Raw genomic sequence first — 144179 nt, 5'->3', positions numbered from 1 at the left:
GTACAGTAGAGCTTCTCTCATCCTTTCAGTGTCTCAAGCTTAATACATTCATTCAACCAAGCACACTGTATTCATTCAAAGACACAAACGTTACACATTGATTCAATTAAGCAAACTGCACGTACAGTCGAGCTTCTGTCTATCATTTCATGTCGCAATCATAATACATTCAACCAAACAAACTGTTTTCATTCATTCAATGAACCAAATGTTATACATTGATTCAATTAAATAAACTGCACCAATTAATTCAATTAGAAGAGAGTTTCTCATTCATTAAAGATCTCAACCATTACTCATTCATTGAAAGAAATGAAATGTATTCATTCGTTAGTGTATTCTATATTCAAACGTTCATTCAATGAATCAAACGTTAGACATTGATCCAACGAAACAAGCTGCTTGTGTTCATTCAATGAGCAAAGCTTCACTCTTTCATTCCATGTCTCGAGCTTAATACAATCATTGAAAGAAGAAAACTGTATTAATTCATTCAATGAAACAAACGGTATTCGTTGATTCAATGAGTTGAGCTTCTCTCATTCATTCAATACCTCAAGCTTAATTCGTTCATTGAAAGAAACAAACTGTGTTCGTTCTGTCGTTGAAAACAACTTCAATCATTCATTCAAACGTTCTTCATTGATTCAATGAAACAAACTGCACGAGATGATTCCATGATTTGAACTTCTCTCATTCTTTCAATGTCTCAAGCTGATTACATTCATTCAACTAAACAAACTGTATTCATTCATTCAATGTAACAAACGTTACACATTGATTCAATTAAACAAACTGCGCGTACAGTAGAGCTTCTGTCTATCATTTCATGTCTCACGGTGAATACATTCATTCAACTTAAGGAAGAGTATTCATTCATTCAATGAAACAAACGGCACTTGCAGTGAAGCTTCTCTCATTCATTTCATGTCTCAAGTTTAGTACATACATACAAGCAAACAGACAGGACTGATTCGTTCAATGAAACAAACGTTACACATTGATACAATAAAACAAAATGCAAGTGCAGTAGAGCATCTATCATTCCTTTAATGTCTAAAGTTTAATACATTCATTCAACCAAACAAACTGTATTCATTCATTCAAAGAAACAAACGTTACACATTGATTCAATTTTAAAAAGTGCACGTGCAGTAGACCTCCTGTCATTCATTTCATGACTCAAACTTAATACATTCATTCAACCAAACAAACTGTGTTCATTCAATGAAACAAACGTTACACATTGATTCAATATAATAAACTGCACGTGCAGTGGAGCTTCTACCATTCATTTAATGTCTCAAGTTTAGTACATACATTCAAACAAACAAACTGTATTCTTTCATTCAAAGGAACAAACATTACACATTGATTCAATTAAACACACTGCACGTGCAGTCGAGCTTCTCTCCTTCATTTCATGTCTCAAGCATAATTCGTTCATTCAACCAAACAAACTGTATTCATTCATTCAATGAAACAATTAAACAAACCGGTAAGTACTTTTAAAACAAACAGTCTTACCTTAGCTGCTGCTCGCACTCAAAATGACCATTAGCGTCGAAAGGGTGAGTATTTATACTCACTGCTTTCCTTCCCGGCTGCCTCTCTGGTCGTCGTCACTTCCCCCTGCTGCTCCCGCTCTTTCTGTGACGAGAGAGTGAAAAAAAACACCGCTGCCCGCTAAAGGTGAGTCCTTTTAAAACAAACAGTCTCACCTTAGCTGCTGCTCGCACTCACAATGACCGTTGGCGTCGAAGGGTGAGCATTTATACTCACTGCTTTCCTTCCCGGCTACCTCTCTGGTCGTCGTCACTTCCCCCTGCTGCTCCCGCTCTTTCTGTGAAGAGAGAGTGAAAAAAAAACACCGCTGCCCGCTAAAGGTGAGTCCTTTTAAAACGAACAGTCTCACCTTAGCTGCTGCTCGCACTCACAATGACCGTTAGCGTCGAAGGGTGAGCATTTACACTCACTGCTTTCCTTCCCGGCTACCTCTCTGGTCGTCGTCACTTCCCCCTGCTGCTCCCGCTCTTTCTGTGAAGAGAGAGTGAAAAAAAACACCGCTGCCCGCTACCGGTAAGTACTTTTAAAACATACAGTCTTACCTTAGCTGCTGCTCGCACTCAAAAGCTCATTGAAAGAAATAAAATTCGTTCTTTTATTCTAAATTCAAACGTTAAGGTCTACTGCACGTGCAGTGTGTTGAATTGAATCAATGTGTAACGTTTGTTTCATTTAATGAAAGAATACTGTTTGCTTGCTTGAAAGTATGTTCTAAACTTGAGACATTAATTGAATGGTACAAGCTCCACTGCACGTTCAGGTTGTTTAATTGAATCAACGCGTAACGTTTGTTTCATTGAATGAATGAATACTGTTTGTTTGTTTGAATGAATGTGTTAAGCTTGAGACAAAGAATAAAAGAGTGAAGCTCTGCTCACTGTATTAACACAAGCAGCTTGTTTCATTGGATTAATGAATAACGTTTGGTTCATTGAGTGAACGTTTGAATCTAGAATAAACGAATGGAATGAAAGAGTGAAGCTTTGCTCATTGAATGAACGTTTGAATTTCGAATGAACGAACGAAATAAATACATTTCCTTTCTTTCAATGAATTAGTAAAGGTTGAGATATTGAATGAATGAGAAACTCCCTTCTAATTGAATTAATTCGTGCAGATTGTTTAATTGAATCAATGTCTAACATTTGTTTCATTGAATGAATGAATACAGTTTGTTTGCATGAATGTATGTATTAACCTTGAAACATTAACTAAATGAGAGAAGCTCCATTGCACGTGCAGTTTTTTTAGTTGAATCAATGAGTAACGTTTGTTCCATTGAATGAATGAATACTGTTTGTTTGGTTCAATAAAAGTCTTAAGCTTGAGACATGGAATGAATGACAGGAGGTCTACTGCACATGCAGTTTGTTTAATTGAATCAATGTGTAACGTTTATTTCTTTGAATGAATGAATGAATACAGTTTGTTTGGTTGAATGAATGTATTAAACTTGAGAAATGAAATGATAGAAAGAAGCTGTCCTGCACGTGCAGTTGTTTTTAATTGAATCAATGTGTAACGTTTGTTTCATTGATTGAATGATTACGGTTTGTTTGGTTGAATGAATGTATGAAGCTTGAGACATTGAAAGAATGAGAGAAGCTCTAATCATGGAATCATCTCGTGCAGATTGTTTCATTGAATCAAGGAAGAAGGTTTGGTTCATTGAGTGAACGTTTGAATTTGGAATAAAGGAACGGAATGAAAGAGTGAAGCTCTGCTCATTGAATTAACACAAGCAGCTTGAATACAGTTTGTTTGGTTGAATGAATGTACTAAGCTTGAGACATTAAATGAATGATAGAAGCTCTACTGTACGTGCAGTTTGTTTAATTGAATCAATGTGTAACGTTTGTTTCATTGAATGAATGAATACAGTTTTCTTTTTCAATGATTGTATTAAGCTCGAGAGATGGAATGAAAGAGTGAAGCTCTGCTCATTGAATTAACACAAGCAGTTTGTTTCATTGGATCAATGAATAACGTTTGGTTCATTGAATGAATGTTGGAATTTAAAATGAACGACCACACGAATACATTTCCTTTCCTTTTGAATGAATGAGAACCTCTCTTCTAATTGAATTAATTCGTGCAGTTTGTTTAATTGAATCAGTGTATAACATTTGTTTCTTTGAATGAATGAAGACAGTTTGTTTGGTTGAATGAATGTGTAAAACTTGAGACATGAAATGATTGAAAGAATCTCTACTCCACGTGCAGTTTGTTGAATTGAATCAATGTGTAACGTTTTTTCATTGAATGAATGAATGAAGACTGTTTGTTTGGTTGAATGAATGTATTAAGCTTGAGACATTGAAAGAATGAGAGAAGCTCTAATCATGGAATCATCTCTTGCAGATTGTTTCATTGAATCAAGGAAGAACGTTTGAATGAAGGATTGACGTTTCTTTCAACGACTGGAGGAACACAGTTTGTTTCTTTCAATTTACCAGTTAAGCTTGAGACATTGAATGAATGAGAGAAGCTCAACTCATTGAATCAAGGAATAACGTATGTTTCACTGAATGAAGGAATACTGTTTGTTTGGTTGAATGAGTGTATTAAGCTCGAGACATGGAATGAAAGAGTGAAGCTCTGCTCATTGAATTAACACTAGCAGCTTGTTTCATTGGATCAATGAATAACGTTTGGTTCATTGAACGAACGTTTGAATTTAGAAAAAATAAACGAAACGAATAGGTTTCCTTTCTTTCAATACATTAGTAAAGGTTGAGATATTGAATGAATGAGAAACTCTCTTCTAGTTGAATTAATTCGTTCAGTTTGTTTAATGAATGAATGAATGATAGATGCTCTACCGCACGTGCAGTTTGTTTAATTGAATCAATGTGTAACGTTTGTTTCATTGAATGAATGAATACAGATCGTTTGGTTGAATGTATGCATTAAACCTGAGACATTAAATGAATGACAGATGCTCTTGTGCACGTGCAGTTTGTTTAATTGAATCAATGTGTAACGTTTGTTTCATTGAATGAATGAATACCGTTTGTTTGGTTGAATGTATGTATTAAGCACGAGACATTAAATGAATTACAGGTGCTCTACTGCACGTGCAGTTTGTTTAATTGAATCAATGTGTAACGTTTGTTTCATTGAATCAATGAAGAACGTTTGGTTGATTGAGTGAACGTTTGAATTTGGAATAAACGAACGGAATGAAAGAGTGAAGCTCTGCTCATTGAATTAACACAAGCAGCTTGTTTCATTGGATGAACGTTTGAATTTAGAATAAACGAATGAATGAATACATTTCCTTTCTTTCAATGAATTAGTAAAGGTTGAGATATTGAATGAATGAGAAACTCTCTTCTAATTGAATTAATTCGTGCAGATTGTTTAATTGAATCAATGTATAACATTTGTTTCATTGAATGAATGAATACAGTTTGCTGGTTGAATGTATGTATTAAACTTGAGAAATTAACTGAATGAGAGAAGCTCCACTGCACGTGCAGTTTGTTTAATTGAATCAATGTGGAACGTTTGTTTCATTGAATGAATGAATACTGATTGTTTAGTTGAATAAATGGATTAAGCTTGAGACATGGAATGAAAGATTGAAGCTCTGCTCACTGAATTAACACAAGCAGCTTGTTTCATTTGATGAACGTTTGAATTTAGAATAAACGAACGCAGGAATACATTTCCTTTGTTTCAATGAATTAGTCAAGGTTGAGATATTGAATGAATGAGAAACTCTATCTAATTGAATTAATTTGTGCAGTTTGTTGAATTGAATCAATGTGTAACGTTTGTTTCTTTGAATGAATACAGTTTGTTTGGTTGAATGTATGTATTTAACCTGAGACATTGACTGAATGAGAGAAGCTCTACTGCGCGTGCGGTTTGTTGAATTGAATCAATGTATAACGTTTGTTTCTTTGAATGAATACTGTTTGTTTGGTTGAATGACTGTATGAAGCTTGGAACATTAAATGAATGACAGATGCTCTTCTGCACGTGCAGCTTGTTTATTTGAATCAATGTGTACCGTTTGGATCATTGAATGAATAAATGCAGTTTGTTTGGTGGAGTGAATGTATAAACTTTGAGACATCAAATGATAGACAGAAGTTCGACTGCACGTGCAGTTTGTTTAATTGAATCAATGTGTAACGTTTGTTTCATTTAATGAATGAATACAGTTTGTTTGGTTGAATGAATGTATTAAGTTTGAGACAAAGAATGAAAGAGTGAAGCTCTGCTCACTGAATTAACACAAGCAGCTTGTTTCATTGGATTAATGAATGACGTTTGGTTCATTGAGTGAACTTTTGAATCTAGAATAGACGAATGGAATGAAAGAGTGAAGCTTTACTCATTGAATTAACACGAGCAGATCGTTTCATTGGATGAACGTTTGAATTTAGAATAAACGAACGAATGAATACCTTTCCTTTCTTTAAATGAATTAGTAAAGTTTGATATATTGAATGAATGAGAAACTCTCTTCTAATTGAATTATTTCGTGCAGATTGTTTAATTGTTTCATTGAGTGAATGAATACAGTTTGTTTGTTTGAATGAATGAATTCAGCTTGAGACATGAAATGAATGAGAGAAGCTCTACTGCACGTGCCGTTTTTTTAAATTGAATCAATGTGTAACGTTTGTTTCATTGAATGAATGAATACAGTTTGTTTGTTTGAATGAATGAATTCAGCTTGAGACATGAAATGAATGAGAGAAGCTCTACTGCACGTGCCGTTTTTTTAAATTGAAACAATGTGTAACGTTTGTTTCATTGAATGAATGAATACAGTTTGTTTGGTTGAATTAATGTATTAAACATGCGACAATAAATGAATGACAGGAGGTCTACTGCACGTGCAGTTTGTTTCATTGATTCAATGTGTAACGTTTGTGTCTTTGAATGAATGAATACTATTTGCTTGGTTGAATGAATGTATTAAGCTTGAGACATGGAATGTAAGAGTGAAGCTCTTCTCACTGAATTAACACATGCAGCTTGTTTCATTGGATTAATGAATAACGTTTGGTTCATTGAGTGAACGTTTGAATTTAGAATAAACGAACGAAATAAAGACATTTCCTTTCTTTCAATGAATTAGTAAAGGTTGAGATATTGAATGAATGAGAAACTCTCTTCTAATTGAAATAATTCGTGCAGATTGTTTAATTGAATCAATGTATAACATTTGTTTCATTGAATGAATGAATACAGTTTGTTTGCATGAATCTATGTATTAAACTTGAGACATTAACTAAATGAGAGAAGCTCGACTTTACGTGCAGTTTTTTTAGTTCAATCAATGCGTAACGTTTGTTCCATTGAATGAATGAATACTGTTTGTTTGGTTCAATAAAAGTCTTAAGCTTGAGACATGGAATGAATGACAGGAGGTCTACTGCACATGCAGTTTGTTTAATTGAATCAATGTGTAACGTTTATTTCTTTGAATGAATGAATGAATACAGTTTGTTTGGTTGAATGAATGTATTAAACTTGAGAAATGAAATGATAGAAAGAAGCTGTCCTGCACGTGCAGTTGTTTTTAATTGAATCAATGTGTAACGTTTGTTTCATTGATTGAATGATTACGGTTTGTTTGGTTGAATGAATGTAGGAAGCTTGAGACATTGAAAGAATGAGAGAAGCTCTAATCATGGAATCATCTCGTGCAGATTGTTTCATTGAATCAAGGAAGAACGTTTGGTTCATTGAGTGAACGTTTGAATTTGGAATAAAGGAACGGAATGAAAGAGTGAAGCTCTGCTCATTGAATTAACACAAGCAGCTTGAATACAGTTTGTTTGGTTGAATGAATGTACTAAGCTTGAGACATTAAATGAATGATAGAAGCTCTACTGTACGTGCAGTTTGTTTAATTGAATCAATGTGTAACGTTTGTTTCATTGAATGAATGAATACAGTTTTCTTTTTCAATGATTGTATTAAGCTCGAGAGATGGAATGAAAGAGTGAAGCTCTGCTCATTGAATTAACACAAGCAGTTTGTTTCATTGGATCAATGAATAACGTTTGGTTCATTGAATGGATGTTGGAATTTAAAATGAACGACCACACGAATACATTTCCTTTCCTTTTGAATGAATGAGAACCTCTCTTCTAATTGAATTAATTCGTGCAGTTTGTTTAATTGAATCAGTGTATAACATTTGTTTCTTTGAATGAATGAAGACAGTTTGTTTGGTTCAATGAATGTGTAAAACTTGAGACATGAAATGATTGAAAGAATCTCTACTCCACGTGCAGTTTGTTGAATTGAATCAATGTGTAACGTTTTTTCATTGAATGAATGAATGAATACTGTTTGTTTGGTTGAATGAATGTATTAAGCTTGAGACATTGAAAGAATGAGAGAAGCTCTAATCATGGAATCATCTCTTGCAGATTGTTTCATTGAATCAAGGAAGAACGTTTGAATGAAGGATTGACGTTTCTTTCAACGACTGGAGGAACACAGTTTGTTTCTTTCAATTTACCAGTTAAGCTTGAGACATTGAATGAATGAGAGAAGCTCAACTCATTGAATCAAGGAATAACGTATGTTTCACTGAATGAAGGAATACTGTTTGTTTGGTTGAATGAGTGTATTAAGCTCGAGACATGGAATGAAAGAGTGAAGCTCTGCTCATTGAATTAACACTAGCAGCTTGTTTCATTGGATCAATGAATAACGTTTGGTTCATTGAACGAACGTTTGAATTTAGAAAAAATAAACGAAACGAATAGGTTTCCTTTCTTTCAATACATTAGTAAAGGTTGAGATATTGAATGAATGAGAAACTCTCTTCTAGTTGAATTAATTCGTTCAGTTTGTTTAATGAATGAATGAATGATAGATGCTCTACCGCACGTGCAGTTTGTTTAATTGAATCAATGTGTAACGTTTGTTTCATTGAATGAATGAATACAGATCGTTTGGTTGAATGTATGCATTAAACCTGAGACATTAAATGAATGACAGATGCTCTTGTGCACGTGCAGTTTGTTTAATTGAATCAATGTGTAACGTTTGTTTCATTGAATGAATGAATACCGTTTGTTTGGTTGAATGTATGTATTAAGCACGAGACATTAAATGAATTACAGGTGCTCTACTGCACGTGCAGTTTGTTTAATTGAATCAATGTGTAACGTTTGTTTCATTGAATCAATGAAGAACGTTTGGTTGATTGAGTGAACGTTTGAATTTGGAATAAACGAACGGAATGAAAGAGTGAAGCTCTGCTCATTGAATTAGCACAAGCAGCTTGTTTCATTGGATGAACGTTTGAATTTAGAATAAACGAATGAATGAATACATTTCCTTTCTTTCAATGAATTAGTAAAGGTTGAGATATTGAATGAATGAGAAACTCTCTTCTAATTGAATTAATTCGTGCAGATTGTTTAATTGAATCAATGTATAACATTTGTTTCATTGAATGAATGAATACAGTTTGCTGGTTGAATGTATGTATTAAACTTGAGAAATTAACTGAATGAGAGAAGCTCCACTGCACGTGCAGTTTGTTTAATTGAATCAATGTGGAACGTTTGTTTCATTGAATGAATGAATACTGATTGTTTGGTTGAATAAATGGATTAAGCTTGAGACATGGAATGAAAGATTGAAGCTCTGCTCACTGAATTAACACAAGCAGCTTGTTTCATTTGATGAACGTTTGAATTTAGAATAAACGAACGCAGGAATACATTTCCTTTGTTTCAATGAATTAGTCAAGGTTGAGATATTGAATGAATGAGAAACTCTATCTAATTGAATTAATTTGTGCAGTTTGTTGAATTGAATCAATGTGTAACGTTTGTTTCTTTGAATGAATACAGTTTGTTTGGTTGAATGTATGTATTTAACCTGAGACATTGACTGAATGAGAGAAGCTCTACTGCGCGTTTGCGGTTTGTTGAATTGAATCAATGTGGAACGTTTGTTTCTTTGAATGAATACTGTTTGTTTGGTTGAATGACTGTATGAAGCTTGGAACATTAAATGAATGACAGATGCTCTTCTGCACGTGCAGCTTGTTTATTTGAATCAATGTGTACCGTTTGGATCATTGAATGAATAAATGCAGTTTGTTTGGTGGAGTGAATGTATAAACTTTGAGACATCAAATGATAGACAGAAGTTCGACTGCACGTGCAGTTTGTTTAATTGAATCAATGTGTAACGTTTGTTTCATTTAATGAATGAATACAGTTTGTTTGGTTGAATGAATGTATTAAGTTTGAGACAAAGAATGAAAGAGTGAAGCTCTGCTCACTGAATTAACACAAGCAGCTTGTTTCATTGGATTAATGAATGACGTTTGGTTCATTGAGTGAACTTTTGAATCTAGAATAGACGAATGGAATGAAAGAGTGAAGCTTTACTCATTGAATTAACACGAGCAGATCGTTTCATTGGATGAACGTTTGAATTTAGAATAAACGAACGAATGAATACCTTTCCTTTCTTTAAATGAATTAGTAAAGTTTGAGATATTGAATGAATGAGAAACTCTCTTCTAATTGAATTATTTCGTGCAGGTTGTTTAATTGTTTCATTGAATGAATGAATACAGTTTGTTTGTTTGAATGAATGAATTCAGCTTGAGACATGAAATGAATGAGAGAAGCTCTACTGCACGTGCCGTTTTTTTAAATTGAAACAATGTGTAACGTTTGTTTCATTGAATGAATGAATACAGTTTGTTTGGTTGAATTAATGTATTAAACATGCGACAATAAATGAATGACAGGAGGTCTACTGCACGTGCAGTTTGTTTCATTGATTCAATGTGTAACGTTTGTGTCTTTGAATGAATGAATACTATTTGCTTGGTTGAATGAATGTATTAAGCTTGAGACATGGAATGTAAGAGTGAAGCTCTTCTCACTGAATTAACACATGCAGCTTGTTTCATTGGATTAATGAATAACGTTTGGTTCATTGAGTGAACGTTTGAATTTAGAATAAACGAACGCAGGAATACATTTCCTTTGTTTCAATGAATTAGTCAAGGTTGAGATATTGAATGAATGAGAAACTCTATCTAATTGAATTAATTTGTGCAGTTTGTTGAATTGAATCAATGTGTAACGTTTGTTTCTTTGAATGAATACAGTTTGTTTGGTTGAATGTATGTATTTAACCTGAGACATTGACTGAATGAGAGAAGCTCTACTGCGCGTGCGGTTTGTTGAATTGAATCAATGTATAACGTTTGTTTCTTTGAATGAATACTGTTTGTTTGGTTGAATGACTGTATGAAGCTTGGAACATTAAATGAATGACAGATGCTCTTCTGCACGTGCAGCTTGTTTATTTGAATCAATGTGTACCGTTTGGATCATTGAATGAATAAATGCAGTTTGTTTGGTGGAGTGAATGTATAAACTTTGAGACATCAAATGATAGACAGAAGTTCGACTGCACGTGCAGTTTGTTTAATTGAATCAATGTGTAACGTTTGTTTCATTTAATGAATGAATACAGTTTGTTTGGTTGAATGAATGTATTAAGTTTGAGACAAAGAATGAAAGAGTGAAGCTTTACTCATTGAATTAACACGAGCAGATCGTTTCATTGGATGAACGTTTGAATTTAGAATAAACGAACGAATGAATACCTTTCCTTTCTTTAAATGAATTAGTAAAGTTTGAGATATTGAATGAATGAGAAACTCTCTTCTAATTGAATTATTTCGTGCAGGTTGTTTAATTGTTTCATTGAATGAATGAATACAGTTTGTTTGTTTGAATGAATGAATTCAGCTTGAGACATGAAATGAATGAGAGAAGCTCTACTGCACGTGCCGTTTTTTTAAATTGAATCAATGTGTAACGTTTGTTTCATTGAATGAATGAATACAGTTTGTTTGGTTGAATTAATGTATTAAACATGCGACAATAAATGAATGACAGGAGGTCTACTGCACGTGCAGTTTGTTTCATTGATTCAATGTGTAACGTTTGTGTCTTTGAATGAATGAATACTATTTGCTTGGTTGAATGAATGTATTAAGCTTGAGACATGGAATGTAAGAGTGAAGCTCTTCTCACTGAATTAACACATGCAGCTTGTTTCATTGGATTAATGAATAACGTTTGGTTCATTGAATGAACGTTTGAATTTAGAATAAACGAACGAAATAAATACATTTCCTTTCTTTCAATGAATTAGTAAAGGTTGAGATATTGAATGAATGAGAAACTCTCTTCTAATTGAAATAATTCGTGCAGATTGTTTAATTGAATCAATGTATAACATTTGTTTCATTGAATGAATGAATACAGTTTGTTTGCATGAATCTATGTATTAAACTTGAGACATTAACTAAATGAGAGAAGCTCGACTTTACGTGCAGTTTTTTTAGTTCAATCAATGCGTAACGTTTGTTCCATTGAATGAATGAATACTGTTTGTTTGGTTCAATAAAAGTCTTAAGCTTGAGACATGGAATGAATGACAGGAGGTCTACTGCACATGCAGTTTGTTTAATTGAATCAATGTGTAACGTTTATTTCTTTGAATGAATGAATGAATACAGTTTGTTTGGTTGAATGAATGTATTAAACTTGAGAAATGAAATGATAGAAAGAAGCTGTCCTGCACGTGCAGTTGTTTTTAATTGAATCAATGTGTAACGTTTGTTTCATTGATTGAATGATTACGGTTTGTTTGGTTGAATGAATGTATTAAGCTTGAGACATGGAATGTAAGAGTGAGGCTCTTCTCACTGAATTAACACATGCAGCTTGTTTCATTGGATTAATGAATAACGTTTGGTTCATTGAATGAACGTTTGAATTTAGAATAAACGAACGAAATAAATACATTTCCTTTCTTTCAATGAATTAGTAAAGGTTGAGATATTGAATGAATGAGAAACTCCCTTCTAATTGAATTAATTCGTGCAGATTGTTTAATTGAATCAATGTCTAACATTTGTTTCATTGAATGAATGAATACAGTTTGTTTGCATGAATGTATGTATTAACCTTGAAACATTAACTAAATGAGAGAAGCTCGATTGCACGTGCAGTTTTTTTAGTTGAATCAATGAGTAACGTTTGTTCCATTGAATGAATGAATACTGTTTGTTTGGTTCAATAAAAGTCTTAAGCTTGAGACATGGAATGAATGACAGGAGGTCTACTGCACATGCAGTTTGTTTAATTGAATCAATGTGTAACGTTTATTTCTTTGAATGAATGAATGAATACAGTTTGTTTGGTTGAATGAATGTATTAAACTTGAGAAATGAAATGATAGAAAGAAGCTGTCCTGCACGTGCAGTTGTTTTTAATTGAATCAATGTGTAACGTTTGTTTCATTGATTGAATGATTACGGTTTGTTTGGTTGAATGAATGTATGAAGCTTGAGACATTGAAAGAATGAGAGAAGCTCTAATCATGGAATCATCTCGTGCAGATTGTTTCATTGAATCAAGGAAGAACGTTTGGTTCATTGAGTGAACGTTTGAATTTGGAATAAAGGAACGGAATGAAAGAGTGAAGCTCTGCTCATTGAATTAACACAAGCAGCTTGAATACAGTTTGTTTGGTTGAATGAATGTACTAAGCTTGAGACATTAAATGAATGATAGAAGCTCTACTGTACGTGCAGTTGGTTTAATTGAATCAATGTGTAACGTTTGTTTCATTGAATGAATGAATACAGTTTTCTTTTTCAATGATTGTATTAAGCTCGAGAGATGGAATGAAAGAGTGAAGCTCTGCTCATTGAATTAACACAAGCAGTTTGTTTCATTGGATCAATGAATAACGTTTGGTTCATTGAATGAATGTTGGAATTTAAAATGAACGACCACACGAATACATTTCCTTTCCTTTTGAATGAATGAGAACCTCTCTTCTAATTGAATTAATTCGTGCAGTTTGTTTAATTGAATCAGTGTATAACATTTGTTTCTTTGAATGAATGAAGACAGTTTGTTTGGTTGAATGAATGTGTAAAACTTGAGACATGAAATGATTGAAAGAATCTCTACTCCACGTGCAGTTTGTTGAATTGAATCAATGTGTAACGTTTTTTCATTGAATGAATGAATGAATACTGTTTGTTTGGTTGAATGAATGTATTAAGCTTGAGACATTGAAAGAATGAGAGAAGCTCTAATCATGGAATCATCTCTTGCAGATTGTTTCATTGAATCAAGGAAGAACGTTTGAATGAAGGATTGACGTTTCTTTCAACGACTGGAGGAACACAGTTTGTTTCTTTCAATTTACCAGTTAAGCTTGAGACATTGAATGAATGAGAGAAGCTCAACTCATTGAATCAAGGAATAACGTATGTTTCACTGAATGAAGGAATACTGTTTGTTTGGTTGAATGAGTGTATTAAGCTCGAGACATGGAATGAAAGAGTGAAGCTCTGCTCATTGAATTAACACTAGCAGCTTGTTTCATTGGATCAATGAATAACGTTTGGTTCATTGAACGAACGTTTGAATTTAGAAAAAATAAACGAAACGAATAGGTTTCCTTTCTTTCAATACATTAGTAAAGGTTGAGATATTGAATGAATGAGAAACTCTCTTCGAGTTGAATTAATTCGTTCAGTTTGTTTAATGAATGAATGAATGATAGATGTTCTACCGCACGTGCAGTTTGTTTAATTGAATCAATGTGTAACGTTTGTTTCATTGAATGAATGAATACAGATCGTTTGGTTGAATGTATGCATTAAACCTGAGACATTAAATGAATGACAGATGCTCTTGTGCACGTGCAGTTTGTTTAATTGAATCAATGTGTAACGTTTGTTTCATTGAATGAATGAATACCGTTTGTTTGGTTGAATGTATGTATTAAGCTCGAGACATTAAATGAATTACAGGTGCTCTACTGCACGTGCAGTTTGTTTAATTGAATCAATGTGTAACGTTTGTTTCATTGAATCAATGAAGAACGTTTGGTTGATTGAGTGAACGTTTGAATTCGGAATAAACGAACGGAATGAAAGAGTGAAGCTCTGCTCATTGAATTAACACAAGCAGCTTGTTTCATTGGATGAACGTTTGAATTTAGAATAAACGAATGAATGAATACATTTCCTTTCTTTCAATGAATTAGTAAAGGTTGAGATATTGAATGAATGAGAAACTCTCTTCTAATTGAATTAATTCGTGCAGATTGTTTAATTGAATCAATGTATAACATTTGTTTCATTGAATGAATGAATACAGTTTGCTGGTTGAATGTATGTATTAAACTTGAGAAATTAACTGAATGAGAGAAGCTCCACTGCACGTGCAGTTTGTTTAATTGAATCAATGTGTAACGTTTGTTTCATTGAATGAATGAATACTGATTGTTTGGTTGAATAAATGGATTAAGCTTGAGACATGGAATGAAAGATTGAAGCTCTGCTCACTGAATTAACACAAGCAGCTTGTTTCATTTGATGAACGTTTGAATTTAGAATAAACGAACGCAGGAATACATTTCCTTTGTTTCAATGAATTAGTCAAGGTTGAGATATTGAATGAATGAGAAACTCTATCTAATTGAATTAATTTGTGCAGTTTGTTGAATTGAATCAATGTGTAACGTTTGTTTCTTTGAATGAATACAGTTTGTTTGGTTGAATGTATGTATTTAACCTGAGACATTGACTGAATGAGAGAAGCTCTACTGCGCGCTTGCGGTTTGTTGAATTGAATCAATGTATAACGTTTGTTTCTTTGAATGAATACTGTTTGTTTGGTTGAATGACTGTATGAAGCTTGGAACATTAAATGAATGACAGATGCTCTTCTGCACGTGCAGCTTGTTTATTTGAATCAATGTGTACCGTTTGGATCATTGAATGAATAAATGCAGTTTGTTTGGTGGAGTGAATGTATAAACTTTGAGACATCAAGTGATAGACAGAAGTTCGACTGCACGTGCAGTTTGTTTAATTGAATCAATGTGTAACGTTTGTTTCATTTAATGAATGAATACAGTTTGTTTGGTTGAATGAATGTATTAAGTTTGAGACAAAGAATGAAAGAGTGAAGCTCTGCTCACTGAATTAACACAAGCAGCTTGTTTCATTGGATTAATGATTGACGTTTGGTTCATTGAGTGAACTTTTGAATCTAGAATAGACGAATGGAATGAAAGAGTGAAGCTTTACTCATTGAATTAACACGAGCAGATCGTTTCATTGGATGAACGTTTGAATTTAGAATAAACGAACGAATGAATACCTTTCCTTTCTTTAAATGAATTAGTAAAGTTTGAGATATTGAATGAATGAGAAACTCTCTTCTAATTGAATTATTTCGTGCAGGTTGTTTAATTGTTTCATTGAATGAATGAATACAGTTTGTTTGTTTGAATGAATGAATTCAGCTTGAGACATGAAATGAATGAGAGAAGCTCTACTGCACGTGCCGTTTTTTTAAATTGAATCAATGTGTAACGTTTGTTTCATTGAATGAATGAATACAGTTTGTTTGTTTGAATGAATGAATTCAGCTTGAGACATGAAATGAATGAGAGAAGCTCTACTGCACGTGCCGTTTTTTTAAATTGAATCAATGTGTAACGTTTGTTTCATTGAATGAATGAATACAGTTTGTTTGGTTGAATTAATGTATTAAACGTGCGACAATAAATGAATGACAGGAGATCTACTGCACGTGCAGTTTGTTTCATTGATTCAATGTGTAACGTTTGTGTCTTTGAACGAATGAATACTATTTGCTTGGTTGAATGAATGTATTAAGCTTGAGACATGGAATGTAAGAGTGAAGCTCTTCTCACTGAATTAACACATGCAGCTTGTTTCATTGGATTAATGAATAACGTTTGGTTCATTGAATGAACGTTTGAATTTAGAATAAACGAACGAAATAAATACATTTCCTTTCTTTCAATGAATTAGTAAAGGTTGAGATATTGAATGAATGAGAAACTCTCTTCTAATTGAAATAATTCGTGCAGATTGTTTAATTGAATCAATGTATAACATTTGTTTCATTGAATGAATGAATACAGTTTGTTTGCATGAATCTATGTATTAAACTTGAGACATTAACTAAATGAGAGAAGCTCGACTTCACGTGCAGTTTTTTTAGTTGAATCAATGCGTATCGTTTGTTCCATTGAATGAATGAATACTGTTTGTTTGGTTGAATGAATGTATTAAACTTGAGAAATGAAATGATAGAAAGAAGCTGTACTGCACGTGCAGTTTTTTTTAATTGAATAAATGTGTAACGTTTGTTTCATTGAATGAATGATTACGGTTTGTTTGGTTGAATGAATGTATTAAGCTTGAGACATTGAAAGAATGAGAGAAGCTCTAATCATGGAATCATCTCGTGCAGATTGTTTCATTGAATCAAGGAAGAACGTTTGAATGAAGGATTGACGTTTCTTTCAACGACTGGACGAACACAGTTTGTTTCTTTCAATGAACCAGTTAAGCTTGAGACATTGAATGAATGAGGGAAGCTCAACTCATTGAATCAAGGAATAACGTATGTTTCACTGAATGAAGGAATACTGTTTGTTTGGTTGAATGAATGTATTAAACTTGAGAAATGAAATGATAGAAAGAAGCTGTACTGCACGTGCAGTTTTTAAAAATAGAATCAATGTGTAACGTTTGTATGATTGAATGAAGGAATACTGTTTGTTTGGTTGAATGAGTGTATTAAGCTCGAGACATGGAATGAAAGAGTGAAGCTCTGCTCATTGAATTAACACTAGCAGCTTGTTTCATTGGATCAATGAATAACGTTTGGTTCATTGAACGAACGTTTAAATTTCGAAAAAATACACGAAACGAATAGGTTTCCTTTCTTTCAATACATTAGTAAAGGTTGAGATTTTGAATGAATGAGAAACTCTCTTCTAGTTGAATTAATTCGTTCAGTTTGTTTAATGAATGAATGAATGATAGATGCTCTACTGCACGTGCAGTTTGTTTAATTGAATCAATATGTAACGTTTGTTTCATTGAATGAATGAATACAGATCGTTTGGTTGAATGTATGCATTAAACCTGAGACATTAAATGAATGACAGATGCTCTTGTGCACGTGCAGTTTGTAATATTGAATCAATGTGTAACGTTTGTTTCATTGAATGAATGAATACTGTTTGTTTGGTTGAATGTATGTATTAAACTTGAGACATTAAATGAATGACAGATGCTCTTCTGAACGTGCAGTTTGTTTAATTGAATCAATGTGTAACGTTTGTTTCATTGAATGAATGAATACCGTTTGTTCGGTTGAATGTATGTATTAAGCTTGAGATATTAAATGAATTACAGGTGCTCTACTGCACGTGCAGTTTGTTTAATTGAATCAATGTGTAACGTTTGTTTCATTGAATGAATGAATACAGTTTGTTTGGTTGAATGAATGAATTAAGCTTGAGACATTGAAAGAATGAGAGACGCTCTAATCATGAAATCATCTCGTGCAGTTTGTTTCATTGAATCAATGAAGAACGTTTGGTTGATTGAGTGAACGTTTGAATTCGGAATAAACGAACGGAAGGAAAGAGTGAAGCTCTGCTCATTGAATTAACACAAGCAGCTTGTTTCATTGGATGAACGTTTGAATTTAGAATAAACGAATGAATGAATACATTTCCTTTCTTTCAATGAATTAGTAAAGGTTGAGATATTGAATGAATGAGAAACTCTCTTCTAATTGAATTAATTCGTGCAGATTGTTTAATTGAATCAATGTATAACATTTGTTTCATTGAATGAATGAATACAGTTTGCTGGTTGAATGTATGTATTAAACTTGAGAAATTAACTGAATGAGAGAAGCTCCACTGCACGTGCAGTTTGTTTAATTGAATCAATGTGTAACGTTTGTTTCATTGAATGAATGAATACTGATTGTTTGGTTGAATAAATGGATTAAGCTTGAGACATGGAATGAAAGATTGAAGCTCTGCTCACTGAATTAACACAAGCAGCTTGTTTCATTTGATGAACGTTTGAATTTAGAATAAACGAACGCAGGAATACATTTCCTTTGTTTCAATGAATTAGTCAAGGTTGAGATATTGAATGAATGAGAAACTCTATCTAATTGAATTAATTTGTGCAGTTTGTTGAATTGAATCAATGTGTAACGTTTGTTTCTTTGAATGAATACAGTTTGTTTGGTTGAATGTATGTATTTAACCTGAGACATTGACTGAATGAGAGAAGCTCTACTGCGCGTGCGGTTTGTTGAATTGAATCAATGTATAACGTTTGTTTCTTTGAATGAATACTGTTTGTTTGGTTGAATGACTGTATGAAGCTTGGAACATTAAATGAATGACAGATGCTCTTCTGCACGTGCAGCTTGTTTATTTGAATCAATGTGTACCGTTTGGATCATTGAATGAATAAATGCAGTTTGTTTGGTGGAGTGAATGTATAAACTTTGAGACATCAAATGATAGACAGAAGTTCGACTGCACGTGCAGTTTGTTTAATTGAATCAATGTGTAACGTTTGTTTCATTTAATGAATGAATACAGTTTGTTTGGTTGAATGAATGTATTAAGTTTGAGACAAAGAATAAAAGAGTGAAGCTCTGCTCACTGAATTAACACAAGCAGCTTGTTTCATTGGATTAATGAATGACGTTTGGTTCATTGAGTGAACTTTTGAATCTAGAATAGACGAATGGAATGAAAGAGTGAAGCTTTACTCATTGAATTAACACGAGCAGATCGTTTCATTGGATGAACGTTTGAATTTAGAATAAACGAACGAATGAATACCTTTCCTTTCTTGAAATGAATTAGTAAAGTTTGAGATATTGAATGAATGAGAAACTCTCTTCTAATTGAATTATTTCGTGCAGATTGTTTAATTGTTTCACTGAATGAATGTATACAGTTTGTTTGTTTGAATGAATGAATTCAGCTTGAGACATGAAATGAATGAGAGAAGCTCTACTGCACGTGCCGTTTTTTTAAATTGAATCAATGTGTAACGTTTGTTTCATTGAATGAATGAATACAGTTTGTTTGGTTGAATTAATGTATTAAACGTGCGACAATAAATGAATGACAGGAGATCTACTGCACGTGCAGTTTGTTTCATTGATTCAATGTGTAACGTTTGTGTCTTTGAACGAATGAATACTATTTGCTTGGTTGAATGAATGTATTAAGCTTGAGACATGGAATGTAAGAGTGAAGCTCTTCTCACTGAATTAACACATGCAGCTTGTTTCATTGGATTAATGAATAACGTTTGGTTCATTGAATGAACGTTTGAATTTAGAATAAACGAACGAAATAAATACATTTCCTTTCTTTCAATGAATTAGTAAAGGTTGAGATATTGAATGAATGAGAAACTCTCTTCTAATTGAAATAATTCGTGCAGATTGTTTAATTGAATCAATGTATAACATTTGTTTCATTGAATGAATGAATACAGTTTGTTTGCATGAATCTATGTATTAAACTTGAGACATTAACTAAATGAGAGAAGCTCGACTTCACGTGCAGTTTTTTTAGTTGAATCAATGCGTATCGTTTGTTCCATTGAATGAATGAATACTGTTTGTTTGGTTGAATGAATGTATTAAACTTGAGAAATGAAATGATAGAAAGAAGCTGTACTGCACGTGCAGTTTTTTTTAATTGAATAAATGTGTAACGTTTGTTTCATTGAATGAATGATTACGGTTTGTTTGGTTGAATGAATGTATTAAGCTTGAGACATTGAAAGAATGAGAGAAGCTCTAATCATGGAATCATCTCGTGCAGATTGTTTCATTGAATCAAGGAAGAACGTTTGAATGAAGGATTGACGTTTCTTTCAACGACTGGACGAACACAGTTTGTTTCTTTCAATGAACCAGTTAAGCTTGAGACATTGAATGAATGAGGGAAGCTCAACTCATTGAATCAAGGAATAACGTATGTTTCACTGAATGAAGGAATACTGTTTGTTTGGTTGAATGAATGTATTAAACTTGAGAAATGAAATGATAGAAAGAAGCTGTACTGCACGTGCAGTTTTTAAAAATAGAATCAATGTGTAACGTTTGTATGATTGAATGAAGGAATACTGTTTGTTTGGTTCAATGAGTGTATTAAGCTCGAGACATGGAATGAAAGAGTGAAGCTCTGCTCATTGAATTAACACTAGCAGCTTGTTTCATTGGATCAATGAATAACGTTTGGTTCATTGAACGAACGTTTAAATTTCGAAAAAATACACGAAACGAATAGGTTTCCTTTCTTTCAATACATTAGTAAAGGTTGAGATTTTGAATGAATGAGAAACTCTCTTCTAGTTGAATTAATTCGTTCAGTTTGTTTAATGAATGAATGAATGATAGATGCTCTACTGCACGTGCAGTTTGTTTAATTGAATCAATATGTAACGTTTGTTTCATTGAATGAATGAATACAGATCGTTTGGTTGAATGTATGCATTAAACCTGAGACATTAAATGAATGACAGATGCTCTTGTGCACGTGCAGTTTGTAATATTGAATCAATGTGTAACGTTTGTTTCATTGAATGAATGAATACTGTTTGTTTGGTTGAATGTATGTATTAAACTTGAGACATTAAATGAATGACAGATGCTCTTCTGAACGTGCAGTTTGTTTAATTGAATCAATGTGTAACGTTTGTTTCATTGAATGAATGAATACCGTTTGTTCGGTTGAATGTATGTATTAAGCTTGAGATATTAAATGAATTACAGGTGCTCTACTGCACGTGCAGTTTGTTTAATTGAATCAATGTGTAACGTTTGTTTCATTGAATGAATGAATACAGTTTGTTTGGTTGAATGAATGAATTAAGCTTGAGACATTGAAAGAATGAGAGACGCTCTAATCATGAAATCATCGCGTGCAGTTTGTTTCATTGAATCAATGAAGAACGTTTGGTTGATTGAGTAAACGTTTGAATTCGGAATAAACGAACGGAATGAAAGAGTGAAGCTCTGCTCATTGAATTAACACAAGCAGCTTGTTTCATTGGATGAACGTTTGAATTTAGAATAAACGAATGAATGAATACATTTCCTTTCTTTCAATGAATTAGTAAAGGTTGAGATATTGAATGAATGAGAAACTCTCTTCTAATTGAATTAATTCGTGCAGATTGTTTAATTGAATCAATGTATAACATTTGTTTCATTGAATGAATGAATACAGTTTGCTGGTTGAATGTATGTATTAAACTTGAGAAATTAACTGAATGAGAGAAGCTCCACTGCACGTGCAGTTTGTTAAATTGAATCAATGTGTAACGTTTGTTTCATTGAATGAATGAATACTGATTGTTTGGTTGAATAAATGGATTAAGCTTGAGACATGGAATGAAAGATTGAAGCTCTGCTCACTGAATTAACACAAGCAGCTTGTTTCATTTGATGAACGTTTGAATTTAGAATAAACGAACGCAGGAATACATTTCCTTTGTTTCAATGAATTAGTCAAGGTTGAGATATTGAATGAATGAGAAACTCTATCTAATTGAATTAATTTGTGCAGTTTGTTGAATTGAATCAATGTGTAACGTTTGTTTCTTTGAATGAATACAGTTTGTTTGGTTGAATGTATGTATTTAACCTGAGACATTGACTGAATGAGAGAAGCTCTACTGCGCGTGCGGTTTGTTGAATTGAATCAATGTATAACGTTTGTTTCTTTGAATGAATACTGTTTGTTTGGTTGAATGACTGTATGAAGCTTGGAACATTAAATGAATGACAGATGCTCTTCTGCACGTGCAGCTTGTTTATTTGAATCAATGTGTACCGTTTGGATCATTGAATGAATAAATGCAGTTTGTTTGGTGGAGTGAATGTATAAACTTTGAGACATCAAATGATAGACAGAAGTTCGACTGCACGTGCAGTTTGTTTAATTGAATCAATGTGTAACGTTTGTTTCATTTAATGAATGAATACAGTTTGTTTGGTTGAATGAATGTATTAAGTTTGAGACAAAGAATAAAAGAGTGAAGCTCTGCTCACTGAATTAACACAAGCAGCTTGTTTCATTGGATTAATGAATGACGTTTGGTTCATTGAGTGAACTTTTGAATCTAGAATAGACGAATGGAATGAAAGAGTGAAGCTTTACTCATTGAATTAACACGAGCAGATCGTTTCATTGGATGAACGTTTGAATTTAGAATAAACGAACGAATGAATACCTTTCCTTTCTTGAAATGAATTAGTAAAGTTTGAGATATTGAATGAATGAGAAACTCTCTTCTAATTGAATTATTTCGTGCAGATTGTTTAATTGTTTCACTGAATGAATGTATACAGTTTGTTTGTTTGAATGAATGAATTCAGCTTGAGACATGAAATGAATGAGAGAAGCTCTACTGCACTTGCCGTTTTTTAAAATTGAATCAATGTGTAACGTTTGTTTCATTGAATGAATGAATACAGTTTGTTTGGTTGAATTAATGTTTTAAACTTGCGACAATAAATGAATGACAGGAGGTCTACTGCACGTGCAGTTTGTTTCATTGATTCAATGTGTAACGTTTGTGTCTTTGAACGAATGAATACTATTTGCTAGGTTGAATGAATGTATTAAGCTTGAGACATGGAATGTAAGAGTGAAGCTCTTATCACTGAATTAACACATGCAGCTTGTTTCATTGGATTAATGAATAACGTTTGGTTCATTGAATGAACGTTTGAATTTAGAATAAACGAACGAAATAAATACATTTCCTTTCTTTCAATGAATTAGTAAAGGTTGAGATATTGAATGAATGAGAAACTCTCTTCTAATTGAAATAATTCGTGCAGATTGTTTAATTGAATCAATGTATAACATTTGTTTCATTGAATGAATGAATACAGTTTGTTTGCATGAATCTATGTATTAAACTTGAGACATTAACTAAATGAGAGAAGCTCGACTTCACGTGCAGTTTTTGTAGTTGAATCAATGCGTAGCGTTTGTTCCATTGAATGAATGAATACTGTTTGTTTGGTTGAATGAATGTATTAAACTTGAGAAATGAAATGATAGAAAGAAGCTGTACTGCACGTGCAGTTTTTATTAATTGAATAAATGTGTAACGTTTGTTTCATTGAATGAATGATTACGGTTTGTTTGGTTGAATGAATGTATTAAGCTTGAGACATTGAAAGAATGAGAGAAGCTCTAATCATGGAATCATCTCGTGCAGATTGTTTCATTGAATCAAGGAAGAACGTTTGAATGAAGGATTGACGTTTCTTTCAACGACTGGACGAACACAGTTTGTTTCTTACAATGAACCAGTTAAGCTTGAGACATTGAATGAATGAGGGAAGCTCAACTCATTGAATCAAGGAATAACGTATGTTTCACTGAATGAAGGAATACTGTTTGTTTGGTTGAATGTATGTATTAAACTTGAGAAATGAAATGATAGAAAGAAGCTGTACTGCACGTGCAGTTTTTAAAAATCGAATCAATATGTAACGTTTGTTTGACTGAATGAAGGAATACTGTTTGTTTGGTTGAATGAGTGTATTAAGCTCGAGACATGGAATGAAAGATTGAAGCTCTGCTCATTGAATTAACACTAGCAGCTTGTTTCACTGGATCAATGAATAACGTTTGGTTCATTGAACGAACGTTTAAATTTAGAAAAAATAAACGAAACGAATACGTTTCCTTTCTTTCAATACATTAGTAAAGGTTGAGATATTGAATGAATGAGAAACTCTCTTCTAGTTGAATTAATTCGTTCAGTTTGTTTAATGAATGAATGAATGATAGATGCTCTACTGCTTCCTTTCTTTCAATACATTAGTAAAGGTTGAGATATTGAATGAATGAGAAACTCTCTTCTAATTGAATTAATTCGTGCAGATTGTTTAATTGAATCAATGTGTAACGTTTGTTTCATTGAATGAATGAATACAGATCGTTTGGTTGAATGTATGCATTAAACCTGAGACATTAAATGAATGACAGATGCTCTTGTGCACGTGCAGTTTGTAATATTGAATCAATGTGTAACGTTTGTTTCATTGAATGAATGAATACTGTTTGTTTGGTTGAATGTATGTATTAACCTTGAGATATTAAATGAATTACAGGTGCTCTACTGCACGTGCCGTTTGTTCAATTGAATCAATGTGTAACGTTTGGTTCATTGAATGAATGTTAGAATTTAGAAGAAACGAACACATGAATACATTTCCTTTCCTTCAATGAATTAGTAAAGGTGGAGATATTGAATCAATGAGAAACTCTCTTCCCATTGAAATAATTCGTGCAGTTTGTTTAATTGAATCAATGTATAACATTTGTTTCATTGAATGAATGAATACAGTTTGTTTGGTTGAATGAATGAATTAAGCTTGAGACATTGAAAGAATGAGAGACGCTCTAATCATGAAATCATCGCGTGCAGTTTGTTTCATTGAATCAATGAAGAACGTTTGGTTGATTGAGTAAACGTTTGAATTCGGAATAAACGAACGGAATGAAAGAGTGAAGCTCTGCTCATTGAATTAACACAAGCAGCTTGTTTCATTGGATGAACGTTTGAATTTAGAATAAACGAATGAATGAATACATTTCCTTTCTTTCAATGAATTAGTAAAGGTTGAGATATTGAATGAATGAGAAACTCTCTTCTAATTGAATTAATTCGTGCAGATTGTTTAATTGAATCAATGTATAACATTTGTTTCATTGAATGAATGAATACAGTTTGCTGGTTGAATGTATGTATTAAACTTGAGAAATTAACTGAATGAGAGAAGCTCCACTGCACGTGCAGTTTGTTTAATTGAATCAATGTGTAACGTTTGTTTCATTGAATGAATGAATACTGATTGTTTGGTTGAATAAATGGATTAAGCTTGAGACATGGAATGAAAGATTGAAGCTCTGCTCACTGAATTAACACAAGCAGCTTGTTTCATTTGATGAACGTTTGAATTTAGAATAAACGAACGCAGGAATACATTTCCTTTGTTTCAATGAATTAGTCAAGGTTGAGATATTGAATGAATGAGAAACTCTATCTAATTGAATTAATTTGTGCAGTTTGTTGAATTGAATCAATGTGTAACGTTTGTTTCTTTGAATGAATACAGTTTGTTTGGTTGAATGTATGTATTTAACCTGAGACATTGACTGAATGAGAGAAGCTCTACTGCGCGTGCGGTTTGTTGAATTGAATCAATGTATAACGTTTGTTTCTTTGAATGAATACTGTTTGTTTGGTTGAATGACTGTATGAAGCTTGGAACATTAAATGAATGACAGATGCTCTTCTGCACGTGCAGCTTGTTTATTTGAATCAATGTGTACCGTTTGGATCATTGAATGAATAAATGCAGTTTGTTTGGTGGAGTGAATGTATAAACTTTGAGACATCAAATGATAGACAGAAGTTCGACTGCACGTGCAGTTTGTTTAATTGAATCAATGTGTAACGTTTGTTTCATTTAATGAATGAATACAGTTTGTTTGGTTGAATGAATGTATTAAGTTTGAGACAAAGAATGAAAGAGTGAAGCTCTGCTCACTGAATTAACACAAGCAGCTTGTTTCATTGGATTAATGAATGACGTTTGGTTCATTGAGTGAACTTTTGAATCTAGAATAGACGAATGGAATGAAAGAGTGAAGCTTTACTCATTGAATTAACACGAGCAGATCGTTTCATTGGATGAACGTTTGAATTTAGAATAAACGAACGAATGAATACCTTTCCTTTCTTTAAATGAATTAGTAAAGTTTGAGATATTGAATGAATGAGAAACTCTCTTCTAATTGAATTATTTCGTGCAGATTGTTTAATTGTTTCACTGAATGAATGTATACAGTTTGTTTGTTTGAATGAATGAATTCAGCTTGAGACATGAAATGAATGAGAGAAGCTCTACTGCACTTGCCGTTTTTTAAAATTGAATCAATGTGTAACGTTTGTTTCATTGAATGAATGAATACAGTTTGTTTGGTTGAATTAATGTATTAAACATGCGACAATAAATGAATGACAGGAGGTCTACTGCACGTGCAGTTTGTTTCATTGATTCAATGTGTAACGTTTGTGTCTTTGAACGAATGAATACTATTTGCTAGGTTGAATGAATGTATTAAGCTTGAGACATGGAATGTAAGAGTGAAGCTCTTATCACTGAATTAACACATGCAGCTTGTTTCATTGGATTAATGAATAACGTTTGGTTCATTGAATGAACGTTTGAATTTAGAATAAACGAACGAAATAAATACATTTCCTTTCTTTCAATGAATTAGTAAAGGTTGAGATATTGAATGAATGAGAAACTCTCTTCTAATTGAAATAATTCGTGCAGATTGTTTAATTGAATCAATGTATAACATTTGTTTCATTGAATGAATGAATACAGTTTGTTTGCATGAATCTATGTATTAAACTTGAGACATTAACTAAATGAGAGAAGCTCGACTTCACGTGCAGTTTTTGTAGTTGAATCAATGCGTAGCGTTTGTTCCATTGAATGAATGAATACTGTTTGTTTGGTTGAATGAATGTATTAAACTTGAGAAATGAAATGATAGAAAGAAGCTGTACTGCACGTGCAGTTTTTTTTAATTGAATAAATGTGTAACGTTTGTTTCATTGAATGAATGATTACGGTTTGTTTGGTTGAATGAATGTATTAAGCTTGAGACATTGAAAGAATGAGAGAAGCTCTAATCATGGAATCATCTCGTGCAGATTGTTTCATTGAATCAAGGAAGAACGTTTGAATGAAGGATTGACGTTTCTTTCAACGACTGGACGAACACAGTTTGTTTCTTACAATGAACCAGTTAAGCTTGAGACATTGAATGAATGAGGGAAGCTCAACTCATTGAATCAAGGAATAACGTATGTTTCACTGAATGAAGGAATACTGTTTGTTTGGTTGAATGTATGTATTAAACTTGAGAAATGAAATGATAGAAAGAAGCTGTACTGCACGTGCAGTTTTTAAAAATCGAATCAATATGTAACGTTTGTTTGACTGAATGAAGGAATACTGTTTGTTTGGTTGAATGAGTGTATTAAGCTCGAGACATGGAATGAAAGATTGAAGCTCTGCTCATTGAATTAACACTAGCAGCTTGTTTCACTGGATCAATGAATAACGTTTGGTTCATTGAACGAACGTTTAAATTTAGAAAAAATAAACGAAACGAATACGTTTCCTTTCTTTCAATACATTAGTAAAGGTTGAGATATTGAATGAATGAGAAACTCTCTTCTAGTTGAATTAATTCGTTCAGTTTGTTTAATGAATGAATGAATGATAGATGCTCTACTGCTTCCTTTCTTTCAATACATTAGTAAAGGTTGAGATATTGAATGAATGAGAAACTCTCTTCTAATTGAATTAATTCGTGCAGATTGTTTAATTGAATCAATGTGTAACGTTTGTTTCATTGAATGAATGAATACAGATCGTTTGGTTGAATGTATGCATTAAACCTGAGACATTAAATGAATGACAGATGCTCTTGTGCACGTGCAGTTTGTAATATTGAATCAATGTGTAACGTTTGTTTCATTGAATGAATGAATACTGTTTGTTTGGTTGAATGTATGTATTAAACTTGAGACATTAATTGAATGACAGATGCTCTTCTGCACGTGCAGTTTGTTTAATTGAATCAATGTGTAACGTTTGTTTCATTGAATGAATGAATACCGTTTGTTCGGTTGAATGTATGTATTAAGCTTGAGATATTAAATGAATTACAGGTGCTCTACTGCACGTGCCGTTTGTTCAATTGAATCAATGTGTAACGTTTGGTTCATTGAATGAATGTTTGAATTTAGAAGAAACGAACACATGAATACATTTCCTTTCCTTCAATGAATTAGTAAAGGTGGAGATATTGAATCAATGAGAAACTCTCTTCCCATTGAATTAATTCGTGCAGTTTGTTTAATTGAATCAATGTATAACATTTGTTTCATTGAATGAATGAATACAGTTTGTTTGGTTGAATGAATGAATTAAGCTTGAGACATTGAAAGAATGAGAGACGCTCTAATCATGAAATCATCGCGTGCAGTTTGTTTCATTGAATCAATGAAGAACGTTTGGTTGATTGAGTAAACGTTTGAATTCGGAATAAACGAACGGAATGAAAGAGTGAAGCTCTGCTCATTGAATTAACACAAGCAGCTTGTTTCATTGGATGAACGTTTGAATTTAGAATAAACGAATGAATGAATACATTTCCTTTCTTTCAATGAATTAGTAAAGGTTGAGATATTGAATGAATGGGAAACTCTCTTCTAATTGAATTAATTCGTGCAGATTGTTTAATTGAATCAATGTATAACATTTGTTTCATTGAATGAATGAATACAGTTTGCTGGTTGAATGTATGTATTAAACTTGAGAAATTAACTGAATGAGAGAAGCTCCACTGCACGTGCAGTTTGTTTAATTGAATCAATGTGTAACGTTTGTTTCATTGAATGAATGAATACTGATTGTTTGGTTGAATAAATGGATTAAGCTTGAGACATGGAATGAAAGATTGAAGCTCTGCTCACTGAATTAACACAAGCAGCTTGTTTCATTTGATGAACGTTTGAATTTAGAATAAACGAACGCAGGAATACATTTCCTTTGTTTCAATGAATTAGTCAAGGTTGAGATATTGAATGAATGAGAAACTCTATCTAATTGAATTAATTTGTGCAGTTTGTTGAATTGAATCAATGTGTAACGTTTGTTTCTTTGAATGAATACAGTTTGTTTGGTTGAATGTATGTATTTAACCTGAGACATTGACTGAATGAGAGAAGCTCTACTGCGCGTGCGGTTTGTTGAATTGAATCAATGTATAACGTTTGTTTCTTTGAATGAATACTGTTTGTTTGGTTGAATGACTGTATGAAGCTTGGAACATTAAATGAATGACAGATGCTCTTCTGCACGTGCAGCTTGTTTATTTGAATCAATGTGTACCGTTTGGATCATTGAATGATTAAATGCAGTTTGTTTGGTGGAGTGAATGTATAAACTTTGAGACATCAAATGATAGACAGAAGTTCGACTGCACGTGCAGTTTGTTTAATTGAATCAATGTGTAACGTTTGTTTCATTTAATGAATGAATACAGTTTGTTTGGTTGAATGAATGTATTAAGTTTGAGACAAAGAATGAAAGAGTGAAGCTCTGCTCACTGAATTAACACAAGCAGCTTGTTTCATTGGATTAATGAATGACGTTTGGTTCATTGAGTGAACTTTTGAATCTAGAATAGACGAATGGAATGAAAGAGTGAAGCTTTACTCATTGAATTAACACGAGCAGATCGTTTCATTGGATGAACGTTTGAATTTAGAATAAACGAACGAATGAATACCTTTCCTTTCTTTAAATGAATTAGTAAAGTTTGAAATATTGAATGAATGAGAAACTCTCTTCTAATTGAATTATTTCGTGCAGATTGTTTAATTGTTTCATTGAGTGAATGAATACAGTTTGTTTGTTTGAATGAATGAATTCAGCTTGAGACATGAAATGAATGAGAGAAGCTCTACTGCACGTGCCGTTTTTTAAAATTGAATCAATGTGTAACGTTTGTTTCATTGAATGAATGAATACAGTTTGTTTGGTTGAATTAATGTATTAAACGTGCGACAATAAATGAATGACAGGAGATCTACTGCACGTGCAGTTTGTTTCATTGATTCAATGTGTAACGTTTGTGTCTTTGAACGAATGAATACTATTTGCTTGGTTGAATGAATGTATTAAGCTTGAGACATGGAATGTAAGAGTGAAGCTCTTCCCACTGAATTAACACATGCAGCTTGTTTCATTGGATTAATGAATAACGTTTGGTTCATTGAATGAACGTTTGAATTTAGAATAAACGAACGAAATAAATACATTTCCTTTCTTTCAATGAATTAGTAAAGGTTGAGATATTGAATGAATGAGAAACTCTCTTCTAATTGAAATAATTCGTGCAGATTGTTTAATTGAATCAATGTATAACATTTGTTTCATTGAATGAATGAATACAGTTTGTTTGCATGAATCTATGTATTAAACTTGAGACATTAACTAAATGAGAGAAGCTCGACTTCACGTGCAGTTTTTTTTAGTTGAATCAATGCGTAACGTTTGTTCCATTGAATGAATGAATACTGTTTGTTTGGTTGAATGAATGTATTAAACTTGAGAAATGAAATGATAGAAAGAAGCTGTACTGCACGTGCAGTTTTTTTTAATTGAATAAATGTGTAACGTTTGTTTCATTGAATGAATGATTACGGTTTGTTTGGTTGAATGAATGTATTAAGCTTGAGACATTGAAAGAATGAGAGAAGCTCTAATCATGGAATCATCTCGTGCAGATTGTTTCATTGAATCAAGGAAGAACGTTTGAATGAAGGATTGACGTTTCTTTCAACGACTGGACGAACACAGTTTGTTTCTTTCAAAGAACCAGTTAAGCTTGAGACATTGAATGAATGAGGGAAGCTCAACTCATTGAATCAAGGAATAACGTATGTTTCACTGAATGAAGGAATACTGTTTGTTTGGTTGAATGAATGTATTAAACTTGAGAAATGAAATGATAGAAAGAAGCTGTACTGCACGTGCAGTTTTTAAAAATAGAATCAATGTGTAACGTTTGTTTGACTGAATGAAGGAATACTGTTTGTTTGGTTCAATGAGTGTATTAAGCTCGAGACATGGAATGAAAGAGTGAAGCTCTGCTCATTGAATTAACACTAGCAGCTTGTTTCATTGGATCAATGAATAACGTTTGGTTCATTGAACGAACGTTTAAATTTCGAAAAAATACACGAAACGAATAGGTTTCCTTTCTTTCAATACATTAGTAAAGGTTGAGATTTTGAATGAATGAGAAACTCTCTTCTAGTTGAATTAATTCGTTCAGTTTGTTTAATGAATGAATGAATGATAGATGCTCTACTGCACGTGCAGTTTGTTTAATTGAATCAATATGTAACGTTTGTTTCATTGAATGAATGAATACAGATCGTTTGGTTGAATGTATGCATTAAACCTGAGACATTAAATGAATGACAGATGCTCTTGTGCACGTGCAGTTTGTAATATTGAATCAATGTGTAACGTTTGTTTCATTGAATGAATGAATACTGTTTGTTTGGTTGAATGTATGTATTAAACTTGAGACATTAAATGAATGACAGATGCTCTTCTGAACGTGCAGTTTGTTTAATTGAATCAATGTGTAACGTTTGTTTCATTGAATGAATGAATACCGTTTGTTCGGTTGAATGTATGTATTAAGCTTGAGATATTAAATGAATTACAGGTGCTCTACTGCACGTGCAGTTTGTTTAATTGAATCAATGTGTAACGTTTGTTTCATTGAATGAATGAATACAGTTTGTTTGGTTGAATGAATGAATTAAGCTTGAGACATTGAAAGAATGAGAGACGCTCTAATCATGAAATCATCGCGTGCAGTTTGTTTCATTGAATCAATGAAGAACGTTTGGTTGATTGAGTAAACGTTTGAATTCGGAATAAACGAACGGAATGAAAGAGTGAAGCTCTGCTCATTGAATTAACACAAGCAGCTTGTTTCATTGGATGAACGTTTGAATTTAGAATAAACGAATGAATGAATACATTTCCTTTCTTTCAATGAATTAGTAAAGGTTGAGATATTGAATGAATGAGAAACTCTCTTCTAATTGAATTAATTCGTGCAGATTGTTTAATTGAATCAATGTATAACATTTGTTTCATTGAATGAATGAATACAGTTTGCTGGTTGAATGTATGTATTAAACTTGAGAAATTAACTGAATGAGAGAAGCTCCACTGCACGTGCAGTTTGTTAAATTGAATCAATGTGTAACGTTTGTTTCATTGAATGAATGAATACTGATTGTTTGGTTGAATAAATGGATTAAGCTTGAGACATGGAATGAAAGATTGAAGCTCTGCTCACTGAATTAACACAAGCAGCTTGTTTCATTTGATGAACGTTTGAATTTAGAATAAACGAACGCAGGAATACATTTCCTTTGTTTCAATGAATTAGTCAAGGTTGAGATATTGAATGAATGAGAAACTCTATCTAATTGAATTAATTTGTGCAGTTTGTTGAATTGAATCAATGTGTAACGTTTGTTTCTTTGAATGAATACAGTTTGTTTGGTTGAATGTATGTATTTAACCTGAGACATTGACTGAATGAGAGAAGCTCTACTGCGCGTGCGGTTTGTTGAATTGAATCAATGTATAACGTTTGTTTCTTTGAATGAATACTGTTTGTTTGGTTGAATGACTGTATGAAGCTTGGAACATTAAATGAATGACAGATGCTCTTCTGCACGTGCAGCTTGTTTATTTGAATCAATGTGTACCGTTTGGATCATTGAATGAATAAATGCAGTTTGTTTGGTGGAGTGAATGTATAAACTTTGAGACATCAAATGATAGACAGAAGTTCGACTGCACGTGCAGTTTGTTTAATTGAATCAATGTGTAACGTTTGTTTCATTTAATGAATGAATACAGTTTGTTTGGTTGAATGAATGTATTAAGTTTGAGACAAAGAATAAAAGAGTGAAGCTCTGCTCACTGAATTAACACAAGCAGCTTGTTTCATTGGATTAATGAATGACGTTTGGTTCATTGAGTGAACTTTTGAATCTAGAATAGACGAATGGAATGAAAGAGTGAAGCTTTACTCATTGAATTAACACGAGCAGATCGTTTCATTGGATGAACGTTTGAATTTAGAATAAACGAACGAATGAATACCTTTCCTTTCTTGAAATGAATTAGTAAAGTTTGAGATATTGAATGAATGAGAAACTCTCTTCTAATTGAATTATTTCGTGCAGATTGTTTAATTGTTTCACTGAATGAATGTATACAGTTTGTTTGTTTGAATGAATGAATTCAGCTTGAGACATGAAATGAATGAGAGAAGCTCTACTGCACTTGCCGTTTTTTAAAATTGAATCAATGTGTAACGTTTGTTTCATTGAATGAATGAATACAGTTTGTTTGGTTGAATTAATGTTTTAAACTTGCGACAATAAATGAATGACAGGAGGTCTACTGCACGTGCAGTTTGTTTCATTGATTCAATGTGTAACGTTTGTGTCTTTGAACGAATGAATACTATTTGCTAGGTTGAATGAATGTATTAAGCTTGAGACATGGAATGTAAGAGTGAAGCTCTTATCACTGAATTAACACATGCAGCTTGTTTCATTGGATTAATGAATAACGTTTGGTTCATTGAATGAACGTTTGAATTTAGAATAAACGAACGAAATAAATACATTTCCTTTCTTTCAATGAATTAGTAAAGGTTGAGATATTGAATGAATGAGAAACTCTCTTCTAATTGAAATAATTCGTGCAGATTGTTTAATTGAATCAATGTATAACATTTGTTTCATTGAATGAATGAATACAGTTTGTTTGCATGAATCTATGTATTAAACTTGAGACATTAACTAAATGAGAGAAGCTCGACTTCACGTGCAGTTTTTGTAGTTGAATCAATGCGTAGCGTTTGTTCCATTGAATGAATGAATACTGTTTGTTTGGTTGAATGAATGTATTAAACTTGAGAAATGAAATGATAGAAAGAAGCTGTACTGCACGTGCAGTTTTTATTAATTGAATAAATGTGTAACGTTTGTTTCATTGAATGAATGATTACGGTTTGTTTGGTTGAATGAATGTATTAAGCTTGAGACATTGAAAGAATGAGAGAAGCTCTAATCATGGAATCATCTCGTGCAGATTGTTTCATTGAATCAAGGAAGAACGTTTGAATGAAGGATTGACGTTTCTTTCAACGACTGGACGAACACAGTTTGTTTCTTACAATGAACCAGTTAAGCTTGAGACATTGAATGAATGAGGGAAGCTCAACTCATTGAATCAAGGAATAACGTATGTTTCACTGAATGAAGGAATACTGTTTGTTTGGTTGAATGTATGTATTAAACTTGAGAAATGAAATGATAGAAAGAAGCTGTACTGCACGTGCAGTTTTTAAAAATCGAATCAATATGTAACGTTTGTTTGACTGAATGAAGGAATACTGTTTGTTTGGTTGAATGAGTGTATTAAGCTCGAGACATGGAATGAAAGATTGAAGCTCTGCTCATTGAATTAACACTAGCAGCTTGTTTCACTGGATCAATGAATAACGTTTGGTTCATTGAACGAACGTTTAAATTTAGAAAAAATAAACGAAACGAATACGTTTCCTTTCTTTCAATACATTAGTAAAGGTTGAGATATTGAATGAATGAGAAACTCTCTTCTAGTTGAATTAATTCGTTCAGTTTGTTTAATGAATGAATGAATGATAGATGCTCTACTGCTTCCTTTCTTTCAATACATTAGTAAAGGTTGAGATATTGAATGAATGAGAAACTCTCTTCTAATTGAATTAATTCGTGCAGATTGTTTAATTGAATCAATGTGTAACGTTTGTTTCATTGAATGAATGAATACAGATCGTTTGGTTGAATGTATGCATTAAACCTGAGACATTAAATGAATGACAGATGCTCTTGTGCACGTGCAGTTTGTAATATTGAATCAATGTGTAACGTTTGTTTCATTGAATGAATGAATACTGTTTGTTTGGTTGAATGTATGTATTAAACTTGAGACATTAATTGAATGACAGATGCTCTTCTGCACGTGCAGTTTGTTTAATTGAATCAATGTGTAACGTTTGTTTCATTGAATGAATGAATACCGTTTGTTCGGTTGAATGTATGTATTAACCTTGAGATATTAAATGAATTACAGGTGCTCTACTGCACGTGCCGTTTGTTCAATTGAATCAATGTGTAACGTTTGGTTCATTGAATGAATGTTAGAATTTAGAAGAAACGAACACATGAATACATTTCCTTTCCTTCAATGAATTAGTAAAGGTGGAGATATTGAATCAATGAGAAACTCTCTTCCCATTGAAATAATTCGTGCAGTTTGTTTAATTGAATCAATGTATAACATTTGTTTCATTGAATGAATGAATACAGTTTGTTTGGTTGAATGAATGAATTAAGCTTGAGACATTGAAAGAATGAGAGACGCTCTAATCATGAAATCATCGCGTGCAGTTTGTTTCATTGAATCAATGAAGAACGTTTGGTTGATTGAGTAAACGTTTGAATTCGGAATAAACGAACGGAATGAAAGAGTGAAGCTCTGCTCATTGAATTAACACAAGCAGCTTGTTTCATTGGATGAACGTTTGAATTTAGAATAAACGAATGAATGAATACATTTCCTTTCTTTCAATGAATTAGTAAAGGTTGAGATATTGAATGAATGAGAAACTCTCTTCTAATTGAATTAATTCGTGCAGATTGTTTAATTGAATCAATGTATAACATTTGTTTCATTGAATGAATGAATACAGTTTGCTGGTTGAATGTATGTATTAAACTTGAGAAATTAACTGAATGAGAGAAGCTCCACTGCACGTGCAGTTTGTTTAATTGAATCAATGTGTAACGTTTGTTTCATTGAATGAATGAATACTGATTGTTTGGTTGAATAAATGGATTAAGCTTGAGACATGGAATGAAAGATTGAAGCTCTGCTCACTGAATTAACACAAGCAGCTTGTTTCATTTGATGAACGTTTGAATTTAGAATAAACGAACGCAGGAATACATTTCCTTTGTTTCAATGAATTAGTCAAGGTTGAGATATTGAATGAATGAGAAACTCTATCTAATTGAATTAATTTGTGCAGTTTGTTGAATTGAATCAATGTGTAACGTTTGTTTCTTTGAATGAATACAGTTTGTTTGGTTGAATGTATGTATTTAACCTGAGACATTGACTGAATGAGAGAAGCTCTACTGCGCGTGCGGTTTGTTGAATTGAATCAATGTATAACGTTTGTTTCTTTGAATGAATACTGTTTGTTTGGTTGAATGACTGTATGAAGCTTGGAACATTAAATGAATGACAGATGCTCTTCTGCACGTGCAGCTTGTTTATTTGAATCAATGTGTACCGTTTGGATCATTGAATGAATAAATGCAGTTTGTTTGGTGGAGTGAATGTATAAACTTTGAGACATCAAATGATAGACAGAAGTTCGACTGCACGTGCAGTTTGTTTAATTGAATCAATGTGTAACGTTTGTTTCATTTAATGAATGAATACAGTTTGTTTGGTTGAATGAATGTATTAAGTTTGAGACAAAGAATGAAAGAGTGAAGCTCTGCTCACTGAATTAACACAAGCAGCTTGTTTCATTGGATTAATGAATGACGTTTGGTTCATTGAGTGAACTTTTGAATCTAGAATAGACGAATGGAATGAAAGAGTGAAGCTTTACTCATTGAATTAACACGAGCAGATCGTTTCATTGGATGAACGTTTGAATTTAGAATAAACGAACGAATGAATACCTTTCCTTTCTTTAAATGAATTAGTAAAGTTTGAGATATTGAATGAATGAGAAACTCTCTTCTAATTGAATTATTTCGTGCAGATTGTTTAATTGTTTCACTGAATGAATGTATACAGTTTGTTTGTTTGAATGAATGAATTCAGCTTGAGACATGAAATGAATGAGAGAAGCTCTACTGCACTTGCCGTTTTTTAAAATTGAATCAATGTGTAACGTTTGTTTCATTGAATGAATGAATACAGTTTGTTTGGTTGAATTAATGTATTAAACATGCGACAATAAATGAATGACAGGAGGTCTACTGCACGTGCAGTTTGTTTCATTGATTCAATGTGTAACGTTTGTGTCTTTGAACGAATGAATACTATTTGCTAGGTTGAATGAATGTATTAAGCTTGAGACATGGAATGTAAGAGTGAAGCTCTTATCACTGAATTAACACATGCAGCTTGTTTCATTGGATTAATGAATAACGTTTGGTTCATTGAATGAACGTTTGAATTTAGAATAAACGAACGAAATAAATACATTTCCTTTCTTTCAATGAATTAGTAAAGGTTGAGATATTGAATGAATGAGAAACTCTCTTCTAATTGAAATAATTCGTGCAGATTGTTTAATTGAATCAATGTATAACATTTGTTTCATTGAATGAATGAATACAGTTTGTTTGCATGAATCTATGTATTAAACTTGAGACATTAACTAAATGAGAGAAGCTCGACTTCACGTGCAGTTTTTGTAGTTGAATCAATGCGTAGCGTTTGTTCCATTGAATGAATGAATACTGTTTGTTTGGTTGAATGAATGTATTAAACTTGAGAAATGAAATGATAGAAAGAAGCTGTACTGCACGTGCAGTTTTTTTTAATTGAATAAATGTGTAACGTTTGTTTCATTGAATGAATGATTACGGTTTGTTTGGTTGAATGAATGTATTAAGCTTGAGACATTGAAAGAATGAGAGAAGCTCTAATCATGGAATCATCTCGTGCAGATTGTTTCATTGAATCAAGGAAGAACGTTTGAATGAAGGATTGACGTTTCTTTCAACGACTGGACGAACACAGTTTGTTTCTTACAATGAACCAGTTAAGCTTGAGACATTGAATGAATGAGGGAAGCTCAACTCATTGAATCAAGGAATAACGTATGTTTCACTGAATGAAGGAATACTGTTTGTTTGGTTGAATGTATGTATTAAACTTGAGAAATGAAATGATAGAAAGAAGCTGTACTGCACGTGCAGTTTTTAAAAATCGAATCAATATGTAACGTTTGTTTGACTGAATGAAGGAATACTGTTTGTTTGGTTGAATGAGTGTATTAAGCTCGAGACATGGAATGAAAGATTGAAGCTCTGCTCATTGAATTAACACTAGCAGCTTGTTTCACTGGATCAATGAATAACGTTTGGTTCATTGAACGAACGTTTAAATTTAGAAAAAATAAACGAAACGAATACGTTTCCTTTCTTTCAATACATTAGTAAAGGTTGAGATATTGAATGAATGAGAAACTCTCTTCTAGTTGAATTAATTCGTTCAGTTTGTTTAATGAATGAATGAATGATAGATGCTCTACTGCTTCCTTTCTTTCAATACATTAGTAAAGGTTGAGATATTGAATGAATGAGAAACTCTCTTCTAATTGAATTAATTCGTGCAGATTGTTTAATTGAATCAATGTGTAACGTTTGTTTCATTGAATGAATGAATACAGATCGTTTGGTTGAATGTATGCATTAAACCTGAGACATTAAATGAATGACAGATGCTCTTGTGCACGTGCAGTTTGTAATATTGAATCAATGTGTAACGTTTGTTTCATTGAATGAATGAATACTGTTTGTTTGGTTGAATGTATGTATTAAACTTGAGACATTAATTGAATGACAGATGCTCTTCTGCACGTGCAGTTTGTTTAATTGAATCAATGTGTAACGTTTGTTTCATTGAATGAATGAATACCGTTTGTTCGGTTGAATGTATGTATTAAGCTTGAGATATTAAATGAATTACAGGTGCTCTACTGCACGTGCCGTTTGTTCAATTGAATCAATGTGTAACGTTTGGTTCATTGAATGAATGTTTGAATTTAGAAGAAACGAACACATGAATACATTTCCTTTCCTTCAATGAATTAGTAAAGGTGGAGATATTGAATCAATGAGAAACTCTCTTCCCATTGAATTAATTCGTGCAGTTTGTTTAATTGAATCAATGTATAACATTTGTTTCATTGAATGAATGAATACAGTTTGTTTGGTTGAATGAATGAATTAAGCTTGAGACATTGAAAGAATGAGAGACGCTCTAATCATGAAATCATCGCGTGCAGTTTGTTTCATTGAATCAATGAAGAACGTTTGGTTGATTGAGTAAACGTTTGAATTCGGAATAAACGAACGGAATGAAAGAGTGAAGCTCTGCTCATTGAATTAACACAAGCAGCTTGTTTCATTGGATGAACGTTTGAATTTAGAATAAACGAATGAATGAATACATTTCCTTTCTTTCAATGAATTAGTAAAGGTTGAGATATTGAATGAATGGGAAACTCTCTTCTAATTGAATTAATTCGTGCAGATTGTTTAATTGAATCAATGTATAACATTTGTTTCATTGAATGAATGAATACAGTTTGCTGGTTGAATGTATGTATTAAACTTGAGAAATTAACTGAATGAGAGAAGCTCCACTGCACGTGCAGTTTGTTTAATTGAATCAATGTGTAACGTTTGTTTCATTGAATGAATGAATACTGATTGTTTGGTTGAATAAATGGATTAAGCTTGAGACATGGAATGAAAGATTGAAGCTCTGCTCACTGAATTAACACAAGCAGCTTGTTTCATTTGATGAACGTTTGAATTTAGAATAAACGAACGCAGGAATACATTTCCTTTGTTTCAATGAATTAGTCAAGGTTGAGATATTGAATGAATGAGAAACTCTATCTAATTGAATTAATTTGTGCAGTTTGTTGAATTGAATCAATGTGTAACGTTTGTTTCTTTGAATGAATACAGTTTGTTTGGTTGAATGTATGTATTTAACCTGAGACATTGACTGAATGAGAGAAGCTCTACTGCGCGTGCGGTTTGTTGAATTGAATCAATGTATAACGTTTGTTTCTTTGAATGAATACTGTTTGTTTGGTTGAATGACTGTATGAAGCTTGGAACATTAAATGAATGACAGATGCTCTTCTGCACGTGCAGCTTGTTTATTTGAATCAATGTGTACCGTTTGGATCATTGAATGATTAAATGCAGTTTGTTTGGTGGAGTGAATGTATAAACTTTGAGACATCAAATGATAGACAGAAGTTCGACTGCACGTGCAGTTTGTTTAATTGAATCAATGTGTAACGTTTGTTTCATTTAATGAATGAATACAGTTTGTTTGGTTGAATGAATGTATTAAGTTTGAGACAAAGAATGAAAGAGTGAAGCTCTGCTCACTGAATTAACACAAGCAGCTTGTTTCATTGGATTAATGAATGACGTTTGGTTCATTGAGTGAACTTTTGAATCTAGAATAGACGAATGGAATGAAAGAGTGAAGCTTTACTCATTGAATTAACACGAGCAGATCGTTTCATTGGATGAACGTTTGAATTTAGAATAAACGAACGAATGAATACCTTTCCTTTCTTTAAATGAATTAGTAAAGTTTGAAATATTGAATGAATGAGAAACTCTCTTCTAATTGAATTATTTCGTGCAGATTGTTTAATTGTTTCATTGAGTGAATGAATACAGTTTGTTTGTTTGAATGAATGAATTCAGCTTGAGACATGAAATGAATGAGAGAAGCTCTACTGCACGTGCCGTTTTTTAAAATTGAATCAATGTGTAACGTTTGTTTCATTGAATGAATGAATACAGTTTGTTTGGTTGAATTAATGTATTAAACGTGCGACAATAAATGAATGACAGGAGATCTACTGCACGTGCAGTTTGTTTCATTGATTCAATGTGTAACGTTTGTGTCTTTGAACGAATGAATACTATTTGCTTGGTTGAATGAATGTATTAAGCTTGAGACATGGAATGTAAGAGTGAAGCTCTTCCCACTGAATTAACACATGCAGCTTGTTTCATTGGATTAATGAATAACGTTTGGTTCATTGAATGAACGTTTGAATTTAGAATAAACGAACGAAATAAATACATTTCCTTTCTTTCAATGAATTAGTAAAGGTTGAGATATTGAATGAATGAGAAACTCTCTTCTAATTGAAATAATTCGTGCAGATTGTTTAATTGAATCAATGTATAACATTTGTTTCATTGAATGAATGAATACAGTTTGTTTGCATGAATCTATGTATTAAACTTGAGACATTAACTAAATGAGAGAAGCTCGACTTCACGTGCAGTTTTTTTTAGTTGAATCAATGCGTAACGTTTGTTCCATTGAATGAATGAATACTGTTTGTTTGGTTGAATGAATGTATTAAACTTGAGAAATGAAATGATAGAAAGAAGCTGTACTGCACGTGCAGTTTTTTTTAATTGAATAAATGTGTAACGTTTGTTTCATTGAATGAATGATTACGGTTTGTTTGGTTGAATGAATGTATTAAGCTTGAGACATTGAAAGAATGAGAGAAGCTCTAATCATGGAATCATCTCGTGCAGATTGTTTCATTGAATCAAGGAAGAACGTTTGAATGAAGGATTGACGTTTCTTTCAACGACTGGACGAACACAGTTTGTTTCTTTCAAAGAACCAGTTAAGCTTGAGACATTGAATGAATGAGGGAAGCTCAACTCATTGAATCAAGGAATAACGTATGTTTCACTGAATGAAGGAATACTGTTTGTTTGGTTGAATGAATGTATTAAACTTGAGAAATGAAATGATAGAAAGAAGCTGTACTGCACGTGCAGTTTTTAAAAATAGAATCAATGTGTAACGTTTGTTTGACTGAATGAAGGAATACTGTTTGTTTGGTTCAATGAGTGTATTAAGCTCGAGACATGGAATGAAAGAGTGAAGCTCTGCTCATTGAATTAACACTAGCAGCTTGTTTCATTGGATCAATGAATAACGTTTGGTTCATTGAACGAACGTTTAAATTTCGAAAAAATACACGAAACGAATAGGTTTCCTTTCTTTCAATACATTAGTAAAGGTTGAGATATTGAATGAATGAGAAACTCTCTTCTAGTTGAATTAATTCGTTCAGTTTGTTTAATGAATGAATGAATGATAGATGCTCTACTGCACGTGCAGTTTGTTTAATTGAATCAATGTGTAACGTTTGTTTCATTGAATGAATGAATACAGATCGTTTGGTTGAATGTATGCATTAAACCTGAGACATTAAATGAATGACAGATGCTCTTGTGCACGTGCAGTTTGTAATATTGAATCAATGTGTAACGTTTGTTTCATTGAATGAATGAATACTGTTTGTTTGGTTGAATGTATGTATTAAACTTGAGACATTAAATGAATGACAGATGCTCTTCTGAACGTGCAGTTTGTTTAATTGAATCAATGTGTAACGTTTGTTTCATTGAATGAATGAATACCGTTTGTTCGGTTGAATGTATGTATTAAGCTTGAGATATTAAATGAATTACAGGTGCTCTACTGCACGTGCAGTTTGTTTAATTGAATCAATGTGTAACGTTTGGTTCATTGAATGAATGTTTGAATTTAGAAGAAACGAACACATGAATACATTTCCTTTCCTTCAATGAATTAGTAAAGGTGGAGATATTGAATCAATGAGAAACTCTCTTCCCATTGAATTAATTCGTGCAGTTTGTTTAATTGAATCAATGTATAACATTTGTTTCATTGAATGAATGAATACAGTTTGTTTGGTTGAATGAATGAATTAAGCTTGAGACATTGAACGAATGAGAGACGCTCTAATCATGAAATCATCGCGTGCAGTTTCTTTCATTGAATCAATGAAGAACGTTTGGTTGATTGAGTGAACGTTTGAATTCGGAATAAACGAACGGAATGAAAGAGTGAAGCTCTGCTCATTGAATTAACACAAGCAGCTTGTTTCATTGGATGAACGTTTGAATTTAGAATAAACGAATGAATGAATACATTTCCTTTCTTTCAATGAATTAGTAAAGGTTGAGATATTGAATGAATGAGAAACTCTCTTCTAATTGAATTAATTCGTGCAGATTGTTTAATTGAATCAATGTATAACATTTGTTTCATTGAATGAATGAATACAGTTTGCTGGTTGAATGTATGTATTAAACTTGAGAAATTAAATGAATGAGAGAAGCTCCACTGCACGTGCAGTTTGTTTAATTGAATCAATGTGTAACGTTTGTTTCATTGAATGAATGAATACTGATTGTTTGGTTGAATAAATGGATTAAGCTTGAGACATGGAATGAAAGATTGAAGCTCTGCTCACTGAATTAACACAAGCAGCTTGTTTCATTTGATGAACGTTTGAATTTAGAATAAACGAACGCAGGAATACATTTCCTTTGTTTCAATGAATTAGTCAAGGTTGAGATATTGAATGAATGAGAAACTCTATCTAATTGAATTAATTTGTGCAGTTTGTTGAATTGAATCAATGTGTAACGTTTGTTTCTTTGAATGAATACAGTTTGTTTGGTTGAATGTATGTATTTAACCTGAGACATTGACTGAATGAGAGAAGCTCTACTGCGCGTGCGGTTTGTTGAATTGAATCAATGTATAACGTTTGTTTCTTTGAATGAATACTGTTTGTTTGGTTGAATGACTGTATGAAGCTTGGAACATTAAATGAATGACAGATGCTCTTCTGCACGTGCAGCTTGTTTATTTGAATCAATGTGTACCGTTTGGATCATTGAATGAATAAATGCAGTTTGTTTGGTGGAGTGAATGTATAAACTTTGAGACATCAAATGATAGACAGAAGTTCGACTGCACGTGCAGTTTGTTTAATTGAATCAATGTATAACGTTTGTTTCATTTAATGAATGAATACAGTTTGTTTGGTTGAATGAATGTATTAAGTTTGAGACAAAGAATAAAAGAGTGAAGCTCTGCTCACTGAATTAACACAAGCAGCTTGTTTCATTGGATTAATGAATGACGTTTGGTTCATTGAGTGAACTTTTGAATCTAGAATAGACGAATGGAATGAAAGAGTGAAGCTTTACTCATTGAATTAACACGAGCAGATCGTTTCATTGGATGAACGTTTGAATTTAGAATAAACGAACAAATGAATACCTTTCCTTTCTTTAAATGAATTAGTAAAGTTTGAGATATTGAATGAATGAGAAACTCTCTTCTAATTGAATTATTTCGTGCAGATTGTTTAATTGTTTCATTGAACGAATGAATACAGTTTGTTTGTTTGAATGAATGAATTCAGCTTGAGACATGAAATGAATGAGAGAAGCTCTACTGCACGTGCCGTTTTTTAAAATTGAATCAATGTGTAACGTTTGTTTCATTGAATGAATGAATACAGTTTGTTTGGTTGAATTAATGTATTAAACATGCGACAATAAATGAATGACAGGAGGTCTAATGCACGTGCAGTTTGTTTCATTGATTCAATGTGTAACGTTTGTGTCTTTGAACGAATGAATACTATTTGCTTGGTTGAATGAATGTATTAAGCTTGAGACATGGAATGTAAGAGTGAAGCTCTTCTCACTGAATTAACACATGCAGCTTGTTTCATTGGATTAATGAATAACGTTTGGTTCATTGAATGAACGTTTGAATTTAGAATAAACGAACGAAATAAATACATTTCCTTTCTTTCAATGAATTAGTAAAGGTTGAGATATTGAATGAATGAGAAACTCTCTTCTAATTGAAATAATACGTGCAGATTGTTTTATTGAATCAATGTATAACATTTGTTTCATTGAATGAATGAATACAGTTTGTTTGCATGAATCTATGTATTAAACTTGAGACATTAACTAAATGAGAGAAGCTCGACTTCACGTGCAGTTTTTTTAGTTGAATCAATGCGTAACGTTTGTTCCATTGAATGAATGAATACTGTTTGTTTGGTTGAATGAATGTATTAAACTTGAGAAATGAAATGATAGAAAGAAGCTGTACTGCACGTGCAGTTTTTTTTAATTGAATAAATGTGTAACGTTTGTTTCATTGAATGAATGATTACGGTTTGTTTGGTTGAATGAATGTATTAAGCTTGAGACATTGAAAGAATGAGAGAAGCTCTAATCATGGAATCATCTCGTGCGGATTGTTTCATTGAATCAAGGAAGAACGTTTGAATGAAGGATTGACGTTTCTTTCAACGACTGGACGAACACAGTTTGTTTCTTACAATGAACCAGTTAAGCTTGAGACATTGAATGAATGAGGGAAGCTCAACTCATTGAATCAAGGAATAACGTATGTTTCACTGAATGAAGGAATACTGTTTGTTTGGTTGAATGCATGTATTAAACTTGAGAAATGAAATGATAGAAAGAAGCTGTACTGCACGTGCAGTTTTTTTGAATAGAATCAATGTGTAACGTTTGTTTGACTGAATGAAGGAATACTGTTTGTTTGGTTCAATGAGTGTATTCAGCTCGAGACATGGAATGAAAGAGTGAAGCTCTGCTCATTGAATTAACACTAGCAGCTTGTTTCATTGGATCAATGAATAACGTTTGGTTCATTGAACGAACGTTTAAATTTAGAAAAAATAAACGAAACGAATAGGTTTCCTTGCTTTCAATACATTAGTAAAGGTTGAGATATTGAATGAATGAGAAACTCTCTTCTAGTTGAATTAATTCGTTCAGTTTGTTTAATGAATGAATGAATGATAGATGCTCTACTGCACGTGCAGTTTGTTTAATTGAATCAATGTCTAACGTTTGTTTCATTGAATGAATGAATACAGATCGTTTGGTTGAATGTATGCATTAAACCTGAGACATTAAATGAATGACAGATGCTCTTGTGCACGTGCAGTTTGTTTAATTGAATCAATGTGTAACGTTTGTTTCATTGAATGAATGAATACCGTTTGTTTGGTTGAATGTATGTATTAAGCTCGAGACATTAAATGAATTACAGGTGCTCTACTGCACGTGCAGTTTGTTTAATTGAATCGATGTGTAACGTTTGTTTCATTGAATCAATGAAGAACGTTTGGTTGATTGAGTGAACGTTTGAATTTGGAATAAACGAACGGAATGAAAGAGTGAAGCTCTGCTCATTGAATTAACACAAGCAGCTTGTTTCATTGGATGAACGTTTGAATTTAGAATAAACGAATGAATGAATACATTTCCTTTCTTTCAATGAATTAGTAAAGGTTGAGATATTGAATGAATGAGAAACTCTCTTCTAATTGAATTAATTCGTGCAGATTGTTTAATTGAATCAATGTATAACATTTGTTTCATTGAATGAATGAATACAGTTTGCTGGTTGAATGTATGTATTAAACTTGAGAAATTAACTGAATGAGAGAAGCTCCACTGCACGTGCAGTTTGTTTAATTGAATCAATGTGTAACGTTTGTTTCATTGAATGAATGAATACTGATTGTTTGGTTGAATAAATGGATTAAGCTTGAGACATGGAATGAAAGATTGAAGCTCTGCTCACTGAATTAACACAAGCAGCTTGTTTCATTTGATGAACGTTTGAATTTAGAATAAACGAACGCAGGAATACATTTCCTTTGTTTCAATGAATTAGTCAAGGTTGAGATATTGAATGAATGAGAAACTCTATCTAATTGAATTAATTTGTGCAGTTTGTTGAATTGAATCAATGTGTAACGTTTGTTTCTTTGAATGAATACAGTTTGTTTGGTTGAATGTATGTATTTAACCTGAGACATTGACTGAATGAGAGAAGCTCTACTGCGCGTGCGGTTTGTTGAATTGAATCAATGTATAACGTTTGTTTCTTTGAATGAATACTGTTTGTTTGGTTGAATGACTGTATGAAGCTTGGAACATTAAATGAATGACAGATGCTCTTCTGCACGTGCAGCTTGTTTATTTGAATCAATGTGTACCGTTTGGATCATTGAATGAATAAATGCAGTTTGTTTGGTGGAGTGAATGTATAAACTTTGAGACATCAAATGATAGACAGAAGTTCGACTGCACGTGCAGTTTGTTTAATTGAATCAATGTGTAACGTTTGTTTCATTTAATGAATGAATACAGTTTGTTTGGTTGAATGAATGTATTAAGTTTGAGACAAAGAATGAAAGAGTGAAGCTCTGCTCACTGAATTAACACAAGCAGCTTGTTTCATTGGATTAATGAATGACGTTTGGTTCATTGAGTGTACTTTTGAATCTAGAATAGACGAATGGAATGAAAGAGTGAAGCTTTACTCATTGAATTAACACGAGCAGATCGTTTCATTGGATGAACGTTTGAATTTAGAATAAACGAACGAATGAATACCTTTCCTTTCTTTAAATGAATTAGTAAAGTTTGATATATTGAATGAATGAGAAACTCTCTTCTAATTGAATTATTTCGTGCAGGTTGTTTAATTGTTTCATTGAATGAATGAATACAGTTTGTTTGTTTGAATGAATGAATTCAGCTTGAGACATGAAATGAATGAGAGAAGCTCTACTGCACGTGCCGTTTTTTTAAATTGAATCAATGTGTAACGTTTGTTTCATTGAATGAATGAATACAGTTTGTTTGGTTGAATTAATGTATTAAACATGCGACAATAAATGAATGACAGGAGGTAACTGCACGTGCAGTTTGTTTCATTGATTCAATGTGTAACGTTTGTGTCTTTGAACGAATGAATACTATTTGCTTGGTTGAATAAATGTATTAAGCTTGAGACATGGAATGTAAGAGTGAAGCTCTTCTCACTGAATTAACACATGCAGCTTGTTTCATTGGATTAATGAATAACGTTTGGTTCATTGAATGAACGTTTGAATTTAGAATAAACGAACGAAATAAATACATTTCCTTTCTTTCAATGAATTAGTAAAGGTTGAGATATTGAATGAATGAGAAACTCTCTTCTAATTGAAATAATTCGTGCAGATTGTTTAATTGAATCAATGTATAACATTTGTTTCATTGAATGAATGAATACAGTTTGTTTGCATGAATCTATGTATTAAACTTGAGACATTAACTAAATGAGAGAAGCTCGACTTCACGTGCAGTTTTTTTAGTTGAATCAATGCGTAACGTTTGTTCCATTGAATGAATGAATACTGTTTGTTTGGTTGAATGAATGTATTAAACTTGAGAAATGAAATGATAGAAAGAAGCTGTACTGCACGTGCAGTTTTTTTTAAATTGAATAAATGTGGAACGTTTGTTTCATTGAATGAATGATTACGGTTTGTTTGGTTGAATGAATGTATTAAGCTTGAGACATTGAAAGAATGAGAGAAGCTCTAATCATGGAATCATCTCGTGCAGATTGTTTCATTGAATCAAGTAAGAACGTTTGAATGAAGGATTGACATTTCTTTCAACGACTGGACGAACACAGTTTGTTTCTTTCAATGAACCAGTTAAGCTTGAGACATTGAATGAATGAGGGAAGCTCAACTCATTGAATCAAGGAATAACGTATGTTTCACTGAATGAAGGAATACTGTTTGTTTGGTTGAATGTATGTATTAAACTTGAGAAATGAAATGATAGAAAGAAGCTGTACTGCACGTGCAGTTTTTTTAAATAGAATCAATGTGTAACGTTTGTTTGACTGAATGAAGGAATACTGTTTGTTTGGTTGAATGAGTGTATTAAGCTCGAGACATGGAATGAAAGAGTGAAGCTCTGCTCATTGAATTAACACAAGCAGCTTGTTTCATTGGATGAACGTTTGAATTTAGAATAAACGAATGAATGAATACATTTCCTTTCTTTCAATGAATTAGTAAAGGTTGAGATATTGAATGAATGAGAAACTCTCTTCTAATTGAATTAATTCGTGCAGATTGTTTAATTGAATCAATGTATAACATTTGTTTCATTGAATGAATGAATACAGTTTGCTTGTTGAATGTATGTATTAAACTTGAGAAATTAACTGAATGAGAGAAGCTCCACTGCACGTGCAGTTTGTTTAATTGAATCAATGTGTAACGTTTGTTTCATTGAATGAATGAATACTGATTGTTTGGTTGAATAAATGGATTAAGCTTGAGACATGGAATGAAAGATTGAAGCTCTGCTCACTGAATTAACACAAGCAGCTTGTTTCATTTGATGAACGTTTGAATTTAGAATAAACGAACGCAGGAATACATTTCCTTTGTTTCAATGAATTAGTCAAGGTTGAGATATTGAATGAATGAGAAACTCTATCTAATTGAATTAATTTGTGCAGTTTGTTGAATTGAATCAATGTGTAACGTTTGTTTCTCTGAATGAATACAGTTTGTTTGGTTGAATGTATGTATTTAACCTGAGACATTGACTGAATGAGAGAAGCTCTACTGCGCGTGCGGTTTGTTGAATTGAATCAATGTATAACGTTTGTTTCTTTGAATGAATACTGTTTGTTTGGTTGAATGACTGTATGAAGCTTGGAACATTAAATGAATGACAGATGCTCTTCTGCACGTGCAGCTTGTTTATTTGAATCAATGTGTACCGTTTGGATCATTGAATGAATAAATTCGGTTTGTTTGGTGGAGTGAATGTATAAACTTTGAGACATCAAATGATAGACAGAAGTTCGACTGCACGTGCAGTTTGTTTAATTGAATCAATGTGTAACGTTTGTTTCATTTAATGAATGAATACAGCTTGTTTGGTTGAATGAATGTATTAAGTTTGAGACAAAGAATGAAAGAGTGAAGCTCTGCTCACTGAATTAACACAAGCAGCTTGTTTCATTGGATTAATGAATGACGTTTGGTTCATTGAGTGAACTTTTGAATCTAGAATAGACGAATGGAATGAAAGAGTGAAGCTTTACTCATTGAATTAACACGAGCAGATCGTTTCATTGGATGAACGTTTGAATTTAGAATAAACGAACGAATGAATACCTTTCCTTTCTTTAAATGAATTAGTAAAGTTTGATATATTGAATGAATGAGAAACTCTCTTCTAATTGAATTATTTCGTGCAGATTGTTTAATTGTTTCATTGAGTGAATGAATACAGTTTGTTTGTTTGAATGAATGAATTCAGCTTGAGACATGAAATGAATGAGAGAAGCTCTACTGCACGTGCCGTTTTTTTAAATTGAATCAATGTGTAACGTTTGTTTCATTGAATGAATGAATACAGTTTGTTTGTTTGAATGAATGAATTCAGCTTGAGACATGAAATGAATGAGAGATGCTCTACTGCACGTGCCGTTTTTTTAAATTGAATCAATGTGTAACGTTTGTTTCATTGAATGAATGAATACAGTTTGTTTGGTTGAATTAATGTATTAAACGTGCGACAATAAATGAATGACAGGAGATCTACTGCACGTGCAGTTTGTTTCATTGATTCAATGTGTAACGTTTGTGTCTTTGAACGAATGAATACTATTTGCTTGGTTGAATGAATGTATTAAGCTTGAGACATGGAATGTAAGAGTGAAGCTCTTCTCACTGAATTAACACATGCAGCTTGTTTCATTGGATTAATGAATAACGTTTGGTTCATTGAATGAACGTTTGAATTTAGAATAAACGAACGAAATAAATACATTTCCTTTCTTTCAATGAATTAGTAAAGGTTGAGATATTGAATGAATGAGAAACTCTCTTCTAATTGAAATAATTCGTGCAGATTGTTTAATTGAATCAATGTATAACATTTGTTTCATTGAATGAATGAATACAGTTTGTTTGCATGAATCTATGTATTAAACTTGAGACATTAACTAAATGAGAGAAGCTCGACTTCACGTGCAGTTTTTTTAGTTGAATCAATGCGTAACGTTTGTTCCATTCAATGAATGAATACTGTTTGTTTGGTTGAATGAATGTATTAAACTTGAGAAATGAAATGATAGAAAGAAGCTGTACTGCACGTGCAGTTTTTTTTAATTGAATAAATGTGTAACGTTTGTTTCATTGAATGAATGATTACGGTTTGTTTGGTTGAATGAATGTATTAAGCTTGAGACATTGAAAGAATGAGAGAAGCTCTAATCATGGAATCATCTCGTGCAGATTGTTTCATTGAATCAAGGAAGAACGTTTGAATGAAGGATTGACGTTTCTTTCAACGACTGGACGAACACAGTTTGTTTCTTTCAATGAACCAGTTAAGCTTGAGACATTGAATGAATGAGGGAAGCTCAACTCATTGAATCAAGGAATAACGTATGTTTCACTGAATGAAGGAATACTGTTTGTTTGGTTGAATGAATGTATTAAACTTGAGAAATGAAATGATAGAAAGAAGCTGTACTGCACGTGCAGTTTTTTAAAATAGAATCAATGTGTAACGTTTGTTTGACTGAATGAAGGAATACTGTTTGTTTGGTTGAATGAGTGTATTAAGCTCGAGACATGGAATGAAAGAGTGAAGCTCTGCTCATTGAATTAACACTAGCAGCTTGTTTCATTGGATCAATGAATAACGTTTGGTTCATTGAACGAACGTTTAAATTTCGAAAAAATACACGAAACGAATAGGTTTCCTTTCTTTCAATACATTAGTAAAGGTTGAGATATTGAATGAATGAGAAACTCTCTTCTAGTTGAATTAATTCGTTCAGTTTGTTTAATGAATGAATGAATGATAGATGCTCTACTGCACGTGCAGTTTGTTTAATTGAATCAATGTGTAACGTTTGTTTCATTGAATGAATGAATACAGATCGTTTGGTTGAATGTATGCATTAAACCTGAGACATTAAATGAATGACAGATGCTCTTGTGCACGTGCAGTTTGTAATATTGAATCAATGTGTAACGTTTGTTTCATTGAATGAATGAATACTGTTTGTTTGGTTGAATGTATGTATTAAACTTGAGACATTAAATGAATGACAGATGCTCTTCTGAACGTGCAGTTTGTTTAATTGAATCAATGTGTAACGTTTGTTTCATTGAATGAATGAATACCGTTTGTTCGGTTGAATGTATGTATTAAGCTTGAGATATTAAATGAATTACAGGTGCTCTACTGCACGTGCAGTTTGTTCAATTGAATCAATGTGTAACGTTTGGTTCATTGAATGAATGTTTGAATTTAGAAGAAACGAACACATGAATACATTTCCTTTCCTTCAATGAATTAGTAAAGGTGGAGATATTGAATCAATGAGAAACTCTCTTTCCATTGAATTAATTCGTGCAGTTTGTTTAATTGAATCAATGTATAACATTTGTTTCATTGAATGAATGAATACAGTTTGTTTGGTTGAATGAATGAATTAAGCTTGAGACATTGAAAGAATGAGAGACGCTCTAATCATGAAATCATCGCGTGCAGTTTGTTTCATTGAATCAATGAAGAACGTTTGGTTGATTGAGTGAACGTTTGAATTCGGAATAAACGAACGGAATGAAAGAGTGAAGCTCTGCTCATTGAATTAACACAAGCAGCTTGTTTCATTGGATGAACGTTTGAATTTAGAATAAACGAATGAATGAATACATTTCCTTTCTTTCAATGAATTAGTAAAGGTTGAGATATTGAATGAATGAGAAACTCTCTTCTAATTGAATTAATTCGTGCAGATTGTTTAATTGAATCAATGTATAACATTTGTTTCATTGAATGAATGAATACAGTTTGCTGGTTGAATGTATGTATTAAACTTGAGAAATTAACTGAATGAGAGAAGCTCCACTGCACGTGCAGTTTGTTTAATTGAATCAATGTGTAACGTTTGTTTCATTGAATGAATGAATACTGATTGTTTGGTTGAATAAATGGATTAAGCTTGAGACATGGAATGAAAGATTGAAGCTCTGCTCACTGAATTAACACAAGCAGCTTGTTTCATTTGATGAACGTTTGAATTTAGAATAAACGAACGCAGGAATACATTTCCTTTGTTTCAATGAATTAGTCAAGGTTGAGATATTGAATGAATGAGAAACTCTATCTAATTGAATTAATTTGTGCAGTTTGTTGAATTGAATCAATGTGTAACGTTTGTTTCTTTGAATGAATACAGTTTGTTTGGTTGAATGTATGTATTTAACCTGAGACATTGACTGAATGAGAGAAGCTCTACTGCGCGTGCGGTTTGTTGAATTGAATCAATGTATAACGTTTGTTTCTTTGAATGAATACTGTTTGTTTGGTTGAATGACTGTATGAAGCTTGGAACATTAAATGAATGACAGATGCTCTTCTGCACGTGCAGCTTGTTTATTTGAATCAATGTGTACCGTTTGGATCATTGAATGAATAAATGCAGTTTGTTTGGTGGAGTGAATGTATAAACTTTGAGACATCAAATGATAGACAGAAGTTCGACTGCACGTGCAGTTTGTTTAATTGAATCAATGTGTAACGTTTGTTTCATTTAATGAATGAATACAGTTTGTTTGGTTGAATGAATGTATTAAGTTTGAGACAAAGAATGAAAGAGTGAAGCTCTGCTCACTGAATTAACACAAGCAGCTTGTTTCATTGGATTAATGAATGACGTTTGGTTCATTGAGTGTACTTTTGAATCTAGAATAGACGAATGGAATGAAAGAGTGAAGCTTTACTCATTGAATTAACACGAGCAGATCGTTTCATTGGATGAACGTTTGAATTTAGAATAAACGAACGAATGAATACCTTTCCTTTCTTTAAATGAATTAGTAAAGTTTGATATATTGAATGAATGAGAAACTCTCTTCTAATTGAATTATTTCGTGCAGGTTGTTTAATTGTTTCATTGAATGAATGAATACAGTTTGTTTGTTTGAATGAATGAATTCAGCTTGAGACATGAAATGAATGAGAGAAGCTCTACTGCACGTGCCGTTTTTTTAAATTGAATCAATGTGTAACGTTTGTTTCATTGAATGAATGAATACAGTTTGTTTGGTTGAATTAATGTATTAAACATGCGACAATAAATGAATGACAGGAGGTAACTGCACGTGCAGTTTGTTTCATTGATTCAATGTGTAACGTTTGTGTCTTTGAACGAATGAATACTATTTGCTTGGTTGAATAAATGTATTAAGCTTGAGACATGGAATGTAAGAGTGAAGCTCTTCTCACTGAATTAACACATGCAGCTTGTTTCATTGGATTAATGAATAACGTTTGGTTCATTGAATGAACGTTTGAATTTAGAATAAACGAACGAAATAAATACATTTCCTTTCTTTCAATGAATTAGTAAAGGTTGAGATATTGAATGAATGAGAAACTCTCTTCTAATTGAAATAATTCGTGCAGATTGTTTAATTGAATCAATGTATAACATTTGTTTCATTGAATGAATGAATACAGTTTGTTTGCATGAATCTATGTATTAAACTTGAGACATTAACTAAATGAGAGAAGCTCGACTTCACGTGCAGTTTTTTTAGTTGAATCAATGCGTAACGTTTGTTCCATTGAATGAATGAATACTGTTTGTTTGGTTGAATGAATGTATTAAACTTGAGAAATGAAATGATAGAAAGAAGCTGTACTGCACGTGCAGTTTTTTTTAAATTGAATAAATGTGGAACGTTTGTTTCATTGAATGAATGATTACGGTTTGTTTGGTTGAATGAATGTATTAAGCTTGAGACATTGAAAGAATGAGAGAAGCTCTAATCATGGAATCATCTCGTGCAGATTGTTTCATTGAATCAAGTAAGAACGTTTGAATGAAGGATTGACATTTCTTTCAACGACTGGACGAACACAGTTTGTTTCTTTCAATGAACCAGTTAAGCTTGAGACATTGAATGAATGAGGGAAGCTCAACTCATTGAATCAAGGAATAACGTATGTTTCACTGAATGAAGGAATACTGTTTGTTTGGTTGAATGTATGTATTAAACTTGAGAAATGAAATGATAGAAAGAAGCTGTACTGCACGTGCAGTTTTTTTAAATAGAATCAATGTGTAACGTTTGTTTGACTGAATGAAGGAATACTGTTTGTTTGGTTGAATGAGTGTATTAAGCTCGAGACATGGAATGAAAGAGTGAAGCTCTGCTCATTGAATTAACACAAGCAGCTTGTTTCATTGGATGAACGTTTGAATTTAGAATAAACGAATGAATGAATACATTTCCTTTCTTTCAATGAATTAGTAAAGGTTGAGATATTGAATGAATGAGAAACTCTCTTCTAATTGAATTAATTCGTGCAGATTGTTTAATTGAATCAATGTATAACATTTGTTTCATTGAATGAATGAATACAGTTTGCTTGTTGAATGTATGTATTAAACTTGAGAAATTAACTGAATGAGAGAAGCTCCACTGCACGTGCAGTTTGTTTAATTGAATCAATGTGTAACGTTTGTTTCATTGAATGAATGAATACTGATTGTTTGGTTGAATAAATGGATTAAGCTTGAGACATGGAATGAAAGATTGAAGCTCTGCTCACTGAATTAACACAAGCAGCTTGTTTCATTTGATGAACGTTTGAATTTAGAATAAACGAACGCAGGAATACATTTCCTTTGTTTCAATGAATTAGTCAAGGTTGAGATATTGAATGAATGAGAAACTCTATCTAATTGAATTAATTTGTGCAGTTTGTTGAATTGAATCAATGTGTAACGTTTGTTTCTCTGAATGAATACAGTTTGTTTGGTTGAATGTATGTATTTAACCTGAGACATTGACTGAATGAGAGAAGCTCTACTGCGCGTGCGGTTTGTTGAATTGAATCAATGTATAACGTTTGTTTCTTTGAATGAATACTGTTTGTTTGGTTGAATGACTGTATGAAGCTTGGAACATTAAATGAATGACAGATGCTCTTCTGCACGTGCAGCTTGTTTATTTGAATCAATGTGTACCGTTTGGATCATTGAATGAATAAATTCGGTTTGTTTGGTGGAGTGAATGTATAAACTTTGAGACATCAAATGATAGACAGAAGTTCGACTGCACGTGCAGTTTGTTTAATTGAATCAATGTGTAACGTTTGTTTCATTTAATGAATGAATACAGCTTGTTTGGTTGAATGAATGTATTAAGTTTGAGACAAAGAATGAAAGAGTGAAGCTCTGCTCACTGAATTAACACAAGCAGCTTGTTTCATTGGATTAATGAATGACGTTTGGTTCATTGAGTGAACTTTTGAATCTAGAATAGACGAATGGAATGAAAGAGTGAAGCTTTACTCATTGAATTAACACGAGCAGATCGTTTCATTGGATGAACGTTTGAATTTAGAATAAACGAACGAATGAATACCTTTCCTTTCTTTAAATGAATTAGTAAAGTTTGATATATTGAATGAATGAGAAACTCTCTTCTAATTGAATTATTTCGTGCAGATTGTTTAATTGTTTCATTGAGTGAATGAATACAGTTTGTTTGTTTGAATGAATGAATTCAGCTTGAGACATGAAATGAATGAGAGAAGCTCTACTGCACGTGCCGTTTTTTTAAATTGAATCAATGTGTAACGTTTGTTTCATTGAATGAATGAATACAGTTTGTTTGTTTGAATGAATGAATTCAGCTTGAGACATGAAATGAATGAGAGATGCTCTACTGCACGTGCCGTTTTTTTAAATTGAATCAATGTGTAACGTTTGTTTCATTGAATGAATGAATACAGTTTGTTTGGTTGAATTAATGTATTAAACGTGCGACAATAAATGAATGACAGGAGATCTACTGCACGTGCAGTTTGTTTCATTGATTCAATGTGTAACGTTTGTGTCTTTGAACGAATGAATACTATTTGCTTGGTTGAATGAATGTATTAAGCTTGAGACATGGAATGTAAGAGTGAAGCTCTTCTCACTGAATTAACACATGCAGCTTGTTTCATTGGATTAATGAATAACGTTTGGTTCATTGAATGAACGTTTGAATTTAGAATAAACGAACGAAATAAATACATTTCCTTTCTTTCAATGAATTAGTAAAGGTTGAGATATTGAATGAATGAGAAACTCTCTTCTAATTGAAATAATTCGTGCAGATTGTTTAATTGAATCAATGTATAACATTTGTTTCATTGAATGAATGAATACAGTTTGTTTGCATGAATCTATGTATTAAACTTGAGACATTAACTAAATGAGAGAAGCTCGACTTCACGTGCAGTTTTTTTAGTTGAATCAATGCGTAACGTTTGTTCCATTCAATGAATGAATACTGTTTGTTTGGTTGAATGAATGTATTAAACTTGAGAAATGAAATGATAGAAAGAAGCTGTACTGCACGTGCAGTTTTTTTTAATTGAATAAATGTGTAACGTTTGTTTCATTGAATGAATGATTACGGTTTGTTTGGTTGAATGAATGTATTAAGCTTGAGACATTGAAAGAATGAGAGAAGCTCTAATCATGGAATCATCTCGTGCAGATTGTTTCATTGAATCAAGGAAGAACGTTTGAATGAAGGATTGACGTTTCTTTCAACGACTGGACGAACACAGTTTGTTTCTTTCAATGAACCAGTTAAGCTTGAGACATTGAATGAATGAGGGAAGCTCAACTCATTGAATCAAGGAATAACGTATGTTTCACTGAATGAAGGAATACTGTTTGTTTGGTTGAATGAATGTATTAAACTTGAGAAATGAAATGATAGAAAGAAGCTGTACTGCACGTGCAGTTTTTTAAAATAGAATCAATGTGTAACGTTTGTTTGACTGAATGAAGGAATACTGTTTGTTTGGTTGAATGAGTGTATTAAGCTCGAGACATGGAATGAAAGAGTGAAGCTCTGCTCATTGAATTAACACTAGCAGCTTGTTTCATTGGATCAATGAATAACGTTTGGTTCATTGAACGAACGTTTAAATTTCGAAAAAATACACGAAACGAATAGGTTTCCTTTCTTTCAATACATTAGTAAAGGTTGAGATATTGAATGAATGAGAAACTCTCTTCTAGTTGAATTAATTCGTTCAGTTTGTTTAATGAATGAATGAATGATAGATGCTCTACTGCACGTGCAGTTTGTTTAATTGAATCAATGTGTAACGTTTGTTTCATTGAATGAATGAATACAGATCGTTTGGTTGAATGTATGCATTAAACCTGAGACATTAAATGAATGACAGATGCTCTTGTGCACGTGCAGTTTGTAATATTGAATCAATGTGTAACGTTTGTTTCATTGAATGAATGAATACTGTTTGTTTGGTTGAATGTATGTATTAAACTTGAGACATTAAATGAATGACAGATGCTCTTCTGAACGTGCAGTTTGTTTAATTGAATCAATGTGTAACGTTTGTTTCATTGAATGAATGAATACCGTTTGTTCGGTTGAATGTATGTATTAAGCTTGAGATATTAAATGAATTACAGGTGCTCTACTGCACGTGCAGTTTGTTCAATTGAATCAATGTGTAACGTTTGGTTCATTGAATGAATGTTTGAATTTAGAAGAAACGAACACATGAATACATTTCCTTTCCTTCAATGAATTAGTAAAGGTGGAGATATTGAATCAATGAGAAACTCTCTTTCCATTGAATTAATTCGTGCAGTTTGTTTAATTGAATCAATGTATAACATTTGTTTCATTGAATGAATGAATACAGTTTGTTTGGTTGAATGAATGAATTAAGCTTGAGACATTGAAAGAATGAGAGACGCTCTAATCATGAAATCATCGCGTGCAGTTTGTTTCATTGAATCAATGAAGAACGTTTGGTTGATTGAGTGAACGTTTGAATTCGGAATAAACGAACGGAATGAAAGAGTGAAGCTCTGCTCATTGAATTAACACAAGCAGCTTGTTTCATTGGATGAACGTTTGAATTTAGAATAAACGAATGAATGAATACATTTCCTTTCTTTCAATGAATTAGTAAAGGTTGAGATATTGAATGAATGAGAAACTCTCTTCTAATTGAATTAATTCGTGCAGATTGTTTAATTGAATCAATGTATAACATTTGTTTCATTGAATGAATGAATACAGTTTGCTGGTTGAATGTATGTATTAAACTTGAGAAATTAACTGAATGAGAGAAGCTCCACTGCACGTGCAGTTTGTTTAATTGAATCAATGTGTAACGTTTGTTTCATTGAATGAATGAATACTGATTGTTTGGTTGAATAAATGGATTAAGCTTGAGACATGGAATGAAAGATTGAAGCTCTGCTCACTGAATTAACACAAGCAGCTTGTTTCATTTGATGAACGTTTGAATTTAGAATAAACGAACGCAGGAATACATTTCCTTTGTTTCAATGAATTAGTCAAGGTTGAGATATTGAATGAATGAGAAACTCTATCTAATTGAATTAATTTGTGCAGTTTGTTGAATTGAATCAATGTGTAACGTTTGTTTCTTTGAATGAATACAGTTTGTTTGGTTGAATGTATGTATTTAACCTGAGACATTGACTGAATGAGAGAAGCTCTACTGCGCGTGCGGTTTGTTGAATTGAATCAATGTATAACGTTTGTTTCTTTGAATGAATACTGTTTGTTTGGTTGAATGACTGTATGAAGCTTGGAACATTAAATGAATGACAGATGCTCTTCTGCACGTGCAGCTTGTTTATTTGAATCAATGTGTACCGTTTGGATCATTGAATGAATAAATGCAGTTTGTTTGGTGGAGTGAATGTATAAACTTTGAGACATCAAATGATAGACAGAAGTTCGACTGCACGTGCAGTTTGTTTAATTGAATCAATGTGTAACGTTTGTTTCATTTAATGAATGAATACAGTTTGTTTGGTTGAATGAATGTATTAAGTTTGAGACAAAGAATGAAAGAGTGAAGCTCTGCTCACTGAATTAACACAAGCAGCTTGTTTCATTGGATTAATGAATGACGTTTGGTTCATTGAGTGTACTTTTGAATCTAGAATAGACGAATGGAATGAAAGAGTGAAGCTTTACTCATTGAATTAACACGAGCAGATCGTTTCATTGGATGAACGTTTGAATTTAGAATAAACGAACGAATGAATACCTTTCCTTTCTTTAAATGAATTAGTAAAGTTTGATATATTGAATGAATGAGAAACTCTCTTCTAATTGAATTATTTCGTGCAGGTTGTTTAATTGTTTCATTGAATGAATGAATACAGTTTGTTTGTTTGAATGAATGAATTCAGCTTGAGACATGAAATGAATGAGAGAAGCTCTACTGCACGTGCCGTTTTTTTAAATTGAATCAATGTGTAACGTTTGTTTCATTGAATGAATGAATACAGTTTGTTTGGTTGAATTAATGTATTAAACATGCGACAATAAATGAATGACAGGAGGTAACTGCACGTGCAGTTTGTTTCATTGATTCAATGTGTAACGTTTGTGTCTTTGAACGAATGAATACTATTTGCTTGGTTGAATAAATGTATTAAGCTTGAGACATGGAATGTAAGAGTGAAGCTCTTCTCACTGAATTAACACATGCAGCTTGTTTCATTGGATTAATGAATAACGTTTGGTTCATTGAATGAACGTTTGAATTTAGAATAAACGAACGAAATAAATACATTTCCTTTCTTTCAATGAATTAGTAAAGGTTGAGATATTGAATGAATGAGAAACTCTCTTCTAATTGAAATAATTCGTGCAGATTGTTTAATTGAATCAATGTATAACATTTGTTTCATTGAATGAATGAATACAGTTTGTTTGCATGAATCTATGTATTAAACTTGAGACATTAACTAAATGAGAGAAGCTCGACTTCACGTGCAGTTTTTTTAGTTGAATCAATGCGTAACGTTTGTTCCATTGAATGAATGAATACTGTTTGTTTGGTTGAATGAATGTATTAAACTTGAGAAATGAAATGATAGAAAGAAGCTGTACTGCACGTGCAGTTTTTTTTAAATTGAATAAATGTGGAACGTTTGTTTCATTGAATGAATGATTACGGTTTGTTTGGTTGAATGAATGTATTAAGCTTGAGACATTGAAAGAATGAGAGAAGCTCTAATCATGGAATCATCTCGTGCAGATTGTTTCATTGAATCAAGTAAGAACGTTTGAATGAAGGATTGACATTTCTTTCAACGACTGGACGAACACAGTTTGTTTCTTTCAATGAACCAGTTAAGCTTGAGACATTGAATGAATGAGGGAAGCTCAACTCATTGAATCAAGGAATAACGTATGTTTCACTGAATGAAGGAATACTGTTTGTTTGGTTGAATGTATGTATTAAACTTGAGAAATGAAATGATAGAAAGAAGCTGTACTGCACGTGCAGTTTTTTTAAATAGAATCAATGTGTAACGTTTGTTTGACTGAATGAAGGAATACTGTTTGTTTGGTTGAATGAGTGTATTAAGCTCGAGACATGGAATGAAAGAGTGAAGCTCTGCTCATTGAATTAACACAAGCAGCTTGTTTCATTGGATGAACGTTTGAATTTAGAATAAACGAATGAATGAATACATTTCCTTTCTTTCAATGAATTAGTAAAGGTTGAGATATTGAATGAATGAGAAACTCTCTTCTAATTGAATTAATTCGTGCAGATTGTTTAATTGAATCAATGTATAACATTTGTTTCATTGAATGAATGAATACAGTTTGCTTGTTGAATGTATGTATTAAACTTGAGAAATTAACTGAATGAGAGAAGCTCCACTGCACGTGCAGTTTGTTTAATTGAATCAATGTGTAACGTTTGTTTCATTGAATGAATGAATACTGATTGTTTGGTTGAATAAATGGATTAAGCTTGAGACATGGAATGAAAGATTGAAGCTCTGCTCACTGAATTAACACAAGCAGCTTGTTTCATTTGATGAACGTTTGAATTTAGAATAAACGAACGCAGGAATACATTTCCTTTGTTTCAATGAATTAGTCAAGGTTGAGATATTGAATGAATGAGAAACTCTATCTAATTGAATTAATTTGTGCAGTTTGTTGAATTGAATCAATGTGTAACGTTTGTTTCTCTGAATGAATACAGTTTGTTTGGTTGAATGTATGTATTTAACCTGAGACATTGACTGAATGAGAGAAGCTCTACTGCGCGTGCGGTTTGTTGAATTGAATCAATGTATAACGTTTGTTTCTTTGAATGAATACTGTTTGTTTGGTTGAATGACTGTATGAAGCTTGGAACATTAAATGAATGACAGATGCTCTTCTGCACGTGCAGCTTGTTTATTTGAATCAATGTGTACCGTTTGGATCATTGAATGAATAAATTCGGTTTGTTTGGTGGAGTGAATGTATAAACTTTGAGACATCAAATGATAGACAGAAGTTCGACTGCACGTGCAGTTTGTTTAATTGAATCAATGTGTAACGTTTGTTTCATTTAATGAATGAATACAGTTTGTTTGGTTGAATGAATGTATTAAGTTTGAGACAAAGAATGAAAGAGTGAAGCTCTGCTCACTGAATTAACACAAGCAGCTTGTTTCATTGGATTAATGAATGACGTTTGGTTCATTGAGTGAACTTTTGAATCTAGAATAGACGAATGGAATGAAAGAGTGAAGCTTTACTCATTGAATTAACACGAGCAGATCGTTTCATTGGATGAACGTTTGAATTTAGAATAAACGAACGAATGAATACCTTTCCTTTCTTTAAATGAATTAGTAAAGTTTGATATATTGAATGAATGAGAAACTCTCTTCTAATTGAATTATTTCGTGCAGATTGTTTAATTGTTTCATTGAGTGAATGAATACAGTTTGTTTGTTTGAATGAATGAATTCAGCTTGAGACATGAAATGAATGAGAGAAGCTCTACTGCACGTGCCGTTTTTTTAAATTGAATCAATGTGTAACGTTTGTTTCATTGAATGAATGAATACAGTTTGTTTGTTTGAATGAATGAATTCAGCTTGAGACATGAAATGAATGAGAGATGCTCTACTGCACGTGCCGTTTTTTTAAATTGAATCAATGTGTAACGTTTGTTTCATTGAATGAATGAATACAGTTTGTTTGGTTGAATTAATGTATTAAACGTGCGACAATAAATGAATGACAGGAGATCTACTGCACGTGCAGTTTGTTTCATTGATTCAATGTGTAACGTTTGTGTCTTTGAACGAATGAATACTATTTGCTTGGTTGAATGAATGTATTAAGCTTGAGACATGGAATGTAAGAGTGAAGCTCTTCTCACTGAATTAACACATGCAGCTTGTTTCATTGGATTAATGAATAACGTTTGGTTCATTGAATGAACGTTTGAATTTAGAATAAACGAACGAAATAAATACATTTCCTTTCTTTCAATGAATTAGTAAAGGTTGAGATATTGAATGAATGAGAAACTCTCTTCTAATTGAAATAATTCGTGCAGATTGTTTAATTGAATCAATGTATAACATTTGTTTCATTGAATGAATGAATACAGTTTGTTTGCATGAATCTATGTATTAAACTTGAGACATTAACTAAATGAGAGAAGCTCGACTTCACGTGCAGTTTTTTTAGTTGAATCAATGCGTAACGTTTGTTCCATTCAATGAATGAATACTGTTTGTTTGGTTGAATGAATGTATTAAACTTGAGAAATGAAATGATAGAAAGAAGCTGTACTGCACGTGCAGTTTTTTTTAATTGAATAAATGTGTAACGTTTGTTTCATTGAATGAATGATTACGGTTTGTTTGGTTGAATGAATGTATTAAGCTTGAGACATTGAAAGAATGAGAGAAGCTCTAATCATGGAATCATCTCGTGCAGATTGTTTCATTGAATCAAGGAAGAACGTTTGAATGAAGGATTGACGTTTCTTTCAACGACTGGACGAACACAGTTTGTTTCTTTCAATGAACCAGTTAAGCTTGAGACATTGAATGAATGAGGGAAGCTCAACTCATTGAATCAAGGAATAACGTATGTTTCACTGAATGAAGGAATACTGTTTGTTTGGTTGAATGAATGTATTAAACTTGAGAAATGAAATGATAGAAAGAAGCTGTACTGCACGTGCAGTTTTTTAAAATAGAATCAATGTGTAACGTTTGTTTGACTGAATGAAGGAATACTGTTTGTTTGGTTGAATGAGTGTATTAAGCTCGAGACATGGAATGAAAGAGTGAAGCTCTGCTCATTGAATTAACACTAGCAGCTTGTTTCATTGGATCAATGAATAACGTTTGGTTCATTGAACGAACGTTTAAATTTCGAAAAAATACACGAAACGAATAGGTTTCCTTTCTTTCAATACATTAGTAAAGGTTGAGATATTGAATGAATGAGAAACTCTCTTCTAGTTGAATTAATTCGTTCAGTTTGTTTAATGAATGAATGAATGATAGATGCTCTACTGCACGTGCAGTTTGTTTAATTGAATCAATGTGTAACGTTTGTTTCATTGAATGAATGAATACAGATCGTTTGGTTGAATGTATGCATTAAACCTGAGACATTAAATGAATGACAGATGCTCTTGTGCACGTGCAGTTTGTAATATTGAATCAATGTGTAACGTTTGTTTCATTGAATGAATGAATACTGTTTGTTTGGTTGAATGTATGTATTAAACTTGAGACATTAAATGAATGACAGATGCTCTTCTGAACGTGCAGTTTGTTTAATTGAATCAATGTGTAACGTTTGTTTCATTGAATGAATGAATACCGTTTGTTCGGTTGAATGTATGTATTAAGCTTGAGATATTAAATGAATTACAGGTGCTCTACTGCACGTGCAGTTTGTTCAATTGAATCAATGTGTAACGTTTGGTTCATTGAATGAATGTTTGAATTTAGAAGAAACGAACACATGAATACATTTCCTTTCCTTCAATGAATTAGTAAAGGTGGAGATATTGAATCAATGAGAAACTCTCTTTCCATTGAATTAATTCGTGCAGTTTGTTTAATTGAATCAATGTATAACATTTGTTTCATTGAATGAATGAATACAGTTTGTTTGGTTGAATGAATGAATTAAGCTTGAGACATTGAAAGAATGAGAGACGCTCTAATCATGAAATCATCGCGTGCAGTTTGTTTCATTGAATCAATGAAGAACGTTTGGTTGATTGAGTGAACGTTTGAATTCGGAATAAACGAACGGAATGAAAGAGTGAAGCTCTGCTCATTGAATTAACACAAGCAGCTTGTTTCATTGGATGAACGTTTGAATTTAGAATAAACGAATGAATGAATACATTTCCTTTCTTTCAATGAATTAGTAAAGGTTGAGATATTGAATGAATGAGAAACTCTCTTCTAATTGAATTAATTCGTGCAGATTGTTTAATTGAATCAATGTATAACATTTGTTTCATTGAATGAATGAATACAGTTTGCTGGTTGAATGTATGTATTAAACTTGAGAAATTAACTGAATGAGAGAAGCTCCACTGCACGTGCAGTTTGTTTAATTGAATCAATGTGTAACGTTTGTTTCATTGAATGAATGAATACTGATTGTTTGGTTGAATAAATGGATTAAGCTTGAGACATGGAATGAAAGATTGAAGCTCTGCTCACTGAATTAACACAAGCAGCTTGTTTCATTTGATGAACGTTTGAATTTAGAATAAACGAACGCAGGAATACATTTCCTTTGTTTCAATGAATTAGTCAAGGTTGAGATATTGAATGAATGAGAAACTCTATCTAATTGAATTAATTTGTGCAGTTTGTTGAATTGAATCAATGTGTAACGTTTGTTTCTTTGAATGAATACAGTTTGTTTGGTTGAATGTATGTATTTAACCTGAGACATTGACTGAATGAGAGAAGCTCTACTGCGCGTGCGGTTTGTTGAATTGAATCAATGTATAACGTTTGTTTCTTTGAATGAATACTGTTTGTTTGGTTGAATGACTGTATGAAGCTTGGAACATTAAATGAATGACAGATGCTCTTCTGCACGTGCAGCTTGTTTATTTGAATCAATGTGTACCGTTTGGATCATTGAATGAATAAATGCAGTTTGTTTGGTGGAGTGAATGTATAAACTTTGAGACATCAAATGATAGACAGAAGTTCGACTGCACGTGCAGTTTGTTTAATTGAATCAATGTGTAACGTTTGTTTCATTTAATGAATGAATACAGTTTGTTTGGTTGAATGAATGTATTAAGTTTGAGACAAAGAATGAAAGAGTGAAGCTCTGCTCACTGAATTAACACAAGCAGCTTGTTTCATTGGATTAATGAATGACGTTTGGTTCATTGAGTGTACTTTTGAATCTAGAATAGACGAATGGAATGAAAGAGTGAAGCTTTACTCATTGAATTAACACGAGCAGATCGTTTCATTGGATGAACGTTTGAATTTAGAATAAACGAACGAATGAATACCTTTCCTTTCTTTAAATGAATTAGTAAAGTTTGATATATTGAATGAATGAGAAACTCTCTTCTAATTGAATTATTTCGTGCAGGTTGTTTAATTGTTTCATTGAATGAATGAATACAGTTTGTTTGTTTGAATGAATGAATTCAGCTTGAGACATGAAATGAATGAGAGAAGCTCTACTGCACGTGCCGTTTTTTTAAATTGAATCAATGTGTAACGTTTGTTTCATTGAATGAATGAATACAGTTTGTTTGGTTGAATTAATGTATTAAACATGCGACAATAAATGAATGACAGGAGGTAACTGCACGTGCAGTTTGTTTCATTGATTCAATGTGTAACGTTTGTGTCTTTGAACGAATGAATACTATTTGCTTGGTTGAATAAATGTATTAAGCTTGAGACATGGAATGTAAGAGTGAAGCTCTTCTCACTGAATTAACACATGCAGCTTGTTTCATTGGATTAATGAATAACGTTTGGTTCATTGAATGAACGTTTGAATTTAGAATAAACGAACGAAATAAATACATTTCCTTTCTTTCAATGAATTAGTAAAGGTTGAGATATTGAATGAATGAGAAACTCTCTTCTAATTGAAATAATTCGTGCAGATTGTTTAATTGAATCAATGTATAACATTTGTTTCATTGAATGAATGAATACAGTTTGTTTGCATGAATCTATGTATTAAACTTGAGACATTAACTAAATGAGAGAAGCTCGACTTCACGTGCAGTTTTTTTAGTTGAATCAATGCGTAACGTTTGTTCCATTGAATGAATGAATACTGTTTGTTTGGTTGAATGAATGTATTAAACTTGAGAAATGAAATGATAGAAAGAAGCTGTACTGCACGTGCAGTTTTTTTTAAATTGAATAAATGTGGAACGTTTGTTTCATTGAATGAATGATTACGGTTTGTTTGGTTGAATGAATGTATTAAGCTTGAGACATTGAAAGAATGAGAGAAGCTCTAATCATGGAATCATCTCGTGCAGATTGTTTCATTGAATCAAGTAAGAACGTTTGAATGAAGGATTGACATTTCTTTCAACGACTGGACGAACACAGTTTGTTTCTTTCAATGAACCAGTTAAGCTTGAGACATTGAATGAATGAGGGAAGCTCAACTCATTGAATCAAGGAATAACGTATGTTTCACTGAATGAAGGAATACTGTTTGTTTGGTTGAATGTATGTATTAAACTTGAGAAATGAAATGATAGAAAGAAGCTGTACTGCACGTGCAGTTTTTTTAAATAGAATCAATGTGTAACGTTTGTTTGACAGAATGAAGGAATACTGTTTGTTTGGTTGAATGAGTGTATTAAGCTCGAGACATGGAATGAAAGAGTGAAGCTCTGCTCATTGAATTAACACAAGCAGCTTGTTTCATTGGATGAACGTTTGAATTTAGAATAAACGAATGAATGAATACATTTCCTTTCTTTCAATGAATTAGTAAAGGTTGAGATATTGAATGAATGAGAAACTCTCTTCTAATTGAATTAATTCGTGCAGATTGTTTAATTGAATCAATGTATAACATTTGTTTCATTGAATGAATGAATACAGTTTGCTTGTTGAATGTATGTATTAAACTTGAGAAATTAACTGAATGAGAGAAGCTCCACTGCACGTGCAGTTTGTTTAATTGAATCAATGTGTAACGTTTGTTTCATTGAATGAATGAATACTGATTGTTTGGTTGAATAAATGGATTAAGCTTGAGACATGGAATGAAAGATTGAAGCTCTGCTCACTGAATTAACACAAGCAGCTTGTTTCATTTGATGAACGTTTGAATTTAGAATAAACGAACGCAGGAATACATTTCCTTTGTTTCAATGAATTAGTCAAGGTTGAGATATTGAATGAATGAGAAACTCTATCTAATTGAATTAATTTGTGCAGTTTGTTGAATTGAATCAATGTGTAACGTTTGTTTCTCTGAATGAATACAGTTTGTTTGGTTGAATGTATGTATTTAACCTGAGACATTGACTGAATGAGAGAAGCTCTACTGCGCGTGCGGTTTGTTGAATTGAATCAATGTATAACGTTTGTTTCTTTGAATGAATACTGTTTGTTTGGTTGAATGACTGTATGAAGCTTGGAACATTAAATGAATGACAGATGCTCTTCTGCACGTGCAGCTTGTTTATTTGAATCAATGTGTACCGTTTGGATCATTGAATGAATAAATTCGGTTTGTTTGGTGGAGTGAATGTATAAACTTTGAGGCATCAAATGATAGACAGAAGTTCGACTGCACGTGCAGTTTGTTTAATTGAATCAATGTGTAACGTTTGTTTCATTTAATGAATGAATACAGCTTGTTTGGTTGAATGAATGTATTAAGTTTGAGACAAAGAATGAAAGAGTGAAGCTCTGCTCACTGAATTAACACAAGCAGCTTGTTTCATTGGATTAATGAATGACGTTTGGTTCATTGAGTGAACTTTTGAATCTAGAATAGACGAATGGAATGAAAGAGTGAAGCTTTACTCATTGAATTAACACGAGCAGATCGTTTCATTGGATGAACGTTTGAATTTAGAATAAACGAACGAATGAATACCTTTCCTTTCTTTAAATGAATTAGTAAAGTTTGATATATTGAATGAATGAGAAACTCTCTTCTAATTGAATTATTTCGTGCAGATTGTTTAATTGTTTCATTGAGTGAATGAATACAGTTTGTTTGTTTGAATGAATGAATTCAGCTTGAGACATGAAATGAATGAGAGAAGCTCTACTGCACGTGCCGTTTTTTTAAATTGAATCAATGTGTAACGTTTGTTTCATTGAATGAATGAATACAGTTTGTTTGTTTGAATGAATGAATTCAGCTTGAGACATGAAATGAATGAGAGAAGCTCTACTGCACGTGCCGTTTTTTTAAATTGAATCAATGTGTAACGTTTGTTTCATTGAATGAATGAATACAGTTTGGTTGAATTAATGTATTAAACGTGCGACAATAAATGAATGACAGGAGGTCTACTGCACGTGCAGTTTGTTTCATTGATTCAATGTGTAACGTTTGTGTCTTTGAACGAATGAATACTATTTGCTTGGTTGAATGAATGTATTAAGCTTGAGACATGGAATGTAAGAGTGAAGCTCTTCTCACTGAATTAACACATGCAGCTTGTTTCATTGGATTAATGAATAACGTTTGGTTCATTGAATGAACGTTTGAATTTAGAATAAACGAACGAAATAAATACATTTCCTTTCTTTCAATGAATTAGTAAAGGTTGAGATATTGAATGAATGAGAAACTCTCTTCTAATTGAAATAATTCGTGCAGATTGTTTAATTGAATCAATGTATAACATTTGTTTCATTGAATGAATGAATACAGTTTGTTTGCATGAATCTATGTATTAAACTTGAGACATTAACTAAATGAGAGAAGCTCGACTTCACGTGCAGTTTTTTTAGTTGAATCAATGCGTAACGTTTGTTCCATTGAATGAATGAATACTGTTTGTTTGGTTGAATGAATGTATTAAACTTGAGAAATGAAATGATAGAAAGAAGCTGTACTGCACGTGCAGTTTTTTTTAATTGAATAAATGTGTAACGTTTGTTTCATTGAATGAATGATTACGGTTTGTTTGGTTGAATGAATGTATTAAGCTTGAGACATTGAAAGAATGAGAGAAGCTCTAATCATGGAATCATCTCGTGCAGATTGTTTCATTGAATCAAGGAAGAACGTTTGAATGAAGGATTGACGTTTCTTTCAACGACTGGACGAACACAGTTTGTTTCTTTCAATGAACCAGTTAAGCTTGAGACATTGAATGAATGAGGGAAGCTCAACTCATTGAATCAAGGAATAACGTATGTTTCACTGAATGAAGGAATACTGTTTGTTTGGTTGAATGAATGTATTAAACTTGAGAAATGAAATGATAGAAAGAAGCTGTACTGCACGTGCAGTTTTTTAAAATAGAATCAATGTGTAACGTTTGTTTGACTGAATGAAGGAATACTGTTTGTTTGGTTGAATGAGTGTATTAAGCTCGAGACATGGAATGAAAGAGTGAAGCTCTGCTCATTGAATTAACACTAGCAGCTTGTTTCATTGGATCAATGAATAACGTTTGGTTCATTGAACGAACGTTTAAATTTCGAAAAAATACACGAAACGAATAGGTTTCCTTTCTTTCAATACATTAGTAAAGGTTGAGATATTGAATGAATGAGAAACTCTCTTCTAGTTGAATTAATTCGTTCAGTTTGTTTAATGAATGAATGAATGATAGATGCTCTACTGCACGTGCAGTTTGTTTAATTGAATCAATGTGTAACGTTTGTTTCATTGAATGAATGAATACAGATCGTTTGGTTGAATGTATGCATTAAACCTGAGACATTAAATGAATGACAGATGCTCTTGTGCACGTGCAGTTTGTAATATTGAATCAATGTGTAACGTTTGTTTCATTGAATGAATGAATACTGTTTGTTTGGTTGAATGTATGTATTAAACTTGAGACATTAAATGAATGACAGATGCTCTTCTGCACGTGCAGTTTGTTTAATTGAATCAATGTGTAACATTTGCTTCATTGAAGGAATGAATACAGTTTGTTTGGTTGAATGGACGTATTATGCTTGAGAAATGAAATGACAGAGAGAAGCTGTACTGCACGTGCAGTTTCTTTAACTTGAATCAATGTGTAACGCTTGTTTCAATTGAATGAATGAATGCAGTTTGTTTGGTTGAATGAATGTATTAAGCTTGAGATGTTGAAAGAATGAGAGACGCTGTAATCATGGAATCATCGCGTGCAGTTTGATTCATTGAATCAATGAAGAACGTTTGGTTCATTGAGTGAACGTTTGAATTTGGAATAAACGAACGGAATCAAAGAGTGAAGCTCTGCTCATTGAATTAACACAAGCAGCTTGTTTCATTGGATGAACGTTTGAATTTAGAATAAACGAATGAATGAATACATTTCCTTTCTTTCAATGAATTAGTAAAGGTTGAGATATTGAATGAATGAGAAACTCTCTTCTAATTGAATTAATTCGTGCAGATTGTTTAATTGAATCAAAGTATAGCATTTGTTTCATTGAATGAATACAGTTTGTTTGGTTGAATGTATGTATTAAACTTGAGAAATTAACTGAATGAGAGAAGCTCCACTGCACGTGCAGTTTGTTTAATTGAATCAATGTGTAACGTTTGCTTCATTGAATGAATGAATACTGATTGGTTGAATAAATGGATTAAGCTTGAGACATGGAATGAAAGTTTGAAGCTCTGCTCACTGAATTAACACAAGCAGCTTGTTTCATTTGATGAACGTTTGAATTTAGAATAAACGAACGCATGAATACATTTCCTTTGTTTCAATGAATTAGTCAAGGTTGAGATATTGAATGAATGAGAAACTCTATCTAATTGAATTAATTTGTGCAGTTTGTTTAATTGAATCAATGTGTAACGTTTATTTCATTTAATGAATGAATACAGTTTGTTTGGTTGAATGAATGTATTAAGCTCGAGACAAAGAATAAAAGAGTGAAGCTCTGCTCACTGAATTAACACAAGCAGCTTGTTTCATTGGATTAATGAATGACGTTTGGTTCATTGAGTGAACTTTTGATTCTAGAATAGACGAATGGAATGAAAGAGTGAAGCTTTACTCATTGAATTAACACGAGCAGATCGTTTCATTGGATGAACGTTTGAATCTAGAATAAACGAACGAATGAATACCTTTCCTTTCTTTCAATGAATTAGTAAAGTTTGAGATATTGAATGAATGAGAAACTCTCTTCTAATTGAATTAATTCGTGCAGATTGTTTAATTGTTTCATTGAATGAATGAATACAGTTTGTTTGTTTGAATGAATGAATTCAGCTTGAGACATGAAATGAATGAGAGAAGCTCTTCTCACTGAATTAACAGCTTGTTTCATTGGATTAATGAATAACGTTTGGTTCATTGAATGAACGTTTGAATTTAGAATAAACAAACGAAATAAATACATGTCCTTTCTTTCAATGAATTAGTAAAGGTTGAGATACTGAATGAATGAGAAACTCCCTTCGAATTGAATTAATTCGTGCAGATTGTTTAATTGAATCAATGTATAACATTTGTTTCATTGAATGAATGAAAACAGTTTGTTTACATGAATCTATGTATTAAACTTGAGACATTAACTAAATGAGAGAAGCTCGACTGCACGTGCACTTTTTTTAGTTGAATCAATGCGTAACGTTTGTTCCATTGAATGAATGAATACTGTTTGTTTGGTTCAATAAATGTCTTAAGCTTGATACATGGAATGAATGACAGGAGGTCTACTGCACATGCAGTTTTTTTAATTGAATCAATGTGTAATGTTTATTTCTTTGAATGAATGAATACAGTTTGTTTGGTTGAATGAATGTATTAAACTTGAGAAATGAAATGATAGAAAGAATCTGTACTGCACGTGCAGTTCTTTTTAATTGAATCAATGTGTAACGTTTGTTTCATTGAATGAATGATTACGGTTTGTTTGGTTGAATGAATGAATTCAGCTTGAGACATGAAATGAATGAGAGAAGCTCTACTGCACGTGCCGTTTTTTAAAATTGAATCAATGTGTAACGTTTGTTTCATTGAATGAATGAATACAGTTTGTTTGGTTGAATTAATGTATTAAACATGCGACAATAAATGAATGACAGGAGGTCTACTGCACGTGCAGTTTGTTTCATTGATTCAATGTGTAACGTTTGTGTCTTTGAACGAATGAATACTATTTGCTAGGTTGAATGAATGTATTAAGCTTGAGACATGGAATGTAAGAGTGAAGCTCTTCTCACTGAATTAACACATGCAGCTTGTTTCATTGGATTAATGAATAACGTTTGGTTCATTGAATGAACGTTTGAATTTAGAATAAACGAACGAAATAAATACATTTCCTTTCTTTCAATGAATTAGTAAAGGTTGAGATTTTGAATGAATGAGAAACTCTCTTCTAATTGAAATAATTCGTGCAGATTGTTTAATTGAATCAATGTATAACATTTGTTTCATTGAATGAATGAATACAGTTTGTTTGCATGAATCTATGTATTAAACTTGAGACATTAACTAAATGAGAGAAGCTCGACTTCACGTGCAGTTTTTTTAGTTGAATCAATGCGTAACGTTTGTTCCATTGAATGAATGAATACTGTTTGTTTGGTTGAATGAATGTATTAAACTTGAGAAATGAAATGATAGAAAGAAGCTGTACTGCACGTGCAGTTTTTTTTAATTGAATAAATGTGTAACGTTTGTTTCATTGAATGAATGATTACGGTTTGTTTGGTTGAATGAATGTATTAAGCTTGAGACATTGAAAGAATGAGAGAAGCTCTAATCATGGAATCATCTCGTGCAGATTGTTTCATTGAATCAAGGAAGAACGTTTGAATGAAGGATTGACGTTTCTTTCAACGACTGGACGAACACAGTTTGTTTCTTACAATGAACCAGTTAAGCTTGAGACATTGAATGAATGAGGGAAGCTCAACTCATTGAATCAAGGAATAACGTATGTTTCACTGAATGAAGGAATACTGTTTGTTTGGTTGAATGAATGTATTAAACTTGAGAAATGAAATGATAGAAAGAAGCTGTACTGCACGTGCAGTTTTTAAAAATAGAATCAATGTGTAACGTTTGTTTGACTGAATGAAGGAATACTGTTTGTTTGGTTGAATGAATGTATTAAACTTGAGAAATGAAATGATAGAAAGAAGCTGTACTGCACGTGCAGTTTTTTAAAATAGAATCAATGTGTAACGTATGTTTCACTGAAAGAAGGAATACTGTTTGTTTGGTTGAATGAATGTATTAAACTTGAGAAATGAAATGATAGAAAGAAGCTGTACTGCACGTGCAGTTTTTTTAAATAGAATCAATGTGTAACGTTTGTTTGACTGAATGAAGGAATACTGTTTGTTTGGTTCAATGAGTGTATTAAGCTCGAGACATGGAATGAAAGAGTGAAGCTCTGCTCATTGAATTAACACTAGCAGCTTGTTTCATTGGATCAATGAATAACGTTTGGTTCATTGAACGAACGTTTAAATTTAGAAAAAATAAACGAAACGAATAGGTTTCCTTTCTTTCAATACATTAGTAAAGGTTGAGATATTGAATGAATGAGAAACTCTCTTCTAGTTGAATTAATTCGTTCAGTTTGTTTAATGAATGAATGAATGATAGATGCTCTACTGCACGTGCAGTTTGTTTAATTGAATCAATGTGTAACGTTTGTTTCATTGAATGAATGAATACAGATCGTTTGGTTGAATGTATGCATTAAACCTGAGACATTAAATGAATGACAGATGCTCTTGTGCACGTGCAGTTTGTAATATTGAATCAATGTGTAACGTTTGTTTCATTGAATGAATGAATACTGTTTGTTTGGTTGAATGTATGTATTAAACTTGAGACATTAAATGAATGACAGATGCTCTTCTGCACGTGCAGTTTGTTTAATTGAATCAATGTGTAACGTTTGTTTCATTGAATGAATGGATACCGTTTGTTCGGTTGAATGTATGTATTAAGCTTGAGATATTAAATGAATTACAGGTGCTCTACTGCACGTGCAGTTTGTTTAATTGAATCAATGTGTAACGTTTGGTTCATTGAATGAATGTTTGAATTTAGAAGAAACGAACACATGAATACATTTCCTTTCCTTCAATGAATTAGTAAAGGTGGAGATATTGAATCAATGAGAAACTCTCTTCCCATTGAATTAATTCGTGCAGTTTGTTTAATTGAATCAATGTATAACATTTGTTTCATTGAATGAATGAATACAGTTTGTTTGGTTGAATGAATGAATTAAGCTTGAGACATTGAAAGAATGAGAGACGCTCTAATCATGAAATCATCGCGTGCAGTTTGTTTCATTGAATCAATGAAGAACGTTTGGTTGATTGAGTGAACGTTTGAATTCGGAATAAACGAACGGAATGAAAGAGTGAAGCTCTGCTCATTGAATTAACACAAGCAGCTTGTTTCATTGGATGAACGTTTGAATTTAGAATAAACGAATGAATGAATACATTTCCTTTCTTTCAATGAATTAGTAAAGTTTGAGATATTGAATGAATGAGAAACTCTCTTCTAATTGAATTAATTCGTGCAGATTGTTTAATTGAATCAATGTATAACATTTGTTTCATTGAATGAATGAATACAGTTTGCTGGTTGAATGTATGTATTAAACTTGAGAAATTAACTGAATGAGAGAAGCTCCACTGCACGTGCAGTTTGTTTAATTGAATCAATGTGTAACGTTTGTTTCATTGAATGAATGAATACTGATTGTTTGGTTGAATAAATGGATTAAGCTTGAGACATGGAATGAAAGATTGAAGCTCTGCTCACTGAATTAACACAAGCAGCTTGTTTCATTTGATGAACGTTTGAATTTAGAATAAACGAACGCAGGAATACATTTCCTTTGTTTCAATGAATTAGTCAAGGTTGAGATATTGAATGAATGAGAAACTCTATCTAATTGAATTAATTTGTGCAGTTTGTTGAATTGAATCAATGTGTAACGTTTGTTTCTTTGAATGAATACAGTTTGTTTGGTTGAATGTATGTATTTAACCTGAGACATTGACTGAATGAGAGAAGCTCTACTGCGCGTGCGGTTTGTTGAATTGAATCAATGTATAACGTTTGTTTCTTTGAATGAATACTGTTTGTTTGGTTGAATGACTGTATGAAGCTTGGAACATTAAATGAATGACAGATGCTCTTCTGCACGTGCAGCTTGTTTATTTGAATCAATGTGTACCGTTTGGATCATTGAATGAATAAATGCAGTTTGTTTGGTGGAGTGAATGTATAAACTTTGAGACATCAAATGATAGACAGAAGTTCGACTGCACGTGCAGTTTGTTTAATTGAATCAATGTGTAACGTTTGTTTCATTTAATGAATGAATACAGTTTGTTTGGTTGAATGAATGAAAGTTTGAGACAAAGAATAAAAGAGTGAAGCTCTGCTCACTGAATTAACACAAGCAGCTTGTTTCATTGGATTAATGAATGACGTTTGGTTCATTGAGTGAACTTTTGAATCTAGAATAGACGAATGGAATGAAAGAGTGAAGCTTTACTCATTGAATTAACACGAGCAGATCGTTTCAAAGGATGAACGTTTGAATTTAGAATAAACGAACGAATGAATACCTTTCCTTTCTTTAAATGAATTAGTAAAGTTTGAGATATTGAATGAATGAGAAACTCTCTTCTAATTGAATTATTTCGTGCAGGTTGTTTAATTGTTTCATTGAATGAATGAATACAGTTTGTTTATTTGAATGAATGAATTCAGCTTGAGACATGAAATGAATGAGAGAAGCTCTACTGCACGTGCCGTTTTTTTAAATTGAATCAATGTGTAACGTTTGTTTCATTGAATGAATGAATACAGTTTGTTTGGTTGAATGAATGTATTAAACTTGAGAAATGAAATGATAGAAAGAAGCTGTACTGCACGTGCAGTTTTTTTTAATTGAATAAATGTGTAACGTTTGTTTCATTGAATGAATGATTACGGTTTGTTTGGTTGAATGAATGTATTAAGCTTGAGACATTGAAAGAATGAGAGAAGCTCTAATCATGGAATCATCTCGTGCAGATTGTTTCATTGAATCAAGGAAGAACGTTTGAATGAAGGATTGACGTTTCTTTCAACGACTGGACGAACACAGTGTTTCTTTCAATGAACCAGTTAAGCTTGAGACATTGAATGAATGAGGGAAGCTCAACTCATTGAATCAAGGAATAACGTATGTTTCACTGAATGAAGGAATACTGTTTGTTTGGTTGAATGTATGTATTAAACTTGAGAAATGAAATGATAGAAAGAAGCTGTACTGCACGTGCAGTTTTTTTAAATAGAATCAATGTGTAACGTTTGTTGGACTGAATGAAGGAATACTGTTTGTTTGGTTGAATGAGTGTATTAAGCTCGAGACATGGAATGAAAGAGTGAGGCTCTGCTCATTGAATTAACACTAGCAGCTAGTTTCATTGGATCAATGAATAACGTTTGGTTCATTGAACGAACGTTTAAATTTAGAAAAAATAAACGAAACGAATAGGTTTCCTTTCTTTCAATACATTAGTAAAGGTTGAGATATTGAATGAATGAGAAACTCTCTACTAGTTGAATTAATTCGTTCAGTTTGTTTAATGAATGGATGAATGATAGATGCCCTACTGCACGTGCAGTTTGTTTAATTGAATCAATGTGTAACGTTTGTTTCATTGAATGAATGAATACAGTTTGTTTGGTTGAATTAATGTATTAAACATGCGACAATAAATGAATGACAGGAGGTCTACTGCACGTGCAGTTTGTTTCATTGATTCAATGTGTAACGTTTGTGTCTTTGAACGAATGAATACTATTTGCTAGGTTGAATGAATGTATTAAGCTTGAGACATGGAATGTAAGAGTGAAGCTCTTCTCACTGAATTAACACATGCAGCTTGTTTCATTGGATTAATGAATAACGTTTGGTTCATTGAATGAACGTTTGAATTTAGAATAAACGAACGAAATAAATACATTTCCTTTCTTTCAATGAATTAGTAAAGGTTGAGATATTGAATGAATGAGAAACTCTCTTCTAATTGAAATAATTCGTGCAGATTGTTTAATTGAATCAATGTATAACATTTGTTTCATTGAATGAATGAATACAGTTTGTTTGCATGAATCTATGTATTAAACTTGAGACATTAACTAAATGAGAGAAGCTCGACTTCACGTGCAGTTTTTTTAGTTGAATCAATGCGTAACGTTTGTTCCATTGAATGAATGAATACTGTTTGTTTGGTTGAATGAATGTATTAAACTTGAGAAATGAAATGATAGAAAGAAGCTGTACTGCACGTGCAGTTTTTTTTAATTGAATAAATGTGTAACGTTTGTTTCATTGAATGAATGATTACGGTTTGTTTGGTTGAATGAATGTATTAAGCTTGAGACATTGAAAGAATGAGAGAAGCTCTAATCATGGAATCATCTCGTGCAGATTGTTTCATTGAATCAAGGAAGAACGTTTGAATGAAGGATTGACGTTTCTTTCAACGACTGGACGAACACAGTTTGTTTCTTACAATGAACCAGTTAAGCTTGAGACATTGAATGAATGAGGGAAGCTCAACTCATTGAATCAAGGAATAACGTATGTTTCACTGAATGAAGGAATACTGTTTGTTTGGTTGAATGAATGTATTAAACTTGAGAAATGAAATGATAGAAAGAAGCTGTACTGCACGTGCAGTTTTTAAAAATAGAATCAATGTGTAACGTTTGTTTGACTGAATGAAGGAATACTGTTTGTTTGGTTGAATGAATGTATTAAACTTGAGAAATGAAATGATAGAAAGAAGCTGTACTGCACGTGCAGTTTTTTAAAATAGAATCAATGTGTAACGTATGTTTCACTGAAAGAAGGAATACTGTTTGTTTGGTTGAATGAATGTATTAAACTTGAGAAATGAAATGATAGAAAGAAGCTGTACTGCACGTGCAGTTTTTTTAAATAGAATCAATGTGTAACGTTTGTTTGACTGAATGAAGGAATACTGTTTGTTTGGTTCAATGAGTGTATTAAGCTCGAGACATGGAATGAAAGAGTGAAGCTCTGCTCATTGAATTAACACTAGCAGCTTTTTTCATTGGATCAATGAATAACGTTTGGTTCATTGAACGAACGTTTAAATTTAGAAAAAATAAACGAAACGAATAGGTTTCCTTTCTTTCAATACATTAGTAAAGGTTGAGATATTGAATGAATGAGAAACTCTCTTCTAGTTGAATTAATTCGTTCAGTTTGTTTAATGAATGAATGAATGATAGATGCTCTACTGCACGTGCAGTTTGTTTAATTGAATCAATGTGTAACGTTTGTTTCATTGAATGAATGAATACAGATCGTTTGGTTGAATGTATGCATTAAACCTGAGACATTAAATGAATGACAGATGCTCTTGTGCACGTGCAGTTTGTAATATTGAATCAATGTGTAACGTTTGTTTCATTGAATGAATGAATACTGTTTGTTTGGTTGAATGCATGTATTTAACCTGAGACATTAACAATTTGAATTAATCCGTGCAGATTGTTTAATTGATTCAATGTGTAACGTTTGTTTCATTGCTTGAATGAATGAATACTGTTTGTTTGGTTGAATGAATTTATTATGCTTGAGACATGGAATGAAAGAGTGAAGCTCTGCTCACTGAATTAACACAAGCAGCTTGTTTCGTTGGATTAAGGAATAAGGTTTGGTTCATTGAGTGAACGTTTGAAATTAGAATAACCGAACGGAATGAAAGAGTGAAGCTCTGCTGATTGAATTAACACAAGCAGCTTGTTTCATTGGATGAAATTTTGAATTTAGAATAAACGAATGCAGGAATACATTTCCTTTGTTTCAATGAATTTGTAAAGGTTGAGATATTGAATGAATGAGAAACTCACTTCTAAATGAAATAATTTGTGCAGATTTTTAAATTGAATCAATGTAAAACATTTGTTTCATTGAATGAATGAATACAGTTTGTTTGCTTGAATGTATGTATTAAACTTGAAACATTAACTAAATGAGAGCAGCTCGACTGCACGTGCAGTTTTATTAATTGAATCAATGCGTAACGTTTGTTCATTGAATGAATGAACACTGTTTGTTTGGTTGAATAAAAGTATTAAGCTTGAGATATGGAATGAATGACAGGAGGTCAGTTTGTTTAATTGAATCAATGTGTAACGTTTGATTTCATTGACTGAATGAATACAGTTTTCTTTTTCAATGGTTGTATTAAGCTCGAGACATGGAATGAAAGAGTGAAGCTCTGCTCATTGAATTAACACAAGCAGTTTGTTGCATTGGATCAATGAATAAGGTTTGGTTCATTGAATGAATGTTGGAATTTAAAATGAACGAACACATGAATACATTTCCTTTCCTTTTGAATGAATGAGAAACTCTCTTCTAATTGAATTAGTTCGTGCAGTTTGTTTAATTGAATCAAGGTATAACATTTGTTTCATTGAATGAATGAACACAGTGTGTTTGGGTGAACGTATTAAGCTTGAGACATGAAATGACAGAGAGAAGCTCTACTGCACGTGCAGTTTTATAAATTGATTCAATGTGTAACGCTTGTTTCATTGAATGAATGAATACAAGTTTGTTTAGTTGAATGAATGTATTAAGCTTGAGACATTGAAAGAATGAGAGAAGCTCTAATCATGGAATCATCTCGTGCAGTTTGTTTCATTGAATCAATGAAGAACGTTTGGTTCATTGAGTGAACGTTTGAATTTGGAATAAAGGAAAGGAATGAAAGAGTGAAGCTCTGCTCATTGAATTAACACAAGCAGCTTGTTTCATTGGATGAACGTTTGAATTTAGAATAAACGAATGAATGAATACATTTCCTTTCTTTCAATGCATTAGTAAAGGTTGAGATATTGAAAGAATGAGAAACTCTCTTCTAATTGAATTAATTCGTGCAGATTGTTTAATTGAATCAATGTATAACATTTGTTTCATTGAATGAATACAGTTTGTTTGGTTGAATGTATGTATTAAACTTGAGAAATTAACTCAATGAGAGAAGCTCCACTGCACGTGCAGTTTTTTTAGTTGAATCAATGCGTAACGTTTGTTCCATTGAATGAATGAATACTGTTTGTTTGGTTCAATAAAAGTCTTAAGCTTGAGACATGGAATGAATGACAGGAGGTCTACTGCACATGCAGTTTGTTTAATTGAATCAATGTGTAATGTTTATTTCTTTGAATGAATGATTACGGTTTGTTTGGTTGAATGAATGTAGTAAGCTTGAGACATGGAAAGAATGAGAGAAGCTCTAATCATGGAATCATCTCGTGCAGATTGTTTCATTGAATCAAGGAAGAACGTTTGAATGAAGGATTGACGTTTCTTTCAACGACTGGACGAACACAGTTTGTTTCTTTCAATGAACCAGTTAAGCTTGAGACACAGAATGAATGAGAGAAGAACAACTCATTGAATCAAGGAATAACGTATGTTTCACTGAATGAAGGAATACTGTTTGTTTGGTTGAATGAGTGTATTAAGCTCGAGACATGGAATGAAAGAGTGAAGCTCTGCTCATTGAATTAACACTAGCAGCTTCTTTCATTGGATCAATGAATAACGTTTGGTTCATTGAACGAACGTTTAAATTTAGAAAAGATAAACGAAACGAATAGGTTTCCTTTCTTTCAATACATTAGTAAAGGTTGAGATATTGAATGAATGAGAAACTCTCTTCTAGTTGAATTAATTCGTTCAGTTTGTTTAATGAATGAATGAATGATAGATGCTCTACTGCACGTGCAGTTTGTTTAATTGAATCAATGTGTAACGTTTGTTTCATTGAATGAACGAATCCAGATCGTTTGGTTGAATGTATGCAGTAAACCTGAGACATTAAATGAATGACAGATGCTCTTCTGCACGTGCAGTTTGTTTAATTGAATCAATGTGTAACGTTTGGTTCATTGAATGAATGTTTGAATTTAGAAGAAACGAACACATGAATACATTTCCTTTCCTTCAATGAATTAGTAAAGGTGGAGATATTGAATCAATGAGAAACTCTCTTCCAATTGAATTAATTCGTACAGTTTGTTTAATTGAATCATTGTATAACATTTGTTTCATTGAATGAATGAATACAGTTTGTTTGGTTGAATGGACGTATTATGCTTGAGACATGAAATGACAGAGAGAAGCTGTACTGCACGTGCAGTTTTTTTTAACTTGAATCAATGTGTAACGCTTGTTTCAATTGAATGAATGAATGCAGTTTGTTTGGTTGAATGAATGTATTAAGCTTTAGACATTGAAAGAATGAGAGAAGCTCTAATCATGGAATCATCGCGTGCAGTTTGTTTCATTGAATCAATGAAGAACGTTTGGTTCATTGAGTGAATGTTTGAATTTGGAATAAAGGTACGCAAGGAAAGAGTGAAGCTCTGCTCATTGAATTAACACAAGCGGCTTGTTTAATTGAATTTACAGTAAACGAACGAAAGGATACATTTCCTTTCTTTCAATGAATTAGTAAAGGTATTGAATGAATGAGAAACTCTCTTCTCATTGAATTAATTCGTGCAGTTTACTTAATTGAATCAATGTGTAATGTTTGTTTCTTTGAATGAATGAATACTGTTTGTTTGGTAGAATCAATGTATTAAGCTTGAGACATGAAATGAATGACAGGAGGTCTACTGCACGTGCAGTTTGTTTAATTGTTTAATTGAAACAATGGGTAACGTTTGTTTCTTTGAGACATTAAATACTGTCTCAAGTTTAGTACATACATTCAAGCAAAAAAACTGTATTCATTCATTCAAAGAAACAAACGTTACAGATTGATTCAATTCAACAAACTGCACGTGCAGTAGAGCTTCTTTCTTTCATTTCATGTCTCCAGTTTAATACATTCCTTCAACCAAATAAACAGTATTCATTCAATGAAGCAAACGTTACACATTGATTTAATTAAAGAAAAAGCACGTACAGTAGAGCTTCTCTCATCCTTTCAGTGTCTCAAGCTTAATACATTCATTCAACCAAGCACACTGTATTCATTCAAAGAAACAAACGTTACACATTGATTCAATTAAGCAAACTGCACGTACAGTAGAGCTTCTGTCTATCATTTCATGTCGCAATCATAATACATTCAACCAAACAAACTGTTTTCATTCATTCAATGAACCAAATGTTATACATTGATTCAATTAAATAAACTGCACCAATTAATTCAATTAGAAGAGAGTTTCTCATTCATTAAAGATCTCAACCATTACTCATTCATTGAAAGAAATGAAATGTATTCATTCGTTAGTGTATTCTATATTCAAACGTTCATTCAATGAACCAAACGTTAGACATTGATCCAACGAAACAAGCTGCTTGTGTTCATTCAATGAGCAAAGCTTCACTCTTTCATTCCATGTCTCGAGCTTAATACAATCATTGAAAGAAGAAAACTGTATTAATTCATTCAATGAAACAAACGGTATTCGTTGATTCAATGAGTTGAGCTTCTCTCATTCATTCAATACCTCAAGCTTAATTCGTTCATTGAAAGAAACAAACTGTGTTCGTTCTGTCGTTGAAAAAAACTTCAATCATTCATTCAAACGTTCTTCATTGATTCAATGAAACAAACTGCACGAGATGTTTCCATGATTTGAACTTCTCTCATTCTTTCAATGTCTCAAGCTGATTACATTCATTCAACTAAACAAACTGTATTCATTCATTCAATGTAACAAACGTTACACATTGATTCAATTAAACAAACTGCGCGTACAGTAGAGCTTCTGTCTATCATTTCATGTCTCACGGTGAATACATTCATTCAACTTAAGGAAGAGTATTCATTCATTCAATGAAACAAACGGCACTTGCAGTGAAGCTTCTCTCATTCATTTCATGTCTCAAGTTTAGTACATACATACAAGCAAACAGACAGGACTGATTCGTTCAATGAAAAAAACGTTACACATTGATACAATAAAACAAAATGCAAGTGCAGTAGAGCATCTATCATTCCTTTAATGTCTAAAGTTTAATACATTCATTCAACCAAAAAAACTGTATTCATTCATTCAAAGAAACAAACGTTACAGATTGATTCAATTCAACAAACTGCACGTGCAGTAGAGCTTCTTTCTTTCATTTCATGTCTCCAGTTTAATACATTCCTTCAACCAAATAAACAGTATTCATTCAATGAAGCAAACGTTACACATTGATTTACTTAAAGAAAAAGCACGTACAGTAGAGCTTCTCTCATCCTTTCAGTGTCTCAAGCTTAATACATTCATTCAACCAAGCACACTGTATTCATTCAAAGAAACAAACGTTACACATTGATTCAATTAAGCAAACTGCACGTACAGTAGAGCTTCTGTCTATCATTTCATGTCGCAATCATAATACATTCAACCAAACAAACTGTTTTCATTCATTCAATGAACCAAATGTTATACATTGATTCAATTAAATAAACTGCACCAATTAATTCAATTAGAAGAGAGTTTCTCATTCATTAAAGATCTCAACCATTACTCATTCATTGAAAGAAATGAAATGTATTCATTCGTTAGTGTATTCTATATTCAAACGTTCATTCAATGAACCAAACGTTAGACATTGATCCAACGAAACAAGCTGCTTGTGTTCATTCAATGAGCAAAGCTTCACTCTTTCATTCCATGTCTCGAGCTTAATACAATCATTGAAAGAAGAAAACTGTATTAATTCATTCAATGAAACAAACGGTATTCGTTGATTCAATGAGTTGAGCTTCTCTCATTCATTCAATACCTCAAGCTTAATTCGTTCATTGAAAGAAACAAACTGTGTTCGTTCTGTCGTTGAAAAAAACTTCAATCATTCATTCAAACGTTCTTCATTGATTCAATGAAACAAACTGCACGAGATGTTTCCATGATTTGAACTTCTCTCATTCTTTCAATGTCTCAAGCTGATTACGTTCATTCAACTAAACAAACTGTATTCATTCATTCAATGTAACAAACGTTACACATTGATTCAATTAAACAAACTGCGCGTACAGTAGAGCTTCTGTCTATCATTTCATGTCTCACGGTGAATACATTCATTCAACTTAAGGAAGAGTATTCATTCATTCAATGAAACAAACGGCACTTGCAGTGAAGCTTCTCTCATTCATTTCATGTCTCAAGTTTAGTACATACATACAAGCAAACAGACAGGACTGATTCGTTCAATGAAACAAACGTTACACATTGATACAATAAAACAAAATGCAAGTGCAGTAGAGCATCTATCATTCCTTGAATGTCTAAAGTTTAATACATTCATTCAACCAAACAAACTGTATTCATTCATTCAAAGAAACAAACGTTACACATTGATTCAATTTTAAAAAGTGCACGTGCAGTAGACCTCCTGTCATTCATTTCATGACTCAAACTTAATACATTCATTCAACCAAACAAACTGTGTTCATTCAATGAAACAAACGTTACACATTGATTCAATATAATAAACTGCACGTGCAGTGGAGCTTCTACCATTCATTTAATGTCTCAAGTTTAGTACATACATTCAAACAAACAAACTGTATTCTTTCATTCAAAGGAACAAACATTACACATTGATTCAATTAAACACACTGCACGTGCAGTCGAGCTTCTCTCCTTCATTTCATGTCTCAAGCATAATTCGTTCATTCAACCAAACAAACTGTATTCATTCATTCAATGAAACAATTAAACAAACCGGTAAGTACTTTTAAAACAAACAGTCTCACCTTAGCTGCTGCTCGCACTCAAAATGACCGTTAGCGTAAAAGGGTGAGTATAAATACTCACTGCTTTCCTTCCCGGCTACCTCTCTGGTCGTCGTCACTTCCCCCTGCTGCTCCCGCTCTTTCTGTGAAGAGAGAGTGAAAAAAAACACCGCTGCCCGCTAAAGGTGAGTCCTTTTAAAACGAACAGTCTCACCTTAGCTGCTGCTCGCACTCACAATGACCGTTAGCGTCGAAGGGTGAGCATTTACACTCACTGCTTTCCTTCCCGGCTACCTCTCTGGTCGTCGTCACTTCCCCCTGCTGCTCCCGCTCTTTCTGTGAAGAGAGAGTGAAAAAAAACACCGCTGCCCGCTACCGGTAAGTACTTTTAAAACATACAGTCTTACCTTAGCTGCTGCTCGCACTCAAAAGCTCATTGAAAGAAATAAAATGTATTCATTCGTTCTTTTATTCTAAATTCAAACGTTAAGGTCTACTGCACGTGCAGTGTGTTGAATTGAATCAATGTGTAACGTTTGTTTCATTTAATGAAAGAATACTGTTTGCTTGCTTGAAAGTATGTTCTAAACTTGAGACATTAATTGAATGGTACAAGCTCCACTGCACGTTCAGGTTGTTTAATTGAATCAACGCGTAACGTTTGTTTCATTGAATGAATGAATACTGTTTGTTTGTTTGAATGAATGTGTTAAGCTTGAGACAAAGAATAAAAGAGTGAAGCTCTGCTCACTGTATTAACACAAGCAGCTTGTTTCATTGGATTAATGAATAACGTTTGGTTCATTGAGTGAACGTTTGAATCTAGAATAAACGAATGGAATGAAAGAGTGAAGCTTTGCTCATTGAATGAACGTTTGAATTTCGAATGAACGAACGAAATAAATACATTTCCTTTCTTTCAATGAATTAGTAAAGGTTGAGATATTGAATGAATGAGAAACTCCCTTCTAATTGAATTAATTCGTGCAGATTGTTTAATTGAATCAATGTCTAACATTTGTTTCATTGAATGAATGAATACAGTTTGTTTGCATGAATGTATGTATTAACCTTGAAACATTAACTAAATGAGAGAAGCTCGATTGCACGTGCAGTTTTTTTAGTTGAATCAATGAGTAACGTTTGTTCCATTGAATGAATGAAAACTGTTTGTTTGGTTCAATAAAAGTCTTAAGCTTGAGACATGGAATGAATGACAGGAGGTCTACTGCACATGCAGTTTGTTTAATTGAATCAATGTGTAACGTTTATTTCTTTGAATGAATGAATGAATACAGTTTGTTTGGTTGAATGAATGTATTAAACTTGAGAAATGAAATGATAGAAAGAAGCTGTCCTGCACGTGCAGTTGTTTTTAATTGAATCAATGTGTAACGTTTGTTTCATTGATTGAATGATTACGGTTTGTTTGGTTGAATGAATGTATGAAGCTTGAGACATTGAAAGAATGAGAGAAGCTCTAATCATGGAATCATCTCGTGCAGATTGTTTCATTGAATCAAGGAAGAACGTTTGGTTCATTGAGTGAACGTTTGAATTTGGAATAAAGGAACGGAATGAAAGAGTGAAGCTCTGCTCACTGAATTAACACAAGCAGCTAGTTACATTTGATGAACGTTTGAATTTAGAATAAACGAACGCATGAATACATGTCCTTTGTTTCAATGAATTAGTCAAGGTTGAGATATTGAATGAATGAGAAACTCTATCTAATTGAATTAATTTGTGCAGTTTGTTTAATTGAATCAATGTATAACATTTGTTTCATTGAATGAATGAATACTGTTTGTTTGGTTGAATGTATGTATTTAACCTGAGACATTGACTGAATGAGAGCAGCTCTACTGCGCGTGCCGTTTGTTGAATTGAATCAATGTTTAACGTTTGTTTCTGTGAATGAATACTGTTTGTTTGGTTGAAAGACTGTATGAAGCTTGGAACATTAAATGAATGACAGATGCTCTACTGCACGTGCAGCTTGTTTATTTGAATCAATGTGTAACGTTTGGTTCATTGAATGAATAAATGCAGTTTGTTTGGTGGAGTGAATGTATAAACTTTGAGACATCAAATGATAGACAGAAGTTCGACTGCACGTGCAGTTTGTTTAATTGAATCAATGTGTAACGTTTGTTTCATTGAATGAATGAATACAGTTTGTTTGGTTGAATGAATGTATTAAGCTTGAGACAAAGAATAAAAGAGTGAAGCTCTGCTCACTGAATTAACACAAGCAGCTTGTTTCATTGGATTAATGAATGACATTTGGTTCATTGAGTGAACTTTTGAATCTAGAATAGACGAATGGAATGAAAGAGTGAAGCTTTACTCATTGAATTAACACGAGCATATCGTTTCATAGGATGAACGTTTGAATCTAGAATAAACGAACGAATGAATACCTTTCCTTTCTTTCAATGAAATAGTAAAGTTTGAGATATTGAATGAATGAGAAACTCTCTTCTAATTGAATTAATTCGTGCAGATTGTTTAATTGTTTCATTGAATGAATGAATACAGTTTGTTTGTTTGAATGAATGAATTCAGCTTGAGACATGAAATGAATGAGAGAAGCTCTACTGCACGTGCCGTTTTTTAAAATTGAATCAATGTGTAACGTTTGTTTCATTGAATGAATGAATACAGTTTGTATGGTTGAATGAATGTATTAAGCTTGAGACATTGAAAGAATGAGAGAAGCTCTAATCATGAAATCATCTCGTGCAGATTGTTTCATTGAATCAAGGAAGAACGTTTGAATGAAGGATTGACGTTTCTTTCAACGACTGGACGAACACAGTTTGTTTCTTTCAATGAACCAGTTAAGCTTGAGACATTGAATGAATGAGGGAAGCTCAACTGATTGAATCAAGGAATAACGTATGTTTCACTGAATGAAGGAATACTGTTTGTTTGGTTGAATGAGTGTATTAAGCTCGAGACATGGAATGAAAGAGTGAAGCTCTGCTCATTGAATTAACACTAGCAGCTTCTTTCATTGGATCAATGAATAACGTTTGGTTCATTGAACGAACGTTTGAATTTAGAAAAGATAAACGAAACGAATAGGTTTCCTTTCTTTCAATACATTAGTAAAGGTTGAGATATTGAATGAATGAGAAACTCTCTTCTAGTTGAATTAATTCGTTCAGTTTGTTTAATGAATGGATGAATGATAGATGCCCTACTGCACGTGCAGTTTGTTTAATTGAATCAATGTGTAACGTTTGTTTCATTGAATGAACGAATCCAGATCGTTTGGTTGAATGTATGCAGTAAACCTGAGACATTAAATGAATGACAGATGCTCTTGTGCACGTGCAGTTTGTAATATTGAATCAATGTGTAACGTTTGTTTCATTGAATGAATGAATACTGTTTGTTTGGTTGAATGTATGTATTAAACTTGAGACATTAAATGAATGAGAGATGCTCTTCTGCACGTGCAATTTGTTTAATTGAATCAATGTGTAACGTTTGGTTCATTGAATGAATGTTTGAATTTAGAAGAAACGAACACATGAATACATTTCCTTTCCTTCAATGAATTAGTAAAGGTGGAGATATTGAATCATTGAGAAACTCTCTTCCAATTGAATTAATTCGTACAGTTTGTTTAATTGAATCATTGTATAACATTTGTTTCATTGAATGAATGAATACAGTTTGTTTGGTTGAATGGACGTATTATGCTTGAGACATGAAATGACAGAGAGAAGCTGTACTGCACGTGCAGTTTTTTTTAACTTGAATCAATGTGTAACGCTTGTTTCAATTGAATGAATGAATGCAGTTTGTTTGGTTGAATGAATGTATTAAGCTTTAGACATTGAAAGAATGAGAGAAGCTCTAATCATGGAATCATCGCGTGCAGTTTGTTTCATTGAATCAATGAAGAACGTTTGGTTCATTGAGTGAATGTTTGAATTTGGAATAAAGGTACGCAAGGAAAGAGTGAAGCTCTGCTCATTGAATTAACACAAGCGGCTTGTTTAATTGAATTTACAGTAAACGAACGAAAGGATACATTTCCTTTCTTTCAATGAATTAGTAAAGGTATTCGTGCAGTTTACTTAATTGAATCAATGTGTAATGTTTGTTTCTTTGAATGAATGAATACTGTTTGTTTGGTAGAATCAATGTATTAAGCTTGAGACATGAAATGAATGACAGGAGGTCTACTGCACGTGCAGTTTGTTTCATTGAATCAATGTGTAACGTTTTTTTCATTGAATGAATGAATACCGTTTGTTTGGTTGAATGTATGTATTAAGCTCGAGACATTAAATGAATTACAGGTGCTCTACTGCACGTGCAGTTTGTTTAATTGAATCAATGTGTAACGTTTGTTTCATTGAATCAATGAAGAACGTTTGGTTGATTGAGTGAACGTTTGAATTTGGAATAAACGAACGGAATGAAAGAGTGAAGCTCTGCTCATTGAATTAACACAAGCAGCTTGTTTCATTGGATGAACGTTTGAATTTAGAATAAACGAATGAATGAATACATTTCCTTTCTTTCAATGAATTAGTAAAGGTTGAGATATTGAATGAATGAGAAACTCTCTTCTAATTGAATTAATTCGTGCAGATTGTTTAATTGAATCAATGTATAACATTTGTTTCATTGAATGAATGAATACAGTTTGCTGGTTGAATGTATGTATTAAACTTGAGAAATTAACTGAATGAGAGAAGCTCCACTGCACGTGCAGTTTGTTTAATTGAATCAATGTGTAACGTTTGTTTCATTGAATGAATGAATACTGATTGTTTGGTTGAATAAATGGATTAAGCTTGAGACATGGAATGAAAGATTGAAGCTCTGCTCACTGAATTAACACAAGCAGCTTGTTTCATTTGATGAACGTTTGAATTTAGAATTAACGAACGCAGGAATACATTTCCTTTGTTTCAACGAATTAGTCAAGGTTGAGATATTGAATGAATGAGAAACTCTATCTAATTGAATTAATTTGTGCAGTTTGTTGAATTGAATCAATGTGTAACGTTTGTTTCTTTGAATGAATACAGTTTGTTTGGTTGAATGTATGTATTTAACCTGAGACATTGACTGAATGAGAGAAGCTCTACTGCGCGTGCGGTTTGTTGAATTGAATCAATGTATAACGTTTGTTTCTTTGAATGAATACTGTTTGTTTGGTTGAATGACTGTATGAAGCTTGGAACATTAAATGAATGACAGATGCTCTTCTGCACGTGCAGCTTGTTTATTTGAATCAATGTGTACCGTTTGGATCATTGAATGAATAAATGCAGTTTGTTTGGTGGAGTGAATGTATAAACTTTGAGACATCAAATGATAGACAGAAGTTCGACTGCACGTGCAGTTTGTTTAATTGAATCAATGTGTAACGTTTGTTTCATTGAATGAATGAATACAGTTTGTTTGGTTGAATGAATGTATTAAGTTTGAGACAAAGAATGAAAGAGTGAAGCTCTGCTCACTGAATTAACACAAGCAGCTTGTTTCATTGGATTAATGAATGACGTTTGGTTCATTGAGTGAACTTTTGAATCTACAATAGACGAATGGAATGAAAGAGTGAAGCTTTACTCATTGAATTAACACGAGCAGATCGTTTCATTGGTTGAACGTTTGAATTTAGAATAAACGAACGAATGAATACCTTTCCTTTCTTTAAATGAATTAGTAATGTTTGAGATATTGAATGAATGAGAAACTCTCTTCTAATTGAATTATTTCGTGCAGATTGTTTAATTGTTTCATTGAATGAATGAATACAGTTTGTTTGTTTGAATGAATGAATTCAGCTTGAGACATGAAATGAATGAGAGAAGCTCTACTGCACGTGCCGTTTTTTTAAATTGAATCAATGTGTAACGTTTGTTTCATTGAATGAATGAATACAGTTTGTTTGGTTGAATTAATGTATTAAACGTGCGACAATAAATGAATGACAGGAGGTCAACTGCACGTGCAGTTTGTTTCATTGATTCAATGTGTAACGTTTGTGTCTTTGAACGAATGAATACTATTTGCTTGGTTGAATGAATGTATTAAGCTTGAGACATGGAATGTAAGAGTGAAGCTCTTCTCACTGAATTAACACATGCAGCTTGTTTCATTGGATTAATGAATAACGTTTGGTTCATTGAATGAACGTTTGAATTTAGAATAAACGAACGAAATAAATACATTTCCTTTCTTTCAATGAATTAGTAAAGGTTGAGATATTGAATGAATGAGAAACTCTCTTCTCATTGAAATAATTCGTGCAGATTGTTTAATTGAATCAATGTATAACATTTGTTTCATTGAATGAATGAATACAGTTTGTTTGCATGAATCTATGTATTAAACTTGAGACATTAACTAAATACTGTTTGTTTGGTTGAATGAATGTATTAAACTTGAGAAATGAAATGATAGAAAGAAGCTGTACTGCACGTACAGTTTTTTTAATTGAATAAATGTGTAACGTTTGTTTCATTGAATGAATGATTACGGTTTGTTTGGTTGAATGAATGTATTAAGCTTGAGACATTGAAAGAATGAGAGAAGCTCTAATCATGGAATCATCTCGTGCAGATTGTTTCATTGAATCAAGGAAGAACGTTTGAATGAAGGATTGACGTTTCTTTCAACGACTGGACGAACACAGTTTGTTTCTTTCAATGAACCAGTTAAGCTTGAGACATTGAATGAATGAGGGAAGCTCAACTCATTGAATCAAGGAATAACGTATGTTTCACTGAATGAAGGAATACTGTTTGTTTGGTTGAATGAATGTATTAAACTTGAGAAATGAAATGATAGAAAGAAGCTGTACTGCACGTGCAGTTTTTAAAAATAGAATCGATTTGTAACGTTTGTTTGACTGAATGAAGGAATACTGTTTGTTTGGTTGAATGAGTGTATTAAGCTCGAGACATGGAATGAAAGAGTGAAGCTCTGCTCATTGAATTAACACTAGCAGCTTGTTTCATTGGATCAATGAATAACGTTTGGTTCATTGAACGAACGTTTAAATTTAGAAAAAATAAACGAAACGAATAGGTTTCCTTTCTTTCAATACATTAGTAAAGGTTGAGATATTGAATGAATGAGAAACTCTCTTCTAGTTGAATTAATTCGTTCAGTTTGTTTAATGAATGAATGAATGATAGATGCTCTACTGCACGTGCAGTTTGTTTAATTGAATCAATGTGTAACGTTTGTTTCATTGAATGAATGAATACAGATCGTTTGGTTGAATGTATGCATTAAAGCTGCGACATTAAATGAATGACAGATTCTCTTGTGCACGTGCAGTTTGTAATATTGAATCAATGTGTAACGTTTGTTTCATTGAATGAATGAATACTGTTTGTTTGGTTGAATGTATGTATTAAACTTGAGACATTAAATGAATGAGAGATGCTCTTCTGCACGTGCAGTTTGTTTAATTGAATCAATGTGTAACGTTTGTTTCATTGAATGAATGAATACCGTTTCTTCGGTTGAATGTATGTATTAAGCTTGAGATATTAAATGAATTACAGGTGCTCTACTGCACGTGCAGTTTGTTTAATTGAATCAATGTGTAACGTTTGGTTCATTGAATGAATGTTTGAATTTAGAAGAAACGAACACATGAATACATTTCCTTTCCTTCAATGAATTAGTACAGGTGGAGATATTGAATCAATGAGAAACTCTCTTCCCATTGAATTAATTCGTGCAGTTTGTTTAATTGAATCAATATATAACATTTGTTTCATTGAATGAATGAATACAGTTTGTTTGGTTGAATGAATGAATTAAGCTTGAGACATTGAAAGAATGATAGACGCTCTAATCATGAAATCATCGCGTGCATTTTGTTTCATTGAATCAATGAAGAACGTTTGGTTGATTGAGTGAACGTTTGAATTTGGAATAAACGAACGGAATGAAAGAGTGAAGCTCTGCTCATTGAATTAACACAAGCAGCTTGTTTCATTGGATGAACGTTTGAATTTAGAATAAACGAATGAATGAATACATTTCCTTTCTTTCAATGAATTAGTAAAGGTTGAGATATTGAATGAATGAGAAACTCTCTTCTAATTGAATTAATTCGTGCAGATTGTTTAATTGAATCAATGTATAACATTTGTTTCATTGAATGAATGAATACAGTTTGCTGGTTGAATGTATGTATTAAACTTGAGAAATTAACTGAATGAGAGAAGCTCCACTGCACGTGCAGTTTGTTTAATTGAATCAATGTGTAACGTTTGTTTCATTGAATGAATGAATACTGATTGTTTGGTTGAATAAATGGATTAAGCTTGAGACATGGAATGAAAGATTGAAGCTCTGCTCACTGAATTAACACAAGCAGCTTGTTCCATTTGATGAACGTTTGAATTTAGAATAAACGAACGCAGGAATACATTTCCTTTGTTTCAATGAATTAGTCAAGGTTGAGATATTGAATGAATGAGAAACTCTATCTAATTGAATTAATTTGTGCAGTTTGTTTAATTGAATCAATGTGTAACGTTTATTTCATTTAATGAATGAATACAGTTTGTTTGGTTGAATGAATGTATTAAGCTTGAGACATGGAAAGAATGAGAGAAGCTCTAATCATGGAATCATCTCGTGCAGATTGTTTCATTGAATCAAGGAAGAACGTTTGAATGAAGGATTGGCGTTTCTTTCAACGACTGGACGAACACAGTTTGTTTCTTTCAATGAACCAGTTAAGCTTGAGACACAGAATGAATGAGAGAAGCACAACTCATTGAATCAAGGAATAACGTATGTTTCACTGAATGAAGGAATACTGTTTGTTTGGTTGAATGAGTGTATTAAGCTCGAGACATGGAATGAAAGAGTGAAGCTCTGCTCATTGAATTAACACGAGCAGCTTGTTTCATTGGATCAATGAATAACGTTTGGTTCATTGAACGAACGTTTGAATTTAGAAAAAAACAAACGAAACGAATAGGTTTCCTTTCTTTCAATAAATTAGTAAAGGTTGAGAAATGGAATGAATGAGAAACTCTCTTCTAGTTGAATTAATTCGTTCAGTTTGTTTAATGAATGAATGAATGATAGATGCTCTAATGCACGTTCAGTTTGTTTAGTTGAATCAATGTGTAACGTTTGTTTCATTGAATGAATGAATACAGATCGTTTGGTTGAATGTATGCATTAAACCTGAGACATTAAATGAATAACAGATGCTCTTCTGCACGTGTAGTTTGTTTAATTGAATCAATGTATAACATTTGTTTCATTGAATGAATGAATACTGTTTGTTAGGTTGAATGCATGTATTTAACCTGAGACATTAACAATTTGAATTAATCCGTGCAGATTTTTTAATTGATTCAATGTGTAACGTTTGTTTCATTGCTTGAATGAATGAATACTGTTTGTTTGATTGAATGAATTTATTATGCTTGAGACATGGAATGAAAGAGTGAAGCTCTGCTCATTGAATTAACACAAGCAGCTTGTTTCATTGGATGAACGTTTGAATTTAGAATAAACGAATGAATGAATACATTTCCTTTCTTTCAATGCATTAGTAAAGGTTGAGATATTGAATGAATGAGAAACTCTCTTCTAATTGAATTAATTCGTGCAGATTGTTTAATTGAATCAATGTCTAACATTTGTTTCATTGAATGAATGAATACAGTTTGTTTGCTTGAATGTATGTATTAAACTTGAAACATTAACTAAATGAGAGCAGCTCGACTGCACGTGCAGTTTTATTAATTGAATCAATGCGTAACGTTTGTTCATTGAATGAATGAACACTGTTTGTTTGGTTGAATAAAAGTATTATGCTTGAGATATGCAATGAATGACAGGAGGTCAGTTTGTTTAATTGAATCAATGTGTAACGTTTGATTTCATTGACTGAATGAATACAGTTTTCTTTTTCAATGGTTGTATTAAGCTCGAGACATGGAATGAAAGAGTGAAGCTCTGCTCATTGAATTAACACAAGCAGTTTGTTGCATTGGATCAATGAATAACGTTTGGTTCATTGAATGAATGTTGGAATTTAAAATGAACGAACACATGAATACATTTCCTTTCCTTTTGAATGAATGAGAAACTCTCTTCTAATTGAATTAGTTCGTGCAGTTTGTTTAATTGAATCAAGGTATAGCATTTGTTTCATTGAATGAATGAACACAGTGTGTTTGGGTGAATGAACGTATTAAGCTTGAGACATGAAATGACAGAGAGAAGCTCTACTGCACGTGCAGTTTTATAAATTGATTCAATGTGTAACGCATGTTTCATTGAATGAATGAATACAAGTTTGTTTAGTTGAATGAATGTATTAAGCTTGAGACATTGAAAGAATGAGAGAAGCTCTAATCATGGAATCATCTCGTGCAGTTTGTTTCATTGAATCAATGAAGAACGTTTGGTTCATTGAGTGAACGTTTGAATTTGGAATAAAGGAAAGGAATGAAAGAGTGAAGCTCTGCTCATTGAATTAACACAAGCAGCTTGTTTCATTGGATGAACGTTTGAATTTAGAATAAACGAATGAATGAATACATTTCCTTTCTTTCAATGCATTAGTAAAGGTTGAGATATTGAAAGAATGAGAAACTCTCTTCTAATTGAATTAATTCGTGCAGATTGTTTAATTGAATCAATGTATAACATTTGTTTCATTGAATGAATACAGTTTGTTTGGTTGAATGTATGTATTAAACTTGAGAAATTAACTCAATGAGAGAAGCTCCACTGCACGTGCAGTTTTTTTAGTTGAATCAATGCGTAACGTTTGTTCCATTGAATGAATGAATACTGTTTGTTTGGTTCAATAAAAGTCTTAAGCTTGAGACATGGAATGAATGACAGGAGGTCTACTGCACATGCAGTTTGTTTAATTGAATCAATGTGTAATGTTTATTTCTTTGAATGAATGATTACGGTTTGTTTGGTTGAATGAATGTATTAAGCTTGAGACATGGAAAGAATGAGAGAAGCTCTAATCATGGAATCATCTCGTGCAGATTGTTTCATTGAATCAAGGAAGAACGTTTGAATGAAGGATTGACGTTTCTTTCAACGACTGGACGAACACAGTTTGTTTCTTTCAATGAACCAGTTAAGCTTGAGACACAGAATGAATGAGAGAAGCACAACTCATTGAATCAAGGAATAACGTATGTTTCACTGAATGAAGGAATACTGTTTGTTTGGTTGAATGAGTGTATTAAGCTCGAGACATGGAATGAAAGAGTGAAGCTCTGCTCATTGAATTAACAGTAGCAGCTTGTTTCATTGGATCAATGAATAACGTTTCGTTCATTGAACGAACGTTTGAATTTAGAAAAAAACAAACGAAAAGAATAGGTTTCCGTTCTTTCAATAAATTAGTAAAGGTTGAGATATTGAATGAATGAGAAACTCTCTTCTAGTTGAATTAATTCGTTCAGTTTGTTTAATGAATGAATGAATGATAGGTGCTCTACTGCACGTGCAGTTTGTTTAATTGAATCAATGTGTACCGTTTGTTTCATTGAATGAATGAATACTGATTGTTTGGTTGAACAAATGGATTAAGCTTGAGACATGGAATGAAAGATTGAAGCTCTGCTCACTGAATTAACACAAGCAGCTAGTTACATTTGATGAACGTTTGAATTTAGAATAAACAAACGCATGAATACATGTCCTTTGTTTCAATGAATTAGTCAAGGTTGAGATATTGAATGAATGAGAAACTCTATCTAATTGAATTAATTTGTGCAGTTTGTTTAATTGAATCAATGTATAACATTTGTTTCATTGAATGAATGAATGCTGTTTGTTTGGTTGAATGTATGTATTTAACCTGAGACATTGACTGAATGAGAGCAGCTCTACTGCGCGTGCCGTTTGTTGAATTGAATCAATGTTTAACGTTTGTTTCTTTGAATGAATACTGTTTGTTTGGTTGAAAGACTGTATGAAGCTTGGAACATTAAATTAATGACAGATGCTCTACTGCACGTGCAGCTTGTTTATTTGAATCAATGTGTAACGTTTGGTTCATTGAATGAATAAATGCAGTTTGTTTGGTGGAGTGAATGTATAAACTTTGAGACATCAAATGAAAGACAGAAGTTCGACTGCACGTGCAGTTTGTTTAATTGAATCAATGTGTAACGTTTGTTTCATTGAATGAATGAATACAGTTTGTTTGGTTGAATGAATGTGTTAAGCTTGAGACAAAGAATAAAAGAGTGAAGCTCTGCTCACTGAATTAACACAAGCAGCTTGTTTCATTGTATTAATGAATGACATTTGGTTCATTGAGTGAACTTTTGAATCTAGAATAGACGAATGGAATGAAAGAGTGAAGCTTTACTCATTGAATTAACACGAGCATATCGTTTCATAGGATGAACGTTTGAATCTAGAATAAACGAACGAATGAATACCTTTCCTTTCTTTCAATGAATTAGTAAAGTTTGAGATATTGAATGAATGAGAAACTCTCTTCTAATTGAATTAATTCGTGCAGATTGTTTAATTGTTTCATTGAATGAATGAATACAGTTTGTTTGTTTGAATGAATGAATTCAGCTTGAGACATGAAATGAATGAGAGAAGCTCTACTGCACGTGCCGTTTTTTAAAATTGAATCAATGTGTAACGTTTGTTTCATTGAATGAATGAATACAGTTTGTTTGGTTGAATGAATGTATTAAGCTTGAGACATTGAAAGATGAGAGAAGCTCTAATCATGAAATCATCTCGTGCAGATTGTTTCATTGAATCAAGGAAGAACGTTTGAATGAAGGATAAACGTTTCTTTCAACGACTGGACGAACACAGTTTGTTTCTTTCAATGAACCAGTTAAGCTTGAGACATTGAATGAATGAGGGAAGCTCAACTCATTGAATCAAGGAATAACGTATGTTTCACTGAATGAAGGAATACTGTTTGTTTGGTTGAATGAGTGTATTAAGCTCGAGACATGGAATGAAAGAGTGAAGCTCTGCTCATTGAATTAACACTAGCAGCTTCTTTCATTGGATCAATGAATAACGTTTGGTTCATTGAACGAACGTTTGAATTTAGAAAAGATAAACGAAACGAATAGGTTTCCTTTCTTTCAATACATTAGTAAAGGTTGAGATATTGAATGAATGAGAAACTCTCTTCTAGTTGAATTAATTCGTTCAGTTTGTTTAATGAATGGATGAATGATAGATGCCCTACTGCACGTGCAGTTTGTTTAATTGAATCAATGTGTAACGTTTGTTTCATTGAATGAACGAATCCAGATCGTTTGGTTGAATGTATGCAGTAAACCTGAGACATTAAATGAATGACAGATGCTCTTGTGCACGTGCAGTTTGTAATATTGAATCAATGTGTAACGTTTGTTTCATTGAATGAATGAATACTGTTTGTTTGGTTGAATGTATGTATTAAACTTGAGACATTAAATGAATGAGAGATGCTCTTCTGCACGTGCAATTTGTTTAATTGAATCAATGTGTAACGTTTGGTTCATTGAATGAATGTTTGAATTTAGAAGAAACGAACACATGAATACATTTCCTTTCCTTCAATGAATTAGTAAAGGTGGAGATATTGAATCAATGAGAAACTCTCTTCCAATTGAATTAATTCGTACAGTTTGTTTAATTGAATCATTGTATAACATTTGTTTCATTGAATGAATGAATACAGTTTGTTTGGTTGAATGGACGTATTATGCTTGAGACATGAAATGACAGAGAGAAGCTGTACTGCACGTGCAGTTTTTTTTAACTTGAATCAATGTGTAACGCTTGTTTCAATTGAATGAATGAATGCAGTTTGTTTGGTTGAATGAATGTATTAAGCTTTAGACATTGAAAGAATGAGAGAAGCTCTAATCATGGAATCATCGCGTGCAGTTTGTTTCATTGAATCAATGAAGAACGTTTGGTTCATTGAGTGAATGTTTGAATTTGGAATAAAGGTACGCAAGGAAAGAGTGAAGCTCTGCTCATTGAATTAACACAAGCGGCTTGTTTAATTGAATTTACAGTAAACGAACGAAAGGATACATTTCCTTTCTTTCAATGAATTAGTAAAGGTATTCGTGCAGTTTACTTAATTGAATCAATGTGTAATGTTTGTTTCTTTGAATGAATGAATACTGTTTGTTTGGTAGAATCAATGTATTAAGCTTGAGACATGAAATGAATGACAGGAGGTCTACTGCACGTGCAGTTTGTTTCATTGAATCAATGTGTAACGTTTTTTTCATTGAATGAATGAATACCGTTTGTTTGGTTGAATGTATGTATTAAGCTCGAGACATTAAATGAATTACAGGTGCTCTACTGCACGTGCAGTTTGTTTAATTGAATCAATGTGTAACGTTTGTTTCATTGAATCAATGAAGAACGTTTGGTTGATTGAGTGAACGTTTGAATTTGGAATAAACGAACGGAATGAAAGAGTGAAGCTCTGCTCATTGAATTAACACAAGCAGCTTGTTTCATTGGATGAACGTTTGAATTTAGAATAAACGAATGAATGAATACATTTCCTTTCTTTCAATGAATTAGTAAAGGTTGAGATATTGAATGAATGAGAAACTCTCTTCTAATTGAATTAATTCGTGCAGATTGTTTAATTGAATCAATGTATAACATTTGTTTCATTGAATGAATGAATACAGTTTGCTGGTTGAATGTATGTATTAAACTTGAGAAATTAACTGAATGAGAGAAGCTCCACTGCACGTGCAGTTTGTTTAATTGAATCAATGTGTAACGTTTGTTTCATTGAATGAATGAATACTGATTGTTTGGTTGAATAAATGGATTAAGCTTGAGACATGGAATGAAAGATTGAAGCTCTGCTCACTGAATTAACACAAGCAGCTTGTTTCATTTGATGAACGTTTGAATTTAGAATTAACGAACGCAGGAATACATTTCCTTTGTTTCAACGAATTAGTCAAGGTTGAGATATTGAATGAATGAGAAACTCTATCTAATTGAATTAATTTGTGCAGTTTGTTGAATTGAATCAATGTGTAACGTTTGTTTCTTTGAATGAATACAGTTTGTTTGGTTGAATGTATGTATTTAACCTGAGACATTGACTGAATGAGAGAAGCTCTACTGCGCGTGCGGTTTGTTGAATTGAATCAATGTATAACGTTTGTTTCTTTGAATGAATACTGTTTGTTTGGTTGAATGACTGTATGAAGCTTGGAACATTAAATGAATGACAGATGCTCTTCTGCACGTGCAGCTTGTTTATTTGAATCAATGTGTACCGTTTGGATCATTGAATGAATAAATGCAGTTTGTTTGGTGGAGTGAATGTATAAACTTTGAGACATCAAATGATAGACAGAAGTTCGACTGCACGTGCAGTTTGTTTAATTGAATCAATGTGTAACGTTTGTTTCATTGAATGAATGAATACAGTTTGTTTGGTTGAATGAATGTATTAAGTTTGAGACAAAGAATGAAAGAGTGAAGCTCTGCTCACTGAATTAACACAAGCAGCTTGTTTCATTGGATTAATGAATGACGTTTGGTTCATTGAGTGAACTTTTGAATCTACAATAGACGAATGGAATGAAAGAGTGAAGCTTTACTCATTGAATTAACACGAGCAGATCGTTTCATTGGTTGAACGTTTGAATTTAGAATAAACGAACGAATGAATACCTTTCCTTTCTTTAAATGAATTAGTAATGTTTGAGATATTGAATGAATGAGAAACTCTCTTCTAATTGAATTATTTCGTGCAGATTGTTTAATTGTTTCATTGAATGAATGAATACAGTTTGTTTGTTTGAATGAATGAATTCAGCTTGAGACATGAAATGAATGAGAGAAGCTCTACTGCACGTGCCGTTTTTTTAAATTGAATCAATGTGTAACGTTTGTTTCATTGAATGAATGAATACAGTTTGTTTGGTTGAATTAATGTATTAAACGTGCGACAATAAATGAATGACAGGAGGTCAACTGCACGTGCAGTTTGTTTCATTGATTCAATGTGTAACGTTTGTGTCTTTGAACGAATGAATACTATTTGCTTGGTTGAATGAATGTATTAAGCTTGAGACATGGAATGTAAGAGTGAAGCTCTTCTCACTGAATTAACACATGCAGCTTGTTTCATTGGATTAATGAATAACGTTTGGTTCATTGAATGAACGTTTGAATTTAGAATAAACGAACGAAATAAATACATTTCCTTTCTTTCAATGAATTAGTAAAGGTTGAGATATTGAATGAATGAGAAACTCTCTTCTCATTGAAATAATTCGTGCAGATTGTTTAATTGAATCAATGTATAACATTTGTTTCATTGAATGAATGAATACAGTTTGTTTGCATGAATCTATGTATTAAACTTGAGACATTAACTAAATACTGTTTGTTTGGTTGAATGAATGTATTAAACTTGAGAAATGAAATGATAGAAAGAAGCTGTACTGCACGTACAGTTTTTTTAATTGAATAAATGTGTAACGTTTGTTTCATTGAATGAATGATTACGGTTTGTTTGGTTGAATGAATGTATTAAGCTTGAGACATTGAAAGAATGAGAGAAGCTCTAATCATGGAATCATCTCGTGCAGATTGTTTCATTGAATCAAGGAAGAACGTTTGAATGAAGGATTGACGTTTCTTTCAACGACTGGACGAACACAGTTTGTTTCTTTCAATGAACCAGTTAAGCTTGAGACATTGAATGAATGAGGGAAGCTCAACTCATTGAATCAAGGAATAACGTATGTTTCACTGAATGAAGGAATACTGTTTGTTTGGTTGAATGAATGTATTAAACTTGAGAAATGAAATGATAGAAAGAAGCTGTACTGCACGTGCAGTTTTTAAAAATAGAATCGATGTGTAACGTTTGTTTGACTGAATGAAGGAATACTGTTTGTTTGGTTGAATGAGTGTATTAAGCTCGAGACATGGAATGAAAGAGTGAAGCTCTGCTCATTGAATTAACACTAGCAGCTTGTTTCATTGGATCAATGAATAACGTTTGGTTCATTGAACGAACGTTTAAATTTAGAAAAAATAAACGAAACGAATAGGTTTCCTTTCTTTCAATACATTAGTAAAGGTTGAGATATTGAATGAATGAGAAACTCTCTTCTAGTTGAATTAATTCGTTCAGTTTGTTTAATGAATGAATGAATGATAGATGCTCTACTGCACGTGCAGTTTGTTTAATTGAATCAATGTGTAACGTTTGTTTCATTGAATGAATGAATACAGATCGTTTGGTTGAATGTATGCATTAAAGCTGCGACATTAAATGAATGACAGATTCTCTTGTGCACGTGCAGTTTGTAATATTGAATCAATGTGTAACGTTTGTTTCATTGAATGAATGAATACTGTTTGTTTGGTTGAATGTATGTATTAAACTTGAGACATTAAATGAATGAGAGATGCTCTTCTGCACGTGCAGTTTGTTTAATTGAATCAATGTGTAACGTTTGTTTCATTGAATGAATGAATACCGTTTCTTCGGTTGAATGTATGTATTAAGCTTGAGATATTAAATGAATTACAGGTGCTCTACTGCACGTGCAGTTTGTTTAATTGAATCAATGTGTAACGTTTGGTTCATTGAATGAATGTTTGAATTTAGAAGAAACGAACACATGAATACATTTCCTTTCCTTCAATGAATTAGTACAGGTGGAGATATTGAATCAATGAGAAACTCTCTTCCCATTGAATTAATTCGTGCAGTTTGTTTAATTGAATCAATATATAACATTTGTTTCATTGAATGAATGAATACAGTTTGTTTGGTTGAATGAATGAATTAAGCTTGAGACATTGAAAGAATGATAGACGCTCTAATCATGAAATCATCGCGTGCATTTTGTTTCATTGAATCAATGAAGAACGTTTGGTTGATTGAGTGAACGTTTGAATTTGGAATAAACGAACGGAATGAAAGAGTGAAGCTCTGCTCATTGAATTAACACAAGCAGCTTGTTTCATTGGATGAACGTTTGAATTTAGAATAAACGAATGAATGAATACATTTCCTTTCTTTCAATGAATTAGTAAAGGTTGAGATATTGAATGAATGAGAAACTCTCTTCTAATTGAATTAATTCGTGCAGATTGTTTAATTGAATCAATGTATAACATTTGTTTCATTGAATGAATGAATACAGTTTGCTGGTTGAATGTATGTATTAAACTTGAGAAATTAACTGAATGAGAGAAGCTCCACTGCACGTGCAGTTTGTTTAATTGAATCAATGTGTAACGTTTGTTTCATTGAATGAATGAATACTGATTGTTTGGTTGAATAAATGGATTAAGCTTGAGACATGGAATGAAAGATTGAAGCTCTGCTCACTGAATTAACACAAGCAGCTTGTTTCATTTGATGAACGTTTGAATTTAGAATAAACGAACGCAGGAATACATTTCCTTTGTTTCAATGAATTAGTCAAGGTTGAGATATTGAATGAATGAGAAACTCTATCTAATTGAATTAATTTGTGCAGTTTGTTTAATTGAATCAATGTGTAACGTTTATTTCATTTAATGAATGAATACAGTTTGTTTGGTTGAATGAATGTATTAAGCTTGAGACATGGAAAGAATGAGAGAAGCTCTAATCATGGAATCATCTCGTGCAGATTGTTTCATTGAATCAAGGAAGAACGTTTGAATGAAGGATTGGCGTTTCTTTCAACGACTGGACGAACACAGTTTGTTTCTTTCAATGAACCAGTTAAGCTTGAGACACAGAATGAATGAGAGAAGCACAACTCATTGAATCAAGGAATAACGTATGTTTCACTGAATGAAGGAATACTGTTTGTTTGGTTGAATGAGTGTATTAAGCTCGAGACATGGAATGAAAGAGTGAAGCTCTGCTCATTGAATTAACACGAGCAGCTTGTTTCATTGGATCAATGAATAACGTTTGGTTCATTGAACGAACGTTTGAATTTAGAAAAAAACAAACGAAACGAATAGGTTTCCTTTCTTTCAATAAATTAGTAAAGGTTGAGAAATGGAATGAATGAGAAACTCTCTTCTAGTTGAATTAATTCGTTCAGTTTGTTTAATGAATGAATGAATGATAGATGCTCTAATGCACGTTCAGTTTGTTTAGTTGAATCAATGTGTAACGTTTGTTTCATTGAATGAATGAATACAGATCGTTTGGTTGAATGTATGCATTAAACCTGAGACATTAAATGAATAACAGATGCTCTTCTGCACGTGTAGTTTGTTTAATTGAATCAATGTATAACATTTGTTTCATTGAATGAATGAATACTGTTTGTTAGGTTGAATGCATGTATTTAACCTGAGACATTAACAATTTGAATTAATCCGTGCAGATTTTTTAATTGATTCAATGTGTAACGTTTGTTTCATTGCTTGAATGAATGAATACTGTTTGTTTGATTGAATGAATTTATTATGCTTGAGACATGGAATGAAAGAGTGAAGCTCTGCTCATTGAATTAACACAAGCAGCTTGTTTCATTGGATGAACGTTTGAATTTAGAATAAACGAATGAATGAATACATTTCCTTTCTTTCAATGCATTAGTAAAGGTTGAGATATTGAATGAATGAGAAACTCTCTTCTAATTGAATTAATTCGTGCAGATTGTTTAATTGAATCAATGTCTAACATTTGTTTCATTGAATGAATGAATACAGTTTGTTTGCTTGAATGTATGTATTAAACTTGAAACATTAACTAAATGAGAGCAGCTCGACTGCACGTGCAGTTTTATTAATTGAATCAATGCGTAACGTTTGTTCATTGAATGAATGAACACTGTTTGTTTGGTTGAATAAAAGTATTATGCTTGAGATATGCAATGAATGACAGGAGGTCAGTTTGTTTAATTGAATCAATGTGTAACGTTTGATTTCATTGACTGAATGAATACAGTTTTCTTTTTCAATGGTTGTATTAAGCTCGAGACATGGAATGAAAGAGTGAAGCTCTGCTCATTGAATTAACACAAGCAGTTTGTTGCATTGGATCAATGAATAACGTTTGGTTCATTGAATGAATGTTGGAATTTAAAATGAACGAACACATGAATACATTTCCTTTCCTTTTGAATGAATGAGAAACTCTCTTCTAATTGAATTAGTTCGTGCAGTTTGTTTAATTGAATCAAGGTATAGCATTTGTTTCATTGAATGAATGAACACAGTGTGTTTGGGTGAATGAACGTATTAAGCTTGAGACATGAAATGACAGAGAGAAGCTCTACTGCACGTGCAGTTTTATAAATTGATTCAATGTGTAACGCTTGTTTCATTGAATGAATGAATACAAGTTTGTTTAGTTGAATGAATGTATTAAGCTTGAGACATTGAAAGAATGAGAGAAGCTCTAATCATGGAATCATCTCGTGCAGTTTGTTTCATTGAATCAATGAAGAACGTTTGGTTCATTGAGTGAACGTTTGAATTTGGAATAAAGGAAAGGAATGAAAGAGTGAAGCTCTGCTCATTGAATTAACACAAGCAGCTTGTTTCATTGGATGAACGTTTGAATTTAGAATAAACGAATGAATGAATACATTTCCTTTCTTTCAATGCATTAGTAAAGGTTGAGATATTGAAAGAATGAGAAACTCTCTTCTAATTGAATTAATTCGTGCAGATTGTTTAATTGAATCAATGTATAACATTTGTTTCATTGAATGAATACAGTTTGTTTGGTTGAATGTATGTATTAAACTTGAGAAATTAACTGAATGAGAGAAGCTCCACTGCACGTGCAGTTTTTTTAGTTGAATCAATGCGTAACGTTTGTTCCATTGAATGAAAGAATACTGTTTGTTTGGTTCAATAAAAGTCTTAAGCTTGAGACATGGAATGAATGACAGGAGGTCTACTGCACATGCAGTTTGTTTAATTGAATCAATGTGTAATGTTTATTTCTTTGAATGAATGATTACGGTTTGTTTGGTTGAATGAATGTATTAAGCTTGAGACATGGAAAGAATGAGAGAAGCTCTAATCATGGAATCATCTCGTGCAGATTGTTTCATTGAATCAAGGAAGAACGTTTGAATGAAGGATTGACGTTTCTTTCAACGACTGGACGAACACAGTTTGTTTCTTTCAATGAACCAGTTAAGCTTGAGACACAGAATGAATGAGAGAAGCACAACTCATTGAATCAAGGAATAACGTATGTTTCACTGAATGAAGGAATACTGTTTGTTTGGTTGAATGAGTGTATTAAGCTCGAGACATGGAATGAAAGAGTGAAGCTCTGCTCATTGAATTAACAGTAGCAGCTTGTTTCATTGGATCAATGAATAACGTTTCGTTCATTGAACGAACGTTTGAATTTAGAAAAAAACAAACGAAAAGAATAGGTTTCCTTTCTTTCAATAAATTAGTAAAGGTTGAGATATTGAATGAATGAGAAACTCTCTTCTAGTTGAATTAATTCGTTCAGTTTGTTTAATGAATGAATGAATGATAGGTGCTCTACTGCACGTGCAGTTTGTTTAATTGAATCAATGTGTACCGTTTGTTTCATTGAATGAATGAATACTGATTGTTTGGTTGAACAAATGGATTAAGCTTGAGACATGGAATGAAAGATTGAAGCTCTGCTCACTGAATTAACACAAGCAGCTAGTTACATTTGATGAACGTTTGAATTTAGAATAAACAAACGCATGAATACATGTCCTTTGTTTCAATGAATTAGTCAAGGTTGAGATATTGAATGAATGAGAAACTCTATCTAATTGAATTAATTTGTGCAGTTTGTTTAATTGAATCAATGTATAACATTTGTTTCATTGAATGAATGAATGCTGTTTGTTTGGTTGAATGTATGTATTTAACCTGAGACATTGACTGAATGAGAGCAGCTCTACTGCGCGTGCCGTTTGTTGAATTGAATCAATGTTTAACGTTTGTTTCTTTGAATGAATACTGTTTGTTTGGTTGAAAGACTGTATGAAGCTTGGAACATTAAATTAATGACAGATGCTCTACTGCACGTGCAGCTTGTTTATTTGAATCAATGTGTAACGTTTGGTTCATTGAATGAATAAATGCAGTTTGTTTGGTGGAGTGAATGTATAAACTTTGAGACATCAAATGATAGACAGAAGTTCGACTGCACGTGCAGTTTGTTTAATTGAATCAATGTGTAACGTTTGTTTCATTGAATGAATGAATACAGTTTGTTTGGTTGAATGAATGTGTTAAGCTTGAGACAAAGAATAAAAGAGTGAAGCTCTGCTCACTGAATTAACACAAGCAGCTTGTTTCATTGTATTAATGAATGACATTTGGTTCATTGAGTGAACTTTTGAATCTACAATAGACGAATGGAATGAAAGAGTGAAGCTTTACTCATTGAATTAACACGAGCATATCGTTTCATAGGATGAACGTTTGAATCTAGAATAAACGAACGAATGAATACCTTTCCTTTCTTTCAATGAATTAGTAAAGTTTGAGATATTGAATGAATGAGAAACTCTCTTCTAATTGAATTAATTCGTGCAGATTGTTTAATTGTTTCATTGAATGAATGAATACAGTTTGTTTGTTTGAATGAATGAATTCAGCTTGAGACATGAAATGAATGAGAGAAGCTCTACTGCACGTGCCGTTTTTTAAAATTGAATCAATGTGTAACGTTTGTTTCATTGAATGAATGAATACAGTTTGTTTGGTTGAATGAATGTATTAAGCTTGAGACATTGAAAGATGAGAGAAGCTCTAATCATGAAATCATCTCGTGCAGATTGTTTCATTGAATCAAGGAAGAACGTTTGAATGAAGGATAAACGTTTCTTTCAACGACTGGACGAACACAGTTTGTTTCTTTCAATGAACCAGTTAAGCTTGAGACATTGAATGAATGAGGGAAGCTCAACTCATTGAATCAAGGAATAACGTATGTTTCACTGAATGAAGGAATACTGTTTGTTTGGTTGAATGAGTGTATTAAGCTCGAGACATGGAATGAAAGAGTGAAGCTCTGCTCATTGAATTAACACTAGCAGCTTCTTTCATTGGATCAATGAATAACGTTTGGTTCATTGAACGAACGTTTGAATTTAGAAAAGATAAACGAAACGAATAGGTTTCCTTTCTTTCAATACATTAGTAAAGGTTGAGATATTGAATGAATGAGAAACTCTCTTCTAGTTGAATTAATTCGTTCAGTTTGTTTAATGAATGGATGAATGATAGATGCCCTACTGCACGTGCAGTTTGTTTAATTGAATCAATGTGTAACGTTTGTTTCATTGAATGAACGAATCCAGATCGTTTGGTTGAATGTATGCAGTAAACCTGAGACATTAAATGAATGACAGATGCTCTTGTGCACGTGCAGTTTGTAATATTGAATCAATGTGTAACGTTTGTTTCATTGAATGAATGAATACTGTTTGTTTGGTTGAATGTATGTATTAAACTTGAGACATTAAATGAATGAGAGATGCTCTTCTGCACGTGCAATTTGTTTAATTGAATCAATGTGTAACGTTTGGTTCATTGAATGAATGTTTGAATTTAGAAGAAACGAACACATGAATACATTTCCTTTCCTTCAATGAATTAGTAAAGGTGGAGATATTGAATCAATGAGAAACTCTCTTCCAATTGAATTAATTCGTACAGTTTGTTTAATTGAATCATTGTATAACATTTGTTTCATTGAATGAATGAATACAGTTTGTTTGGTTGAATGGACGTATTATGCTTGAGACATGAAATGACAGAGAGAAGCTGTACTGCACGTGCAGTTTTTTTTAACTTGAATCAATGTGTAACGCTTGTTTCAATTGAATGAATGAATGCAGTTTGTTTGGTTGAATGAATGTATTAAGCTTTAGACATTGAAAGAATGAGAGAAGCTCTAATCATGGAATCATCGCGTGCAGTTTGTTTCATTGAATCAATGAAGAACGTTTGGTTCATTGAGTGAATGTTTGAATTTGGAATAAAGGTACGCAAGGAAAGAGTGAAGCTCTGCTCATTGAATTAACACAAGCGGCTTGTTTAATTGAATTTACAGTAAACGAACGAAAGGATACATTTCCTTTCTTTCAATGAATTAGTAAAGGTATTCGTGCAGTTTACTTAATTGAATCAATGTGTAATGTTTGTTTCTTTGAATGAATGAATACTGTTTGTTTGGTAGAATCAATGTATTAAGCTTGAGACATGAAATGAATGACAGGAGGTCTACTGCACGTGCAGTTTGTTTCATTGAATCAATGTGTAACGTTTTTTTCATTGAATGAATGAATACCGTTTGTTTGGTTGAATGTATGTATTAAGCTCGAGACATTAAATGAATTACAGGTGCTCTACTGCACGTGCAGTTTGTTTAATTGAATCAATGTGTAACGTTTGTTTCATTGAATCAATGAAGAACGTTTGGTTGATTGAGTGAACGTTTGAATTTGGAATAAACGAACGGAATGAAAGAGTGAAGCTCTGCTCATTGAATTAACACAAGCAGCTTGTTTCATTGGATGAACGTTTGAATTTAGAATAAACGAATGAATGAATACATTTCCTTTCTTTCAATGAATTAGTAAAGGTTGAGATATTGAATGAATGAGAAACTCTCTTCTAATTGAATTAATTCGTGCAGATTGTTTAATTGAATCAATGTATAACATTTGTTTCATTGAATGAATGAATACAGTTTGCTGGTTGAATGTATGTATTAAACTTGAGAAATTAACTGAATGAGAGAAGCTCCACTGCACGTGCAGTTTGTTTAATTGAATCAATGTGTAACGTTTGTTTCATTGAATGAATGAATACTGATTGTTTGGTTGAATAAATGGATTAAGCTTGAGACATGGAATGAAAGATTGAAGCTCTGCTCACTGAATTAACACAAGCAGCTTGTTTCATTTGATGAACGTTTGAATTTAGAATTAACGAACGCAGGAATACATTTCCTTTGTTTCAATGAATTAGTCAAGGTTGAGATATTGAATGAATGAGAAACTCTATCTAATTGAATTAATTTGTGCAGTTTGTTGAATTGAATCAATGTGTAACGTTTGTTTCTTTGAATGAATACAGTTTGTTTGGTTGAATGTATGTATTTAACCTGAGACATTGACTGAATGAGAGAAGCTCTACTGCGCGTGCGGTTTGTTGAATTGAATCAATGTATAACGTTTGTTTCTTTGAATGAATACTGTTTGTTTGGTTGAATGACTGTATGAAGCTTGGAACATTAAATGAATGACAGATGCTCTTCTGCACGTGCAGCTTGTTTATTTGAATCAATGTGTACCGTTTGGATCATTGAATGAATAAATGCAGTTTGTTTGGTGGAGTGAATGTATAAACTTTGAGACATCAAATGATAGACAGAAGTTCGACTGCACGTGCAGTTTGTTTAATTGAATCAATGTGTAACGTTTGTTTCATTGAATGAATGAATACAGTTTGTTTGGTTGAATGAATGTATTAAGTTTGAGACAAAGAATGAAAGAGTGAAGCTCTGCTCACTGAATTAACACAAGCAGCTTGTTTCATTGGATTAATGAATGACGTTTGGTTCATTGAGTGAACTTTTGAATCTACAATAGACGAATGGAATGAAAGAGTGAAGCTTTACTCATTGAATTAACACGAGCAGATCGTTTCATTGGTTGAACGTTTGAATTTAGAATAAACGAACGAATGAATACCTTTCCTTTCTTTAAATGAATTAGTAATGTTTGAGATATTGAATGAATGAGAAACTCTCTTCTAATTGAATTATTTCGTGCAGATTGTTTAATTGTTTCATTGAATGAATGAATACAGTTTGTTTGTTTGAATGAATGAATTCAGCTTGAGACATGAAATGAATGAGAGAAGCTCTACTGCACGTGCCGTTTTTTTAAATTGAATCAATGTGTAACGTTTGTTTCATTGAATGAATGAATACAGTTTGTTTGGTTGAATTAATGTATTAAACGTGCGACAATAAATGAATGACAGGAGGTCAACTGCACGTGCAGTTTGTTTCATTGATTCAATGTGTAACGTTTGTGTCTTTGAACGAATGAATACTATTTGCTTGGTTGAATGAATGTATTAAGCTTGAGACATGGAATGTAAGAGTGAAGCTCTTCTCACTGAATTAACACATGCAGCTTGTTTCATTGGATTAATGAATAACGTTTGGTTCATTGAATGAACGTTTGAATTTAGAATAAACGAACGAAATAAATACATTTCCTTTCTTTCAATGAATTAGTAAAGGTTGAGATATTGAATGAATGAGAAACTCTCTTCTCATTGAAATAATTCGTGCAGATTGTTTAATTGAATCAATGTATAACATTTGTTTCATTGAATGAATGAATACAGTTTGTTTGCATGAATCTATGTATTAAACTTGAGACATTAACTAAATACTGTTTGTTTGGTTGAATGAATGTATTAAACTTGAGAAATGAAATGATAGAAAGAAGCTGTACTGCACGTACAGTTTTTTTAATTGAATAAATGTGTAACGTTTGTTTCATTGAATGAATGATTACGGTTTGTTTGGTTGAATGAATGTATTAAGCTTGAGACATTGAAAGAATGAGAGAAGCTCTAATCATGGAATCATCTCGTGCAGATTGTTTCATTGAATCAAGGAAGAACGTTTGAATGAAGGATTGACGTTTCTTTCAACGACTGGACGAACACAGTTTGTTTCTTTCAATGAACCAGTTAAGCTTGAGACATTGAATGAATGAGGGAAGCTCAACTCATTGAATCAAGGAATAACGTATGTTTCACTGAATGAAGGAATACTGTTTGTTTGGTTGAATGAATGTATTAAACTTGAGAAATGAAATGATAGAAAGAAGCTGTACTGCACGTGCAGTTTTTAAAAATAGAATCGATGTGTAACGTTTGTTTGACTGAATGAAGGAATACTGTTTGTTTGGTTGAATGAGTGTATTAAGCTCGAGACATGGAATGAAAGAGTGAAGCTCTGCTCATTGAATTAACACTAGCAGCTTGTTTCATTGGATCAATGAATAACGTTTGGTTCATTGAACGAACGTTTAAATTTAGAAAAAATAAACGAAACGAATAGGTTTCCTTTCTTTCAATACATTAGTAAAGGTTGAGATATTGAATGAATGAGAAACTCTCTTCTAGTTGAATTAATTCGTTCAGTTTGTTTAATGAATGAATGAATGATAGATGCTCTAATGCACGTTCAGTTTGTTTAGTTGAATCAATGTGTAACGTTTGTTTCATTGAATGAATGAATACAGATCGTTTGGTTGAATGTATGCATTAAACCTGAGACATTAAATGAATAACAGATGCTCTTCTGCACGTGTAGTTTGTTTAATTGAATCAATGTATAACATTTGTTTCATTGAATGAATGAATACTGTTTGTTAGGTTGAATGCATGTATTTAACCTGAGACATTAACAATTTGAATTAATCCGTGCAGATTTTTTAATTGATTCAATGTGTAACGTTTGTTTCATTGCTTGAATGAATGAATACTGTTTGTTTGATTGAATGAATTTATTATGCTTGAGACATGGAATGAAAGAGTGAAGCTCTGCTCATTGAATTAACACAAGCAGCTTGTTTCATTGGATGAACGTTTGAATTTAGAATAAACGAATGAATGAATACATTTCCTTTCTTTCAATGCATTAGTAAAGGTTGAGATATTGAATGAATGAGAAACTCTCTTCTAATTGAATTAATTCGTGCAGATTGTTTAATTGAATCAATGTCTAACATTTGTTTCATTGAATGAATGAATACAGTTTGTTTGCTTGAATGTATGTATTAAACTTGAAACATTAACTAAATGAGAGCAGCTCGACTGCACGTGCAGTTTTATTAATTGAATCAATGCGTAACGTTTGTTCATTGAATGAATGAACACTGTTTGTTTGGTTGAATAAAAGTATTATGCTTGAGATATGCAATGAATGACAGGAGGTCAGTTTGTTTAATTGAATCAATGTGTAACGTTTGATTTCATTGACTGAATGAATACAGTTTTCTTTTTCAATGGTTGTATTAAGCTCGAGACATGAAATGACAGAGAGAAGCTCTACTGCACGTGCAGTTTTATAAATTGATTCAATGTGTAACGCTTGTTTCATTGAATGAATGAATACAAGTTTGTTTAGTTGAATGAATGTATTAAGCTTGAGACATTGAAAGAATGAGAGAAGCTCTAATCATGGAATCATCTCGTGCAGTTTGTTTCATTGAATCAATGAAGAACGTTTGGTTCATTGAGTGAACGTTTGAATTTGGAATAAAGGAAAGGAATGAAAGAGTGAAGCTCTGCTCATTGAATTAACACAAGCAGCTTGTTTCATTGGATGAACGTTTGAATTTAGAATAAACGAATGAATGAATACATTTCCTTTCTTTCAATGCATTAGTAAAGGTTGAGATATTGAAACAATGAGAAACTCTCTTCTAATTGAATTAATTCGTGCAGATTGTTTAATTGAATCAATGTATAACATTTGTTTCATTGAATGAATACAGTTTGTTTGGTTGAATGTATGTATTAAACTTGAGAAATTAACTGAATGAGAGAAGCTCCACTGCACGTGCAGTTTTTTTAGTTGAATCAATGCGTAACGTTTCTTCCATTGAATGAAAGAATACTGTTTGTTTGGTTCAATAAAAGTCTTAAGCTTGAGACATGGAATGAATGACAGGAGGTCTACTGCACATGCAGTTTGTTTAATTGAATCAATGTGTAATGTTTATTTCTTTGAATGAATGATTACGGTTTGTTTGGTTGAATGAATGTATTAAGCTTGAGACATGGAAAGAATGAGAGAAGCTCTAATCATGGAATCATCTCGTGCAGATTGTTTCATTGAATCAAGGAAGAACGGTTGAATGAAGGATTGACGTTTCTTTCAACGACTGGACGAACACAGTTTGTTTCTTTCAATGAACCAGTTAAGCTTGAGACACAGAATGAATGAGAGAAGCACAACTCATTGAATCAAGGAATAACGTATGTTTCACTGAATGAAGGAATACTGTTTGTTTGGTTGAATGAGTGTATTAAGCTCGAGACATGGAATGAAAGAGTGAAGCTCTGCTCATTGAATTAACACTAGCAGCTTCTTTCATTGGATCAATGAATAACGTTTGGTTCATTGAACGAACGTTTGAATTTAGAAAAGATAAACGAAACGAATAGGTTTCCTTTCTTTCAATACATTAGTAAAGGTTGAGATATTGAATGAATGAGAAACTCTCTTCTAGTTGAATTAATTCGTTCAGTTTGTTTAATGAATGGATGAATGATAGATGCCCTACTGCACGTGCAGTTTGTTTAATTGAATCAATGTGTAACGTTTGTTTCATTGAATGAACGAATCCAGATCGTTTGGTTGAATGTATGCAGTAAACCTGAGACATTAAATGAATGACAGATGCTCTTGTGCACGTGCAGTTTGTAATATTGAATCAATGTGTAACGTTTGTTTCATTGAATGAATGAATACTGTTTGTTTGGTTGAATGTATGTATTAAACTTGAGACATTAAATGAATGAGAGATGCTCTTCTGCACGTGCAATTTGTTTAATTGAATCAATGTGTAACGTTTGGTTCATTGAATGAATGTTTGAATTTAGAAGAAACGAACACATGAATACATTTCCTTTCCTTCAATGAATTAGTAAAGGTGGAGATATTGAATCAATGAGAAACTCTCTTCCAATTGAATTAATTCGTACAGTTTGTTTAATTGAATCATTGTATAACATTTGTTTCATTGAATGAATGAATACAGTTTGTTTGGTTGAATGGACGTATTATGCTTGAGACATGAAATGACAGAGAGAAGCTGTACTGCACGTGCAGTTTTTTTTAACTTGAATCAATGTGTAACGCTTGTTTCAATTGAATGAATGAATGCAGTTTGTTTGGTTGAATGAATGTATTAAGCTTTAGACATTGAAAGAATGAGAGAAGCTCTAATCATGGAATCATCGCGTGCAGTTTGTTTCATTGAATCAATGAAGAACGTTTGGTTCATTGAGTGAATGTTTGAATTTGGAATAAAGGTACGCAAGGAAAGAGTGAAGCTCTGCTCATTGAATTAACACAAGCGGCTTGTTTAATTGAATTTACAGTAAACGAACGAAAGGATACATTTCCTTTCTTTCAATGAATTAGTAAAGGTATTCGTGCAGTTTACTTAATTGAATCAATGTGTAATGTTTGTTTCTTTGAATGAATGAATACTGTTTGTTTGGTAGAATCAATGTATTAAGCTTGAGACATGAAATGAATGACAGGAGGTCTACTGCACGTGCAGTTTGTTTCATTGAATCAATGTGTAACGTTTTTTTCATTGAATGAATGAATACCGTTTGTTTGGTTGAATGTATGTATTAAGCTCGAGACATTAAATGAATTACAGGTGCTCTACTGCACGTGCAGTTTGTTTAATTGAATCAATGTGTAACGTTTGTTTCATTGAATCAATGAAGAACGTTTGGTTGATTGAGTGAACGTTTGAATTTGGAATAAACGAACGGAATGAAAGAGTGAAGCTCTGCTCATTGAATTAACACAAGCAGCTTGTTTCATTGGATGAACGTTTGAATTTAGAATAAACGAATGAATGAATACATTTCCTTTCTTTCAATGAATTAGTAAAGGTTGAGATATTGAATGAATGAGAAACTCTCTTCTAATTGAATTAATTCGTGCAGATTGTTTAATTGAATCAATGTATAACATTTGTTTCATTGAATGAATGAATACAGTTTGCTGGTTGAATGTATGTATTAAACTTGAGAAATTAACTGAATGAGAGAAGCTCCACTGCACGTGCAGTTTGTTTAATTGAATCAATGTGTAACGTTTGTTTCATTGAATGAATGAATACTGATTGTTTGGTTGAATAAATGGATTAAGCTTGAGACATGGAATGAAAGATTGAAGCTCTGCTCACTGAATTAACACAAGCAGCTTGTTTCATTTGATGAACGTTTGAATTTAGAATTAACGAACGCAGGAATACATTTCCTTTGTTTCAATGAATTAGTCAAGGTTGAGATATTGAATGAATGAGAAACTCTATCTAATTGAATTAATTTGTGCAGTTTGTTGAATTGAATCAATGTGTAACGTTTGTTTCTTTGAATGAATACAGTTTGTTTGGTTGAATGTATGTATTTAACCTGAGACATTGACTGAATGAGAGAAGCTCTACTGCGCGTGCGGTTTGTTGAATTGAATCAATGTATAACGTTTGTTTCTTTGAATGAATACTGTTTGTTTGGTTGAATGACTGTATGAAGCTTGGAACATTAAATGAATGACAGATGCTCTTCTGCACGTGCAGCTTGTTTATTTGAATCAATGTGTACCGTTTGGATCATTGAATGAATAAATGCAGTTTGTTTGGTGGAGTGAATGTATAAACTTTGAGACATCAAATGATAGACAGAAGTTCGACTGCACGTGCAGTTTGTTTAATTGAATCAATGTGTAACGTTTGTTTCATTGAATGAATGAATACAGTTTGTTTGGTTGAATGAATGTATTAAGTTTGAGACAAAGAATGAAAGAGTGAAGCTCTGCTCACTGAATTAACACAAGCAGCTTGTTTCATTGGATTAATGAATGACGTTTGGTTCATTGAGTGAACTTTTGAATCTACAATAGACGAATGGAATGAAAGAGTGAAGCTTTACTCATTGAATTAACACGAGCAGATCGTTTCATTGGTTGAACGTTTGAATTTAGAATAAACGAACGAATGAATACCTTTCCTTTCTTTAAATGAATTAGTAATGTTTGAGATATTGAATGAATGAGAAACTCTCTTCTAATTGAATTATTTCGTGCAGATTGTTTAATTGTTTCATTGAATGAATGAATACAGTTTGTTTGTTTGAATGAATGAATTCAGCTTGAGACATGAAATGAATGAGAGAAGCTCTACTGCACGTGCCGTTTTTTTAAATTGAATCAATGTGTAACGTTTGTTTCATTGAATGAATGAATACAGTTTGTTTGGTTGAATTAATGTATTAAACGTGCGACAATAAATGAATGACAGGAGGTCAACTGCACGTGCAGTTTGTTTCATTGATTCAATGTGTAACGTTTGTGTCTTTGAACGAATGAATACTATTTGCTTGGTTGAATGAATGTATTAAGCTTGAGACATGGAATGTAAGAGTGAAGCTCTTCTCACTGAATTAACACATGCAGCTTGTTTCATTGGATTAATGAATAACGTTTGGTTCATTGAATGAACGTTTGAATTTAGAATAAACGAACGAAATAAATACATTTCCTTTCTTTCAATGAATTAGTAAAGGTTGAGATATTGAATGAATGAGAAACTCTCTTCTCATTGAAATAATTCGTGCAGATTGTTTAATTGAATCAATGTATAACATTTGTTTCATTGAATGAATGAATACAGTTTGTTTGCATGAATCTATGTATTAAACTTGAGACATTAACTAAATACTGTTTGTTTGGTTGAATGAATGTATTAAACTTGAGAAATGAAATGATAGAAAGAAGCTGTACTGCACGTACAGTTTTTTTAATTGAATAAATGTGTAACGTTTGTTTCATTGAATGAATGATTACGGTTTGTTTGGTTGAATGAATGTATTAAGCTTGAGACATTGAAAGAATGAGAGAAGCTCTAATCATGGAATCATCTCGTGCAGATTGTTTCATTGAATCAAGGAAGAACGTTTGAATGAAGGATTGACGTTTCTTTCAACGACTGGACGAACACAGTTTGTTTCTTTCAATGAACCAGTTAAGCTTGAGACATTGAATGAATGAGGGAAGCTCAACTCATTGAATCAAGGAATAACGTATGTTTCACTGAATGAAGGAATACTGTTTGTTTGGTTGAATGAATGTATTAAACTTGAGAAATGAAATGATAGAAAGAAGCTGTACTGCACGTGCAGTTTTTAAAAATAGAATCGATGTGTAACGTTTGTTTGACTGAATGAAGGAATACTGTTTGTTTGGTTGAATGAGTGTATTAAGCTCGAGACATGGAATGAAAGAGTGAAGCTCTGCTCATTGAATTAACACTAGCAGCTTGTTTCATTGGATCAATGAATAACGTTTGGTTCATTGAACGAACGTTTAAATTTAGAAAAAATAAACGAAACGAATAGGTTTCCTTTCTTTCAATACATTAGTAAAGGTTGAGATATTGAATGAATGAGAAACTCTCTTCTAGTTGAATTAATTCGTTCAGTTTGTTTAATGAATGAATGAATGATAGATGCTCTAATGCACGTTCAGTTTGTTTAGTTGAATCAATGTGTAACGTTTGTTTCATTGAATGAATGAATACAGATCGTTTGGTTGAATGTATGCATTAAACCTGAGACATTAAATGAATAACAGATGCTCTTCTGCACGTGTAGTTTGTTTAATTGAATCAATGTATAACATTTGTTTCATTGAATGAATGAATACTGTTTGTTAGGTTGAATGCATGTATTTAACCTGAGACATTAACAATTTGAATTAATCCGTGCAGATTTTTTAATTGATTCAATGTGTAACGTTTGTTTCATTGCTTGAATGAATGAATACTGTTTGTTTGATTGAATGAATTTATTATGCTTGAGACATGGAATGAAAGAGTGAAGCTCTGCTCATTGAATTAACACAAGCAGCTTGTTTCATTGGATGAACGTTTGAATTTAGAATAAACGAATGAATGAATACATTTCCTTTCTTTCAATGCATTAGTAAAGGTTGAGATATTGAATGAATGAGAAACTCTCTTCTAATTGAATTAATTCGTGCAGATTGTTTAATTGAATCAATGTCTAACATTTGTTTCATTGAATGAATGAATACAGTTTGTTTGCTTGAATGTATGTATTAAACTTGAAACATTAACTAAATGAGAGCAGCTCGACTGCACGTGCAGTTTTATTAATTGAATCAATGCGTAACGTTTGTTCATTGAATGAATGAACACTGTTTGTTTGGTTGAATAAAAGTATTATGCTTGAGATATGCAATGAATGACAGGAGGTCAGTTTGTTTAATTGAATCAATGTGTAACGTTTGATTTCATTGACTGAATGAATACAGTTTTCTTTTTCAATGGTTGTATTAAGCTCGAGACATGAAATGACAGAGAGAAGCTCTACTGCACGTGCAGTTTTATAAATTGATTCAATGTGTAACGCTTGTTTCATTGAATGAATGAATACAAGTTTGTTTAGTTGAATGAATGTATTAAGCTTGAGACATTGAAAGAATGAGAGAAGCTCTAATCATGGAATCATCTCGTGCAGTTTGTTTCATTGAATCAATGAAGAACGTTTGGTTCATTGAGTGAACGTTTGAATTTGGAATAAAGGAAAGGAATGAAAGAGTGAAGCTCTGCTCATTGAATTAACACAAGCAGCTTGTTTCATTGGATGAACGTTTGAATTTAGAATAAACGAATGAATGAATACATTTCCTTTCTTTCAATGCATTAGTAAAGGTTGAGATATTGAAACAATGAGAAACTCTCTTCTAATTGAATTAATTCGTGCAGATTGTTTAATTGAATCAATGTATAACATTTGTTTCATTGAATGAATACAGTTTGTTTGGTTGAATGTATGTATTAAACTTGAGAAATTAACTGAATGAGAGAAGCTCCACTGCACGTGCAGTTTTTTTAGTTGAATCAATGCGTAACGTTTCTTCCATTGAATGAAAGAATACTGTTTGTTTGGTTCAATAAAAGTCTTAAGCTTGAGACATGGAATGAATGACAGGAGGTCTACTGCACATGCAGTTTGTTTAATTGAATCAATGTGTAATGTTTATTTCTTTGAATGAATGATTACGGTTTGTTTGGTTGAATGAATGTATTAAGCTTGAGACATGGAAAGAATGAGAGAAGCTCTAATCATGGAATCATCTCGTGCAGATTGTTTCATTGAATCAAGGAAGAACGGTTGAATGAAGGATTGACGTTTCTTTCAACGACTGGACGAACACAGTTTGTTTCTTTCAATGAACCAGTTAAGCTTGAGACACAGAATGAATGAGAGAAGCACAACTCATTGAATCAAGGAATAACGTATGTTTCACTGAATGAAGGAATACTGTTTGTTTGGTTGAATGAGTGTATTAAGCTCGAGACATGGAATGAAAGAGTGAAGCTCTGCTCATTGAATTAACAGTAGCAGCTTGTTTCATTGGATCAATGAATAACGTTTCGTTCATTGAACGAACGTTTGAATTTAGAAAAAAACAAACGAAACGAATAGGTTTCCTTTCTTTCAATAAATTAGTAAAGGTTGAGATATTGAATGAATGAGAAACTCTCTTCTAGTTGAATTAATTCGTTCAGTTTGTTTAATGAATGAATGAATGATAGGTGCTCTACTGCACGTGCAGTTTGTTTAATTGAATCAATGTGTACCGTTTGTTTCATTGAATGAATGAATACTGATTGTTTGGTTGAACAAATGGATTAAGCTTGAGACATGGAATGAAAGATTGAAGCTCTGCTCACTGAATTAACACAAGCAGCTAGTTACATTTGATGAACGTTTGAATTTAGAATAAACAAACGCATGAATACATGTCCTTTGTTTCAATGAATTAGTCAAGGTTGAGATATTGAATGAATGAGAAACTCTATCTAATTGAATTAATTTGTGCAGTTTGTTTAATTGAATCAATGTATAACATTTGTTTCATTGAATGAATGAATACTGTTTGTTTGGTTGAATGTATGTATTTAACCTGAGACATTGACTGAATGAGAGCAGCTCTACTGCGCGTGCCGTTTGTTGAATTGAATCAATGTTTAACGTTTGTTTCTTTGAATGAATACTGTTTGTTTGGTTGAAAGACTGTATGAAGCTTGGAACATTAAATGAATGACAGATGCTCTTCTGCACGTGCAGCTTGTTTATTTGAATCAATGTGTACCGTTTGGTTCATTGAATGAATAAATGCAGTTTGTTTGGTGGAGTGAATGTATAAACTTTGAGACATCAAATGATAGACAGAAGTTCGACTGCACGTGCAGTTTGTTTAATTGAATCAATGTGTAACGTTTGTTTCATTGAATGAATGAATACAGTTTGTTTGGTTGAATGAATGTATTAAGTTTGAGACAAAGAATGAAAGAGTGAAGCTCTGCTCACTGAATTAACACAAGCAGCTTGTTTCATTGGATTAATGAATGACGTTTGGTTCATTGAGTGTACTTTTGAATCTAGAATAGACGAATGGAATGAAAGAGTGAAGCTTTACTCATTGAATTAATACGAGCAGATCGTTTCATTGGATGAACGTTTGAATTTAGAATAAACGAACGAATGAATACCTTTCCTTTCTTTAAATGAATTAGTAAAGTTTGAGATATTGAATGAATGAGAAACTCTCTTCTAATTGAATTATTTCGTGCAGATTGTTTAATTGTTTCATTGAATGAATGAATACAGTTTGTTTGTTTGAATGAATGAATTCAGCTTGAGACATGAAATGAATGAGAGAAGCTCTACTGCACGTGCCGTTTTTTTAAATTGAATCAATGTGTAACGTTTGTTTCATTGAATGAATGAATACAGTTTGTTTGGTTGAATTAATGTATTAAACATGCGACAATAAATGAATGACAGGAGGTCTACTGCACGTGCAGTTTGTTTCATTGATTCAATGTGTAACGTTTGTGTCTTTGAACGAATGAATACTATTTGCTTGGTTGAATAAATGTATTAAGCTTGAGACATGGAATGTAAGAGTGAAGCTCTTCTCACTGAATTAACACATGCAGCTTGTTTCATTGGATTAATGAATAACGTTTGGTTCATTGAATGAACGTTTGAATTTAGAATAAACGAACGAAATAAATACATTTCCTTTCTTTCAATGAATTAGTAAAGGTTGAGATATTGAATGAATGAGAAACTCTCTTCTAATTGAAATAATTCGTGCAGATTGTTTAATTGAATCAATGTATAACATTTGTTTCATTGAATGAATGAATACAGTTTGTTTGCATGAATCTATGTATTAAACTTGAGACATTAACTAAATGAGAGAAGCTCGACTTCACGTGCAGTTTTTTTAGTTGAATCAATGCGTAACGTTTGTTCCATTCAATGAATGAATACTGTTTGTTTGGTTGAATGAATGTATTAAACTTGAGAAATGAAATGATAGAAAGAAGCTGTACTGCACGTGCAGTTTTTTTTAAATTGAATAAATGTGGAACGTTTGTTTCATTGAATGAATGATTACGGTTTGTTTGGTTGAATGAATGTATTAAGCTTGAGACATTGAAAGAATGAGAGAAGCTCTAATCATGGAATCATCTCGTGCAGATTGTTTCATTGAATCAAGTTTGTTTGGTTGAATGTATGTATTAAACTTGAGACATTAAATGAATGAGAGATGCTCTTCTGCACGTGCAATTTGTTTAATTGAATCAATGTGTAACGTTTGGTTCATTGAATGAATGTTTGAATTTAGAAGAAACGAACACATGAATACATTTCCTTTCCTTCAATGAATTAGTAAAGGTGGAGATATTGAATCAATGAGAAACTCTCTTCCAATTGAATTAATTCGTACAGTTTGTTTAATTGAATCATTGTATAACATTTGTTTCATTGAATGAATGAATACAGTTTGTTTGGTTGAATGGACGTATTATGCTTGAGACATGAAATGACAGAGAGAAGCTGTACTGCACGTGCAGTTTTTTTTAACTTGAATCAATGTGTAACGCTTGTTTCAATTGAATGAATGAATGCAGTTTGTTTGGTTGAATGAATGTATTAAGCTTTAGACATTGAAAGAATGAGAGAAGCTCTAATCATGGAATCATCGCGTGCAGTTTGTTTCATTGAATCAATGAAGAACGTTTGGTTCATTGAGTGAATGTTTGAATTTGGAATAAAGGTACGCAAGGAAAGAGTGAAGCTCTGCTCATTGAATTAACACAAGCGGCTTGTTTAATTGAATTTACAGTAAACGAACGAAAGGATACATTTCCTTTCTTTCAATGAATTAGTAAAGGTATTGAATGAATGAGAAACTCTCTTCTAATTGAATTAATTCGTGCAGTTTACTTAATTGAATCAATGTGTAATGTTTGTTTCTTTGAATGAATGAATACTGTTTGTTTGGTAGAATCAATGTATTAAGCTTGAGACATGAAATGAATGACAGGAGGTCTACTGCACGTGCAGTTTGTTTAATTGTTTAATTGAAACAATGGGTAACGTTTGTTTCTTTGAGACATTAAATACTGTCTCAAGTTTAGTACATACATTCAAGCAAAAAAACTGTATTCATTCATTCAAAGAAACAAACGTTACAGATTGATTCAATTCAACAAACTGCACGTGCAGTAGAGCTTCTTTCTTTCATTTCATGTCTCCAGTTTAATACATTCCTTCAACCAAATAAACAGTATTCATTCAATGAAGCAAACGTTACACATTGATTTAATTAAAGAAAAAGCACGTACAGTAGAGCTTCTCTCATCCTTTCAGTGTCTCAAGCTTAATACATTCATTCAACCAAGCACACTGTATTCATTCAAAGAAACAAACGTTACACATTGATTCAATTAAGCAAACTGCACGTACAGTAGAGCTTCTGTCTATCATTTCATGTCGCAATCATAATACATTCAACCAAACAAACTGTTTTCATTCATTCAATGAACCAAATGTTATACATTGATTCAATTAAATAAACTGCACCAATTAATTCAATTAGAAGAGAGTTTCTCATTCATTAAAGATCTCAACCATTACTCATTCATTGAAAGAAATGAAATGTATTCATTCGTTAGTGTATTCTATATTCAAACGTTCATTCAATGAACCAAACGTTAGACATTGATCCAACGAAACAAGCTGCTTGTGTTCATTCAATGAGCAAAGCTTCACTCTTTCATTCCATGTCTCGAGCTTAATACAATCATTGAAAGAAGAAAACTGTATTAATTCATTCAATGAAACAAACGGTATTCGTTGATTCAATGAGTTGAGCTTCTCTCATTCATTCAATACCTCAAGCTTAATTCGTTCATTGAAAGAAACAAACTGTGTTCGTTCTGTCGTTGAAAAAAACTTCAATCATTCATTCAAACGTTCTTCATTGATTCAATGAAACAAACTGCACGAGATGTTTCCATGATTTGAACTTCTCTCATTCTTTCAATGTCTCAAGCTGATTACGTTCATTCAACTAAACAACTGTATTCATTCATTCAATGTAACAAACGTTACACATTGATTCAATTAAACAAACTGCGCGTACAGTAGAGCTTCTGTCTATCATTTCAGGTCTCACGGTGAATACATTCATTCAACTTAAGGAAGAGTATTCATTCATTCAATGAAACAAACGGCACTTGCAGTGAAGCTTCTCTCATTCATTTCATGTCTCAAGTTTAGTACATACATACAAGCAAACAGACAGGACTGATTCGTTCAATGAAACAAACGTTACACATTGATACAATAAAACAAAATGCAAGTGCAGTAGAGCATCTATCATTCCTTGAATGTCTAAAGTTTAATACATTCATTCAACCAAACAAACTGTATTCATTCATTCAAAGAAACAAACGTTACACATTGATTCAATTTTAAAAAGTGCACGTGCAGTAGACCTCCTGTCATTCATTTCATGACTCAAACTTAATACATTCATTCAACCAAACAAACTGTGTTCATTCAATGAAACAAACGTTACACATTGATTCAATATAATAAACTGCACGTGCAGTGGAGCTTCTACCATTCATTTAATGTCTCAAGTTTAGTACATACATTCAAACAAACAAACTGTATTCTTTCATTCAAAGGAACAAACATTACACATTGATTCAATTAAACACACTGCACGTGCAGTCGAGCTTCTCTCCTTCATTTCATGTCTCAAGCATAATTCGTTCATTCAACCAAACAAACTGTATTCATTCATTCAATGAAACAATTAAACAAACCGGTAAGTACTTTTAAAACAAACAGTCTTACCTTAGCTGCTGCTCGCACTCAAAATGACCATTAGCGTCGAAAGGGTGAGTATTTATACTCACTGCTTTCCTTCCCGGCTGCCTCTCTGGTCGTCGTCACTTCCCCCTGCTGCTCCCGCTCTTTCTGTGAAGAGAGAGTGGGAAAAAAACACCGCTGCCCGCTACCGGTAAGTACTTTTAAAACAAACAGTCTCACCTTAGCTGCTGCTCGCACTCAAAATGACCGTTAGCGTAAAAGGGTGAGTATAAATACTCACTGCTTTCCTTCCCGGCTACCTCTCTGGTCGTCGCCACTTCCCCCTGCTGCTCCCGCTCTTTCTGTGAAGAGAGAGTGAAAAAAACCACCGCTGCCCGCTAAAGGTGAGTCCTTTTAAAACAAACAGTCTCACCTTAGCTGCTGCTCGCACTCACAATGACCGTTAGCGTCGAAGGGTGAGCATTTATACTCACTGCTTTCCTTCCCGGCTACCTCTCTGGTCGTCGTCACTTCCCCCTGCTGCTCCCGCTCTTTCTGTGAAGAGAGAGTGAAAAAAAACACCGCTGCCCGCTAAAGGTGAGTCCTTTTAAAACGAACAGTCTCACCTTAGCTGCTGCTCGCACTCACAATGACCGTTAGCGTCGAAGGGTGAGCATTTACACTCACTGCTTTCCTTCCCGGCTACCTCTCTGGTCGTCGTCACTTCCCCCTGCTGCTCCCGCTCTTTCTGTGAAGAGAGAGTGAAAAAAAACACCGCTGCCCGCTACCGGTAAGTACTTTTAAAACATACAGTCTTACCTTAGCTGCTGCTCGCACTCAAAAGCTCATTGAAAGAAATAAAATGTATTCATTCGTTCTTTTATTCTAAATTCAAACGTTAAGGTCTACTGCACGTGCAGTGTGTTGAATTGAATCAATGTGTAACGTTTGTTTCATTTAATGAAAGAATACTGTTTGCTTGCTTGAAAGTATGTTCTAAACTTGAGACATTAATTGAATGGTACAAGCTCCACTGCACGTTCAGGTTGTTTAATTGAATCAACGCGTAACGTTTGTTTCATTGAATGAATGAATACTGTTTGTTTGTTTGAATGCATGTGTTAAGCTTGAGACAAAGAATAAAAGAGTGAAGCTCTGCTCACTGTATTAACACAAGCAGCTTGTTTCATTGGATTAATGAATAACGTTTGGTTCATTGAGTGAACGTTTGAATCTAGAATAAACGAATGGAATGAAAGAGTGAAGCTTTGCTCATTGAATGAACGTTTGAATTTCGAATGAACGAACGAAATAAATACATTTCCTTTCTTTCAATGAATTAGTAAAGGTTGAGATATTGAATGAATGAGAAACTCCCTTCTAATTGAATTAATTCGTGCAGATTGTTTAATTGAATCAATGTCTAACATTTGTTTCATTGAATGAATGAATACAGTTTGTTTGCATGAATGTATGTATTAACCTTGAAACATTAACTAAATGAGAGAAGCTCGATTGCACGTGCAGTTTGTTTAGTTGAATCAATGAGTAACGTTTGTTCCATTGAATGAATGAATACAGTTTGTTTGGTTGAATTAATGTATTAAACGTGCGACAATAAATGAATGACAGGAGGTCAACTGCACGTGCAGTTTGTTTCATTGATTCAATGTGTAACGTTTGTGTCTTTGAACGAATGAATACTATTTGCTTGGTTGAATGAATGTATTAAACTTGAGACATGGAATGAAAGAGTGAAGCTCTGCTCATTGAATTAACACGAGCAGCTTGTTTCATTGGATCAATGAATAACGTTTGGTTCATTGAACGAACGTTTGAATTTAGAAAAAAACAAACGAAACGAATAGGTTTCCTTCCTTTCAATAAATTAGTAAAGGTTGAGATATTGAATGAATGAGAAACTCTCTTCTAATTGAATTAATTCGTGCAGATTGTTTAATTGAATCAATGTATAACATTTGTTTCATTGAATGAATGAATACAGTTTGCTGGTTGAATGTATGTATTAAACTTGAGAAATTAACTGAATGAGAGAAGCTCCACTGCACGTGCAGTTTGTTTAATTGAATCAATGTGTAACGTTTGTTTCATTGAATGAATGAATACTGATTGTTTGGTTGAATAAATGGATTAAGCTTGAGACATGGAATGAAAGATTGAAGCTCTGCTCACTGAATTAACACAAGCAGCTTGTTTCATTTGATGAACGTTTGAATTTAGAATTAACGAACGCAGGAATACATTTCCTTTGTTTCAATGAATTAGTCAAGGTTGAGATATTGAATGAATGAGAAACTCTATCTAATTGAATTAATTTGTGCAGTTTGTTGAATTGAATCAATGTGTAACGTTTGTTTCTTTGAATGAATACAGTTTGTTTGGTTGAATGTATGTATTTAACCTGAGTCATTGACTGAATGAGAGAAGCTCTACTGCGCGTGCGGTTTGTTGAATTGAATCAATGTATAACGTTTGTTTCTTTGAATGAATACTGTTTGTTTGGTTGAATGACTGTATGAAGCTTGGAACATTAAATGAATGACAGATGCTCTTCTGCACGTGCAGCTTGTTTATTTGAATCAATGTGTACCGTTTGGATCATTGAATGAATAAATGCAGTTTGTTTGGTGGAGTGAATGTATAAACTTTGAGACATCAAATGATAGACAGAAGTTCGACTGCACGTGCAGTTTGTTTAATTGAATCAATGTGTAACGTTTGTTTCATTGAATGAATGAATACAGTTTGTTTGGTTGAATGAATGTATTAAGTTTGAGACAAAGAATAAAAGAGTGAAGCTCTGCTCACTGAATTAACACAAGCAGCTTGTTTCATTGGATTAATGAATGACGTTTGGTTCATTGAGTGAACTTTTGAATCTACAATAGACGAATGGAATGAAAGAGTGAAGCTTTACTCATTGAATTAACACGAGCAGATCGTTTCATTGGTTGAACGTTTGAATTTAGAATAAACGAACGAATGAATACCTTTCCTTTCTTTAAATGAATTAGTAAAGTTTGAGATATTGAATGAATGAGAAACTCTCTTCTAATTGAATTATTTCGTGCAGATTGTTTAATTGTTTCATTGAATGAATGAATACAGTTTGTTTGTTTGAATGAATGAATTCAGCTTGAGACATGAAATGAATGAGAGAAGCTCTACTGCACGTGCCGTTTTTTTTAAATTGAATCAATGTGTAACGTTTGTTTCATTGAATGAATGAATACAGTTTGTTTGGTTGAATTAATGTATTAAACGTGCGACAATAAATGAATGACAGGAGGTCAACTGCACGTGCAGTTTGTTTCATTGATTCAATGTGTAACGTTTGTGTCTTTGAACGAATGAATACTATTTGCTTGGTTGAATGAATGTATTAAGCTTGAGACATGGAATGTAAGAGTGAAGCTCTTCTCACTGAATTAACACATGCAGCTTGTTTCATTGGATCAATGAATAACGTTTGGTTCATTGAATGAACGTTTGAATTTCGAAAAAAACAAACGAAATAAATACATTTCCTTTCTTTCAATGAATTAGTAAAGGTTGAGATATTGAATGAATGAGAAACTCTCTTCTAATTGAAATAATTCGTGCAGATTGTTTAATTGAATCAATGTATAACATTTGTTTCATTGAATGAATGAATACAGTTTGTTTGCATGAATCTATGTATTAAACTTGAGACATTAACTAAATACTGTTTGTTTGGTTGAATGAATGTATTAAACTTGAGAAATGAAATGATAGAAGCTGTACTGCACGTACAGTTTTTTTTAATTGAATAAATGTGTAACGTTTGTTTCATTGAATGAATGATTACGGTTTGTTTGGTTGAATGAATGTATTAAGCTTGAGACATTGAAAGAATGAGAGAAGCTCTAATCATGGAATCATCTCGTGCAGATTGTTTCATTGAATCAAGGAAGAACGTTTGAATGAAGGATTGACGTTTCTTTCAACGACTGGACGAACACAGTTTGTTTCTTTCAATGAACCAGTTAAGCTTGAGACATTGAATGAATGAGGGAAGCTCAACTCATTGAATCAAGGAATAACGTATGTTTCACTGAATGAAGGAATACTGTTTGTTTGGTTGAATGAATGTATTAAACTTGAGAAATGAAATGATAGAAAGAAGCTGTACTGCACGTGCAGTTTTTTTAAATAGAATCAATGTGGAACGTTTGTTTGACTGAATGAAGGAATACTGTTTGTTTGGTTGAATGAGTGTATTAAGCTCGAGACATGGAATGAAAGAGTGAAGCTCTGCTCATTGAATTAACACTAGCAGCTTGTTTCATTGGATCAATGAATAACGTTTGGTTCATTGAACGAACGTTTAAATTTAGAAAAAATAAACGAAACGAATAGGTTTCCTTTCTTTCAATACATTAGTAAAGGTTGAGATATTGAATGAATGAGAAACTCTCTTCTAGTTGAATTAATTCGTTCAGTTTGTTTAATGAATGAATGAATGATAGATGCTCTACTGCACGTGCAGTTTGTTTAATTGAATCAATGTGTAACGTTTGTTTCATTTAATGAATGAATACAGATCGTTTGGTTGAATGTATGCATTAAACCTGAGACATTAAATGAATGACAGATGCTCTACTGCACGTGCAGTTTGTAATATTGAATCAATGTGTAACGTTTGTTTCATTGAATGAATGAATACTGTTTGTTTGGTTGAATGTATGTATTAAACTTGAGACATTAAATGAATGAGAGATGCTCTTCTGCACGTGCAGTTTGTTTAATTGAATCAATGTGTAACGTTTGTTTCATTGAATGAATGAATACCGTTTGTTTGGTTGAATGAATGTATTAAGCTTGAGACAAAGAATAAAAGAGTGAAGCTCTGCTCACTGAATTAACACAAGCAGCTTGTTTCATTGGATTAATGAATGACATTTGGTTCATTGAGTGAACTTTTGAATCTAGAATAGACGAATGGAATGAAAGAGTGAAGCTTTACTCATTGAATTAACACGAGCATATCGTTTCATAGGATGAACGTTTGAATCTAGAATAAACGAACGAATGAATACCTTGCCTTTCTTTCAATGATTTAGTAAAGTTTGAGATATTGAATGAATGAGAAACTCTCTTCTAATTGAATTAATTCGTGCAGATTGTTTAATTGTTTCATTGAATGAATGAATACAGTTTGTTTGTTTGAATGAATGAATTCAGCTTGAGACATGAAATGAATGAGAGAAGCTCTACTGCACGTGCCGTTTTTTAAAATTGAATCAATGTGTAACGTTTGTTTCATTGAATGAATGAATACAGTTTGTTTGGTTGAATGAATGTATTAAGCTTGAGACATTGAAAGAATGAGAGAAGCTCTAATCATGGAATCATCTCGTGCAGATTGTTTCATTGAATCAAGGAAGAACGTTTGAATGAAGGATTGACGTTTCTTTCAACGACTGGACGAACACAGTTTGTTTCTTTCAATGAACCAGTTAAGCTTGAGACACAGAATGAATGAGAGAAGCACAACTCATTGAATCAAGGAATAACGTATGTTTCACTGAATGAAGGAATACTGTTTGTTTGGTTGAATGAGTGTATTAAGCTCGAGACATGGAATGAAAGAGTGAAGCTCTGCTCATTGAATTAACACTAGCAGCTTCTTTCATTGGATCAATGAATAACGTTTGGTTCATTGAACGAACGTTTGAATTTAGAAAAGATAAACGAAACGAATAGGTTTCCTTTCTTTCAATACATTAGTAAAGGTTGAGATATTGAATGAATGAGAAACTCTCTTCTAGTTGAATTAATTCGTTCAGTTTGTTTAATGAATGAATGAATGATAGATGCTCTACTGCACGTGCAGTTTGTTTAATTGAATCAATGTGTAACGTTTGTTTCATTGAATGAACGAATCCAGATCGTTTGGTTGAATGTATGCAGTAAACCTGAGACATTAAATGAATGACAGATGCTCTTGTGCACGTGCAGTTTGTAATATTGAATCAATGTGTAACGTTTGTTTCATTGAATGAATGAATACTGTTTGTTTGGTTGAATGTATGTATTAAACTTGAGACATTAAATGAATGAGAGATGCTCTTCTGCACGTGCAATTTGTTTAATTGAATCAATGTGTAACGTTTGGTTCATTGAATGAATGTTTGAATTTAGAAGAAACGAACACATGAATACATTTCCTTTCCTTCAATGAATTAGTAAAGGTGGAGATATTGAATCAATGAGAAACTCTCTTCCAATTGAATTAATTCGTACAGTTTGTTTAATTGAATCATTGTATAACATTTGTTTCATTGAATGAATGAATACAGTTTGTTTGGTTGAATGGACGTATTATGCTTGAGACATGAAATGACAGAGAGAAGCTGTACTGCACGTGCAGTTTTTTTTAACTTGAATCAATGTGTAACGCTTGTTTCAATTGAATGAATGAATGCAGTTTGTTTGGTTGAATGAATGTATTAAGCTTTAGACATTGAAAGAATGAGAGAAGCTCTAATCATGGAATCATCGCGTGCAGTTTGTTTCATTGAATCAATGAAGAACGTTTGGTTCATTGAGTGAATGTTTGAATTTGGAATAAAGGTACGCAAGGAAAGAGTGAAGCTCTGCTCATTGAATTAACACAAGCGGCTTGTTTAATTGAATTTACAGTAAACGAACGAAAGGATACATTTCCTTTCTTTCAATGAATTAGTAAAGGTATTGAATGAATGAGAAACTCTCTTCTAATTGAATTAATTCGTGCAGTTTACTTAATTGAATCAATGTGTAATGTTTGTTTCTTTGAATGAATGAATACTGTTTGTTTGGTAGAATCAATGTATTAAGCTTGAGACATGAAATGAATGACAGGAGGTCTACTGCACGTGCAGTTTGTTTAATTGTTTAATTGAAACAATGGGTAACGTTTGTTTCTTTGAGACATTAAATACTGTCTCAAGTTTAGTACATACATTCAAGCAAAAAAACTGTATTCATTCATTCAAAGAAACAAACGTTACAGATTGATTCAATTCAACAAACTGCACGTGCAGTAGAGCTTCTTTCTTTCATTTCATGTCTCCAGTTTAATACATTCCTTCAACCAAATAAACAGTATTCATTCAATGAAGCAAACGTTACACATTGATTTAATTAAAGAAAAAGCACGTACAGTAGAGCTTCTCTCATCCTTTCAGTGTCTCAAGCTTAATACATTCATTCAACCAAGCACACTGTATTCATTCAAAGAAACAAACGTTACACATTGATTCAATTAAGCAAACTGCACGTACAGTAGAGCTTCTGTCTATCATTTCATGTCGCAATCATAATACATTCAACCAAACAAACTGTTTTCATTCATTCAATGAACCAAATGTTATACATTGATTCAATTAAATAAACTGCACCAATTAATTCAATTAGAAGAGAGTTTCTCATTCATTAAAGATCTCAACCATTACTCATTCATTGAAAGAAATGAAATGTATTCATTCGTTAGTGTATTCTATATTCAAACGTTCATTCAATGAACCAAACGTTAGACATTGATCCAACGAAACAAGCTGCTTGTGTTCATTCAATGAGCAAAGCTTCACTCTTTCATTCCATGTCTCGAGCTTAATACAATCATTGAAAGAAGAAAACTGTATTAATTCATTCAATGAAACAAACGGTATTCGTTGATTCAATGAGTTGAGCTTCTCTCATTCATTCAATACCTCAAGCTTAATTCGTTCATTGAAAGAAACAAACTGTGTTCGTTCTGTCGTTGAAAAAAACTTCAATCATTCATTCAAACGTTCTTCATTGATTCAATGAAACAAACTGCACGAGATGTTTCCATGATTTGAACTTCTCTCATTCTTTCAATGTCTCAAGCTGATTACGTTCATTCAACTAAACAACTGTATTCATTCATTCAATGTAACAAACGTTACACATTGATTCAATTAAACAAACTGCGCGTACAGTAGAGCTTCTGTCTATCATTTCAGGTCTCACGGTGAATACATTCATTCAACTTAAGGAAGAGTATTCATTCATTCAATGAAACAAACGGCACTTGCAGTGAAGCTTCTCTCATTCATTTCATGTCTCAAGTTTAGTACATACATACAAGCAAACAGACAGGACTGATTCGTTCAATGAAACAAACGTTACACATTGATACAATAAAACAAAATGCAAGTGCAGTAGAGCATCTATCATTCCTTGAATGTCTAAAGTTTAATACATTCATTCAACCAAACAAACTGTATTCATTCATTCAAAGAAACAAACGTTACACATTGATTCAATTTTAAAAAGTGCACGTGCAGTAGACCTCCTGTCATTCATTTCATGACTCAAACTTAATACATTCATTCAACCAAACAAACTGTGTTCATTCAATGAAACAAACGTTACACATTGATTCAATATAATAAACTGCACGTGCAGTGGAGCTTCTACCATTCATTTAATGTCTCAAGTTTAGTACATACATTCAAACAAACAAACTGTATTCTTTCATTCAAAGGAACAAACATTACACATTGATTCAATTAAACACACTGCACGTGCAGTCGAGCTTCTCTCCTTCATTTCATGTCTCAAGCATAATTCGTTCATTCAACCAAACAAACTGTATTCATTCATTCAATGAAACAATTAAACAAACCGGTAAGTACTTTTAAAACAAACAGTCTTACCTTAGCTGCTGCTCGCACTCAAAATGACCATTAGCGTCGAAAGGGTGAGTATTTATACTCACTGCTTTCCTTCCCGGCTGCCTCTCTGGTCGTCGTCACTTCCCCCTGCTGCTCCCGCTCTTTCTGTGAAGAGAGAGTGGGAAAAAAACACCGCTGCCCGCTACCGGTAAGTACTTTTAAAACAAACAGTCTCACCTTAGCTGCTGCTCGCACTCAAAATGACCGTTAGCGTAAAAGGGTGAGTATAAATACTCACTGCTTTCCTTCCCGGCTACCTCTCTGGTCGTCGCCACTTCCCCCTGCTGCTCCCGCTCTTTCTGTGAAGAGAGAGTGAAAAAAAACACCGCTGCCCGCTAAAGGTGAGTCCTTTTAAAACAAACAGTCTCACCTTAGCTGCTGCTCGCACTCACAATGACCGTTAGCGTCGAAGGGTGAGCATTTATACTCACTGCTTTCCTTCCCGGCTACCTCTCTGGTCGTCGTCACTTCCCCCTGCTGCTCCCGCTCTTTCTGTGAAGAGAGAGTGAAAAAAAACACCGCTGCCCGCTAAAGGTGAGTCCTTTTAAAACGAACAGTCTCACCTTAGCTGCTGCTCGCACTCACAATGACCGTTAGCGTCGAAGGGTGAGCATTTACACTCACTGCTTTCCTTCCCGGCTACCTCTCTGGTCGTCGTCACTTCCCCCTGCTGCTCCCGCTCTTTCTGTGAAGAGAGAGTGAAAAAAAACACCGCTGCCCGCTACCGGTAAGTACTTTTAAAACATACAGTCTTACCTTAGCTGCTGCTCGCACTCAAAAGCTCATTGAAAGAAATAAAATGTATTCATTCGTTCTTTTATTCTAAATTCAAACGTTAAGGTCTACTGCACGTGCAGTGTGTTGAATTGAATCAATGTGTAACGTTTGTTTCATTTAATGAAAGAATACTGTTTGCTTGCTTGAAAGTATGTTCTAAACTTGAGACATTAATTGAATGGTACAAGCTCCACTGCACGTTCAGGTTGTTTAATTGAATCAACGCGTAACGTTTGTTTCATTGAATGAATGAATACTGTTTGTTTGTTTGAATGCATGTGTTAAGCTTGAGACAAAGAATAAAAGAGTGAAGCTCTGCTCACTGTATTAACACAAGCAGCTTGTTTCATTGGATTAATGAATAACGTTTGGTTCATTGAGTGAACGTTTGAATCTAGAATAAACGAATGGAATGAAAGAGTGAAGCTTTGCTCATTGAATGAACGTTTGAATTTCGAATGAACGAACGAAATAAATACATTTCCTTTCTTTCAATGAATTAGTAAAGGTTGAGATATTGAATGAATGAGAAACTCCCTTCTAATTGAATTAATTCGTGCAGATTGTTTAATTGAATCAATGTCTAACATTTGTTTCATTGAATGAATGAATACAGTTTGTTTGCGTGAATGTATGTATTAACCTTGAAACATTAACTAAATGAGAGAAGCTCGATTGCACGTGCAGTTTTTTTAGTTGAATCAATGAGTAACGTTTGTTCCATTGAATGAATGAATACTGTTTGTTTGGTTCAATAAAAGTCTTAAGCTTGAGACATGGAATGAATGACAGGAGGTCTACTGCACATGCAGTTTGTTTAATTGAATCAATGTGTAACGTTTATTTCTTTGAATGAATGAATGAATACAGTTTGTTTGGTTGAATGAATGTATTAAACTTGAGAAATGAAATGATAGAAAGAAGCTGTCCTGCACGTGCAGTTGTTTTTAATTGAATCAATGTGTAACGTTTGTTTCATTGATTGAATGATTACGGTTTGTTTGGTTGAATGAATGTATGAAGCTTGAGACATTGAAAGAATGAGAGAAGCTCTAATCATGGAATCATCTCGTGCAGATTGTTTCATTGAATCAAGGAAGAACGTTTGGTTCATTGAGTGAACGTTTGAATTTGGAATAAAGGAACGGAATGAAAGAGTGAAGCTCTGCTCATTGAATTAACACAAGCAGCTTGAATACAGTTTGTTTGGTTGAATGAATGTACTAAGCTTGAGACATTAAATGAATGATAGAAGCTCTACTGTACGTGCAGTTTGTTTAATTGAATCAATGTGTAACGTTTGTTTCATTGAATGAATGAATACAGTTTTCTTTTTCAATGATTGTATTAAGCTCGAGAGATGGAATGAAAGAGTGAAGCTCTGCTCATTGAATTAACACAAGCAGTTTGTTTCATTGGATCAATGAATAACGTTTGGTTCATTGAATGAATGTTGGAATTTAAAATGAACGACCACACGAATACATTTCCTTTCCTTTTGAATGAATGAGAACCTCTCTTCTAATTGAATTAATTCGTGCAGTTTGTTTAATTGAATCAGTGTATAACATTTGTTTCTTTGAATGAATGAAGACAGTTTGTTTGGTTGAATGAACGTGTTAAACTTGAGACATGAAATGATTGAAAGAATCTCTACTCCACGTGCAGTTTGTTGAATTGAATCAATGTGTAACGTTTTTTCATTGAATGAATGAATGAATACTGTTTGTTTGGTTGAATGAATGTATTAAGCTTGAGACATTGAAAGAATGAGAGAAGCTCTAATCATGGAATCATCTCTTGCAGATTGTTTCATTGAATCAAGGAAGAACGTTTGAATGAAGGATTGACGTTTCTTTCAACGACTGGAGGAACACAGTTTGTTTCTTTCAATTTACCAGTTAAGCTTGAGACATTGAATGAATGAGAGAAGCTCAACTCATTGAATCAAGGAATAACGTATGTTTCACTGAATGAAGGAATACTGTTTGTTTGGTTGAATGAGTGTATTAAGCTCGAGACATGGAATGAAAGAGTGAAGCTCTGCTCATTGAATTAACACTAGCAGCTTGTTTCATTGGATCAATGAATAACGTTTGGTTCATTGAACGAACGTTTGAATTTAGAAAAAACAAACGAAACGAATAGGTTTCCTTTCTTTCAATACATTAGTAAAGGTTGAGATATTGAATGAATGAGAAACTCTCTTCTAGTTGAATTAATTCGTTCAGTTTGTTTAATGAATGAATGAATGATAGATGCTCTACCGCACGTGCAGTTTGTTTAATTGAATCAATGTGTAACGTTTGTTTCATTGAATGAATGAATACAGATCGTTTGGTTGAATGTATGCATTAAACCTGAGACATTAAATGAATGACAGAAGCTCTTGTGCACGTGCAGTTTGTTTAATTGAATCAATGTGTAACGTTTGTTTCATTGAATGAATGAATACCGTTTGTTTGGTTGAATGTATGTATTAAGCTCGAGACATTAAATGAATTACAGGTGCTCTACTGCACGTGCAGTTTGTTTAATTGAATCAATGTGTAACGTTTGTTTCATTGAATCAATGAAGAACGTTTGGTTGATTGAGTGAACGTTTGAATTTGGAATAAACGAACGGAATGAAAGAGTGAAGCTCTGCTCATTGAATTAACACAAGCAGCTTGTTTCATTGGATGAACGTTTGAATTTAGAATAAACGAATGAATGAATACATTTCCTTTCTTTCAATGAATTAGTAAAGGTTGAGATATTGAATGAATGAGAAACTCTCTTCTAATTGAATTAATTCGTGCAGATTGTTTAATTGAATCAATGTATAACATTTGTTTCATTGAATGAATGAATACAGTTTGCTGGTTGAATGTATGTATTAAACTTGAGAAATTAACTGAATGAGAGAAGCTCCACTGCACGTGCAGTTTGTTTAATTGAATCAATGTGTAACGTTTGTTTCATTGAATGAATGAATACTGATTGTTTGGTTGAATTAATTGATTAAGCTTGAGACATGGAATGAAAGATTGAAGCTCTGCTCACTGAATTAACACAAGCAGCTTGTTTCATTTGATGAACGTTTGAATTTAGAATTAACGAACGCAGGAATACATTTCCTTTGTTTCAATGAATTAGTCAAGGTTGAGATATTGAATGAATGAGAAACTCTATCTAATTGAATTAATTTGTGCAGTTTGTTGAATTGAATCAATGTGTAACGTTTGTTTCTTTGAATGAATACAGTTTGTTTGGTTGAATGTATGTATTTAACCTGAGACATTGACTGAATGAGAGAAGCTCTACTGCGCGTGCGGTTTGTTGAATTGAATCAATGTATAACGTTTGTTTCTTTGAATGAATACTGTTTGTTTGGTTGAATGACTGTATGAAGCTTGGAACATTAAATGAATGACAGATGCTCTTCTGCACGTGCAGCTTGTTTATTTGAATCAATGTGTACCGTTTGGATCATTGAATGAATAAATGCAGTTTGTTCGGTGGAGTGAATGTATAAACTTTGAGACATCAAATGATAGACAGAAGTTCGACTGCACGTGCAGTTTGTTTAATTGAATCAATGTGTAACGTTTGTTTCATTGAATGAATGAATACAGTTTGTTTGGTTGAATGAATGTATTAAGTTTGAGACAAAGAATAAAAGAGTGAAGCTCTGCTCACTGAATTAACACAAGCAGCTTGTTTCATTGGATTAATGAATGACGTTTGGTTCATTGAGTGAACTTTTGAATCTACAATAGACGAATGGAATGAAAGAGTGAAGCTTTACTCATTGAATTAACACGAGCAGATCGTTTCATTGGTTGAACGTTTGAATTTAGAATAAACGAACGAATGAATACCTTTCCTTTCTTTAAATGAATTAGTAATGTTTGAGATATTGAATGAATGAGAAACTCTCTTCTAATTGAATTAATTCGTGCAGATTGTTTAATTGTTTCATTGAATGAATGAATACAGTTTGTTTGTTTGAATGAATGAATTCAGCTTGAGACATGAAATGAATGAGAGAAGCTCTACTGCACGTGCCGTTTTTTAAAATTGAATCAATGTGTAACGTTTGTTTCATTGAATGAATGAATACAGTTTGTTTGGTTGAATGAATGTATTAAGCTTGAGACATTGAAAGAATGAGAGAAGCTCTAATCATGGAATCATCTCGTGCAGATTGTTTCATTGAATCAAGGAAGAACGTTTGAATGAAGGATTGACGTTTCTTTCAACGACTGGACGAACACAGTTTGTTTCTTTCAATGAACCAGTTAAGCTTGAGACACAGAATGAATGAGAGAAGCACAACTCATTGAATCAAGGAATAACGTATGTTTCACTGAATGAAGGAATACTGTTTGTTTGGTTGAATGAGTGTATTAAGCTCGAGACATGGAATGAAAGAGTGAAGCTCTGCTCATTGAATTAACACTAGCAGCTTCTTTCATTGGATCAATGAATAACGTTTGGTTCATTGAACGAACGTTTGAATTTAGAAAAGATAAACGAAACGAATAGGTTTCCTTTCTTTCAATACATTAGTAAAGGTTGAGATATTGAATGAATGAGAAACTCTCTTCTAGTTGAATTAATTCGTTCAGTTTGTTTAATGAATGAATGAATGATAGATGCTCTACTGCACGTGCAGTTTGTTTAATTGAATCAATGTGTAACGTTTGTTTCATTGAATGAACGAATCCAGATCGTTTGGTTGAATGTATGCAGTAAACCTGAGACATTAAATGAATGACAGATGCTCTTGTGCACGTGCAGTTTGTAATATTGAATCAATGTGTAACGTTTGTTTCATTGAATGAATGAATACTGTTTGTTTGGTTGAATGTATGTATTAAACTTGAGACATTAAATGAATGAGAGATGCTCTTCTGCACGTGCAATTTGTTTAATTGAATCAATGTGTAACGTTTGGTTCATTGAATGAATGTTTGAATTTAGAAGAAACGAACACATGAATACATTTCCTTTCCTTCAATGAATTAGTAAAGGTGGAGATATTGAATCAATGAGAAACTCTCTTCCAATTGAATTAATTCGTACAGTTTGTTTAATTGAATCATTGTATAACATTTGTTTCATTGAATGAATGAATACAGTTTGTTTGGTTGAATGGACGTATTATGCTTGAGACATGAAATGACAGAGAGAAGCTGTACTGCACGTGCAGTTTTTTTTAACTTGAATCAATGTGTAACGCTTGTTTCAATTGAATGAATGAATGCAGTTTGTTTGGTTGAATGAATGTATTAAGCTTTAGACATTGAAAGAATGAGAGAAGCTCTAATCATGGAATCATCGCGTGCAGTTTGTTTCATTGAATCAATGAAGAACGTTTGGTTCATTGAGTGAATGTTTGAATTTGGAATAAAGGTACGCAAGGAAAGAGTGAAGCTCTGCTCATTGAATTAACACAAGCGGCTTGTTTAATTGAATTTACAGTAAACGAACGAAAGGATACATTTCCTTTCTTTCAATGAATTAGTAAAGGTATTGAATGAATGAGAAACTCTCTTCTAATTGAATTAATTCGTGCAGTTTACTTAATTGAATCAATGTGTAATGTTTGTTTCTTTGAATGAATGAATACTGTTTGTTTGGTAGAATCAATGTATTAAGCTTGAGACATGAAATGAATGACAGGAGGTCTACTGCACGTGCAGTTTGTTTAATTGTTTAATTGAAACAATGGGTAACGTTTGTTTCTTTGAGACATTAAATACTGTCTCAAGTTTAGTACATACATTCAAGCAAAAAAACTGTATTCATTCATTCAAAGAAACAAACGTTACAGATTGATTCAATTCAACAAACTGCACGTGCAGTAGAGCTTCTTTCTTTCATTTCATGTCTCCAGTTTAATACATTCCTTCAACCAAATAAACAGTATTCATTCAATGAAGCAAACGTTACACATTGATTTAATTAAAGAAAAAGCACGTACAGTAGAGCTTCTCTCATCCTTTCAGTGTCTCAAGCTTAATACATTCATTCAACCAAGCACACTGTATTCATTCAAAGAAACAAACGTTACACATTGATTCAATTAAGCAAACTGCACGTACAGTAGAGCTTCTGTCTATCATTTCATGTCGCAATCATAATACATTCAACCAAACAAACTGTTTTCATTCATTCAATGAACCAAATGTTATACATTGATTCAATTAAATAAACTGCACCAATTAATTCAATTAGAAGAGAGTTTCTCATTCATTAAAGATCTCAACCATTACTCATTCATTGAAAGAAATGAAATGTATTCATTCGTTAGTGTATTCTATATTCAAACGTTCATTCAATGAACCAAACGTTAGACATTGATCCAACGAAACAAGCTGCTTGTGTTCATTCAATGAGCAAAGCTTCACTCTTTCATTCCATGTCTCGAGCTTAATACAATCATTGAAAGAAGAAAACTGTATTAATTCATTCAATGAAACAAACGGTATTCGTTGATTCAATGAGTTGAGCTTCTCTCATTCATTCAATACCTCAAGCTTAATTCGTTCATTGAAAGAAACAAACTGTGTTCGTTCTGTCGTTGAAAAAAACTTCAATCATTCATTCAAACGTTCTTCATTGATTCAATGAAACAAACTGCACGAGATGTTTCCATGATTTGAACTTCTCTCATTCTTTCAATGTCTCAAGCTGATTACGTTCATTCAACTAAACAACTGTATTCATTCATTCAATGTAACAAACGTTACACATTGATTCAATTAAACAAACTGCGCGTACAGTAGAGCTTCTGTCTATCATTTCAGGTCTCACGGTGAATACATTCATTCAACTTAAGGAAGAGTATTCATTCATTCAATGAAACAAACGGCACTTGCAGTGAAGCTTCTCTCATTCATTTCATGTCTCAAGTTTAGTACATACATACAAGCAAACAGACAGGACTGATTCGTTCAATGAAACAAACGTTACACATTGATACAATAAAACAAAATGCAAGTGCAGTAGAGCATCTATCATTCCTTGAATGTCTAAAGTTTAATACATTCATTCAACCAAACAAACTGTATTCATTCATTCAAAGAAACAAACGTTACACATTGATTCAATTTTAAAAAGTGCACGTGCAGTAGACCTCCTGTCATTCATTTCATGACTCAAACTTAATACATTCATTCAACCAAACAAACTGTGTTCATTCAATGAAACAAACGTTACACATTGATTCAATATAATAAACTGCACGTGCAGTGGAGCTTCTACCATTCATTTAATGTCTCAAGTTTAGTACATACATTCAAACAAACAAACTGTATTCTTTCATTCAAAGGAACAAACATTACACATTGATTCAATTAAACACACTGCACGTGCAGTCGAGCTTCTCTCCTTCATTTCATGTCTCAAGCATAATTCGTTCATTCAACCAAACAAACTGTATTCATTCATTCAATGAAACAATTAAACAAACCGGTAAGTACTTTTAAAACAAACAGTCTTACCTTAGCTGCTGCTCGCACTCAAAATGACCATTAGCGTCGAAAGGGTGAGTATTTATACTCACTGCTTTCCTTCCCGGCTGCCTCTCTGGTCGTCGTCACTTCCCCCTGCTGCTCCCGCTCTTTCTGTGAAGAGAGAGTGGGAAAAAAACACCGCTGCCCGCTACCGGTAAGTACTTTTAAAACAAACAGTCTCACCTTAGCTGCTGCTCGCACTCAAAATGACCGTTAGCGTAAAAGGGTGAGTATAAATACTCACTGCTTTCCTTCCCGGCTACCTCTCTGGTCGTCGCCACTTCCCCCTGCTGCTCCCGCTCTTTCTGTGAAGAGAGAGTGGAAAAAAAACACCGCTGCCCGCTAAAGGTGAGTCCTTTTAAAACAAACAGTCTCACCTTAGCTGCTGCTCGCACTCACAATGACCGTTAGCGTCGAAGGGTGAGCATTTATACTCACTGCTTTCCTTCCCGGCTACCTCTCTGGTCGTCGTCACTTCCCCCTGCTGCTCCCGCTCTTTCTGTGAAGAGAGAGTGAAAAAAAACACCGCTGCCCGCTAAAGGTGAGTCCTTTTAAAACGAACAGTCTCACCTTAGCTGCTGCTCGCACTCACAATGACCGTTAGCGTCGAAGGGTGAGCATTTACACTCACTGCTTTCCTTCCCGGCTACCTCTCTGGTCGTCGTCACTTCCCCCTGCTGCTCCCGCTCTTTCTGTGAAGAGAGAGTGAAAAAAAACACCGCTGCCCGCTACCGGTAAGTACTTTTAAAACATACAGTCTTACCTTAGCTGCTGCTCGCACTCAAAAGCTCATTGAAAGAAATAAAATGTATTCATTCGTTCTTTTATTCTAAATTCAAACGTTAAGGTCTACTGCACGTGCAGTGTGTTGAATTGAATCAATGTGTAACGTTTGTTTCATTTAATGAAAGAATACTGTTTGCTTGCTTGAAAGTATGTTCTAAACTTGAGACATTAATTGAATGGTACAAGCTCCACTGCACGTTCAGGTTGTTTAATTGAATCAACGCGTAACGTTTGTTTCATTGAATGAATGAATACTGTTTGTTTGTTTGAATGCATGTGTTAAGCTTGAGACAAAGAATAAAAGAGTGAAGCTCTGCTCACTGTATTAACACAAGCAGCTTGTTTCATTGGATTAATGAATAACGTTTGGTTCATTGAGTGAACGTTTGAATCTAGAATAAACGAATGGAATGAAAGAGTGAAGCTTTGCTCATTGAATGAACGTTTGAATTTCGAATGAACGAACGAAATAAATACATTTCCTTTCTTTCAATGAATTAGTAAAGGTTGAGATATTGAATGAATGAGAAACTCCCTTCTAATTGAATTAATTCGTGCAGATTGTTTAATTGAATCAATGTCTAACATTTGTTTCATTGAATGAATGAATACAGTTTGTTTGCGTGAATGTATGTATTAACCTTGAAACATTAACTAAATGAGAGAAGCTCGATTGCACGTGCAGTTTTTTTAGTTGAATCAATGAGTAACGTTTGTTCCATTGAATGAA

The sequence above is a fragment of the Chiloscyllium punctatum genome, chromosome 5 (genome assembly GCF_047496795.1).
Source record: "Chiloscyllium punctatum isolate Juve2018m chromosome 5, sChiPun1.3, whole genome shotgun sequence".
Classification (NCBI taxonomy): Eukaryota; Metazoa; Chordata; class Chondrichthyes; order Orectolobiformes; family Hemiscylliidae; genus Chiloscyllium; species Chiloscyllium punctatum.
Note: the sequence above shows the minus strand (reverse complement) of the source record.